General features: G+C 45.1%; 1 protein-coding gene across 2 annotated transcripts; it reads right to left on the bottom strand.

Moving 5' to 3' along the window:
- Nucleotides 1–11,226: 11,226 nt before the first annotated feature.
- LOC146170900 (uncharacterized) lies at nucleotides 11,227–74,544 on the bottom strand. 2 transcript variants are annotated; one of them, XM_084586717.1, is made up of 7 exons: nucleotides 74,415–74,544; nucleotides 69,299–69,450; nucleotides 67,872–67,895; nucleotides 45,259–45,338; nucleotides 34,365–34,460; nucleotides 31,808–31,894; nucleotides 11,227–11,816 (listed from the first exon to the last, which is right to left on the bottom strand). In XM_084586717.1, exons 1-7 carry the CDS (start codon nucleotides 74,535–74,537, stop codon nucleotides 11,656–11,658), a joined length of 723 nt encoding a protein of 240 aa, XP_084442843.1. In that variant the 5' UTR covers nucleotides 74,538–74,544; the 3' UTR covers nucleotides 11,227–11,655. The 2 variants fall into 2 exon arrangements, with proteins under 2 accessions (XP_084442843.1, XP_084442842.1); XM_084586716.1 differs by lacking the exon at nucleotides 11,227–11,816 and adding an exon at nucleotides 13,763–14,224.
- Between the last annotated feature and the right edge of the window lie 69,635 nt (nucleotides 74,545–144,179).

The raw sequence follows: 144,179 nt of genomic DNA on the forward strand, positions 1-144,179 counted from the left end.
CCTCTTTAGGACGCGTAATTGCATCATGGTAGTATTTTGGTGCAAGTGTGATTGCCTCACGTAACACACATAGACGAGGCAGTCAGTATATTGTAAAGCGTACGCCTGTTTTTTTGTCGGACCTTGCGTAAATGTGTTTCCTGTAAAAGAGACAATTCCCACGGGAACAGGCAGCAAGAAGAGGAAAACGGAGACGACGTTGAAGACGACGAAGTTCTGAAGACGATCAAGCGGACAAAGCTTAGCTCTGGCTTAAGGGTGCCCACACGTTCATCACATTTGCCTTGGCGGTCACTGCCTCCACTTGGCAGATATTTCGGAGGGAACGGCGAATTCGCGGCCTCGAGGCAAACCATCCGCGTGAGAGAACCCTCAATCCATGCCTCGACATTCTACTCCACAGGCATGAACGTCGTCTGTCGAGATGAGGCGAGGAAGTGTCGCCGTTGGCGCCGTCTCTGTTTTGGGTTTTGATGTGTGTTTTCGCGTGATTTTCGGTGCAATGAATACTCACAAAACATCCCGTGCTTCTCGCGGACCGATTAACTACAGCGAAGCCCAGCGTCCGTGAAGAGTGGCCAGCCTTCCTTCGGGTTCGCATAACGGCTGGCACCTGTGTACACGCATGATGCCATCGGATGTGCGAGCGAACTCTACGCAGCAGCTGAGATCTTTCTTTCCGGACAAACAAGCAAATAACTAACAGATAGGCAAAGCCCCAGCCGCTAGGTTTGCATCCCATCAGGTTCAGCGATGCTACCGCAAGACAGCTTCCAAGATAGAGCTGTTCTGATTGGAGAAAAAGGCGGGGCCCTTAGATGTAAACACTACTTAAGTGCGCAGGACTGCTTTGAGCTTGGCTTCGTACAAATCTTGCCGTCTTTCTGCCACTGCATTCTATTGCAGTGACATTGATATCTGTGATTTATCTCTATTTTCGTCCTCCGTCTTGCGAAGAAGCTACCGCTGGGCTTGGGTCGCAACACTACCAACAACGATAACAAAAATATATTGTGAGTGCTAACTATGTATTGTGATAAATATACTGTGAGTCAACAATTCAGACTTCACAACGGAGTGCTCTCCCGTTACATTTTATCGCGAAAGCAGTACTACTTAAGGTTTCGAGCCTTCAGCGTAGCGCGGCCGGTAGTCTCCTCTTACCCCCGTGATGCTGTGACGGTACACCCCACGTGGGCTGGCAGGAGCTGCCAACTTCGGTCTCCCATTTCACATCGGACGCTTATATCAGAATCAGCCTGCTGAGGCCCTGACATTTACGTTACCCGTATAAGCCACTAAGGCACGTTCATACGGTTTGGTTAAAGCGAGGCTTTAGATGCGCGACTGAGAAAAAAGAAAAAAGATAACAGGAACGCTCGATCACGCTCCGCTAATGCTTTCGCTCAATATTTGGCTCAGCAGCGTTGAAGCTTTGTAATTTTCATTGCTCAGAAGGCACCCACTGTGTTCCTGTGGTACCAAGAGCACTTCTCGCAAATATTTTGGCGGCCCTCCACGATGATGCTACATAGATAGATGGATTTATTGAAAGGAAAAGGCAGAGAGGTTGGCCCGAATAATTCAAATCTGGCGTGCTGCTCTGCAATGGGGAAGGGGAAGGAGAGAAGAAAGAAGGTCATGATGGGTGACGATGTGGGAGAAGGCATATGAAATATATATACAGACACAGCAGCTTGCTTTACAAACGTGAATCAAGTCCGCTGGCGCTCAAATAACGGCAAAGAGCGCGCACTGCCTGGACGCCCTTCCCCTTGTCCTGCCAAGCGCCCAGCAGCAGTTCCTCCGACAGAGACCTTTTGTCTAAACGCTTCAAGGAAGCAGCTAGCACATTTCTTTCGTTCGCATACTCTGGGCACACCAATAATACATGGTCCACAGTCTCTGGGATGCCACAAGTTGAACATTCCGGTGAGTCCATTTGTCCAATTAAATGTAAGTACTTGCGCGTGAAAGCCACGTTTAAACGAAGTCGATGAATCAAGCATGTCTGATGACGCGGAATATCACGCGGAACATTAAATTTAAACGTTCGATCGAGCCTTCTTAGACGAATGTGTCGGGCGTCTGGTTGAGCCCAGTAAGCTGCTGTAGCAATATTCATATAACTCATTAGAAGACACGTCGTATCCGCTCTTGAAAAAGGCACAGCTGTTAGGAAGCCATTGATGAGTGCACTTTTCGCTTCAACATCGGCCTGCTCATTCCCATGGAGACCGTAGTGGGCAGGAATCCATTGAAACATCATGTGGCCTTGCAGCTGCGCAGATGTGATGAGCTCCATAATGTTTAGTGCCAGGGACTGGTAGGCAGTGTGGCGTAAGAAGTTTTCCAAAATTTGTAATGCAGTCTTCGAGTCCGTGAATATACACCATTTTTGAGGTGGTTCCCCACATATGTAGCGAATAGATTCCCGAATGGCTACAAGTTCGGCAGCGGTTGATGTAGAGGTATGTCCCAAAAGGAAATGCAGAGTCGTTTTCTGAGCTGGTATGACCACAGCTGCAGCGGATGCCTGTGCTGACACAGATCCATCGGTGTATACGTGAATATAATTGGGATTTTCTGACCAGATGTGTGCCAGAGTAAGTTGTTTGAGTCCACTAATTGGTACCATTGATTTCTTTAGTATTCCGGGAACACGAAGGTGCACCAAAGGTTTATCCATAGTCCATGGTGGTTGGGTGGGACGATATGGGAGGGCATATCCTGTCGGTACTTGCGACTGATGGCAGCGGAGTGCACTTGTAAAACTGCAGTCCGGCCTCTCATCCAGAATCTTGCTGAGTGGGTGAAAACGGTGTCTTGTAAGTGCTCGTAAATATACACGAAGTGGTTCGTGTGACAAGTATATGGACATTGGGCGAGCATGGGCCTCTTCAATTGTGCCTTTGTTAGAGGTGCATCTGGGTAGTCCAAGGCATATTTTCAGTGCCTGCGCTTGCACGCTCTCTAAAGTCCGCAAGCAGGAAATGCTCATACTAGAGAGTACTGGGAGACTGTACTGGATGTAGCCAACAAACAGAGCCTTTTAAAGCCGTATTAAGGAGCGCTCAGTTGGACCCCATTTGATGCCAGCTATGTAACGAAGTACATGGCAAAAATTAATTAGCCTTTTCTTCACCATAGCAATATGTTTCGACCAAGATAGTCGGTGGTCAATAATTACTCCCAAGAATCTGTGCCTGGAGACGTATGGTATTACGACTCCATGAAGGGTAATCTGGTAGCGGCTGACACATTTCCCCGTAAACGCAATCACTGCACACTTTTCTGCCGCTAAGTATAAACCTTGACGCCGTAAGTGCATCGATGTCAATGACACAGCTCGTTGCAATCTCGCACGTAGTTGTGGGCGCGTCGAACTAGAGGCCCAGATGCAGATGTCGTCAGCATATGCACTTATGTGGATGTTAGTTCGCAGTTCACTCACCAGGCCAATTAGCGCAACGTTAAATAAAGTTGGGCTGAGAACTCCTCCCTGTGGAACTCCACGACCGACCTGAAAGTGGGTAGTATCTCCTTCAGGCGTAGTCATGTAAACAAAGTGGCCAATGAGATAGCTTACAATCCACAAGTACAGCCGGCCACCAACTCCCACGTCGTCAAGTCCGTCAAGAATAGCTTCATGGAGGACGTTGTCGTAAGCTCCCTTTATATCTAAAAATGCAGCAGCTACTAGTCGACGGTGACGCTTTTCGTGTTCTACTGTCGCCACAAGGTCGATGACGCTGTCAATGGAAGAGCGTCCGCGGCGAAATCCAGTCATCATATTCGGATAAAGATCATTACTCTCTAGATAACACTCAAGTCTTGCCAGCACCATGCGCTCCATAACTTTTCCAACACAGCTTGATACGGCAACTGGCCGGTATGAGGTAAGTTCGAGAGAAGGCTTTCCAGGCTTCAAAAGAGCAACCAGGCGGCTAATTTTGCAGTGTTCAGGAACAGTACTAGAAGCCCATATATCATTGAAATAATTAAGTAGTGCAGTTCTACTATCCTTGCCTAGGTTCGATAAGGTTGAATAAGTAATCCCGTCAGGACTAGGTGCAGATGAATGTCGACAAGAAGCAAGAGCGGCGTCTAATTCAGCTATTGTAAAGGGCACGTCGTATTGATCATTCTGCGAAGGTGGTGCAAAAACCTCTGAAATTGGTAACTGTGCCTGGTTTGTGCCCACAACCATTTTACAAAAAACTTCAGCTACGTCAACCTCATTGCGGCGTTGGTAAAGGGCCAGGGCACGAAAAGCGTGCCTTTCTCGCGAAGGTGTGCGCAAGCTTCTCGCAACATGCCAGATACGCGACAGGGGCTTACGGGGATCCAATGATGAGCAGAACTGTCTCCAACGTTGTCGTCCTAACCTCTCCAGGTGACGCAAAACTTGTCGTTTAGCTCGGCGATAAAGTGCGAGATCTTGCGCGGATTTCGTTCTTCTGTGCTTCCTTACAGCCCGCCGACGGATCGCGCGAAGCCACTCGAATTCCACGTCGATGCTGGACACTGACATCGGCACACTAACATAGCGAGTGTTCTCACTGAGAGAGGAAGTAATGAGTCCCTCTATTTGAGATGATGACTGGAGGTCCACGCTGGAAGTCTCCATCGCTGCCCTAAAGTGTATTGCACACGAGGTGAAGTGGCAGGTGCAAACCACTTGATGCATATGTACGTTGGTATGTGATCTTTCCGATGTGTTTCCACATCACTACACCAAGAAACGGAGGGATGGAGGCTTCTGGAAACAAACGCCACATCCAAGCAGCTGCTGTAGGTTGTTCCGCGTAGAAAAATCGGTGAGCCGTCGTTTATATTGACGAGATCTTGCGTATGCATAAAGTCTGCCAGGTCTCTTCCTCTATTGCTCATTATTGCACTACCCCACTGAGGGTGGTGAGCATTAAAGTCCCCCACAATAATACGAGGAGCTGCACAACACCGGATTGTTGAAAATAGATATGATTTGTCCAAGCCATCCCTCGGTGGAATATAAGCGCCAATTACAGAACATACTCGTCCTTTCAGGGTTAACGTCAAACAAATGTAGTGGTTCGTGTTGTGGGGCTGCAGAGCATGGCGGACGTACGCAATGTCTTGGTGTACACATACCAGCACTTTGCTTGTTTCGTTTGCTTCTCTAGACCATAGCAGAACATATCCAGAAAGGCGGAAAGTAGCCGGCATGTTGGGCTCACAGATCACAATCACAGGAAAGCGGTACTTCTGTACCCGCTGTCGGAAGTCACTCAGCCGACCACACAGGCCTCGGGCATTCCATTGCATCACTACACTGCGGCGCAAGTGCATCGTCACAGAGGTGGGGTTAGTTTGTTGCGCCATTGTGAATCATTGCAATGCCGCCAAGAGCGGCTCAAATACGTCCAAAAACTGAACAGCAAACTTTGCTGTTTGCGTGTTGATGCTGGAGAGCAGCACCCGCATTGAACGAACCAGCTGTTTCAACATTTCTTTTACCTGCTAGCTGTCGGGGTTGTCGGAATTTTCAGTACGTGCGGCAGCCAAACTGGGATTAGGACTGGCGTTGGCCTTTGATGGTAGAGCTGGCCACTCAGCATCAGAGGCGGTAGGTAATACAACAGCCTCTGTCTGATCCTTGGCCTGTGACACTGTCTGCGACATTACAGCAAGAGTACTCTTAACGGGATTGGACTCAATCTGTTGTGGCACCTGAGCTGACGTTAACTCTGAAGTTGACTTATCCAGGCTAGGCTTGCCTTCCGATTCCTTGTGTCGGCGTCGGGAACGGCGCTTGCGACGACGAATAGACGCGGCCGCTTCTTGATGAGTCGAGTTATCTCTCACCATCTGTTTAGTATACGTTTTTAATCCCGAATTTTAGGACAGTCCTTAGCCGTCGCTTCATGGGCACCCGAGCAGTTCGCACACTTGACAGTCTTCGTCTGGCATGCGTCATGAGGATGCGTACCGCCGCATCGACGGCAGGATACCTCGTTTCGACAAACGGCGCTCACGTGTCCGATCTTGTGGCATTTGTGGCACTGAACAGGTCTGTGAACATACATCCGAACTGGGTGTCTCACATAGCCCACTTTAACGTGGGATGGGAGGGATTCAGTTTCAAAGACTAATTTAACGCACTTTGAGCGGCCGAATCGATGAACATCCACAATGCGCGCCGTAGATTTGATCAGCGTGCAGAGATCGCTTTCACTTATCTCGGGGTCAACGTCGGTGATTACACCTGCAGTAGTCTTTTTCCCATGTGCAAGAAAGGAACGGACCGGCATGTTGCCTAGCGCACGAATTCCTTTCAGCTTGTCCACTGTAGCCTGGGATTTGACATCCACGGTCAGGACATTCTTCCAGGGATTAATTCTGACTTCGTCAACTTCACCGGGATCCAGCTGGTCGAAAAACTGCGTCAGGTGCTGTCTGTTTATCACATTCAGATTCGCCGTTGCCGTTGTTGGTACGAAGGCCCCGGAAAAGATCCCTTGCTTTTCAGCATTCTTCTTTGGTGTCTCACTCATTACTGATGTTCGGCGCAGCTTCCTTTTCAGGCAGCGCGACTGTACAGGCGTGTAGCTGTTGTCGGAATCCATCTCAGTTACTGTGGAGTCATCTGCCGAGTCTGGAAGCGCCACGTCCGCAACATCAAGGTGACCCGTCGAGTGCGCTGTAGCCTGTTCGATGGTGGCGGGTGGGCGCAGGGGTCGTGCGCCCGCCATCCCGAAGGATGTCGAGATCACAAATAGCTCACAGCGATATAAAATCTAGAAAAGTGGAAGAGCGCTAGCTTCAGACGTTCGGAAACCTCCACTTCTTCTTCTACGATGAGGCTACAGCCGTTCACTTAGGCTTTCACAAACCTTACCAACGCGTCAAGAGCCATTTCCTCTAGCTTGGCCTCTCCTCAAGCGAGGCAAAATACGTCGCTGCTTTTCTTTCTTTTCTTCCGTGCCAGCGCTGTAAATGGTCTACATCATTTCCCGCTGGCCTATTAAGGGTTTTACCTTGCCCTGTCACTTTTTCGCTGTTGTCGGCATCGACTCACACCGGCAGCTTCCATTGTCCACACGAGCCAATCGTTATATCGTCACCGCGGTCGACTACTAGCACGCTACACTGAGTTCGCTGCTATGCCTAATGGCACAGCGTCTGAGGTCGCGACCTCCTTTTTGCAAGCTCTCGTACTGCGCCATCTAGCCCCTCAAATCCTTCTCAGTGACCGGTGTTGGACGTTTCTGTCTGCGATTGTAGCTGACATACTTGAAGACTATACCACACTTCACAGCATGGCCTCCAGCTATCACCAGTAAACCAAAGGGTTGACTGAGCGATTCCACCGCATGTTTTCTGACATGCTGTCTATTACGTGGACCAGGACCACAAAAATCGGGACGTGATTTTTTCCTTTTGTTACGTTCACCTACAATACGGCTTTACAGCGGACCACTTGTTTCAACCTGTGTTTCCTCGTGTGTGGCCGTTCTCCCGCTACACGTCTTTATGCTTCTTTCCTTTCTACACTTGCAAGCTCCTCATCATATCTTTCTGACCAGGCCATCTCCCGAATGGCCAGATGTCGCCGGTTTGCTCGCCTCAACACTGAAATCAGTGAGAAAGACCGCATGTGCTGCCCCGATGCAACCAACCACCAAGTGTTGTTCTGTCCCGGCTACGAGTTATTATTTGGACACCATTATGCACTCCTGGACATTATGATAAGTTCCAGCGCGATTCCAACGGTCCGTACGCAGTTTTTGGACAAATCTCCCCTGTCAACTATCGCGTCTACCGTGTTTGTGACCCTCCGGACTGCCGTTACCGTGAAACTGAAGTTGTACATGTTTCACGCACGGAGCCGTTTATTTGGAGCAATACTGCGGTATAAATGCTGCCAGGCTGGAAGCTTAAACTACCGCAAGGGAAATAGTGTGAGCGCTGTATGGCGCTTCATCGCTCACATGGTTGCATATGGTGCCTCATCTTTATCCTTTTCTCCTGAGGAGAAACATCGTCATTGCGCAGTCTGATTCGCTTCGGTGTGCGACCCGGGCTTCAGGTCCAAACCTCGTCCACCCAGCCCGTCCTAACAATATTGTTGTCCAGACGACATACACTGGCTCATTACACTTTACGAAGTTTGACAGAGTCTGGCAGGACACCGTCTTTGAACACGACATGTCCAAATATGACCAGCTGTCGAGCACCAAACCGACAATACTTTCAATTTAGCTGCAAGGCTGCGCCGTTCAGATATCAAATGACACTCTCGAGGCGCAAAAGATGATATGGAAAGTTCTTAGAAAAGACGACAAGATAATCTCAGTTACAAAAACATATCTGCAATTTAACCCCGCCAATGATATTGTCCATTATGCGCTTAAATGTGGTTGGAGCATTGCGCAAACCGAAAGGCAATAATAATAAACTTATATAGGACGTCAGGCGTTATTAATGTGATTTTCTGGCGGTCAGCTTCAGCCGTTGGCACCTGCCAATAGCGAGAGCGTAGGTTAATGAACAAAAGTATTCAGCTCCCTGCAAGCAGTCAAGGGCGTCATCGATGCGAGGGAGAGGGTAAACGTCCTATTTAATTGTGTAAGCCAGCGGTAGCCTACCTTTTTCTTTACGGACACGACAGGAGAAACCCGGGCTGTGAGAGGGCTGGATCACTGAGCGATCGAGCACGTCACTTAATTGGTCCTAGATGAAGCAGATTTCAGGACCTGAGACTTGGTAGGGCCGCTGGAGCAGTTGTGCGTGGAGGCCGAGATCGATATGATGGTGAACAGGTGTTGTACGTTCGAGCGAAGTTAGATGAGAGCCGAAGGAGGCGCTGAATCGTTGCAGCAAGGCCATGAGCTGGGCGCTCTGGTTAGGAGGCCTTCTTTTTGATGTAAACTTGGAACAGTCAACGGGTTGGCGACGTAAAGAACGCTACGACCACCAGGGACAGTCAGCACGGCACACGGAAGCAGTATATATTTGCGATGAGCACATCTGACATATGGTATATACTTTACAGCAGCATCAGTGATGGTGTCACACGTAAAAACTTACTCCTAGTTCTCGCCTCTATGGTAAAGCTCTAGATTACAGTACATGTCCATCCTTGAGTACAGCATATGCCTCACTTGACCTTCTAACATTTCTGAGCTCTATGATATCCCATTTTGTGCCCTCTTGGTTGCTCTAACAGCACTCCTAAACTAGCCTTATTAGATAGGGTTCTAACATCAAGCTTTTCCGGGGTCAGTTTACAATGGTGTCCTGTCCAGCAGAGCAAGAAATTTTTAGCACCCCCGACAGCTTCAAAGGTCTAGCCGTCGCCGTTGTCACTTACTCTGCAGCTGCGGGTGACCGAGGGCCTGGATTTTGTAAGACTAATCATGGGAGGTTGTGGCCAATTGCTGCACCAAAGTGGCCCACTCCTGTTCTGGCGCGGGAGTGTGTTGCCGGAGGTGTTTAGCGGAATTATGTTGCACCCCAAGTCTGTTTATGCAATTCCATCGGCACGCACATTTTAACCAGGCATTCGAACCACGGTCCTCTTGCATCGAGGCGGATGTTCTACCTCTACGCCACCACTCCCAAACACCTGCTAGGTGGTGTGTGAAGCATATCAAAAACCAAGTATTATTGTAGCGAAGAAGATCGGCAGTGACGCGAGAGGAGCCTTCCCACTAGGCCAGCCATTAAATTGTCCCCCCCCCCCCTTATTGCCATGTTGTGCCGTTTTCTAGCTTGTCGCCATTTAACAATATGTTCATGTACAAGGCAAAGCACAGGCTCAAGGCGGCAAGTTCAAACAGACTGTAATGTTACACTGTATTTAAAAATCATAGTAATATTGAGCGGAAAGATGATGTTCCGTAAATGCCCACATCGTGACAGGTGAAGCCTTTCAATCCTTTATAGGCAAGACTAATGCGAAATTTTGATATTTGTTTGCGCAGGAAAATCCAGACTTTTATGCGCGTGGGCGGTACGAGATATGTGATGTGCTGCTCTGATGTACCTGCGCGCAAAGGATGAATTATTGCATTAGAGGGAGTGGAACAACGAAAGGCGAAATAATTTCTGTCATGAATCATGGTCCAGACGATTTAGATATTGCTTTATTCAAGAAGCTCTCTGGTATATTGAATACGACCGTCAAATAAAACTGGCTGCCTTATTTTGCACACATGCTTTAGAGCTGGATAATGTAAATTTGTCGGAGTGCCATGCTACCGAAAAATAATCTATTCATACCCGACTTAGAGGTGTGTAGGCGTACAGCTTGGCATTAGGGTTAGTTTAAGACAGACAATCAACGCTTGAGAAGGCATGATTTTTCATAGAGTTGAAAGTGATACATTTTATGTGGCTATTCCAATTGAGGTCTGGTGAAAGAACAACGATTAAATATTTGAAAGTTTATCTGCGCTCAATGACGCTGATTTTTTAATGTAATGGTTTACTTGAGTAATGCAAAGTGCAGAGAAAGTGATCTGTTTCTTTTCTCGGTGTTTTTTTTCCATCTGCCAAACACTATACAAGTACTTAAACTACCTAGATATGTTTTAAAAACAGCAGTGTCGTTAGAATTACAAATTGTTTTACAAATGACACAATCGTCGGCAAGAAGACGTATGGAGGAGGTAATTATGTTGCGATATCATTATTTAATTTTAGGACAGAAGTGAGCCCAAAACGAATCCTTGCTGTACACCTGATTTAACATGTTTAAAACCTGATATTATGCAATTCGAAGATACAGATTCTTGCCTGTGTGCTTAAAATTCTTCTCCTTAGTTTCTAGTACTATTCGTCAAGTTGCAAGTTATGCACCTTTGTGATGAGGCGCTTGTGGGCTACCTGGTCAATGCCCTTTGAAAAGCAAATAGAAAATTTTGTCAGTGAACAAGGTGCTGTGGATTGTAAGATGGAGATCTGTAACTAATTTAAATATTTAGGTTTGACAAGAATGCCGGTACCGAAACCCATGCTGATTTTCAAGTAACAGGTAGCTTATATATAGGCGTTAATTATGTTTGCAAATATATATATAAATACGTTTGCAGCACAATGATGTCAGAGAAATCAGTCAATAGGTGTTAGGAATACAAATATCCCCAGACTTAGCAGTGTAATGAGTGCTGTTCGCCAACTGCCTTGAATGCAGCTACTGTTCACAGACTGCTAGAATAAAAGTGGTAACAGTAACGCCAACATGTTAGAGGTTAGCTTTAGAAGTTTATTACTTATGCCATCCGGACCGGGACTACAGTTTAATGAAAGTCTATCAATCGCACGAAGAACCCCATTTGTTGTGATGGTGATAGGAATACAATAATAAGCAATAAATGGGTCAAGAACATGATTGTACCCGGGGATAGGAGACTCGTCTTTAAGTGCTTTGCTGAAATTATTACTTAATGTTCCGAGAAAGCTTCTACAGATGCTGAAATTCTGTTTATGTATTTAGCATTATCGACTCGCTTTTTTCTTTAGAACTAATGACACGCCAGAAGTTTCGGTGATTTGCTTTCAACAGGCGTGGAACTGCGTGACTGAAAAATTAATCCTCAGCTCCTTTTAAACTTTTCTATGCAACAGCTCACAGCTCCCTATACCTTTGACAATCGTGGGGTGTGTTAGTCAGAGTGTACTTTTTATATGCCCCTTTTTTCTGTTCAGATGTTTCTTGATTTCCTTCGTGAACCATGGAGCATACACAGTTGTCTCGATATGAAGTTTTGGTACGCAGGTGTCCACAAATTCATTAAGCTGGTCTTTCATTTTTGCTGCGTTCTTCAAAGCTGCGAAGAAATGCGATGAAGAATTACTATTGTAATTCAACTAAAAACCCAGTTTCCCAAAAAAACAAGGCATCAAGTTTGGCGCAGCATTAGTGATACTGAGATTGTGAGTGCACAATTAAGGGGATGCTTCTGCAAAACTATGCATCTGCAAACCATGTGCACCAGTCTGCCTCTCAGTGGTCAAAAGATAGTGCGATGTACGAGGCCACTGTACAAGGCTAAAATTGTGAGAGCTGCCAACACGTGATATGCTATTATATGAGAGGGATAAGTGGGTATCTAATATATACAGCACATTTGAATGATGTGTCAGGCACGATACTGCTATTCCATAAAGCCAATTCGCGCCGTCGAAATAAATCGGTGTCGATATGTTCTAAACCCGCTGTTTTAGGCGCCTGTTTCTGGCTCGAGTTGTGTTGGCGACGTAGTCGGCGTAATCAGTGGATAGGAAAAGGCAGTCCAAAGTGGCCACACTAAAACACTGGGCAGAGGGCAATCTAAGGCACACGATTTCTCTCCTATTCGCCCAAGCCAGCAAATTCATCTTGGTAGTCGTATGAATGCCTGCGTGAAGATGCTGAGCGACCTATCCGTGGGCGTTAACACCATCGCTCTACATTTACGGTTATGTGAAGCCGAGATCGGGTGCCAACCCAGGGCCCATTTCTGCTGGACGTAAGGAATATGCCTATGTTTGCTGGACTTTGAGTTCTGGTACAGTTCACTGAGCGGTAGTGCAGGGATTCTGAGAATGATTTTACGACTTGTTATGTTGCACTCACCATAACTTACTTCGGCGGTGAAATAAATATCCAGCCTAAGTAACGGAAGAAAAAATTGATTTTAACTCGTTACGCTATATCAATTTGATGAAAAGTAGTAGCATGACTATTTTTTTACGTAAAATTAAAATATTCAAACCGAAGTTGAATAAAGATAAACTGAAAGTTCCTGCTAAGCTGATATATCTGGTAAGAGTTATTTGTTGCTGAACAATGAGCTAACCTCTACCGTCCTTAGGCTCACTTGCAAGCGCGAGGTTATTTTTTCTATGTGACGATAAAACTTAGGAGCGGCGGGGCGCTATGTTCGAAATGTTCGATTTTCCTTGATCACATTATATGAAAGGAGGTAAAATAGCTGTAGCTATTCAAAACATACAAAATAACCCTCGAGTAAATAAGGGAGTGGGCGATACATGTATATGAGTCTTGAGTTGCTAATAACTATGATGAGCACACTAACAATAAAAAATTAAAAGTGCAAACGTTGTGTTCGTTATCTAATACTGGCTTAATTGAAATTTCTCCTGTGTTCTTGGAAAGTAATGATGCAAAATACGTTCCAGCTTCCCTCTCATTTTTTGTCTCAGCTGAGACAAACCTGGAAGAGCATTCTAAGATGTGATAGCGTCATGCATTATTTGAGAAAAAAGTTATAATTTAAAATGTTAAAATGTATCTGCTTAACGCCTCGCGTGGGTATATAGCAATATCGAAACATATTCCTGGTGATGAGTGAAGGTTGTTGGCAGTTTTAAGTAAAAAGCAGTACCTTTTGAGAAGAACTCAAAAGCCGGGTGGAGTATGGATCCTGCAGCACCCATGAATAGTAATTATAAATCGTGCGTCTGACCACCAACAACAATGTGTTTTAACGAGGCCAAAAAGGCCTCGCAAAAAGGCAAGGCAAAATTGCCTTCGCCATTAGGATGCTAGAGTAACGGCAGAATCCTGCCTTTCCTGATCATTGTACCCAGTTAAACACGATGCTCCAAGGCCGCGAAGGCCTCTGTCTCTCTCAGACTGGATGTCACGTATTGGTGGCGATGGTCAGAAGAGAAATGATCTGTGAAGAAAAATTGCACACCCCTGGGTTGTGCACGAAAAAAAAAATGGCTTCAGCTGCGAAAACAGCATATATTTTGCAGAAGATGAAGTCACATAACGGAATAGGTGTACAGCTTTTTATCATTATTTCAAAGCTAGCAACAAAGTTTCATGTGTGGAAAAATATGAAAGTGGCAACTACGGAACAAGAAAGTGTTAGCTGTCACGTTTTAGGATAATTTGTCAGGTATATTCAGGTGTATATCTTGTTATAAAATCGACAGGAAGGAGTCCCGCTAATATTAGGCGCCAGCAAATACAAAGAAGTGCAAAGAACGTTCGCACAGACTATTGTACTGATTTATCATGACCCATCTGAAAAATACTTTATTTTCTCGCGGAATTGTTGCCATTTGTGTTTAAACATAGCGTCATAATCTTTGCAAGCCATGTTCTCACTTTCATAAGCTTGGTACCCTTGGCGATAACATTGGGAAAGGAATGTGAACTTGCAGCATCTTGCTGGCAACCTGACTGACGACGCGGTTGTCCACAAAGTGCAGCCTTGATTTGCTGGAAGCAAGATAAACATTGCTCAATGAAATTGGAATAATAAAGTTCAGTCGAATACTTTTTATTACAGTGGTTTATATCTCTTGGCGTTTCACTGAATTTATGAATAACGATACCTCTGTATGCATATGCATTTCAGAAAGGCAAAACAAAAAAAAAACGAGGAATTAGTGTATGTTAATTTGGCGTTACAAGATTGAAGCACGGCTCCTGAGAATTTTTGCTTTTGCATTCAAATAGGGCAAACATTTATTGCAGAGACGTATATATCTATATTTTCAGAAAGACATCTTTTTTCGTGCCCCATACGTTATGATTGTCCAATTCACACTACTTTCCTAGTTCGTTGGTTTTTGTTATGAAATGAGGCTTGACGGATATGTTCTAATGCTGTTAAAAGGCCTGTTTCGGAAAGACAACAATTTTTCACGCCTTACCGCAAGATGGCTAGACAAGCTGACCTTAGAAAACGATGGTGTAGTTTTTTTTTATATGATATTTTGTCTTTGCAAATTACTCACCAAGCGAGAGAAACTAAGGCTGAGAGCTTTCCTGTTGCCCCACACCTCTCCCCTAATCAAGCGGGTGCACAGCTCTCCTAACTCTTTCTCTTCCATGATTTTTTTTTTGCGGAAGCAATACTACGTTATGCACTGAGCCACTTCGCGGACCCCCCGATGAGACAAGTTGCGCATGCGCGAGGAGAGAGTGACGTCACACGAAGCACAGCTGGCGAGCAGCGCACTGGAGCCGCCGTTATGGTCCCTGGAAAGACTTGCTGTCTTCCGTCTCGCGTCCGCGGAGCGGTCGCCTTCGTGATGCATGCAGCGTTGGCGATCTACGCAGTCTGAATGCAGTCGGCCTGCGGGTGCGCGTGCGGGTGAGTGCGGGCGCGGGCGAGCTGGGCGCTTTCGTAAGCATCTGTTTTTCTTAATTTTCGCACATGAATAGTGTTTTAGATTACCTGAATAGGTTGCACTTGGACATTGCTGTTAATTACGAATCTACAACCTAAACGTTCTAAATCTCACTGATGCCCTCAGGCAATAAATATTGTAACAAAAAAATTTTTTGAATGTGGATGCAGCAATTATTTCAGTTTTTTTTTTTTTGCTTTCGTACACTGCACGACACTCTGAAAGGCATGCGGAGGAGCAGTTTTACTTTTCACATTATCTTCGTTGTGAAGATGCAGTGTACGCGTGTATACAGCGTGTATTTGCGAACACATTTCTCCTCACTATTTTTTACTATGCCTCATTACGCGATGTTTGTGCATCTTGAATTCGAGTAGCGTAGCAGCGCTAAGGCATGCGACCACAAGACACAAAACACCACAAGGTGACACAAAGCTTTCGTCACGTTGGGTTCTTTTGTGCCCTCAGATGGCATGATTTTGCGCTGTCATGTTTTCTTAATTTAATATGCATCTTTCATGTTATGCTATCTACCCTATCGATTTTATCACCTAAGCAGAACATCAGATATTCAAAGAAACAGGGTTCAAAGTGCCTGTCGCAGACGGCGCTACCTGCATTGAGCTCTACGTGGCCGCGTTTTGTACTTCGCGCCCACTGATGTAGCCTTTCCTTGGCTTCAGGCGTATGGGAAAGAGAGTACTTCTTTTTACAAATCGCTCTCCGCTCCTGCATTCAGGTAGGAAACAGTACCGGTCACGCATAACTCGGCTTTGTGACATGATTTCATGAATCAGCGCATACCTGTATTACAAGAAAGCGCACGCATGGCGTTGCGTAGACGCTCAAATAACTTTAGATATGTCTCTCTACTTCACTCTCTACTTCACACATGCAGAATGCGTAGCTTTGTAGGCACTTGAGCACTTGACGTCGCCCTCACTGGAAACTTCTGAAGACGCTTCTCGAAGCTCCAAGGAAGTTCCTGCCAAGCACCATCAATCGTCACTGAAAACTGGTCATTGATCGGATGACATCAAGCGGACTCGACGGAGCAGGAAGAGAATAGCTTTTGGGGGAACGCGCGCAACTCAGATTATACTTCGTCTCACAAGATGTTTGCAGCACTCCGAAAGGCAGAGGCACTACATTCCAATCCGGACCACGCGCACTACAATAGGCGGCAGTTTTCTTCCCCACTTCCCTACATACCCGTGCGGACAGTTTTTTCCTTCTTTAAAGCGGACGTGCTCGCCATTCATATCGTCCGGTATGCTTTTAATTTTCCAAGGCATATGTGTACAGCAGACGACGCGCTGCAGTTGGTCGAACATGATTTTTTTATTCCGGGCTGGCTGCGGAAAGGACTATGCATTCAATGTTCTCCTTGTTTTCGACGGTAATAAGCTTGCGAAATATACGAACCGGAAGCATGTTTCAGGAACTCCTGTCCCGTCGAGCAAAATAAAACGCACGAAAGCGGCAACGACGTACGACCGCCCTCAGCATTGCCTGGAAGGAGCAAGGCCGGCGGCGGGGAAGCGACCGCATCCCGAGTGCGCGCAGCGCCACCGCCGCATGCATTACGTACGCAATGTGATCCTTTCTGTAACACTAATGGATCTACAAAACCCCTGTGACAGAATGCATGAGTAATGGAGAGCACCCTGCAAGATGTTGTTAAAGTTTATTTACAGAGCGCTACTAAACCTTATCCTGGTGCGCTAACCTACAGATGGGAACCGTTTTCCTCTGTTCACACTCTTCGTACTTCGCTCCTGAATGCGGCCTCATCTGTCCCCCATAACAATGACACCCCCCTGGGCTGTCTGCCATACTGAAGAGAGTGGCAGCTCTTCATTCTTGCGACATGCACAATTTGCGTTTTCCGAGAAGGGCGGCATTGGGTACAGTGACGAGACACCACGTACTTGAAATAATTGATTCGAGTGAGCACAATACGTGGACCTGTGTACTGCGACAGCAGATTGTGGGACCAACCGTGCTTGCGGACGGCCGTCCGGAGCCAAACTAAGTCTCCGGACAGGAAACAGACATCGTTGTGGGGATGATCGTAGCACTGCATAGAGCGGTTCTGCGCAACCAGGATGCATTAGCTGACGAGTTGACGAGCTTCTTCCGGAAGGCAAATGGTACTGGAAACAAAATGCTAGGTGTCGAGAGAGAAAGGTAAAATGGTGTCGAGAGAACGTCGAGGCGGACGGGAATATGGAAGAAAAAATGGACTATGAACAGTTGTTTCAAGTTTCGAGGTGTTATAGGCATATGAAATGAGAGGAAGTACGTCATCCAAGTCTATGCACCGACCACTGCTGCTGAAGAAGGTGACGTTGAGAGATTTTATGCGGACCTACAATGCCTTTTAGACCGCACCCCATCATCAGACGTCGTTTTTCTCATAGGAGACTGGAATGCTAAGGTCGGGAGTGAAGAAATATCCGGAATTACAGGCAAGTTCGGTCTTGGTGAGCCAAATGAAGCTGGGCAGAGGCTAGTAGAGTTCTGTCAAGAAAACAACCTGACCATAGCGAATACTCATTTTCAACAGCACAAGAGGCGCCTGTACACATGGATTTCACCGGACGGTCTGTACAGGAATCAGATCGATTATATTATTTGCTGGCAGAGATGGAGAAGCGCTATACAAGCAGTAAAAACAAGGCCTGGGGCCGATTGTGGCACCGATCATCAGCTTCTTGTTGCCAAAATTAAGCTTCGATTGAGGAAAACGCAGAAAACTAGAAGGCCTCTCAGGTATGATCTGGATCAGATTTCATTAGAATATGCTGTGGAAGTGAGGAATCGATTTCAAGAATTAGATCTAGAAGACAAAGAGCCCGAAGAGATGTGGACTGATGTTCGTGATATAATACAAGAAGTTGCTACTAAGGTAGTTCCAAAGCAAAAGAAATGCAAAAAAGCAAACTGGTTATCTGAAGAGGCTTTACAAATAGCTCAGGAAAGGAGGATGGCAAAAGGTATGGGGGAAAGAAAAAGATACAAGGTTCTCAATGCGGATTTTCAGAAAATAGCAAGGAGAGATAAGAATGCCTTCCTGAACATACAGTGTCAAGCAGTTGAGGACAACAGCCAATTAAGGAACACAAGAGCTCTGTATAAGACAATCAAAGATATCAAAGGAAGCTTCTGTGCTAAGCTGGGCGTGATAAAGGACAAACAAGGCAAGGACCTCACTGAAGCCTCAGAGATAAAGAAGAGGTGGCAGGAATACACAGAAGAACTGTACAAGAAGGACCCGGATGTGCAAACCCAACATAGGACGGTTGTGATTACTGATCTTGAGCCGGGCATCCTGAAGAGTGAAGTTGAATGGGCCTTAGCCAGCCTTGCTGAGAACAAAGCTAGCGGAATTGATGGTATTCCAGCTGAGTTGCTTCAAAACCTCAACCACGATGCTGTTAACACACTGCATACATTATGTCAAAAGATTTGGACAACCCTGCAGTGGCCACAGGATTGGAGGAGGTCAGTTTACATCCCCATTCCAAAGAAAGGCAGTGCCAAAGATTGTTCCAACTACCGCACGATCGCGCTTATTTCGCATGCTAGCAAGGTGATGTTAAAAAACCTGCAAGGTAGGCTGCAGCAGTATGTGGATCGGGAGCTTCCGGACGTGCAAGCTGGGTTTCGCAAGGGCAGAGGAACTAGAGACCAAATTGCCAACCTTCGCTGGATCATGGAAAAAGCAAGAGAGTTCCAGAAACCCATTTACTTCTGCTTTATTGATTATGCGAAAGCGTTTGACTGCGTAGATCACAGCAGATTGTGGCAAGCTCTCCAAGAGATGGGAGTTCCAATTCACCTCATCTGTCTCCTCAGGAACCTTTATGAAGGGCAAGAGGCCACAGTCAGAACTGGGCATGGTCTTACTGATTGGTTTCCGATTGAGAAAGGGGTGAGGCAAGGCTGCATACTGTCGCCCTGCCTATTTAACCTATATGCAGAGTGCATCATGAGAAAGGCCGGTCTGGACGAGCCTTCAGCTGGAGTGAAGATTGCTGGAAAACGTATCAACAGCCTTAGATATGCGGATGATACCACTCTAATGGCAGAAAGTGAAGTGGAACTCAAGAGACTTCTGATGCGCGTACATGAAGAGAGTGAGAAGTTTGGGCTTAAACTGAACATTAAAAAACGAAGATCATGGCGTCTTGCCCTATCAAGTCCTGGAGCATCAATGGACAAGAAGTGGAAGCTGTGACAGATTTTCTGTTCTTGGGCGCCAAGATTACCTCGGAAGGAGACTGCAGCCATGAAATTAGGAGACGCCTGCTTCTGGGAAAGAGAGCAATGGTTAGCCTTGACCGCCTAGTAAAGAGCAGAGACATTAGTCTGCCAACCAAGATCCGTATAACCCGTGCTATGGTCTTTCCAGTTGTGATGTATGGATGCGAGAGTTGGACTGTGAAAAAGGCTGACCGCCGAAGAATTGACGCGTTTGAATTGTGGTGCTGGCGAAGACTCTTAAGAGTTCCTTGGACTGCCAGAAGATCAAATCAGTCGATATTGTCGACCATAAACCCTGACTGCTCATTGGAGGGTCAAATTCTAAAGTTAAAGCTCAGCTACTTTGGTCATCTGATGAGAAGAGAGGAGTCGCTGGAGAAAGATTTGATGTTGGGAAAGGTTGAGGGTCGCCGGAGAAGGGGTAGGCAGCGAACGCGATGGTTAGATGGCATTTTCGAGGCATTGCAGATGAAGCTGTGTGATGTTAAGAAGATAGTGAGAGACCGGAAAGCGTGGCGTGACATGGTCCATAGGGTCACGAAGAGTCGGACACGACTGAACGCCTGAACTGAACTTAACTGACGTCATCCCAGTTCTTATGATGAGAGTAGGCATACACCGAAAGAATGTTCGCTCGTGTCCGGTTTGTACATTGAACGAGGCCATTTGTCTGGGGGAAGTACGGTGTAGATTGACGCAATTGGCAAGTAAAAAAGCGCAGAAGTTGTTCTACACCATCTGCCGTACGCTGAGGCCAGGGCCACTAAAGATGTCACGAAGAGGCCCATGACGGAGGACGAAAGCGTGAATCAGGAAGAGACCTCAGCGGCGATGGCGGAAGGGATGGCAGCAGTTTCACAGTAACGCGTGAGATGATCAACGCATACGATGACCCAGCGATTGCATTTGGACGAACTGGGAAACGGGCCCATGACGTCGATACCCATTTGCTCATATTATGTGGTCGGCTGCGTCACCGGATGTATGCGGCTAAGCGGAAAAGTTGTAGGAAGCTTGAACAGCTGGCAGTGCACACAGGACATTATATAATGCTGAGTCTTTCGATGCATAATTGGCCATGCAAATGGTCCCTAATGCGGGTAAGGGTCCCGGTAAACTCCAAGTGCCCAGTTTTAATGTCATTGTGCATTGCGAGTGGAACAAAGGAGTAGAGGCTAGCCGGAACGACGGCAGAAAGCGCACAACGACAGGCGAGTAATTTTTTCAATAGAGCAAACCATCGCAAATGCAAAAAGGGGTTTCAAATGCCGGGTGAAGAGCTTTTCCAAATAAGACTACCAAGTCTTGGTTTTTGCGTTGTTCTCGCTTGAAACTGGCAAGATCCTGAAATTGTACGGAAACGGCGGCAAGACAGTCGTCGATGTTGGCATCACAAAGAGTAATTTTCGAGAGGGACCACCGAGGGGCAGTCAGCCTCGGCGGGCTAGCGACCACTTCTGTATTAAGCTATGAAGTTGGATTCCTAAAGGTGTAATGCACAGCGGGCCAACTAACCGCAGGGATTGCACAAATTCACCAGCCAGCGAAGTGAATGATGCTTAGTGATGACCGTGAAGGCACATCCAAAGGTACGACTGAAACTGCTGTATGCCAAAGACGTCGGCCAGACACCCTTGTTCCGTCACGGTATAATTTCGTTCAGACGTTTTAAGAGTGCGACTTGCGTAAGCGTCAACTTGTTTAATCCCTCCATGCCGTTGTACCAGCACAGCACCTAACACGATGCCACTGGCGTCAGTGTGGAGTTCAGTGGGAGGTGTCGGGCTGAAATGACGGGGATGGGCCGCGTGGTAAGAAGAAACTTATACTGGCAAAACGCATAATCACAATCAGGAGGCCAGTTAAAAGGAATATCGTTCTGCAATAGGTATACGAGTGGGTAGGCTACGTCAGGAAATTTGTGGATGAAGCGCTGGTTGCACAAGTGAAGTCCCAAGAAGATCCTGAGTTCTTTCAAAGATTTGGACTCTTTGACGCAGGTGACAGTTTCAATCGTCTGTAGGTTGGGTCTAACGCCTTTATTGTGAATCATATGTCCAAGCACAACAATCTGGTGTCCACCGAAGAGGCACTTAGAACTCTGCACGAGACCGGCTTTCTCCATGCAGGTAAATTCAACAGCTAAACGGCTGTTAAGCTCGGCAAATGTCCTCCCGAAAATCACTATGTCATCCAGGCAACACATTCCAATTCGCCACTTCAGTCCATGCATAAGGGTCTCCATAAATTTTTTAAAGGTAGCTGGAGCGTTGAACAGCCCGAAATACATCACACTAAATTCGTAAAACCCATCTGGAGTCAGGAACACAGTCTTCTCTTTGTCTTTCGCCTGCATCGATTTCTGCCAGTATTCGGTTCATAACAAACAGAGGAAGGGTAGGAAGTTGAAAGGCGGCCGTCAAAGGCATCATTAACGTGCGGGAGCGGGGAAACGTTATTTGTGACAGAGTTGAAGCGGCGATAGAACACACAAAATCGCCATGTGTCATCTGGCTTTTCCACGAGAATCACAGGGGAGGCCCAAGGCCTCGAAGATTTCTTAATGACTCATTGTTGCATAATACCAGTTCGTGAATTATTGTACGTTCTATATGACAGTTCTATCTCGACAAACATAAATTTACGGCCCAGGCGATTCTTATAATCTAGTCATCACAGACTCTCTAGCAGCCCATAATACAAATACCGTCCACTAACGCTTCCAGGGTTTTTTTTTTAGCATAACGACCGGTAAAGGATATGACAACATCGATGACCTGGCGACCATGGCTCAATCGGTCACACACGCTAGTTTCGCGGTGGCGCCTAAGAACGGCGGGAAAAAGGCGAACGACGGGAGCAGCGAGCAGGGGAAGTCAGGCTCCAGTGAGAAGTTCGAGAGTCGTTCCGTGGTGGTGCCTACCGTTACAAGCTGGAAGGGAGTGGAAAGGTCGAGTCAGGAACTTCTGAACTCATATTAGATCAAGCATTCGACCTTTGGGACTGGTAGTGTGGAACCTAAATCCGGAGGCAGCCGATTTGGGGATATGTGGCCGAGCATACCACAGCGGTAACTTACCGGTGGTTCACGAGCACGGTCCGGGTAATAGCACTGGGAGACAAGATCGAAATGGCCAGCAAACTACAGCTGCTGATGTCGTTGGGGAGAGGTTGCGCGCTGTAGTAGGAACGAGTGAGCAGAACTGAGCTGTAGATGTTGTTGCGGCGTTCGCGGACAAGATGACTGTGAGCGGTAATAGCCCAAGAAGAAGAGCGCTAGGATGGAGCTACGTTCAGGGCGCAGTTGTTACAGCGGAGTGCACTGACGATCACAACATCTTTATGGCAAAGAGTTCATCATGGCAATCTGACGAATCATTTCAGGTAAATTCGGAGACTCATGAGAATGGTCATAAGTTTCTACGATTGCAACAGTGGTAACATTAGACAAACGGCCGAAGATCGGGCTTATGCGGCGCAGCTTTATAGGTTCCAACGTGCGACAGTGCTTGATGACGGCCGTGACAGAAGCCAATGTATTCGAGCGCTCAAAAAGTTTATAGGTCCTTCGCAATGCCCTTTAAGAGGTGGCCAACTCTGTCTTCCTCAGCCAAGCAGGCATTCACCGCTTTGCTGAGTTTCATAACCTCTTCAATGGATGTCGAGTACCGTTCCCCATGACTTGAGTAAAGTCTAATCAGCGCATTTTCGTTTTGCCTTGGTCTCCCCAAAATAATTACGAATATCCTCTTCAAAGCGGTCCCAGCTAGTTAAAGAGGCTTTATGGTTCTAAAACCATATCAGTGCTGTTAAATCCAAGAAATAAGGTTGGCCAGCTGAAGTGTGGAATCCCAGCGATTGTACTTAGTCACAAGCTGGTAATGTGTGAGCCACTTATCCATGTCTTCGCCAGCCTTGCCGGAAAAGGTCCGAGGCTAATAGTTGCGCTGCTAAACAGGTGCAGCTGCGCCTGACTACCGTGTGTCACCGTTTTGAATCACTCTCACGGTCAAAGTTGGGAGTAAGACAGTCGTCGGTCCCAACGAGGTAGATAAGGGTACATAGTGATCACTGAAGCACCTGCCACCACACTGTTAAGGTTTATTTACAGACCGCGACTCCCCATTAGCCTGGTGCGCTAACTTACAGATGGCGAGCTTCTTCCCCTTTTCCCACACTTTGTTCTTTGCTCCTCAGCTAAGCCTTACAGTATAATTGTTTATTTTGTTTCAATGCATTTAACCGTTTATTGTCCGCAACACTTACGTAGACCAGGCATAACATTGACACTCGGATAGTTATTCTAGTGCATCCACGCGAGTCCTAAGGATTGCTATAGCCCTATATTCAGTATTTCAAACACAATTGCGCTCGTAGTTCCAGATGCTGCCCCTTTTCCGCGATGTCGCCAACATATCATCGCTTGCATTGAGTGGGCGCCGGATGCTCACCATCTGCGGCGACTTTATTGTCGACGCAAGCAATCACTCTTTGCCAATTATCAAGCGTCAAATACGCGCGGTGACAATTGCCAACAGTCCATTTCAAGTCATCACCTGAAGTATATTTTGATATTGGCGACATCTTTGCACGACACGTCGACGTAAACAGCATAACCTACTTGTTTTTCTTCAGTTACATGCCATAAACCGCTTTCGTGGGAGACAGAATAGCCCACACACATCATGAAAAGTATATTTGCTTAGAAACACGACTGAACACGTGTCAGAACGCATGCGGTCTTGCAATGGAATATATTTTGGAGTTAGCAAGAACTAGATTGCTAAAATGTTTTTGTTTGACTAATTTATACGCTAAATAAGAAAACAACTCTCTTTGAAATATACTACATTGAAATATCACAGTTCCTCGTTAGCGTCAGTGTTGTGAATAAACAGTAACCATATTGTTCAGTTCTGATTTTACAAGTCGACCTTGTTGATATTAGGTAACGCCATTTCAATAAATTTAAAATTAATTTAGAGCAATAAGTTTTCACTGTGTGACTTCAGCCTTAGGATTAAAAATGAATAAGGCGAAAACGTGCCGTCAATTTACACATTTAGTTAATGGGGTGCAAGTTGGTCATGGCAGCCTTGCTAGGTACTTTGTTCCATATGCCGGCGCCTGCACTAACAGCCGCTGGACAACAATGATAGATTGACAATGGTGAATGGTCAGTAATCATGACCACCAGAAAAGGCTGACATCTTTGCTGGCCCTGTTTTAAAGCTTCCCTGCCCTTTATTTCTTGGTCTCCTCGACACACAATCGTAGCAGCGGCGGAGGATGAGCACGTTTTGATTGCCAGCCACATCACGAACATCCATCTCCACTTTACAGCCGGCGCGGTGCGCGCGGCGTCATTTGAAGATTTGAAGCAGATAATTGTGGAATGCGCCTAGAGTGGACTGTCGTATCGTGTCGACTGCGCTGCCCTCGAGCATTTTCTGCTCTCGAAGAGGAAAAGAACACTTATTGGGGTAGTCTAAATGACTTTTTAAAGTATAAGCATTTCACTAAACACATATGTGCATATTTCACTTGTGTGTTCTGGGACGAAATACAGATGACGTATCGAATAAAAGACACGATGTGGAAAGGGCAGCCATCGACGAAAGCAGATAATTGTAGATCGCACGAAAAATTCCCTAACCTCCTCCCTTAAAGAAATTGATGGTTTCCGCTTTCGTGAGAGCACGCATTGCTTTAACAACGGGGTTTTCGGCAAAGGTATGCTTAAGCCATTTAAGTAACCACATAGGTGAAAGCACTTGTTTTGATATGCAGTTCGGCTTGCTAAGATAAATCAAATGGCGCAACGCTGGAGGCGATATCATTAACATGTGGCGGTAGGCAGTGACCACTTCTCTGCATACACTTGAACAGCCTCGGAGATTTTCCACGTACGAGGCTCGTAAGGAAAACTTTGATAATTGAAAAAAGGATGGCAAGAACTTTGGGAATACCCCAACACGCCTTCAAGCTGCTCATTCATTTTATAGGAGGCCCGGTAGTCCCTTACTGTCGATTAAGAAGGTAAACGCGAACGTCTGCCTTACGCTGCACCACCAAGATCTAGGTGGCGCTTGCTCATGAAACACGTCCAAGAGACCTGCGAAACGACTGCTGGCTTAAACTCCAGACGCGCAAATCCTGCGCCGTGTGTTCACGGCGCTGTTGCCGCCAGTGTTCTCATTCTTCATAACTATGCGATACTGTGCCACTGGACAAAATAGTCATATGGAAAAAAATAACATTATGGTGAAATTTGTTTCCAAAATTCTCGAAAATGAATTTTTTTTCGCCTAGATATTAATTATGTCAACATAACGGGAACTCCTTTGCAACAGAGAAAGGAAATAAGTAAAACCTGTTCGTCGATTAAGTTAAGTAACCAGAGAGAAAATTGTATTCTGATTTTGTCCGTATTGTTGTACATTTGCTTTATATGGTTCAATATTTTTGTTTCAATGACCCTCCTTTTATAGAGAAAACATCGCGTTACACTTAGTGCAAATAAATAAATAAATGAAAGCCTGTCGATAAGTGCCAGTCAACATGTTCAGAAATAAGCCGTACCACTCAAGGGTAACTAACATTCATTCAAGTATACCAGCCTAGGAAATATGACAGCACAACTACGAGCCTGTCGTTACTCGCTATCAGCTTTATTGCACATTACAAAACGGCATAGACCTTTTCTATGTCAGCAATATCAAGAAATTTCGTACAAATTTGTTATTTCATTCTCGAATTTAAACTGCTACCCTATTTACACGCTGCGGCTTTGTCATTCAATTTGCTCCACTTAGCAGCATGAGGTATCTTGTCTTTATATTTCATTCCCTGCTAAAGTCAATCTGTTGCTTCCTATTTTAATATACTGTCAGAATTTCGCGTTTGTTCCCTGTTCTACTCCGCACTCATCATTCCAGTGCCTATTAGCATTTCTATGTTTCAATTGATGGTTTCCTATACTGTCTTCCTCCGGCACATTCTTCCAGAAGGGCTCTTTCTTGGGCTAGTTGCTGGAGTCAGGTCATGTTGGCGAAGCCCAAAGCGCAAACAGGGAGGTGCGCAGAGGGACACAGAACAAAGCGCTAGCTTGCAGCTGAATGGCAATTGGAGCACGGAAGCATATACAGGGAGAAAGAGCTCCAAAAAATAAAAAAATAAGACTCATCGCTTGCTCGTGCTATGATCATAAAGGAACGCGATTTCGTTCTCTGACAGACATATCGATTATGCGGTTATGTTCTGGTGCCTATAGCTGCATTCTTGAGAATTAAGCGTGCCTCGATTATTTCCCCTTTGCATTCATTTCTGGTCCTTGCTGAACAGTGCAATCATCAATCAGGGGTTTGCAGATTTTTCTAGGGCAGCCATAGAAGCGCTTAGGCAAGTTGTCCCTACTTGGTTATGCTACATTGCAGTACTGTTTTGTCAGTCTTTCATGTAAGCACCTGTCAGTTTGTTCAATATATATACTCAGCCTCAAGTCGAAGGAACATGGTATACCAGCCCTCGTGTGCACTCCACAAATTTACTGTCATGCTTCTTAATGAGTCCGTTTCGATAGCTTGTAACCGAGTTCGTTATTCTAAACGCTTTTAAATACTTGTGTGGAGGTGAGAAAACCAGACTCAAATTTGCCTTCTCGGCCACCCGTTTGCGCCAATGTAAAACTCCCTGAATGTAATAATTACTGCCGTATTTCTGACAAATGTGACCTGTTCTGAACGGATGCTTCAACAGGTCTTTACCAAGCCTTCTGCCATTGAAATAATAACATATTTGGGTAGCCTAGCTGCCTCACAAAAATGACGGTTGTTCTCGCTAAGGCTGGTCAATATCTTTTTCACACTAGTTAACAATGCATTGAATATTGCTGTGATGAAATTACACGCCCAGGATAGGTCTATTCGCGCTCGGAGGCAGGCGAGGGTTCCACTCGCCTGTCAGTCCACGGCAACGCCAGATCCGGTATTGTGGATTCTGCGAAGTGGCTGTGGATGTAATGTCGACAAATGGAGGTCCGTTCGAGACGCTTGCGTCACAGGGATTGCCCCAAAAACCCAAAACCCCGAGCCAGAACATTTAAGACCAGCGAACACGCTCTAACACTCTTTTTATTATTATTGTTATTATTGTTCTCCCTCCGCGCTTCTTTTTTCTTTTTTTTTTTTGTCTCGCACTACCACCATGCAATACTCTACTATTCACTTCATGACACTACTCCCATTTCAAGACGGTTACAACGGAACTGTTCTATTCTCTAGCAAAGGGAGGTGTGTCCTGTCCAGGCTGTCAGTTAACACGAGCCTCACACAGCCGTAATACATAACATAGACACAACACTAATACAAGAAATACAAAGGAAGAAGAATGCATGCCGTATATTCACACTTAACCCAAGTAGTCAGCACCCACATATGTCAGCTACTTGATATATTCTTGCGCACTTCTTATGGAAGGAAGTTCCAAAAGTTGGCAACACATTCGCTGGATACAGTAACTGTACCTGCTTTTCTGGAGACACGTAGGATGAGTGTTTGACATGTTTACTTCTACAGCGGTCATACACCCTGTGTGGAAACTGATATGCCCTTCCTAATATTTTTTCAGTCTATTGACTTGGAATATTTTCTTTGCACTTCCCAAGTCAATAAAGTATTCAACTTTGTACTTCACAACCCCAACTTCAAAGGGTCACCAATGCATGAAGGGTTTGTTTGAATCAGCAGGCATGAGAACGAAAAGTATGTCTCCAGTCTGTAGTTTTTGCCGTCGACTCTTGAGGTCGTATCAAGTCTTTTGTTTTGTGCGAGCCTTTTCTGGGTGGTGGTGGGCGAGGTTACATGTTTCCTCGAGCCTGATCTGATGATCGACAAGGTAGATGCACAATGTTTGAACCTCTCCATACAGATTTTTATTGGTCTACAATTCTTTCAGAACACAGAAAGGGCCACGCAAGTGATGACCGTAAATTAAATCGAAATGAGAAAACCCCCAAGATAGCTTGCGGTACCTCCCGATAAGCGAAAAGCAACGGCGTCAGACAGTGGTCCAATGATCGAAATGAATCTTGACCCGTCCGGTAAATCATCATATTTAAAGTTCCATTGATCGTTTCTACGAGGCCATTCTTCATATCATGGTAAGGTGTCATTCGCAAGAGCTTGACGGACAATAGGCCGCTCACCTCTCGCATCAGTTATGAAGTGAAACCCCGTCCGAGACCTTTGAACATCACTTGTAAAAGGCCTACTCGAGAAAACATTTCCAACAATGCGTTCGTGATGCTCGCAGCCTCAATAGCAGAAAGTGCCATGGCATCTGGGTAAAATCTAGCGAAGTCAACAAGAGTAAGGATGTAGCGGATTTCTTTCTCTGACTTAGGCGAAAGTTGACCTATAAAATTGACTGCTACCCATTGGAACGCAGTCGTAATCAGATTAATGTTGCTCAAAAAGGTTACGCCGACTTTGCCTTTAGGTGTCGCTCCTTTGCAATAAATCGCATGATTTAACGGAACGCGTGACGTCACCATGCACATTTGACCAGTAAACCTTTCCTATTATTAGGTTAGCGGTACTGCTAATCGCTAGTGTCCAGCCATGATACCCTCGCTACCGAAGTGGAGAATAATTAACAGAAGCTTGTTTGGCACCACCAGTTCCTCTGCCAAAGAAGAGTGTAAGATGACGGTATAACAGGTAACTCTCCAGAGAAACCTAATAGACCTTCCCTTTTCCGGAATTGAACTCTCGTCTCGGCCGACTTTCGAAAAGCAGGTTTTCAGGCCTCTGTCATTCTGCTATTCAGCAACGAGCTCGTTTTTTGCGAATTCATAAAATCCCAGTAAATGCCTCTTCGGTGGCACACCTGATTCCTTCTGTGTTTTGGCAACTGCAGAAGGTAGCGGCTTTCGTGCTTCCTGCTCGCTGAGTAGTAACTTCTGTAACCGCGGCAGTGTACTCCCACGCATGATCCGGATCACACGGCGCCCTTATGCTGGTATAGTACCAAGCATGAGGCCTTACAGATGTCCATTCATAGATAAGGCTGTCACTGTCTCTATGAAACAAATTATTTGGGGTTTAACTCTGTTTAATCCTAATCGAATTGCGATAGCAACGGCGGAAGCTTCTTTTGCCTGCTGCAATATTTCCCTATCACGTGGTATCATTGTAAGATGCTACATTATTGGGGATACTTAAGCTCATCTTCCTTCTTCTGCTCCTCCCCCTCCTCGGCTGTTCAAGTTCAAGCGTAGCGTCTGCCGGGGATACGCGACGGCTTGAAAACTCTGCAGTATTGCTATCGCAAATAAAATGCTGTATGCACCCGGATCGTAGCCTCGAGTAATACCTTGACTCGTTCATCCAAAAGCGAAATGCTACTGCTTCTCTCCGTGAAGGAGTCTAAAGACACTTATTTTTCATTCTCTTGCACTACCACAATGCAATTCTCTACTATTCACTTTATGACAATTGCCCTTCTCACAACCTTCGGGTGGAATAATGAATAAGACTGAAGTTGTTTTTAGTCCTAGCTTGGTAGTACCAGCCTACTTGGGCATCCGAGAGAATTGTCATTATAATCTTAAAACTGTAATTTGTTGCCCATCGGTACATCGTGGGTTATTTCAAGTGGATGAAAATACTTTTTCGGAAGGTTTAAAATGTCATGTGCAATGCTCATGGCACTTTTGTTAACACAATTAAAAAACTAAAAACCATCTCGCACGTCTGTTCCTGGGCTGCAGACTTCGCAGAATGAACATTTCTTTAGCCTGCTTATTTCGGTCAGTTAGACAAGTGAACGTAAGATACACCTTGTACGCATTTTTCTTTCCAGCAGTATTGTTGAGCGGTCGTTCGTGATCTGAAAGTTGTCGCCAAATACTTTCCAGCAACATGTTCTTCAATCTATTCTCTACAGGTGTCTGCCCAAGCGGATTACAGTGCTTCACATATTAAGAGGTCGGAGAAATCACGTTTTGCAACAGGTTCAATCTGCTGGGGCCTTGTATATGCCGACATGAATGTAGCATGTGAAATGTGCCTCTGTATGGAGAAGTTGTGAGTTTGGGAAGTTCGGTAACTGCGCAATCCGAACACAGTCAAGAACAGGGAGTGCGAATGGCACGGAGGCGAATACTTCTTGTTAACGAGATGCGATTTCCCATATTGCCAACTTCTCAACTTCCCAATAAAATATTTGTATATATTCCTGTAGCGGCTCTATCCAGTACATGGCTTTTACTTTGGTACTGAATACTGTGGAAGGGAATTATATTTTACTCAGGTGTGATTCCCTTTCTCCATGCACATACCTGCATATCTTTGAAATTTCAGGTCGGCTGATAGAAACGCGTGCCATCACGTTTTTACGGCTGTTCATGTGCTATGTCCACAGTTTTAGCTATTCGTGCATTTTTTCCCGAAGAAAGGTAGTGGTATATTGTAGGTTCCAATAAAAAGAAAATATATAAAACCGACGAAATGCGCCCTCTGGCTGAATGTTGAATACTATCTTAAATTTTTTAAGATTTGGCGTTTGCGGCAAATGAAACTTGAAAATATTTACTCTCGACGTTTAGAACGCGCGATGCAAATGTCAACGTAAGCCGTATTACTAGTAAAATGATGCTGCAAGTGTGGCCTAAACGAGCTGCAACTAGATGCTATTTCAATAGGCATTTTCTATTTTGGCGGGCTCCACTGGCAATAAAGAGACATCAGCAAGCTTTGATCACTGCATGGCGTACCCAAAAAGAGGTGTATGGCCGATTGCTGAAAACTAATCAGTCGATTGTTTGCTTTTGGTTCACGAGCATTGTAATCGTAACCAAAGCAATTCCACTAATACCAGGCATATCGCACTTTTTTAGGTGCTGATTGCGCACACTAGTAATAATGGCACTAAGAACCAACAATAGCCGGAAACGAAAAATAAATTAAACTAAGGATAATCTGCTAATGTATCCTGAGCGCGTATTCTAGCCGCTTGTATAACTTCAGTTCGTTTATCTTCATTTCTCAGGTAATAGAAAGATGCGCATTTCTTTTAAATGCAGATATTCTCGGTAGGCGTGATGTTTGTGAGGATTATGTGAGAGATATTGCCTTTATAGCATGATGCCATCACTTCCATTATGCTCCGTCTAATATAGAACTTTTTCTACAGTCCCAATTCAAATTTACTAAGTATAACTTAGTCTCCATTTTTTGTCACCTGTTACCCTTTGATTTATCTTTGATACTATTGCTTAGCATGTGAACGCGTTTAAATCATGAATATTTGCAGGAATGGAGCTCTGGTTTTGTTATGTAGTGAAGTTTACAGCGTAAGTATTTACTGAAAGGAAAGGCAATTTCTTTCTCCTTACCATTTTCTTCAGATCCGCCGATGACGACACATGAGTTACTCGCAAAAAGCACAGGTAGTTTGTTCACGCCAGGCAGATACAACTTGGCTACAATTGATATTTTAAATAGGGAAAAAAAAGGTTATTGTAGTCATTCTCCACAAGCAGAAATGCTCGTAGTGTATCGGTGACATTTATATCTCAGTTCGCCCATTGTAGTATAGATAAATCAAAAATTGAAACTTGCAACAAATCGAAGTTTGCAGAACATATTTAAACAATAATTCTTAACCATCCGAGATTTCACATGCAAGTATTTTGTACCAGATTATTGAATCCTTGCCAGAAGATACCAGTTATGTAAAGAAGACAAAGAACGGAAAATGCTGCGGCATTGCCATCACCATCGCTTGGCTCCGGCGCCCATCTCTCGTGCTGAAGCTGTACCCTGCGGCTGGCAATTCGACCCTGCTCTGCCCGAATTACGGGCAGCGCTAGACGTTCAAACGAACTATTAAATCCACATCTCAGTTATTTTATCTGTACGTAAAAGTGGGTACATCTAATGTCACATGTTTTTCTTGTGTGCGGAGGGGCAAGCGGAATACACTGAATAAGTTTACAAAATACAGAAAACACTTAACCTCATATCCTCTTTCTTAGAAAACCCATACACAACCGTGCATGGCTGCTTAGCAAATGGAAGAAACATAATGCAAAGTCTTCTAAATGTACATCATTTCAATTACATTACACTAAGCCACATGCGCTATATAATTTTTATACTGAATTGACACCTCAATACACATTATTGTGTTATTAAATTCCGTATCTTCGATTGCCTTTTCTCCTTGTCTGCACGCCAGCTCTTTGCTTGTACGAAAGAAGGTTCAGAAGTCGTTTGTAATATTGCAGAAAACATCATATCCTAATTTTTATATCTGAAGCTCTGTAGGGATGCTAAAGCTACTGATTATATGTTCGTGGTGAAGCCACGCTGTCCAGTAGACGGCCTTTCCTGTTGGCGTCCTGTGGCTGTAAAACGTGTTACGTCGATATATGTAAACAGAAAATAATATACTGGTTGTATTAGACAATGTTTTGCGAAAAGTGCGATATCAGCAACGGCAGCCGGATTATAATCACTATAGTGCAAGGCCTCTCCCATATCTTTTCAATTACCCCAACTTTTGTGCTAGCTGCATCCATTTGAATTGTCCGAATTTCTTGACGTCATCCACCCACGTACATTTCCTACCCCTGCTATGCTTTTCCCCTGTTGGAATCCAATTTGTTACCCTTAACAACCAATTTTACCCTCCCTTCTCACTACATGCGAGCCCATGTCCATTTCTTGTAGATTTTTATTAGAATGTCATTAACTGAAGTTATTTATTTGACGCACTCTGCATGCTTCCTATGTCCAATCGTCAAACCTACTATTTTCTGTTCCATAGCTGTCTGCATTGTTCTCGACTTAAGTAGAACCTTTTCCTTGGCCTCCACATTTCAGCCCTATCGATAGTACAGGCAAGATGCAACCGTTATATGCAATCCTCGTGAGCAATAATTTAAAGCTGCTAGTCCTATTTCGCGTGTACTAGAGAATTGAACTCCGTCGTAATCTTATGGTCACCATAAATACTCCAGTAAACTGTGCTATCGGTGCATGAAAAAAAAAACTCTACCAGAAGGAGATTTGAATGGTTTTCAGTAAGTTAATAAAATGTTCATGACTTGCTTTTCTTTTATAGTAATCAGAAAAGCTCGCACATACACTTTTATTCCTCATTGTGCGTCTTCTGTGCACTTGTACAGCTGCATTCGTCGTCCACACATACGTAAAATTTAGTTTATTTGCTCAGAAATACACACGGCGATCTCACACAAAGTGTGTACTACGCTATGTGATGCGTATATAAAGCTTGTTTCCTCTTTATTGTTGGCATGTCATAAAACCAAAGTTTTGAATAATGCTAACCGCAAATATGCTGTTCAAAATATCAGACATTCTATCGGTCCTAGCTAAATAATTACTGAGTCAATCTAGCCTAATTTGCTTCGGCTCAATAACTGCTTATTTATTTCCACATATTACTCTGCCTTATAATAATTTCATTTCTATTGTTGTACTCTCTGTTACATTTTGAAGTCCTTTCAAGATGCACGTTTAAATAGCCTTTCCGTCCTGCATTTTGCTCTTCTATACTCCCCAGCCCCCTCTTCCTCCTTATATGATACCTATCATTGCGTCCCCAGTAGAGGAGACGCGAGCCAGTATTTTTGTCGAGATGTGCCCTCAGAAGGTGGACAGAGGTTCACCAAAATGTTTTAATATTTTTTAAAAATAAATGTAACAAAATTCTTTGAACTGTCTTGATTACGTTACATGCGGAGTTTTCTCGAGAAAAATGTAATAGATAAGGAGTGGATTTATTGACGTTAAGGGAAGTTCAATAAATCTGTGGGGAATAAAGCAACAATGAACGCAACACTTGAGCAATAAATGTTTTAGTTGTCGCTAAAGTCGTGCGAAACGTTATTGTGAAAAAATGAAGAAAAAATTTATTGAGCTTACCAGTTTCACCGAGGATTCTAGGTTCACGACGTGGTACTTCATTATGCTTCTCGGTATTCTTATTTGGTTTGGTGTCTGACACTGGTGGAAACATTTCTGGCAGTACGAAAGAAAGATGTTGCAGTTTTCGTACCTCTCACAAGACGCAGTTTTAAAGATTCATTGCTGTAAGAGAAAACACTCAGCTTATGCTGCAAGATGCCCTGTTAAATGTGCCAAATCCGCTAAGACTGAAGATTCTGGCACGTTTCAGGTGCGCTGTTTAGAAGCAAGTAATGGAATTGCTGCTCTTAATCTGCATTTAATGATACAAATCCCTAAGAATGCTGCTGTATTTGCAACGACTTTCACAACCATGGCCAGGTTGTATATTTTACTTCAATTTCTTATACCTTCATTGGTGTATCTTTCTTTACAATCAAACTGCGTTAAAATATTAGAATTATTCTCTTTATGTTTGTATAAATTTAGTTTTACAGGATGGCATAAATATTCCTTCGTACAGGTCATAAATAAACCTAAAAAAGATTTGACCGCATTTCCATGTCCACCTTATGGCCAACAGAGTTTGAAGTCAATGGCAACAACAGCCACATGAACAAAGAAACAACACCGGAAAGAATTTTGTGCAATGTGGGCTAGTAATGGATGCGCCTAAAAGCCCTGTAACCATTCTAAAGGTAGCTGATCACATTTTCGTTATCTCAGGTTAAACAACGCGCTCTTTCGAAACGCCGCGCTAGTAGTAACGCCACCAATATCGTCCTGCCGGGGTGTGAGTGATATGTATCATTTTATTTCGCGTTGTCTGGCGCCACACTACGAGGATCACAGAGGATGTAGGAGGAAGAGCTGACGTCCTACTAAAGCGCTTGTGTATAGACGCTGCCAAGCTAAAATATTTGAGCTACGGCACTCCACGTAATAGCATTTTGTGTGCGACAACTGCTAACACCGATATCGCTGTTGTGTCAGGTCGACTTCAAACCTCAGATTAAAACCACTGACCTAAATGTGATAGGTAAGAACGATAGCTTTCCAAAAAAGTTTTTCTTCTAGAGTTACATTACTCAATTTTTACATCAAGATTAAAAACGCTAATGATTTCGCTTGCGGCATACAGGTAGCATTTGCGCCTCAAAGACCATTTATGTAAAACTTGTTGGAAACCTTCCTCTGGAGCATCTGGTATACGCTGCTTTTGAGGGAGAAACCGTCAGCTTGGGTCATCAGAGAGGTTGTCCAATTAAGGGATATTTAATTCTAGCCACTTAATTGATGCGTTTTGATAAGATGACTTTTTTGGAATATTTATTGGAAGGCGCCTGGTCGCAAAAATAACAAGGTGTACAGGAAATCCTCTTTTTTTCCCGTTAATTGAGTGATACGGGACTCGAACCATGCTTGCGAGACAATTTACCGTGGCTGCGGGTTTACTCCCACATTTTCTCAACACATTGTCACTCATCATATTCCTTCTTTTACTTCTAATGTTCCCCTCCTTCAAAGCAGGATAGCAAGCCAGATATTTATATTTCCTACCCATTGCCTCTTCCTTTCAAATCTATGAACATTTATGGTAACTGAATAGATTTATTAGAATGCGCCTCTAACACTGTTGAAAACTAGCAGCTTGATTTTCGGTTCTAAGCGAATATTCACTGCTACTTTTCAAACAGCAATGTTTTCAGTTATGCTTTGCGTATATTTATCCGCGTGCATTCATTCTGTGGAAAATACTATGGAAGGCATTTTCCAGCTGCACTGTTGTTTCTAAACACAAGGAATATTTTGTATTCTTACAGGTTATATTTTCGCGTCGAATACTCCTAATTTTTAAAGCTACTGTATATCAAAAAGAGATCTCGGTTTGACATAGCATCATCTGCTTTTCCTACCATCAATTTGAACCAGTCAGCAAATTGTAAAAAGCTGAAAAAAGGTCCTGATATTGCTACCTGAGTAAACTTCATAAAGGCATATATGAAGCACATGCCCTGAATAGTTATGCTGGCCTTTGCACTGGTAGGCTTCGGTTTTTCACTCCGCATTTTAACTGCAAAGTCGCAGGTTGTAAGAACAGACGGTTTTTCATTTTACCTCTGCGATCTGTTCTTCCCACAATTGCTGACTGGCGGAAAACGTGATTGCGTAAGCCATCACCGCACGCGCGTCGCAGCGCTCTTTTAAAAAATAATCTGAAGCCATTCGTACACTCACTTCGTGAGGTGTCCAGTGCGCGTAATCCTAATATTCGTATCAAAGACCAACTTGCTCCCTGCCATAATTCTGGCAGCACTACGTTGTGAAAACAGTGCAATAGAAATGCAAAAACATTGACAGCAGCCTTTTTTGCCACGGTTCCAGTTGGTCTGCTCCAGTACCGTCAATAGATTTGGCGGCGGCCATGGTGTTAGAATAGAAGAGGTGTGTGAACAGACCGCATGCGGACTGTTTCGCACCGAGGAGGAAGTTGTGACACCGTAATTGAATTTCTGCAGACTGCCACGAGATAGCGTTGATTGTTCTTTATGCGAGTTCGCTGATTGCAGAAAATAATGGCAGTCAGTTCTCGACTTGTATCAGCGCGCGTATTGTTTCCTCGCCTATTGCATGTGCTATTCGCTGACCCTCCCGGTCTATGTCTTTCTTTGATCATTTTATATTCTGCGTACATATCATGTTCAGAAAAGTGCTTTGTTTCTAGATGCAATACGGGCTAAAATTCCTGCAATAAAAAAATAGTCGCTTTTTCGGTGCCAAATACGACGAACCTATTTGGCTGTCGCGGCCGGCATACCATGTAATACCGAGCTGTACATGAACTGTTTGCGAGTAGAATTTGAAGACAAGGTTTGTGTCCAAAATATGGGCGGCAGAGTAAAATGGGCCTGTGCTGCAAAACGTTTCTCGTCGCGCGTTGCTGGCAAAGGGAGCGGTCTCCTCGATTTTCCCTGTTACAGTCAAAACAGGTCACAACAGAATGAGCGTTTGTTGAGCGAAGCTGTGCTCTTTTATATACAGGCACGTTTCGGCGTCTGCGGTAGAGTTCGGTGCAGAATATGGCTGGCACAAACTGACATGCGTGTCTTCTACATCTTCTCCAGTTCTTCAGCACTTTAAAACGCCAGCGATTTACTTGGTTGAAATTCCAATCACGGTGCCAAAGAGGTTGCAGAGGGCATCGTACACGCACAGGTAAGAACTACGGCCTGCTGGAAGATATCGACACCGATTCTGTGCCAAGGCCAATAGGATGTTTGCCGCATCACGAACGCCTCGCGTTGTTGTTGGTACGCGTATTTTTTTCATACAGCACAACTGTTTAAGATCTGTTCAAACTCAGAGCTCATCCCAGGCCAAAAACGAGCAGTCCAGTTCCTGCTTTACATTTATTCAATCCCCAATGACCCTCATGTATACGTTGACCCATTTCTTCCCTAATCGTATTTAGGACGACTACCTTGGCCCCCTTATCACAATTCCTTTAACGAGAGAAAACTTTGTGGCGCATGACTGCATGCTGCCAACCAGCTCACACCTATACTTTATGTACCTTATAACAGACTGCAGATAAGAATCCCTTGCAGTGGCCTCAACAAGTTGATTCATTGTTTTGCTGCTCACTTGATCCTTGGCCACTTCAACTGCATGCACTTCTATGTCATCTGGGAAATCAGCGATGTACGCTGATTCCTTTGGCGATGATGTTGATAGCTTGTCGGCGAACAGCCAATATTTTCCTTGTGCAAATTTGAAGGAATAACCGTACTTCAGCAAGCGTAAAAAGAAAAGAGACCTTAGCGGCATATCTCCGATTCTTTTCGCCGCAGTGGCTCGGAGTGGGCGGTGGTAAGTTTCAATAACTACGTTTCTTCCATTAACAATGTGGTGAAATTTTTCGAGCCCAAAAGTAATTGCCATGGCTTCTCTTTCTATACCTTTATTCAGATACATTCATGGCATGCGATGTGTAGGGTACCTGACGTCAGTTACCCCCGTGATGATGCAAAAATTCAGCTCCTAGACCACGTTTTGATGCGTCTGAGCTGATATTCGTTTATTCAGCAGCGTCAAAAATTGCAAGCACAGGTATGTTGCTAAAATACTACAAAGAATGGCCCACTCAGCGGCATGGTTCTCTGCCCACTGGAAGACTGCGTCATTTTTATAAGATCTTGTAACAACTTGGTCTTCTCAGCAAGATGCGGAATATATTTTCTCAAGTAATCAGTCACCCCAGCATTCCGTTAACCGCGGTTTTATCTGTTGCGTGCGTCATTACGGCAAATGATGCGCTGAACGTGGGATTGGGCTTTATCCCGTCTGGGCTGGTGATGTCACTCTAGAATTCAATCTCTGTACACGATAACGTGCATTTGTTTGAATTTAACGTAAGACTATCTTGCTTTGCTAGTTCGAGTGCTCCACTAAGGCGCTCATCGTCTGCCTTTCGTTTTGCAGCCCATACCAGAAATCATCGACATACAAACAAATGCCTGGAGGTCGGTCACAAATCTCTGTCAATGTTTTTTGGACCAACTCCGGTGCTGAAGCAATCTCAAACAGCAGTCTCAGGAAGTGAGACCACCCGAAAGGTGTAGCAAATATGCAAATTTTTCACGTAGCCTTGTCGAATAGAATTTGTTCAAATCGTGAATTTCAATCGAGGCGGGAGAAGTATATACCGCCAGCAAGCTCCTCCTCAATGTCAACGTGCTTCGGCATCTGATAGTGTTCACGCTTCAGGTACACTTTAATATTTCTAAGATCCATGCAGACCCTGACTTTGCCATCTTCCCGACAATGATCAGCGAACTCATTAGTCTGTTAACTCGCTGACTCTTTTAATGATATGCACCTTCTCCATGCGTTGCAGCTCCTTTCGAAGCAATTCTCGCAACTCCCAGAGAACGCGTCGCGCCGGCTGCATCACTGGAATTGCATCTTAGCGCAGGACCATCCTGTACGGACCTTCTAAACAGCCAGTACCTTGAAAAAGCTGCAGGAATTCTCGCAATAATTTGTCCCACCGCACGTCGTCCATAGCTTCGACTGAACGCACTACGAGTCCTAGCGTCTCAGTTGCCTGTAGTCCAAGTAGTGCGTGGTTGCTCTTCTTCACAATGAAGAAAGTGTATGTTTCGGACTTGTTAATCAATACCACTGGTAGGATGGCCACTCCAAAGCGTTTAATCAAGTCCCCACTGTATGGCAGAAGAATGGGTCTGGTTGTCTACAGAGACGTCCAAGCTGTGCATTTATCAAGGACCGAATAAGGCAGCAAGTTTTCTTGAGACCCAGTGTCCACTTTGAAAGCAATATTCTGGTTAGCCGCCATCCATTCAGCTGTCCTTTCGACAGTACAAACCCTGACATTGAGGATTTCGAAGATGTCTTCCTCAGCTACCGCACTGTCTACCGACTCTTTCTGGCAGCAGGTCGCCAAATTATTAGCCTCTGCACGCAAACCATGTCTTACCAAACGCTGGTCACTTGTTGCGCTCGTACTTCTAACTGCATCTGCTGCAACGGAATCGTGGATGCTGTTTCACTGAAGCCGCTTGCTTTTCTATTTGTCCGCAGCACCAAAACCAAGGTGCTGGCAGGCGCCAAAGACGGTTTAAAAAGACAGATTATCGAAGCATTCAAGATGATTTCGGGGGAAGAAGGAGAATGCGTGAGCGTTCCGTCGGTGGCACTCAACAGAAAGGAGGTAATACTTCTCCGTTCAGACATTGTGACAAGAAGTTAGACGCAATTTCTTATTATTTTCGTTTTATATTTCATTTATTTTTTCCTTCTGAATTTCTTCGCATTTTTTCTGAATCTTTTGTTCACTTCTTATTGTAACCCTAAGCTTTTTGTGATGCATTCTTCTTCTTTATACCACAAAAACAAGCTAGCGCATCATCTGTGTGAACTTCTTGATTTAATTCTCTTGTGTGTGTGTGTTGTGTTTGTGTATAACCATACAGCGCCAGAGGTCGTCGGAGTCGTACACCCAACTAGCCCGCTCGCAAGTATTCCTGATCATTTTGTTGGGCTGACATTAACAGGCTTTACAGATAGGTTCTTCCATAAGAAGCATAATGTCTTTCCCTTTGAGCACCTTCTGCCAGATCTTCGTGTTATTTGTACCGAACACAATTTCATCCCGGATCATCAAGTATTTCACCGGTCGTGCAAAAAATGTTTAAAGGGTTCGCCTTCTGACGGAAATTTTGTGCGAAACACATATCTCTCCTAAACTTCATTTTGCTGCTCTTGATAATAAAATTGGAACTTCTTTACTACTGCTGCGTAGTCATCTTTTGCTTTATTCCACCGAAATAGTGAAGTTAATAAATACTTCTAGAGTCTCGTAGCTGGCAGCATAGCAGTCTTAGCCGCTTCTGTTCTTGGTTCCTTGATCGACGCTGTAGGATTCAGGAAGAGCTCGAACGTATTTCTAAACAGTGTGAATTTTTTCTACGTTCCCAGACAAAATAAGTGGCGGCTTGAGTAGCTCTATCCTTCCTTAAGGTTAGCGGCGCCTTGTTTCTTCTTTAAGGAACTGCTTGAAACGCCAACAGCCGGTCCACTTGTGACACCATGTTACTGTCAAGACAAGTGAGACCATAATGAGCGTTTATTTAGGAAAACTGTGCGCTTTTAGAGTGGCTAATTGATACAGGCACGCGTCGGCGTCTGCATCAGCGTTCGATGAGGAATGTGGCTGGCAGGAACTGCACATGGGTATCTTCTACATTCCATTGCATACCTTTCGAAGCCTTCGAAACGTAGAAAGCAACCCATCTAAACGCACCATTCGGAATCAATAGAAACAAGGTCGTCAATAAATTATGTAGAAGCCTGAGGTGAAGATTACGGGCTTCACACTACGGCCCGGCCCAAAAGCACGGATACGGCCCAGCCCACGGGCGCGCCTCGGCCGGGTAATGAGCGAATTTGCTGGACTTGTGCAGGCTTTATTTCGCGGGTGTTCGCCGCGACTCGGGCTTGTACACAGAGGGCCGATATTTATATTCACTTTATATATATATATATATATATATATATATATATATATATATATATATATATATATATATATATATATATATATATATATATATATATATATATATATTTCACTCCAAATCCACCGTGAAATACACATCTGCGGATTCGCAGCAGCGCAGCGAATGAAATAACCCCGGTAAGCACTGAGGGAAAAAGCTAGGTCTTCTTTACCTACATATTTACTTATTACTGCTGTTCGGTGGCTTAGTCATTAAGGCTTTCGAGCACATACCTACATATTTACTTATTACTGTACTTAGGGGGCTTAGTCATTAGGGCTCTCAAGCACGCAACTGAAATACCCTATTTTGATAAGAGGCAGCATTTCAATCGAGGTGGACAGCATGGCAGGCATGTACTTAACGGTGTTGGTGGCCGAAGTGATCAGGCCTCTGCCACGATGTCCTCTCAGCTTGAGCCCATTTGCGACGCCGAGCCCCAGAAACATAGACCTTTGTTTGTTTGGTCTTGCCGTCTAGTAAAGCTGTATTTTCCCGACATGAAAGAATGCAAACGCAAAACTGGTTATGGGTTTCGGCTTGATCTGTTGGATGGAAGTCTCTTACCGAAATAGCCGCAAAAACTAGATAGAGTATAGAAATCTCCTTGAAGATGAAATGACATAAATCTTAAAGGACAAATTTTTATATGAAGTCGATGAGCGTCGTAAAGAATTCGGCGCGCGCTGGCCACGATACAAATAAACATGTTAAACTACTCCTCTCGGTGACTGAAGAGCAACAGTCAGACTGCAATTTCGCGTGTTTTAAAGCGTAATACGCGATATGCGGTCTATGCTAGTTTGGTACTGCGTGGAGTAATGCTCCACGCGCGGCCATTTTTCCACACGTGCCTTCTCCTATCAAATTACCAAGTGGCACCAGATAAAGCTATTTCACTATCAGCCAGCACAGACCGGCTGGTCCTAAATAAGGCGCTTCCGCAAAAGGTCAGTTTTGTATTACCGCTGGAGACTGGGAAGTGGAAACCTCATACAAACCACGGGGAAGGTAAACATTAGAACGACTGATGAGCCACCGGCTTTATCAAGGTCGATTTTCGACACTGACGTCTCAGCCAACAGACCTGTGCGACAAAACCAGGAATGTATTTCAAACTGGTGCTGGAGCCTTAGCGGCATCGATTTGCTCAGTGGGTGAAAGGGGAAGGGGGGTTGCCCTTCGAGATGCAGAATCAGCAGAAAGCATTGTGGCCAGACCACCTGCCGGCCATCGCGGCATTGCTCTTGTTAACTAAAATATAACGATGCCTCCCGCGCACCTCAGGGCGGGGAAGCCGTCTGCGCTTCTTGTTTTCTACCACCGTCGCCTGCAGTGCACAGAGACATTATTTAAAAAAAAAAGTATTGCGCCTAATTCCCCGGAAGTGATACCTTCGCTTGACGTACGGCAGTCTTCGCCTACCGTAACTTTAACCAGTTATATTTTACTTCCCGGGAAATTTAAGTATTAATGCATCATCGCAAGAAGTGGGATAACATTTTTATTTTCAGTGAATGCGATTTCACCGGTGTAAATCATGGCCCAGCTGTTCACCTGTGGTTAGGTTTGGTTTTGGGGTTAAACATCCGAAAGCCAGTCATGCTTTGAGAGACTTGGTAGTGGAGAGGTCCGGAAATTGCGGCTACCTGGGGTTCTTTAATGTGCATTGACGTCGCACAGCACACGGGTGTTTGGCTTTACGACTGCACCTAAAAGCGGCCGCCAAGGCCGGGAACCGATCCGCATCCTTGGGCACAGTAGCCCAGAGTCCTGGCCACTTCGGCACCATGGCGGGCGTTGGTCGCCTTAATTATGCACACGCGAAATCAATAGAGCTTGCGCACTTCGTGGTGCGTTTAAATACCGTAAGCGGCCTAAACTAGTATGGTCTTTTTCGGTCAATTTCTAACAGGGTAGAGGTATGATACGAATACGAAAGGTTCACACTGGCCGGAGTCTGCCCGAATCCGAGCGAGTCTACCCGCATGTTAAGCGTTGCTTAACCGGACCAGTATGTCGTAGAAGCGGGGGACGGGATAGGCACCTCTATTTTTATTTATGCTATTCAAGCGCCAGTGATCGAAGCAGAAGCGAATGGTGCCGTCTTTCTTGTTTAGCAAGGAGGAGGAGGAGGAAAAAAGAAGGGCGGAAGGCCGGGCGGTTAACTAGAGAGAATGAATTCCGCTTGGCTACTCTGCACTGGGGACGGGGAAGGGGGAATAAAGGGGGAAGGTAGAAGAGGGGAGGAGGTGAGAAAGTCAGAGTCTGTCAGTCAGGCTAGTCTCTTACAAAGCGAAGGAGTGCCTTGTAGCCTTTGAGCGCAGATTACTTTTGTGGCCGTGGTCCCAAGATCTTCCCTTCCGTTAAGAGTCGAGCATCCAGACGATCCAATGCAGTACGCAGCGTGACTTGTCCAATTGCAAAAACAGGGCAATCAGAAAGGAGGCGCTTAATCGTTTCATAAACGCAACATCGTTCACAAGCAGGGCTATCAGCTATCCCGATCCGGAAGGCGTATTTGTTTGCGAAAGCAAAGCCCAGCCATAGGCGGAACAGTAACGTTGTTTCACGATGTGTTGTGTGGTGGCGAATACGCAGGCGCAGTGCGGGGTCCAATGCCTTGAGGCGATGGTTGGAGAACTCTCCGGTGTTTCACGCTGAATGTGTCAGCTCCACAGTCAAACAGCGAAGCCCGGTCGCTGCGTCGGTTCTCGTTAACGGAATTTGGACTGGGAGTACGTCGTGGTGCGCACAACGGGCAGCATCGCCCGCCTGGTTATTTCCTGCAATGCCACAATGTCCTGGCAATCACTGGTAGATGATGTCGTGGCCTTTGGATATTGCGGCGTGGTGCAGCGTGCGGATCTCTGCAATTAGTTGTTCATGTGAGCCATGTCGTAGTGCCGCTTGTATGCCTTGAAGCGCTGCTTTGGAATCAGTGAAAACTGACCTATCTTGGGGGAGTTCCCGGCTGCTGTACTCGACTGCAGCCCGTAAGGCAGCTAGTTCCGCGCCCTAGTTCTTGTTTTAGTTCATTAGCAAAATGACTGGAGCTGCCCAGGAGGTTTTGATGGCCGGATAACTTCGTCCCAGAACATTTAGTCTATTTGATCGCGGACGGTATGGTGTACTGGCGAAGATACATGGTAGTGCTTTTGGTGCAAAGGGCTGACGTGTTAGTCATTGAAGATATGGTGCTTGGTCTTTCGAAGCTGTCAAAAGACATTCGGACTGATATTGAATAATGGCTCGTATGTGATGTTGATAACTGAATAGGTGAACACAAAATAACCGAACTCGGAGGTAGCGACAGCAGCACACGTGCTCGCTAGCCTTCGAATTAGTAACTCCGTCCCACCGACAACGCTCAATATATAGGCGTTGAGTAAACATCTAGATAAATCCGCCAATAGTGACTTGCGTGCCCTGGAACGTTGCAGAAGCACATGCGAGTGGCCGCAATCTTCAGGATATGTTTCGGTGCATTTTGCCAGCCAAAACATAATGAAGCAGCACCTCGCAACAACTTTCATGACCAAAGAAAGAAACTGAATCGCGCCGTGCGCTAGAATCGCTATTGTAAGGTCGCATGTCTTGTGGCGTCGAAAAAAAAAAGAATAGATTTGAATCATTCACGGCAATATTAGAACTAATCGTTTTTAACCTTATGTTGTGCCTTTTTTTAGCATACATACACTAACTGCACCTCATGCATTGTTTTATTATCTTTTTAGCTTAAAGTCTTCCTCTCAATTTCACGAGACATGTAGGCAGAAAGATTTTGAAATGATGTGCACTATATTACATGAAACAAGTTAAGGTCTTACCTCCATTACTCGTCTCCAGCGCTTCTATGATTACTGTGTCGCCAGGCCTTTTCACAACCCTCATGGTGACAAGCAACAAACTGTAAAATTCAAGAACACATTTATGCTATATTGGTTACTGATGTTGAGCAAGTATACACAAGAAAATATATTGAACGGTAATAAATACAATAATATAAAGTCTACCTTGTCTGTTTAGCACCGCACATTTCCAGCTTATGGTAAGAAATTTTCATCTAGCACGTTGGTTTGTAGCTGGGGGACAAACGTTCTTAACTGACACCATTATCATACTTCCTGGTTCTGGTTGCTTCTGCTATATTGCTTCTGTCGTGTACAGCTACCGTCCACATGCATTTATTCAACGTCTTCGCCAAAACTTCTTAGTATGTCTTCGCTCTTGCAGCGAAGGACAGAGCCCTTCGCAGAACAGCTCTGAATGTAATTTTCGTGCATACAACGTAAGTAATTTGTTGTCCAAACAATTGTCAAAAATAGCTGTTGAACATGGCAGTTTTCAATAGGCAGCGAAGGAATAGAAGTTGTAGGCATATGTATCTACTTAAGACAGGTAATGTAGGAAGATTCGCACCACGGAATATAAATAACAAAAAGAATAAGATTTGGATGGAGCATATTTTGCAAGTGCTCGCCAAATATAACAGCAGCTAACCAGTATCGCTCAATAGAAATATATATATATATATATATATATATATATATATATATATATATATATATATATATATATATATATATATATATATATAGATATATTGTGATGTACTCCGCCGAGGACGAAGAGTGCAGGAGCGAAGGAGAAGACGACGATGAAGGGAGAATAAAGCAAGGCATTCGAAAGAACGGCCGTGTCTCTGCTTGCTCGCCTTTACAATGGCGCAGTCGACGAACGTCGGGCCCGACCCGGACCTCCACGACCCGCCGCTCCTTCTTCGAAGCGGCCGGGCAGTCTCACGGCCGGCTCACTCGGCGCCTGGGACCCCTATTCCACCCGAGAACGGCGCCCACGCCTCCTCGGCGGATTCGGCCTTAGCCCTTATTCCCGAAGCCCTCTGCACCATCCGGGAGTTATCTGCTTCTTTTACTGCAGCGCTTGGTCGCGCTTCGCTGACCTCCGGATACCCAGTACCGCCGGTACAACTTCCGGAGTTCCGTGTATTTTCTGACGACGCCGAAACGTGGATTAAAGTGGTCGACGCTGCTGCCCGGCGTTCCGCCTGGTCTCCAGCCACCACGCTCGCCGTCGCGGAGGGCCATCTCCATGGTGCCGCCCGCGCCTGGCACCAGTACGAAGGCCGCCGCTACACCACTTGGACGGCCTGGACCTCCGCCCTTCTTGCCGCGTTTACACCCCTGGCCAATGCGCACGACGCCAAACTCACGAGGATGAGAGCGCGGCGCCAGGCTCCAGGTGAAGATGTCGCAATTTACATTTATGATAAGGTCCGCCTTCTTCAGGCCTGCAACATCGAGTGGCCCGCATCTGCAGCCAAACAGTACATCGTCGACGGGCTTCACGATGCCACCCACGCATCGATTATGTCCACACTGGACACTGACAGCCTTTCCATCTTTATCTACCGAGCGGCCTCCTTGCACGACACCGCCAGTCGTCGCGGGATCCTTGCTGCCGCCGCCGGGACATCTGCCGCAGTACCACAGCAACGCCGCGGTTGCTTTTCGTGCGGTCAACATGGCCACATGTATAAGGATTGTCCTCATGCTGCACGCCCACGCATACAATTCCAGAATCACCCTCTTCCCTTCCTGCCGGTTCATGTTGACGGCATTGGCGAGTTTACCGCACTGGTGGACACCGGTGCTCAGCGAACGGCATTGCATCAACGTTCTGCACCGGACCCGATGAGTCAACGGACCTCGCCTCCTCTGCAAGGCTTAGGGGTAGCGCTGTTCCCGTCGGTGCAGTCGATATCTGCATCCGGACTGAGGCTGGCAGCAAGGTCCTGGTGGGCGTCCCGGTGTTTGCGGACTTGCCTGCTGACCTCATCTTGGGCGCAGACTAGCTCATGTCCGGGGACGTGGCTCTGTCAATCGAAAACGGTAAAGTGAAGCTCCGCTTGTGCCGTACCGTCCCTAGCCCGCCCATGGACGAGCATGCTAAAGGTGAGCCTTCCGGTCCTCAAACCTTGAGTGCCCTGCTGCACCGGCACAGGGCCATTTTCGCGGAGACTGGTGCACAGCTTCCTGGCACTGACTTCATTGTCCACCGTATGCCAACCGACAATCACCCGCTCATAACCATTCCGCTGTGGCGCTACGCAGAGCGTGAGCGAACAGTCATCGCTGAGCAGGTACGCGACATGCCGGCTGCTGGCGTCGTAAGACCCTCCTCGAGTCCTTGGGTAGCCCGTGTTGTTCTCGCACGCAAGAAAAACGGCACTCTGAGGTTTTGCGTCGACTACAGAGAGCTCAATAAGCACACGATACCAGACTCTTATCCGCTTCCTCGTAGCGACGACACAATTGACGCCGTCCGACACGCGAAATACTTTTCATCTTTAGACCTGCGCTCCGGGTATTGACAGATCAACGTCGCAGAAGAGGATAAGCATAAAACTGCTTTTCGCACCCCTGCCGGCCTGTACGAGTTCAATCGCATGCCTTTCGGGCTACGTACAGCTCCAGGCAATTTTAAGCGCGCTATGAACATGGTGCTGGCTCTCTCAAAGGCCACGCCTGAGTGGTCTACCTCGATGACATTTTGGTCATCGGCGGCAGCGAAGATGAGTATCTCCGGAATCTGGATAATGTTCTTGTCTCGTTATACCAATCTGGCTTCCGGCTAAACCGGGAGAAATGTAAGTTCGGCCTGTCGGAGATCTCCTACCTCGGCTACAAAATTTCTGCGGAGGGCATTCACCCGCTCCCAGAGCCAATAGAGGCCGTCACAAATTACCCCACGCCTAACACTGTGAAGCAGCTGCAGACATTCCTTGGCATGGCTTCCTATTTACGGAAATTTGTAGCCAATTTTGCCACCACTGGAGCTCCCCTCACAAATTTGTTAAAGAAGGGCGAGAACTTTATATGGGGTGAACGGCAGCAACGAGCATTTCAAGCGCTCAAAGATCAACTGACTCACTGCCCAGTACTTAGCCACTTTCGCAAAGACTGGCACACGGAAGTGCACACTGACGCCAGCCAGGTCGGCCTCGGGGCAGTACTTCTCCAGCGCGACTAACAGGGTGCTCAGCACGTCGTTGCACACGCTAGTCGCAAACTGTCTGCTGCTGAAAGCCATTACTACTCCAACGAGTTGGAATGTTTGGCGGTGGTCTGGAGTGTCGATGATAAGTTTCGCCACTACCTTTTCGGACGGAAATTCACCATCGTAACTGATAATTCCGCGATCGCCTGGATGTTCACAAAGCAGCACCTCAAGCACAAGTTCGCTCGCTGGATAATCACGCTCCAAGAATACACATATGATGTGCGACATCGGGCTGGGGCTCTTAACTGTATTGCAGATGCCTTGTCGCGACACCCCAGTGGTGACGGCTACTCTCGGGCTCGGCACAGCGAAAGTTGGCTGTTATTTTGTCGGCAGGATATAAAGAAGGCCCAAAGCGAGGACAGAGATTTGGCGGCTATCATGGCTTCCCTTGGGGACACTGGCAGCAACTCCAAGTTTGTGCTGCGGGATGCTACGTTATACCGCCGACATTGGCTCAAAAACCGCAAGGAAGAACAGCATCTCCTCGTACTTCCTGCTGCTCTCCGCGGGCAGGTGCTCCACGCTATTCACGATTCCCCCACAGGAGGGCACATTGGTCAGCGAGCCACGTTGCGAAAGGCGCAGGTACGCTTCTGGTGGCCTAAGATGAGCAGCAACATCCGCACGTACGTTGCCAGCTGCGAGGTCTGCCAGCAGTACAAGCGTCTTCCAGGCTGTCAACCCGGGCTTCTAACGCCAATCCCTTTGCCTGAGACTGTATTTGACACCGTAGGGATCGACCACATTGGACCTCTGCCGACATCAGCAGTGGGCAACCGGTACATATTAGTGGCTGTAGATTATCTGTCAAAATTTGTAAAGGTTGCTGCTGTACCCTCCCTCGCTGCACACTACGTCGTTGAATTTTTACAAGACCGGTTCGAATGGCGGCACGGTCTTCCACGAAAACTAATATCGGACCGCTCTACCACCTTCCGGAGTCGCGAAATCCGTGCCTACCAGCGCCGGGCGGGAGTTGAACACCACTTCGCATCGGCGTACCACCCTCAAGCGAATGGTCTCACCGAGCGGACGAATCAGACCATACAATTGCGACTCGCTCCCTTCTGCATGAACAACAAAAAAGGCGAGGCCGACTGGGACCAGCACCTCCAAGCGGCGGCCTACGCTGTCAACACTTCTGTGCAAAGTTCTGCAGGAACAACGCCTTATAAGATTGTGTACGGACAACAGCCTCAACTTGCAGGAACGTGCAACTTAGAATCACCTATCAACATCGGGACTCCAGTACCGCGACAGGCAGCTTGTCAGCTCATCAGGTCAGAAGCACGGAAAAGAGCGTCTCGGGCGTAACAGGCGCAAAAACGCAACTATTCCCGCCGACATCGACCAGCTCCTCTGCTATAGAGTTGGAGATGAGGTCTGGGTGCGACGCGGACTACAATCAACAGGGCGTAAGCTGACCACGAAATATGATGGGCCCTACGTAATAACTGAGCGCTTAGGTGATAATACGTGGCGTGTGTGTGCAGCGGCGTTTCAAGCAGGCTCGGACGGGCGGAGGAGGAACAATTTCGCAGTACACGTGTCGCAGTTAAAGAAAAGAGTCGTTCGCCTGCAAGACTGATTAGGACTGTGCTGTCTCTCCTTTTCAGTTTCGAAGTGATGTGGGGTGAGGCATTTAAGGACCGCAGTCGTGGCTGAGTGTGATGTACTCCGCCGAAGACGAAGAGTGCAGGAGCGAAGGAGAAGACGACGATGAAGGGAGAATAAAGCAGGGCGTTCGAAAGAATGGCCGTATCTCTGCTTGCTCGCCTTTAATATATATATATATATATATATATATATATATATATATATATATATATATATATATATATATATATATATATATATATATATATATATATATATATATATATATATATATAGGTTTCATCTTGCCTGGCCTCAACTATGAGGCTGAAAGGTGGATGATAATAAAGAGGGTTCTATTAATTGAGGGCAGCGAAGACTGCTATGGAACGTAAATCGGTATGTTTATATTAAGAGACAAGAAGCGTGCAGAGTGGGAAAGAAAAATATGTCAAGTAAATCACATTCTATTCTAAATCAAGAACAAATGGCAATGGCCAGGAAAGGCACTGCTGAAGGCAGGAAAACCGATGGTCGCTAAGGGTTAGAAATTTGATTTTCACGAGAATTAAAGTGTAGCAGGGAGGGTGCTAGAAGAGGAGGGGGCGCCGGGGACGCACTATCTGTGGCCATTTCCGGTGGGACCGTCGGTCTAGGCTGCGTCGTCCTCGTCGGGGGGGTGAGAGGTCCGAATTCAGCTGACTGGCCGCGGAGACGGCGGCTAGGGTGCTGATGAACCGGTGTGAGCTCCGTGTTCTTATCTCGTAGTCGTACGCAGGTCGGGAAGCGTACGCCCAGCACTTCCACCAGATGTGTAAGGGTTGTTAAACTAAAGAATTGCTGTAACCGCTGAACGAGGGCACCGGGAGAGCTGAGTCAGGTACGCGGGCAACAGGAAAGGGCGGACTCTGCAACGTCTTCTACTTCGTCCCATTTCGCTCCGTCTTCTTCTAGCTCTAATGCAGGTGTCAATATGACGTTAGAAAATTTGCAGGGGTCAACGGGATGCAGCTGGCGCAGGAATTGGGCAATTTGGAGAAATTGCGGAGTATAGCTTAACCAGTATATAGTCCGCCATATTATAATGATGATGATCGTTTGTTTTCGTATAATGCATGAGCCTGCCAGAACTAAAATGTGTTTTGGAATGTAAGTTTGCTTTGCATATTTGCCAAAAAACAAAGTGCAGGTGTGAGTTCAGTATACAAATACACGCGCCACGGCAGAATTTCAATCCGTAGTTAGTGCAGTTGCATGTCATGCCACACGAACATTTTGCGTCTTTATAACTTGTATCTTACTGTGGCATTACACTCTGATCGCTATAGACTACTATGCACTCTGCTGTGACTCTATGGTCTTAGTGGTTGCTTATTGAAATTATTGAGATGCTGTAACATTTATTGGCCCTATGACAGGTTGAAAATATGTACTGTCGACATTTCAGCACGCTGTAGAGTTTGCTCTATTAAGGTGATATTCTTTCTAGGCCTCATGAAGCGAAATATCATATGCGAAAGTTGTGAGCGAGATCTGTCATATTCTGCGAGATTCCTCGGGATTAGTTCTTGTCCAGCGTTACTGCCATCTGCAATGCCACACGTGAACACACACTAAGGAACGCCACACGACAGTCGCGATGGTGTACCGTTCGAACGCACTTGACGGAAAAAGTGTGACCGGTACTGCGCCTTTTCTTCTAATTGTATTGTATTTTAATTCTAACTATATGTAGCACTGCAACCAACGTAGATAAGAGGGAAATGATAGGCGAAGAAGGGTAGGCTTTAGCTATTTTCCTCTTAACAGACATCTGAGAGACCTTCAAACTTTTATTGTGGTTTTATCAATTCTGCACACCTTCGACGACGATTATTGATGTGAAGCGCTCACAAAGTGCACAACGCATTCGAAATAACATTCCATGTGCATCGATATAGATGGTGGCGATAAAGATTTTGCTATTGTTACGGTAATAATTACCAAAACGTACTTTTGTATTCTCCATAGTGCTAACAAAGCGCCTTAGTTTTTTCCGGCATCCATTCTGTAGCAGGCAAAATTGCTTTAGTCTTTAACTTTGGCTCGAGACGTACAGATTCTGACATTGCATAAACAAAACAAGTGCGGAACGGAGGAGTATTTGTTTTAGTGTTCAGCCCAGCGCTCTGAGCGAAGTTAACTAAACGTCTAAAATGCACAGTGCTACTTGTCTTTTGTTTCTAATTACCACTATTACGTTAAACGATATACGTGCTAAAACGCTTTTAGAGATTACTACATTGACTGCGCTTGATGGAAGCAACGCTGAAAGTGCGCTTGGTTTGGCTATTGCGTTAAGTACTTCATTTCGAAGAGTGTACAAAAATGAGACACCACCGCAACAGATGACAATTTTCTGGCTAGGGTTACTGCACAGATTGCATGATAATTGGCGCTCAATACTGATATTCATTTCAATAAAATTTGTACTTGTTGGCTAGCGAAAATCAAGACACTAAGCCTTTCATTTGCTAAAATAATAATTTATTTTTGAGAAACTGCGGACATGTCGCATGTATAAGTAGGAGAGGTAGGATACATAAGTGACAGTATATCAGACATCAGCAAGCTTTAAAAAGCCAGCAAGAGGAACCAGTTATGCAATCTATGCAATATTGTCGAATAATACCGCAAATAAATGATGCATTGAGAAAAAATAATAAATGCACAGGTCTCAAGAGCTACAGTACATCAATCAAAGAGGGCGAAAGAATGGGGAATTGAGGAGTTGGGCATCCCATTCAGGAACTGTTCGTGGAAAAGAGTATTTTTATGCGTTGGTGGGATACAGAAGCCTTGTTTATGGAGTAAGGGTCGCGTGGGATTTTCGATAATATATTTTCCGGGTAGGATACCTAGTCGAGAGTAATACAGTGACTGCAAGAATCTCAGACGTGCTGTCTTTCTACAAGTAGTTCCAATTCTGCAAGCTGCAACATAGCGAACGGAGAGTCTAGGCACCTATTCCGATTGAAGATAAAGCGAACCTCAAGGCTTTGAATTTTATCGAGTGTTTGGACTTCACCTGTGGTGTCGGGATCCCATACGATGCAGACATATTCGAAGCTCGGTCTTACTATGGATTTATATGCTTTCAGCCTTAATGCACTAGTACAACTGGCCGTACGAGACTTGAGAAGCTTCCTACGGGCGGAAGAACATATATTTTCTATGTCATTTGTCCATTTAAGGCAGGAGGATATTGTGACACTTAGATACTTATACTCATTTACCTGTTATTTACTTTGTTATTTATGTGGTACACAATATTTAATTGCCAAAATGTTTACTGACATTTATCGCACCAATTTGCTAGCAGCTATACATTATCGTTCAAAACAAACTAATCATCAATTGTTTTGATTGATTTAATAAAGAATAAAATTATCAGCAAAAAACTCAACCCACACTACCGGTTATAGAGCTTTAAAGAGATCATTTATACAAATATTAGATAATACTGGACACAAAACGAATCCCTAAGCCACACCTGCGTAGACCTCTAAGAAGCGAGAATTGGCTCCATTGGTGCGACAAATTGTTTTGCGTTTGATAAGTATGATATAATCAAGGTACTTCTTTGGGGTGGGACACCCATCATTTTCATTTTAGTTATCAACATAATATGGGGAAATCTGTCAAATGCTTTAGAGTAGTGTATAGAAGTCATGTCTACCAGGCCACCACTATTAAGTACTGGTAGTAAACATGTGAGGTGAGCCATATATAAGTAGAACCACCGGATGCCTGGCGATGCACAAAACGCAGTACTCAGGCATTCAGTGCTGATGAATTTCAGGAATTTGAGGATTGCGTTGGCCTGCCAGCAGATGCAGTAGACATGAAAATCGCGATGCTTGATGCACAAATTGCACAGCTTTGACTAAAGAAAGCGCGTGTAGTCGTACGGAGAACGGAAAGTTTACAAAAACAGAACGAAGTGTCTCCGGCCAGAAGGGCAGCAAGGTGAGTGGATGTTTCGAAATGAAAACCTTTCACTAGCATAACAGTATGGGAAGTATAGAGACCATCTTACGCAACTGAAACAACTCATTCAGCGCAGTATATATCTTGGATAAAATTAGCCAAAACAATCGGTAAGAGATTGCACAATGGAATTGTAGAGGTCCCTTTATTAAGGTTGGTTACATTAAAGCAAAATATACTACACGACAAGCTACATTCGCGGGCGTTCTAGATAGAGAGATATAATCGGTTTTGTCCAATCCTAGATAAATACTGCACCAATGCCCTTCCATTCTCGATAAAAGAGGAAGAGCAGAGACGGAAATGACAGAAAAGCTGCTACATATATTGTAAAGGCGCACGCTGGGAAAGAGCGCTGAGCCCGAAGAAAAGGAAGCGCAGCGCGAGGTGCGAGCGCGTGCAAGAGAGCGTGCAGAAGAAGACGATGGAGTCTGAATTGTGTCACTGACTTTGTGTGCCGCCTGAGTGTGAGCCTACCATGTAAAATTTTGAAGGCAGTGGTGGGATAATGCCTCATACTTGCTCCCAGAGCCAATTGTTCCCGACGTGGAGGACAACCGGCGTTAACCATTCTTCGATGGTGCCGAAGACTCGGCGGCAGGTGCCACTAGGCTTAGGCACTCGAAAGCGCTGGGTCCATCCTAGCAGCTGCACACTTGAACCCAGCGCTTCCTGAAGCCATTCGCCCAGCGGTTCGACGCTTCAGAGGCCCGACTGACTGCCCACACTGTGGCGGTGGCAGATCTTTAGCGCCATGTTCTTTTCTTAGTGCCGGCCGCCCTGAAAAAATCAGGTTAGGTACCTTTTAGCATATGCTGCGCGGTCCCCGATCAAGAGGTACTCTTACGGAGGTAGCTTGCCGAGCCGGAGCGCAACCTGGAGGCTGAGCTCTAGCACACCCTCTTGCCCGCCGCCACGGTGAAGGAGTTGAGGCGGAAGCTAAATCAGAAGCTGAGCAAGATGTAGCAACGGATGAGCATCTTAAAGGCCCAGCAGAAGCTTGGTGAGGACCAGTCGGCACAGCTGCAGTGACGGGCGCACCAGCTGGAGGTGGAGCTGCAGCAAGCATGAAACTCGGTGTATGAACGGATGTGTTCTCGTGAGGAGCTGGAGCAATCCTACCGGGAGACCCTGGAGTGGTAGTGGCTAAAAGCGAAGGCTCGCACACTGAATGCAGTGTGAACGGAACTGTGGCAGCGGCTCGACCAGGAGGTCCAGCTAAACGCTATGCATTCCAGGAGAAAGTGTATAAACTGAGCAATTATCACAAGATGGAGGTGGATGCGGTGCGGGCGGAGCACTGGTGCCGTCTGGGCGCTTTGGAGCGGCGCTGCGATGAGAAGGCTTACCTGCCGGAGCAGTTACGTTCCACCCTGTCCGAGATCGTAGAGACCCAGTGCCATGAGGTGACCGAGCTTTCACGCAAGAATGCACTTGCTGAGGAGGTGACAAGCGGGTTACCCAGGCACACGAGGCTGCTGTCAAGCCACGGGTTGTACGATCACTGGGCCAAGAATCAAAAGCTGCAGACCACGAGCAGGAATGTGAAGATGCTATGTGGGCACACAAATAAATAGCCAAGAAGTTTGCGCGGAACTGGAGATGCTCAAGACGAGGTACCCGAGTGGAATGGGCGGAACGAGCTGCTGGAGCATTTGTTACCTACAGTCGGGGTGGGTGGTAGTCTAGACAATTTTGAGTGGCTGATGTGCTTTGAGTAAGAGCTGTGACAATGGCTCTAGAAGCAACAGCTGAGGAAGGGCATGGGGGAGCATCTGGCACAGGAGGACGGTTCCACCTCTGCGAATGCGAATCGCCTGCAGCAGCTCCCCAAGACAAACACCCGGTTGAACAAAGTGGCATCTACTGAGCGAAGCTTCGAACGAATCGAGGTGCTCGAGTTGAAAGGTGGGATTGTGGTTTTGGTTTTCACACTTTCGGTAAAAGGGGAACTCTCAGGCTGAGAAAGAAAAGGAGCTTGATGGAGGTGGCGGATAGAAAGATGGAGGTGACGGATATAAGCATCTCTGGACATACAGAAGTACAATCTTGCATCTGATAGAGGTGCCACGAAAACGAAAAGATTCGAAAGAGATACCAAGAACGAGCCCAAGGATCGGAATACAGCAGCGGAGAGTGTGATCAGGTAGATGATGGTTGGTTGGTTGGTTTGTGGGGTTTAACGTCCCAAAGCAACTCAGGCTATGAGAGACGCCGTAGTGGAGGACTCCGGAAATTTCGACCACCTGGGGTTTTTTAACGTGCACTGACATCGCACAGCACACGGACGCCTTGCTTTTCGCCTCCACCGAAAAGCTGCCGCCGAGACCGGCATTCGATCCCGCGTCCTTGGGAACAGTAGTCGAGCGTCGTAACCACTGCGCCACCCCGGCGGGTGATCAGTCCGTAAATGTAGAGGACAAGATGGAGGATTCCTCGTCAAGCAAGAAGTGTGAAATAAAGTTGTCTCTCTCTCATTACATTTGCAGGCAGATATAAATGTGTGGAGTAGTGACCATGCTTCATTTAGAATAGGTTTTATTTTGGTCAAATGAAAAAAAAAGGCGAAGGAAATTTCTGTAACACTTTGGGATGATTTACGGCAGATGGTGTGGTATTACAGCTCAACCAAAGGGAGTTTTAATATCAAGATGCACACATTTTCTTCCCGAATGATACTCGGTATGCCCCTCATCCACCGACTAACGATGCGGTTGATAAGATGCGGATAATATAACTATTTACCAAATTTTATTTCTTGGGTGCTATCGAAGAATCGAATGGGGAAATTGCGCATGACCGTGATGATCTTCCTGATCAGGTATTCAAGAATTTAGGAGGCGACTTGAACAGCATGCTGTATGTGATAAATGAGGTATGGCAAAAAGGTAAAATTCCAACCTGCTGAAAACACTAGGTGGTGGTGCCAATATGAAAGCCTGCAAACCTCCTACAAACCAACAATCTTTGCGGCCAATCTCGCTACGCCCACAATTTGCAGGAATTACGAACAAATGATAGCCACCCGTCTGTCATGATGGCTGGAAGGTCAAAAAAATTACCATGCAAATTTAATTCTGTAAAAGCCTCGCCTCAGAAACTGGCTTGGCTTTTCTAGCGGAAGAGTGCGTACATATGACACCATGTACGCAACGTGGTGGCTACCGATGTGAAAAAGGCATACAAAAACGTATTCAATGCCAATACAATTCACAACATTAAAAGTATGGGCATTCCCCCGCAAGTCATAAAAGCGGTGCATAACCTGATAAATGAACAACAAATCTGCAATTACACCTCAAATAGAGGAGTGCCGCAAGGGTCAGTTTTAGAAACTTTGCTTTTTAATATCGCACTTATACGATTGTCGTAAAAATCAGTCGAAATACTACATTTGCAATTCATTATTTACGCAGACGATGTCATAATATGTTTCAACTTGGAAGCACCTAGAGAAACAAAATTTTTTCAAGAGGCCCTAAATACGCTAGACGAGTACGTCCATGTACGTCCAGTACGTCCAGACGAGTACTCGAAAAGTCAAGCTACATTCATGTTGAAAACAAGAATGGAAATAAACAATTGGCGACGAAAAGCTTTACGCTAAATATCATATGGTTTGGTTTGGTTTGTGGGGTATAATGTCCAAAAGCAACTCAGGCTATGAGAGACGCCGTAGTGGAGGACTCCGGGAATTTCGACCAACTGGGGTTCTTTAATCTGCACTGACTTCGCGCACCACACGGGCTCCTTGCTTCTCGCTTCTCGCTTCTAGCAAGAAGCTGCCGCCAAGGCCGGGCATTCACCCCGCGTCCATGGAAAACGTAGTCGAACGCCGTAACTACAGCGCCACTCCGGCGGGACTAAGCATTGGAAATAAGATAGATAAAGGGATTTATTGAAAGGAAAGACAGATAAGATGGATTGATAGATTTATTCAAAGGAAAGGCAGAGAGGTTAGCCGCAATGAATAAAATCTAGCGTGCTACTCTGCATTGGGGATGGGGAAGGGGAGAAGAAAGAGGATCATGATGGATGACGATGAGGCAGCAAGCGTATGAAAATGTACACAGACACAGCAGCTTGCTTTACAAGCGCGAATTAAGTCCGGTAGCGCGAAAAGAAAGGCCGAGGGTCCGCGCTGCCTGCGCACCCTTCCCCTTGTCCTGTCAAGCGCCCAGCAGCAGCTCCTCCGATAGAGGCCTTTTGTCCAAATGCTTCAAAAACGGCTCGCACATTTATTTCACGCGCATACTCTGGGCACACAAATGTGTTCTCCAAAGTGTCGGTGATGCCACAAGTTGAACATGCCGGGGAGTCCACCTGTCCAATTAAATGCAAGTACCTGTGCATGAAAGCCACGTTTAAACGAAGTTTATGTTGCAAGCATGCATGATGGCGCGGAATCTCCCACGGAACATAAAATGTCAATTTTTTATTGAGCCTTATTAGACCAATATTTCGGGCGTCTGGGTGGGCCCAATAAGCTGCCGTATCATTCTTCGTACAGCTCGTAAGCAGACACGCCGTATCTGCTCCTAAAAATTACAGCTGTTTAGAAGCCATTGTTCAGGGCACGTTTTTCCATGTAGCCCGCATTTGGCAGGGATTCATAGAAATATTATCATGTGGCCTTGCAGTCGGGCAGACGCAAAGAGCTCCGTAATGTATAGTGCCAGAGACTGGTAGTTGTGGCGTCAGAAATGTTCCAAAATTTGCAACGCAATTATTCAGTCCATGAATATATACAATTTTTGAGGTGGTTCCCTGCATATGTAGCGAATAAAAACCTCAAGGGCTACACTTTCAACAGCGATTGATACATTAGTATGCCCCAAAAGGAACTGGGGGGTCATTTTCTGATCGGGTATGACCACAGCAGCAGCTAATGTCTGTGCAGACACAGATCCGTTAGTGTGTACGTAAATATAATTAAGACATTCTAACCAGATCTACGCCAGAGTAAGTCGCTTGAGACCACTAAGCGAGAGCATTGTTTTCTTGGGTATCGCATGAACACGTAGGTCGTAGGTGCGCCAGAAATTTTTCCATCACCCATGGTGGTTTGGCGGGGCAATATGACAGGGCATATCCTGTTGGCACTTGCGAGTGGTGGAAGCGGAGTGCACTTGTATTACTGCAGTCAGTTCCGCTCGCCCAGAATCTTCCTCAGTGGGTGAAAACGGTGTTGAGTACACGAAGTGGTTCGCGTGGCAAGTATATGGATATTGGGCGAGCATATGCCTCTTCTATTGAACCTTGGTTAGAGGTGCATCTGAGCAGACCAAGGTATATATTCAATGCCTGAAATTTCATGCTCTCTAAAGTACGCAAGCAGGAAATTCTCATATTAGGGATTACTGGCAGAGTGTACCGGATGTAGCCAATAGTTTCTTGTGAAGCCGTTGTTAGGAGCACTCAATCGGACTTCATTTGATAATAAGGCATCACAGAAGGTCAACGAGTTAACAATTTGAGAGTCCTTGGCCTATATATATTCATAGATCTGGCAAAAAAAGGATCAGGATGGCTCTTAGGATGAAAAATGCAGGCACGACTTCCTCATACTTGACAAAAAGTATTTCTTCTTGGGGAGGAGGAACCCCAATCGAGATGGCAAGGCGTCCTAAACAATTGGTGCTTCAGCACAGGGTCCCCTACAAGGCTAGATTCTAATAACTAAAGCGGTGACAGTGGACAGTGTCGGAAACAATAAGCAGGATTGCAATGCGCACAATCACGGCCTTACCAGCCCTTAACCCCCTTCATGAATTTGAACAGCACAAAACACTGACAGTACTCATTGAACAGCAAGAAACAACAAGAAATATGAAACGAAATTATGTTATACTCATGACATCCCATACATATGCGGTGACAATGCAAACATTCATAATGGCTAAGCCTACTCTATGGGTGCTCGTGACTATTACGACGAGTAGAACGACTGAGCTGCCTCGTAAAAATAAGCAGTCATCTCGCTCTCTTGGTGTACTTCAATGAGCCTGTATTGCTAATACAGATTCGTCGATTATAGAAAATGAAGGACGAACATTACCTAGCAGCCCGACACACAAAGAACTAAACGTACACAATGAATACGAAGCAGAGCAACCAGACCCGCTTGTCATAGACGTTTATGCAATCCGTGATGAAATTAACGCCAATAACGAAATAGACTCCATAACAGAAGCCGAAATCTACACAGTCTACTGAGTCAGTTAGTTATGTAAGGTTTTATAACCAAAAAGCACGTTTGGCTATGATGTGCCTGGCATAAGGTTAAATAAATTTGGTTTGTGAAGTACCCAGAGCTATGGTGCTCATATTTGAAGCCTTCTTGGCCGCCAAAAAAACTGAAAACATTAACAAATACACTGTATGTTATCTAGAAGACCAGTGCACTTTAACATATGCGCCTCCAGATATACTGCACTGAGGACAATGCTGAAAACGCTGAGCATTGAAAAGCTCGTAACTTCACGCACCGAAGTCCACACACTAATGTGCCCCCAAGCTAGCTTTTCACGTCCACTCCGTTGTACCCATCCTAGCATCCTCTCCGTGAAAACGTACATGAAGGCTTCATTGCGCCGTGCATTTACCCCCGCCCTCATGCATAACTAGACTGGAGAAAGCATTCCTTAGAAGGATAACGACTGGGGCCGATGGGGATCTCAAAACATAGGACCGCCCCCCTTGCACGAAGTGTTGGCAGAGGTGGATGTTGCCACCTGCTATGGTCTTGTGCAAAGACAAGGCCGTAAAAGACAAAGATTCTTCAATAATTAGAACTGTCAGCGACGAGTGAGGAGGATTTCTTCGAGTGCCACACGGAGCATGAGTATTGTCCGCTTTGTGGAAGAAACCGCATTTCATCATTTTTATAGTATGCCTAGCGCATGTTTTCGAAATAAAGCTTTATTGCACCATTCCCATTCCACATCGAGAAGGGCACTTTTTTCGTTTTTGAAAAAATTTTACTCGAAAATATTCCATTCGAAAAACAAAACACTTGATCTATCTCTGACAACGTATATGATTCGGAGTACGGCGGTCAGAACAGGCGCACGGGGCACAGAATAGGCACTAAGCCTTCGCCCTACAATCTTTACTGTTCCGCGCCCTCATCTCAGTCCAAACACGCCATCGTTCTAGCACACGTCAAACCGAGATAGAAGAGCAGACGTAGTGCAAACGTGGAACTCAAATATGGTTTTCAAAGTGCTTGAAATAGTACTTGCTTCTTAAGACACAAGGTACATTAGAAAGAACACATATGAACACGCCAGACGCTATTATTCAACGGTCGTTTATTAAAACATGCCGTATATGTATAAGTTTTCAAGTACTGGCCATCACACACGCGCAGTAGGACCCTACTGAAAAAATTGTATGAGGCGATAACCACACATTTTCTCACACATTCTCACTTAATTCACGTAAGAAATCACATACAAGTCGCATATAATTGCGTAAAATCTTATAGTTTCTTGCACAATAACATAATTTATAGAATGACATGCACCGTATGAGAGTCTATGTGATTTGATGAGATTGTGTGAAGTTGTTGCCCCGTAGAACTTTTCGTTTTTCAGTAGGGGAGAGCCACGATTTAGGCACGATAATATTTTTTCCGGTAGAAGCACAGATGGAGCGCTGACATAGCTTTGTCCTTCCTTGTTTATACACAGGGCTTCTTCACGTTCTGTGCGCGTTTTTTTTTTGGTTTCCAGTACCCGCGTGTTCTGGAGGATCGGTGTGCAGGGTCTAGGATGTGGGTCACCAGGGTATCTTGGTAAGGCAGCGCTTGCAGTGATAAGCGAAATTCCAGCAACTGATATGAAACCTGCTGTGAAGCGATGCTCTCTCAACATTTCGTTTAAGTATCGATCTGATTGTTCATTAAATACCTTGCCACAAGTGAGTGGGATTTCATATACGACACCGACGTTTTACGGAAAGATGCGTCTGGTGCTTTTAGCACAGATTGGCTGCCTTGGCGCACCATTCACAAGGCGGCACATACGTGTAATCTTCTTTGGGGCAGTCAATACAAGTTTGACGCCACACGTTCTCGCTAACGGTGCGACACGATTTGTACATACGGGATAGCCACAAGCCGAGTTCGCCGATGGGGATCTTCTCGAATTTGCTGTCGTGTAGGTCTCACATTTTCAGTAGCCTTTCAGGCAGAGGTATAGTGGTGTCTTCATGAAACCGAGGGTTATCTAGGTGAAGGATTTACAACGCCACCATTTCAGGTATGCAATATTGGGAAACTTATTGAGAGCAGCACGGATGACATTCATGGCGATACCTATGTTTACAAGCTCAAAATGCACCGATCGGTGATTGAGAGTTTCTGTTTTTGTACTCGGCTGATACAGCCAGCAAACACATGCTCTTTTATATTTTACGCATATATCAAGAACGTGCTACCTATCATCTATTGGCATTTTAATTGTGAAGGTTAAACCCTGGCTACTGGAGTCGAAACCCTCAAGCACATTTCCCACCATGTATTACCTAATGTCAGACTTTTCAAGACTGATTACCAAAAGGTAGTCGTCAATATCTTTAAAATGCGTTTACTTTGTTTACTGTGCATTTACGCAACAATACATTGTTCACAATAGGCTAAAGAGGTCACTAAGTGCTTGATCGATGCAGGAGCGAATGCATATGCCAACCTTCTGCCCATACTCTGCAACATCATGCTTTACAATAGTCGATGAAAGGTTAAAGGAAACCAGGTTTAAAAAGCTATCGATTGACATGCCAAAAGCACTCAAAAAAGCAATAAGGATATCGCTTTTAATGACGTCGCATAAAGCAATCTTGATTTCCTCATGTGGCACTGAATAAAAAGTAAAATTGAGCCGCAAAGAATTGTGATCCTTCAATAGTCACTAGCTGATTGAAAAGTCTGACCATCGGGAATATATTGTGGGAAATGAGCTTGTTTTGTTCGACTCCACTAACCAAGGTTTAACCTTCACAACTGAAATGCCAAGTGACAATACTTGGCAGTAAATTGATATATGCATACAATTTGTAAGGGCACGTGTTTGCTGGTTCTATCAGCCGAGGACAAAAAATAATTTCTCAGCTAATAATCGGCACAATCGAAGCTTATAAAAAGAGGTATTGTCATGAATTCCATCCACGCAGCTCTCAATAAGTCATGCCTGGATTGCATCCCTGAAAGTGTGGCGTTGCAAAACTGCGCCTAGGGAACGCTGGGTTTCCTGACGAAACCATTAAATCTGTGGCTGAAAAGCTACTGAAAGCAGTGAGCATTGGGCGACAACACAACCATGAAGATCCCTATCGGCAAACTCGACTTGTGGCTATGCCGTGTGCACGACTTGTCGCACCGTTTAAAAATGTTTGCATAAATTGTGGCGCCAAACGTTTAATGACTGCCCCAAAGAAGCTTGTGCCCTCCTTTCTGAACGGCGAAGCAAGGTAACCGATTTGTGCTAAAAAGCAACAAACGCTGTTCGTCCCGTGCAAAGTCAGCGTCGTTTACGAAATTCTGCTAACTTGTGGCTGAGAGAGCATCGTTTTACAGGGAATCCGTATGAGCTGGGGGAATCAAGCTGATGCCTGCAAGCGGAAACTTATCAAAAGATGCCATGTTTACCCAAACCTCATACCCTGAACACTGATCATTCAGAACAGGCGCTTACTGGAAACGATGAAAACGCGAACAGAATGAGAAATTTTGTAAGCCCTGTGTATGAAAAAATAAGGACCTAACTGTGCCAGCACTCCATTTGTATATCTGGAAAAACGTTATCATGCCTAAAGCGTGACACTGCCACTCCGCCTTTATGATGACCATTATTTTGAGAGCTCATACATAGGGACTCAATAAAGGACAGTTCAAGACAAGCATCTGTCTTGTTCACACGTGTTCTTTCTAGTGTATTATGTGTCTTAAGTCGTAGCAAATATGATATTAGATGCCTTCCAATTCGCCCAGATATCCGCCTTATTTCAAAACTACCACCTGCGGACTTAACAAAGCATTGCAGTAAAAAACAGTAAACACAAAAAACAACGTGGAAATCTTCACACATGTATTTTGAGAGGACATCTTTAGACCAAATATTAATTACCTGAAGAAAGGGGCTGAAACAAGACATATTTTTAACGTAATTGCTTAGAAATGTGAGTATGACAAAAAATATCGATGACCACATAAAATTCCTCATCATCGTATAAATCATTTTAATTATATTTTATGATTATTCAGTTTCCGTTACAGTAGCAGGTTGTTCGGATTCCCAAAAGTGTATTACATCCAATAATGCGCACAAAAAATAACATATTCGCTTCTTTGCAACTGTAATTTACTTTAGCACAGTTAACTTTTTTTGAAGGCACAATGGCAACAAGTGACGATCATCACGCGTTCACCATTATCATAACAGCTACGTCGACGTAGCTGTAATAATGCAGCTTTTCTGATTCAAACGCGCTCACGGGTGCACTGGTAACGTCGCTACAAGTGTTAAGCAAATTTGAATGGAAACTGCAGCTGCGTAGCAGAATATATACTGAACATAGCGAATTAGCACGCTGCAGTCCATGTTTACTAGTACATTACATAGCAGATATGTGCTAAGAAAGCTGTGATCCCTCTGCCCTTTCAAGAATTTGGTTGTGTGAAAGTGAGTAGGTTTACTCAGCTATGAAAAATGAGCAATCGATTTAGTTTACGATCCTTAGAGCTTTTTGAAAATTTGAATACTAATTGGTACCGTTAATATATTTCAACAACAAACATATGCGCACCACAGCGTCCTAGCTAACGTCTTCAACATAAGTCTGCTGCCTTGTTGTAAGCGCCCACTAAAAGCTGCTATCTGCGAGAAAGCAACGCCTATGGGAAAGTATTTCATTGTTTAGTTTATTTAGACGGCTTTCTTGGACAAAAAATACGTTACTAGGTTTAAAGACTATATTGCAAGCGATACCATTTTACTTCGCATCAACAACTAAAAAAAAGGCTTTGATGCGAGAACGGCCTACATCTTTATTGTTATGCTTTTGTCACAGCATCTACACACAAGCATATCACGCACAAAACATGTCAGCAATAGAATGCCATTACACCATTCATTGTGAACAATTCGCTCAGTTCAAAATATAAGCATGATTTCGGAATTCTGAACCATTTTGACATTTTTATGGGATTACCTCTCACTTTGGCGTCTTCATACAATGGTCTGGATGCATATGGGGGAAGTCACTTAGACAAATATTTTGGTGATTTGCTTTTGCGTGTGGTGTAAACGCGAAAGCAAAATCATTACAATGGTCGGCGCGAACCATTTCTCAGCTACCGCTGAACGTTTTTTCGCCCTTACTTGGTCATTAGAAGTAGCGCCAAGCAATACTGCATTTTTGAATCAATTTACTTAAGGGATTCGACAGTCGTCTCATCAGATACTTCATTTGATATCGTGGACCGCATGACATATTCAAAAGATACAAGGTAGGACAAATAGTCATGAAAGGTAAAGAATAGGCGTTCTTTTAAATATGATTGAGATTAGAAGAAAAGAGTGCTGAAAGCGCCAACACAAAGTGTCACTGTTTGTGTAAATTCTGCAACATGAAGCTCAGGCTGAGTTAACAGTTTGCTCATAGGTGCTTTAAACGGTTTAAAATTTCCAGACGTAATTGACTTGTTTGCCTGTATTTTCGCAGCGCATCGACCTATGGCCTGCCGTATCTGGGTTTTGTTCTACATTTGTGCGCACTCTCTATTTTGTTCTAATGATCTAGAATTGAATAACGTATACATGTTGGAAAGTAAAGTTTTGAAATTTAAAATAAGCTCGATAACTGAAAATGTTGGCTTTTAGTAACCGTACAGTTGGGAGATTTGACCATGCTTCTAGACACGTGTTCAGAATAGTTATTAAATAGGTGCTCTGTTTCAATTTGTCATATTACGTATTCTGCACGTAACACTCCGAAGCAGTACCTTGCTAATGGTTCCCCATTGTGCTTTGAGAATTTCTGCAATGCTACCTTTCTTTGTTTGGACGCACTGTGTTTACAGATATTGAAATTAAGTACATGTCTATATGCAGCGTTTATAATAATTTACTTCTTCAATAACATTACAGAATTTCAATTATGGGTATTTTTATGTACTATAGGTGTATGCGCTTGGAAGCGGCGCTGAAAACCGCACTGCTCTCCTTCGGCGACAAAGCCAGTTTTCCTCTCTTCAGCCTGCAAAACTGCTTCAAACTATCACTTCTCATTTCGTTCAAGGTAAAAAACAAGCACGTTCTGCACATGTGAAAACTCACAACACGCCTGAAGGTGAAGGGCGAAATGCTCTAACATCGTGTCTTTAAGACCGAAAGTTTCACCGTCGCTGATGAAGTTCACATTTAGAGAATAACTGCACCCCTGGGCAAGTCCGGATACTATGATTGCTCAAATTCGCTAACTCCGAGCATTATACTTTGCAACAATATTCCCGTTGCACAAAAGGGTACCAGTGAAGTTAAACGTTACTTAAACGTACCCTAGTAGCAAAGTTGACATAGTTCAAAGCAGGTTTTCCACGACAAACGCCAGCGGAGATGGGAGACACTGTGACCGAGCGCTCTAGCATGTTAGAAGCGCCACTCGACCACTGTCGGAAGAATATCCATGATGCGAGTTCTTATAACCTCTTAAGATGACGCGTATTTAAAATTTACTTATACGGAACGAGTCTGTGCACCGGGATGACACAAACGAATTCTTTTCTTCACGGTTGGTAAGGATTGTGACTGATTTTAGATTAAAATTAAACTATGCAACTATTTACTTGACAATAATCCGATTGTCAACGAGCCGTGGAAACTCCACTGACGTTAATATTGTCGATTCACCATTCAGTATAGCCGGCCACTTGATCCTCGCTTGACCAGATTTATTTGAAAGAGTCAAACACCTTTTGATGGCATTTCAAAACCTCTTTTGGTGTTTGAGTCTCATAATATACACGTTGTTGCGTGCTACAATACGGAATACAGTTTTATTTTTAGATAAAAGTAAAGAGGGGCATATTTCATTTCACAGGTGTCTCGTGTGCTTGATAGAATGGTTTGGTACTGACAATGCAATGTTTATTTACTCTCATTTATGAACCAGCCCGAGGAATCGAAGTTGTCAAGTTCAACTCCGCACATCAATCTTTGGGCCACAGCTAAAAGCGGCAGTGCAGCCTCTACAAAACACAAAAGGCATCACGAAAGATGGCCTCAAGAACCTCAGATAAAACGAACCTGAAAGTTGGAGTAGGACAACACCTTTGAACAGATTTGCCGAGTTAATTGACTTCATAGTTCCGCCACTTACTTTTAGTGCAATCAGTTGCGTCACACAAACTCTCATGGTTAATGTTAAAAAAAAAAGCAGATACGTATTTTTTTAGAAAGGAGGGCGTAGCGTATTTCGCTTATCTGCAGGCAATACGCATGATATAGAGAAGGTGCGTAGGACGAATCCATCCTAGATAAATTAGACGAAATTGTATATATCAGATATGTGCCATGGCACTTTGCTCATGCTTATCTATTTCATCAATTCTGTCGACATATAGTCAGCACAGTCAGTTTAAAATTATCGGCACCTTTTATTGAAGAGAATTACGAGGATACTCTATGGTTGGGCCGAATAAATTAGAATATGTAGCGCAGCAGTTACTTACACTGGACCAAATGAGCCTTGGTTCCTAAAACAGAAAGAATAAATTGTTTATGCAATACTTGTCCAATGCAGAGTCAAATAAACGTAGAATAGAACTGTAATAATTACTTTCACTTCATGGAGCTGCCTTGCATCACAATCATAAACATAATTTTGTAGGGTGATTTTTCACTCTTCATGCAGATTCAGCTATCCTTCAAGCAAAATCTTATGTTAGTATCTTCAAGGAATAGCAACATGAGAGCCAGTGATGAACAGAGTAATACCCATGTCCATTCTGAATTGTCGTAGCTTAAGTTTCTCGAGAAGGCAAGCGAATATTTCAGATTGCGCCTCTGTAGTCCAGATCCTGCTCCAACTTCAGTATTGAAAGCGCAAATTTCATAGTAGTGAAACAATGTTTAGCTGAGCAAAATCTACACAGAGGGTGAGAGCATTTGCTTTACTTGGCATTGTGGGCAATTTCGACGGACTGCCTGCATTTATCATGCGCTAAAATCAGCAATAAGTATCAAACAAAGAACAATGGGGGTTTAAATCATGGCTCGAACTTGATGTCAGCGTATTTAGCACGACTTTGCATGGTTTAGGAGAGCTGTACGTGCTTTGACCGAAATACGACAACGAATACAGTCATATAGTCCTATAAATATTGGACAATCCTTTGCGGTATCCTAACATAACCTCCCTGAAATATGGCTCAGGACCTCGACATAGGAGCATCCATAATTTTATCTCTGCTTGACCGTGGTATAAATGTGGCCTGCAGTAGACAAGAGACGCGCTTGACGTGACCATATTCGGCTATGAAACGGGTCGCCATGCAGGTATTAGCCAAGCGGTCGTTAGGGTTATCAACTGCTTGTAGCGCATTCGACCGTCACTTTTGCAGATCATGAGCACATATCTTGTGGTGCGCTCAGAGCCCATTTCCACAATTTCAATTCAAGTGAGCCGAAGTGGTTAAAATGTTCTGTGAAGAAGTGAAGTGCTATTTTGGGGTGAACGCGTCTCCAGCCGGCTTTTGAACCTCCCGTGGAACGAAAAGCAATGTTCTAATGCGAGGAAAGCTTGCAAAAAAGATCTGTGAGCTGATCAGGTCAGATTTCGTTTTTACGTTACAAGTGAAATTTAGCGTCACGTGGTTCACGTACTGCGCTAGAATGACGTGAGACGTTCATGGTGATAATGGTTGTGCATATTCTCTTCAATGCGTATTTTTCTGTCACGCAGAATGCAAGCTTCTACATATATAAAGTTATGACAGCCCCTAACCTTTGATCCATACATATTACATAAGCGAGTACGCCAAATGCTCGTTATTGAAATAGGTATTACTTATGAATAGTTAGTTATTCCGAAGAGATGTGTTTTTACAGAACGCTGAAGATACTATTCTGGTATTGTTCAGGTTGTTCTTCAACTTACAGTTCGGCCCGATAAAATTCAATGGTTCGCACAATTTCCTTTCCTCCTTCTTTAACAGCCACCAGTCTTGACTTTAAACATTTGCTGTTGCCCGAATACCAACCACGTGGCGGCGCTAAGTGAAGGAATAAATGTTCAGGGGATGACAGTACCTGCAAATATTCAAAGGAATTTTCCACGTTCACTGAAAAGTAAAAATCCGGATTTGTCTCAAGTGTGCTTCCGGGAGATTGCACTGTGTTCAAATAATTTAGCCCGTCATGTGCAGTCTTGATTCTATCTTCTTTTTATAATTAAGGATTACTTGCAATAAGCACGCAGTGTTAACTCCAAAAATTAACACAGATATTGTCTAACAATTACCTTAAATAGCCATTCAATGTTTTCTACTTATCTGACTTCAAACAAGAAAACTACCAGAAATAAAATAAGTGGGTCTAAGTTACAGAAACGGCCACAGCTGCCTCTGGGATTACTATCTCAGACGGCAGCTCCACGCCAAGCCGAATATCAGGCTCGGTTATGCTATATTGCTATGTAAATATTTATAAGTAGATCAAGTGATGTTTCTAGAAAGTCGCACTAAATAATTAAATAGAAAGCACTATGTTGCAAAAATTGTATACAAAAAATACCTTATTATATGATGTGATGGCATTCTCCACATTTTGCATATTTAAATTGAACGTATACCCAGTCCCAATACTTACCCAGACCCAATACTTATAACACATACAATATTGTCGTGTTCACCATGTAGACAGAATGGCGGGGTTTAAGTTTAAGTTTTGCGGCTAATGCCAGCGCGCAGTAATTCTGAGCCATCAGCCTTTTTTTTTTTTTTTTGGTGAAAACCAAGACAATATTATAGTTGTGTTTTCAGCTTGGAGAAACATTACCAATTGGTGGGATTATGGGACAAAATCTTGAGTGAATAGCGTAGTACTCTAAAACACAACACAAAAAGGCTCTCCGTGCTTTAGAGGGTCTCGACTCATAGAAAAGAAATGAAATACCCTGATTATTTGAGATCGCATAACTGGCTGTGTATTTTAGAATGTTTTTAGGACAGGGTTTACATTTTAAATCATTGCTAGAACTCAAATGCTTTCGCTTGCATGGTCTCGTTTATCATTTGCAATGTGTAGTAGCAGCATGCTATAAACACAGTGCTGCTCTATAGAGGGTGGGCGTCAGCATACTTTTACAATGCGATAGGCAGCTGCGAAATACCAACTTGCCTTCTGCTAGACGCTGCCAGATCACGTAACCAACTTACCACTAAACTGAAAGTAGATCTACAATCGGGCCATATCAGCGTTACCTCCCTCAAATAGTAAGTGACATTTATGACATACGATGCCGCTTAAAGCCAGACATCACAGAACGTAGTATTGATTACGCAAAAAAAAGAACTTCATAGTGGACTGAATCGATTGTAACAAAAAAATTGGGAGACCCTCAAGCAGAGCCGATGAGATGACCCGTTGGTTTTTGAAATGTGCTCACTCTAATGTGTAAAACGCGAGTAAATATAAGATTGAAATTGGCGCGTGAGTCCTAATTCTTCAAATTTTGTTCCGCTACCAAGAAGGCAGACTAGTATATATATTACATGTTTGTGTATATAGTCACATGAAACATTTATACCTCAATAGAGGGTACAATGTTACGATATGGCTTTCTTGAACTATATATTTATCTAGTTTGCACCTCTGCACAGCTACCGAACGAAAGAAAAAAAACAGAGAACAGAAAGAGAGAATAGTGAAAGACTAAAGAAATAGGACGAAGAATAGAGAAAGAAAGAATAAAAATACATGGACTGCTTGCACGATTTAGGTGACAGAGAGAAATCATGTCTGAACGCATTTCGCTCAAGAGAAAGAGTTTTGCATGCTTCAAAAAACTGATATGAGTTTGAATCTGAAATATATCTTTTTTTTTTTTTTGTGGAGCACGTGTAGGTGTGTTTTGCTCATTCCTACTGTGTAGAATATCTCTCTTTTTTGTAATAGCGCTATACAGCATAAAGTATGCATCAGATTTCAACGAATAACGTGTATCCGACTCATTGTGAAAAACAGCAGATTATTATTATGTCGCTAAGTAAATGCCAAGAATCACGGAATAGGCTAGAATTTCATACGCCACGGAAGCTCGCGTTATCCGACTGCACAGTGCAACATACAATGTGCTTATATTCGTACAAAGGATTTTAAAGCAACATTTCTACTGCAGGCGAAGCACGCCTCAGAAGTTGGAAGTGTCAACGGTCTTCTCGTAAATTCTACAGGCTTCAAATGACTGCTCAAGGAAGTCTGCTTCTATGTGCCGCATTTTATACTCCTCGTTTTCTTTAGATGTTTAAGCAAGATTTTCGTCACCATTAGGTGATTTGGAGCTTAAGCGTCTACACTTTACTAGTACATGAGTGCGGGATAGCACCATAGGTCTTGAGAGCCATCTACACTTACTAGGCCGCACATGGTTTCTGGCGCAAAAGGAAGCAGAGTGAGGGAATATTGACCTCGTTTGCATACCATAATGAAAAGCTAAATATTGTAAGCTTTAGAAATTCAAATCACATTTCATTACATACAAACAAAAATTGACATCAAATTTGTTCAGCTCAGAAACACGCTGCAGTGCAACTTTTGAAATGAGTTCGTTAACATATGTTCTTGAAATTTGTTATAAATAAACTTTACATCCTAACTCTGTACCCATTACACCTCATGAAGGTTGACGCCTACAGAAGGATCCAAGTTACCTTAACTATAAAAAACCAGCTGAATGATAGATGTCGCCCACAGAAGGATCCAAAGTTACCTCAACTATAAAAAACGAGCTGAATGATAGATGTAAACTTAAGTAGTTTCCTCCTGATTGAAAAACCTCGAAGTATCCTCCTGAGGTAATGAAGGTTTGTTGTCGCATTATTGGAGAGTTTGTTAATATGGCCGTCCAAGCGAGGGTCCTCAGATATATTAAGGTAAATATACGTATATATAGAAACATGGGGCAGTTAATTTCCTCTCGCAGTGTACCCGAATTGAGGCGTTGTTACTTCTCTGTCACATCATGCATTTCTTCTAATTAAAGTTGTCGGCCGCATGTTGCACAAATGCACCAAGATATCCAGCTCTGCATCGAGGTTTGTTGACCCAATAAGATATTACCTATGTAGTATAGAATGCAATCATCGGCTTAAAACCAAATTTTCTAGTTGTGCGCTTCTAAAATAGTATTTATAAAAATCACAAACAACAGGGGGTCAACCCCTGAGAACACAGCCGACAGTGGTTCACAATACAAAGTATTGCTGACGGGACGTGAGATATGATTCTAAACTTTTGCAGTTGGCCATCATTAAATGTTGAACTAAGATTCCTCATAAGATGAAAGTGAGAAATCTTATTCAAGACATTTGCGAACTCTAGAAATAGTAGGTCATTTTGGCTGTGCTCATTATTAGCTGATGTAGAATCATCCACTACTCCAATGATTTAGGGGATGGTCGAGAAACAGGTCGGAAGTCATGGTGCTCCAGATGAAGATATTTTTTGCATAAAAACGGGGCTACATTTTTGAATGTGAAAATAATTTTTTTTGTGTTGGCAATTTGGTTAGGAGTAAGTATATTTGCCTCATTTCTATTCTTTTAAACATCTCTCACGCTTATTTTAGTAGCAGGAAAATTAAAGCACAAAGTATGCATCAAATTTTCCACGACTAACGCGTATAATACTCATTCCAGAGAGTAAGTTATTATTACGTCGCGCAGGGGCATCATTCAATAGAAAAAAAATTTCATACTCCACGGCGGCTCGCATTATCCGCCGGAACAGTGCAACATACAGTGTCCGCATTTTTTATTACAAATTTTGAAGGAAAACGGATCACAGTCGAACACATCTGAGAGGTGGAAAGTGTCAGAAGCCTTCTCATTTCGCCCACAAGGTTTCAATGAGTGCTCAAGGAAGACTGCTTCTGTGTGGGCGTTTTATTATTCCAGGGTTTCATTACACGTTCCTATTTTGTAAAAGGAGATTTTCATGACCATTAGGTATTGTGGAGCTGGAGCTTTTCCTGCCGTATATATATATATATATATATATATATATATATATATATATATATATATATATATATACACATATGGTTGTACAGAGTCCACGTCCACAGAAGAGTTTATAAGAGCCTCAATAAAAGAATTCTACAACCTGCGATTGCTCTTTATTTGCTCCAATCTTCTATGTGCTATTATGCTCATTTTTATCCTTAACAGTTGAGGCGCTCTTACAGGGTTTGAGATTATGTGAAATAAAAAGGTGTCTGTAAACTGTATTCCAGTTCTGATCTGTGAATTGAATTTAATGGCAATACTTCTGAAACACCTGTTAAACTCAAATCACCCTTATGAATGCGTTTATGGCAATCTTTGTTGATATGTTTATGGGAATGTTCTAGCCGTTAAAGTCTTGCAAAAAGTGAGGTTAGAATTTTTACTGTCCCTAAAAACCGGAGCTAAAACTACATTAAATATGTCAAAGCTTTGTTAAAGAAGCCAAAGGCAAATGAGCCTTGGCTGCTGTAACTGAGATTAGGCCATTTCCTCACAGAAATTCTAAATACACTTTTAATATAAGACGAGTTGCAATCAATCACTAAACAACCAATTTTTGAAATAATTTCGAGATGCACGTTTATTATATTACAACATTTTATGAACACGTAGACACATATTGACAACAATTTTAATGTACAACAAATAATTACTTCGGAACTAATTCCTTAATGGCTAAGGAGTAAATAGGACTGCTGTAGGAAACTAAATATTTCACATTGCTGTGATTGGCAGCTATATTGAATGTTTTGGTGTAATGAAAGCATGAGAAAATAGAACTTATTTTATGCACCGGAATGTTTTAGTAGGATAATTATATAGCATGTTTTGCAGTGTATGGGATATTGTGACCCTTGCCAAATATATTTTTACCAGAATGAAATAATTGTTTAAAATTATTTTCCCGCTTATTCAATTCTGCACAGCAGTTTATCACTTTGCCCTTAATTATGCTTTCAAATATGTAAATACATTTTCTATGCTTACCACTGTTGGGTCTTGGTAGCTATGAATTGCATTCACAGGAGAAAGTTGTGACTCTGGCACTTGGGCATGAATGACTGCCCCCATGAGGGCAAGAATTGATGCATGAGAAACAGGGAACCACATGTTAGCATATGCTGTTGCTTCAGTGTTTTAAAGCTGTTTTTATAGAGGAAGTCTAGCCTTTCACTTTTTGAGATGTCAGGGCAAACTTACCATTCTTGCAAATGTCAAAATGAAAATGTATTGGTGGCCTGCGATCTTTATATGCAGCAATATAAACCATTTAGTAATAAAGAAACACAAAGAAGCTTGAAAGAGGAGAAGGTCGTAATGTTAGACAACTTTACGAACGAATTTGTGGAGGTGTCTAGTGTCAGGTGCTTCACATCGTTAAAATTATTGCCTTGCAAAGGTTTTTCATCGGATAAGTGCGGCACCTATTTGATATTCTGGAAAACGCACTGGGGGCTTTAACAGCATCTTGATTGGTATGAATAACTATGTGATTAGTATGAAACAGAACCGGAATGGTCAGGTACAATCTAGGAAGGGCTGCTGTTTAGACAGAGAGTAAAGACTGTCCGCTTCGGCAGGTAACGTGAATAGTTTCAAATCAAAATTACATGCTTGAAAGTAAAATTCAAGAATATCTTCAGTTCTACGCAAATAATTCATGTTGCCTATTTCTTCGATTTCAATTTACCTTGTATCCATAGGATATATTCGGTTGGAGATTGAATGCGAAGGATTATCTCAAACTTTATTATTCGATAGTAAACATCATTCGAACCCAGCAGTATTACGTTTATGGTTATTGTCTGAATAATAAAATTGGATCCTAGCATCATTTGATTAAAATCATACTACATTTGCTGGTGTCATAAAAGAGCTATCAGTTTTGCTCCATATGAAACGCTGTTCAAGCAAAAGTTGCAAAGTCAGAACCGTTACCCTCAATACATTAGTCATGGTGCAGCGTACAAAAAAGCCTGTTTGATGCAGAAGTCTAGCGTTTAGTGCTAATACACAGTGAACAATTTTGGTGTTCAGCGTCAGAGCCCGCTTGATAGGGCGAGGGTGCAGATTACAATAAATCAGGGATTTAAGTGAGGCTGTTGCAAGCGATGTAACAGTGCATGCCACATGATCGGCGGAGGCTCGCGGCGGATGGTAGCTGCTCTCTGTTGTCGAGAGATGAGCCAAGCTCTCAGTTCGTGTGGAATGAGAAGCATGGCTGTCACATGGTGTGCAAAACTTGCACGCATTGACAGTTGAATAAGGGTACTATAATATCAGATTGCTGAGCTTAATAATAACTAAGATTACTATTTATGAATCTAGTGTAATCTTTCCGTAATGGTAATCCCTGAAGAAATTTTCGGAGTGCATGAAAGCAACCCAAAGTAGAATAAAGCAGAGGGTGAGCGCCAGACCTAGTCTGGTTAGACTCAGTTTGGAAAGAATAAAAGCATGGAGGACAAAAGCGGCTCAAACCCGACTATAGTTTCTGAAAGCAAAGGAACAAATATACGTGCAAGGGAGGAGGGGGAAGAGAAAGAGCATCTACACTACATGCTGATGCCGACTTTTTTGAAACCCGGGCTTTGGCTGCACTGCTAGACGGGGCTTCAATGCAAACCATCTCAGGTGCCCTACGAGCGAGTGGCGCGGTAATGGTAGGACACGAATCTTTTCTAGCGACATTCATATCGGCCCCGATGAATCCCTTCTTTACTATGTCTTCTCCAGATACTACAGTTCTCTTGTCATGTGTTTGATTTATTGGCCAAATTAGCGTTTGCTCGGTGCGGAACAGTGGCAGCAGTTTCCAAATGCAAGCCCTGCCCGCGTTTCAAGGTGTCCCTAATGGGTCTTGACACATCGGCGGCTGAGCACCATTGATCCAGTATAGAGGCACTGGATTACTCGGAAGGCATTGAATTTATGTCCGTGCAAGAATTGAAACTTGCAGTTAAATTTTGGACTACAGCAAAAGGACACAAAAAGCTTTGCAGTAATAGAAATTGTAACAACAAATATTACGGTAAAAGGGCAGCACTTCCGCGAAAGTGCGCACTGATCGTTTTGTAATCGTGTTGCCAAGCAATTCTGATAGGATATTTGAACCATAAGAGCTAAAGATATGTTAACTTGAAATTCAACTCTCTGTGCACTTGTACTTTTAAGAAAACTTAAAGCAGTGAAAGCAATGAATCAATAACGTGTCCATTGTGAGCAGAATCTCTGCAGCAAAGTGCGATGCGCTTTTAAGGAAACCTAAAGCAGTGAAAGAAATGAATCAATAACGTGTCCATTGTCAGCAGAAACTCTGCAGCAAAGTGCGAGAACTAACGTATTCCTTTTGCGCTAAAAAAACTTATTATTAGTGTTTTACTCAGCTAACCATTACAGCCCAGTAACATCAAGACACAATTATATGTCATTATTTTCAACAACCAGTTTTTAACTGAATCTTGCAGAGGTAATGCAGTGTCTCGCTTGCACGTGTCTGAAAATTTTTATCTGGATGAAGCCTGTGGCGTGCGTCTTCTGAATAATAAGTGGCAGTAATTTCAAAAGCCGACTAAGCGTACCATTTTTTTAAGATAAATGGCGAACGCTTTTTAATGCGTGAGGGAAGTTTTCAACCAGGTAATTAAAGAGTCTCTGTGTCCAGATGATCTGACACCAGAAAGGCATAAAGTCCTTCTAAGTAATGTTCTTATATTTCTTCTGCATGCTGCTTACCTGTCTTCTGCTTGAAGGTCAATGTCTACAACATTAAACTAGGCTTTCAAACATGCTGCATATTAATTCAGAAGTAGCCGCTTGTGTGGTTTCACGTACTGGTGCAGGCAAAAGTAAATAGAGCATTTTGCTCGCACAGTGTTTATAACTTTCGGAAATTTTTCAACCACTGCCGAACTGGTACGTGAAGTGTCACAGTGGACGCCAGTGCGCTTATGAATGACAAATAATATTCATGTCCAAATAAGAAATGTCATTTTGCTGGTTCCACAATTCAAATAGCAAAGCTGCAACCACTTCAACAGATAACGACCGCAATCTGACACGAAGCTTGTCAAGGTCTTCAAAGATATGACACAATAGTTTAGAAAAAACTTATTTACTTTCAGTAGGGCAAAATATTAATGCACTAAAGAATTCATTTATTCATACTGGTATGCTTTTGAAACCTGTATGAAGTATGTGAGTAAAATATGTTTTAATACTTTCAGCTCCCTTCACGAAGCATATGGAGGCGCACCGCAGCAAGACACCCAGGGAAGCAAAAATATTGCCTTTGAACCGTACACTGGAAGGTATTCTCCAGGTTTTGATGTAAGGAATTCTGCAGTAAAGGTTTGCCAATCTCCCAAGATTATTTTGTAGTGACCGCTTTAGAGCATTTAAAGCAGAACCAGCAATATGCAAAAGCATATAACAAGACCAACGCATGCACTTCGCATTTGGTGGGCGCTTTAAATTATATCTGGGATGCGTGGCTGTCAAACACATATTAAGGTACCACTGTATGCATTATTGTTTTACTTCTCACGACATATGCTTATTGATGTTGCACCGAACTCTTTGGCCGTACAGTTGCGTATAGTTTACATGAAAACATATTTACCACGTGCAGCTGATACGGAGGTCATGCGCAATCCGATGCATACAGTTCAATTATATGAACTCCATATCTTGTTGGTGTGCATATAGAGGGACCTCTATAGATATCCAATCCTTGCGAATGTCCATATATATGTAGCTATATTGATATCTCTATCTTACGGAGTCTATATTCCTATAATGCTATCTATACAGATCCGTATCCCGAACTCTCACTGGGGTGATTTCGCGTGGTTTATGTACCTTAGAAATAAAATCACATATCGCCAGCTAAAAATCCTACATATTGCTTCTTATGTGAGTTCTATCATTTAATTCGCGTTAACATTTCCTTTGGTATTGAACACTTATATTGTTACCTCAATTTCATTCCGACAAACTCTAGGCAATATAAATTTTTATGACATTCCAGAAATAAACCACACATTCTAAATATAACGGGTTGCAATTCACGAAATCTCTATACCGCCCCCCCCCCCCCCCCGCCAGCTAGGGTTTCCAAAATATTACTACTTTCAAAGAAGTAAGGACTAGCATTTCCCTCAACAAGGCGATATTTTGGGAGCGGGGAGCAGAAGAAATGCTCTGCTGTATGCCTGAGAATCAATGCTGCAGCCTGATTATATCTGGTGAAAACTGCGCGTGGTCGCACCACCGCAACAACGTGCGGGATAGCGGGTGTGACTAAAGCGCCCGTTCTGAAAAACAATACCAACACAGCGTTCCAGGCGAGTGACAGAGGGCTCTTTCTGATCCTAAAATGATTCGTGTTACCGACCCTCCATCCGCATAACTTTCCTAAAAAGCGCTCTAGTGCAAAAGTTTGGTTTTGTGAACGAAATAAAAGGTTGGTCAAGGTGATTCCTGGAGAGGGTATCTAAGTGGTGTTATTTATAATTTTAGAGCTGCTCTTACTTTCCCCCCGCAGGGGCACCTTGTGTAATGAGGTGTTGATGATTGGCGCCACCGCGGACCCTGGGCCCCCATACCGAAGCTGTAATCCGTACCGTGGCGATAGGTTGAAAGGTTGAGGGAAGATACCGTGAATAGTGGCGGTCAAGGTCGTGGTAAAGCCTTGGCCAACGGGCTTCCCGGCTGTCTACCAGGTTAGGGGCTTCGGGACCTTCCTCTGCATATAAGGTTCAAACAGAGACGACAGAATATTAGGAACTCTTAGACCACCCTTAATGCATGGAAAAACAAGCATTAAAAAAGCTTCATCGACCTCCGAAAAGGAGTCGCCCCGAAGTCACACAAATCATGGCACCAACTAAGAACTTCCTAAAGTTTCTAGTTTTGCGCTCTATAACAGTCTAAACCTGCGAATGAACTATCAGTTTTTATGATTGCCAGCTCGCTGAAGACCATCATTGGGGCAAACTCTAAAGCCAAGAAACTAAGGTCTGGTTACCTACTAATAGAGGTATCAAACAAATTCCAGTCAGACAACCTCCTCACAACAAAGACATTTGCTCACCTTGACGTACAAGTATCGTCTCACCGCAGTCTTAACAGCTGCCAGGGAGAGATTGCTGAACGAGACCTCCTAAACAAAACAGAGTCGGATCTCCTTGAAGGCCTCCAGAACCAAGGTGTAACTGCGGCCCGAAGAATAACAATCAGGCGAAATAACGATGAAATAAGAACGAAACATATTGTTCTCACTTTCAACTGGAGCACCCTTCCTGAATTCATCAACGTGAAATTCATCCGCTGCAAAGTTAGCCCGTACATACCAAGCCCCCGCAGGTGTTTTAAGTGCCAGCGGTACGGGCATGACGGCCAGACATGCCGAGAATGCCTTACCTGTGCAAAGTGCAGCGCACACGACCACACAACAGATAACTGCAGTGCAACTCGCTACAAATGCGTGAACTGTGAGAGCACCTACCCTGCATACTCACGGTCCCGTGTGGCCGTTCAGGTCAAAAAGGAAGTGATCAATATAAAAGTAACTGACAAGATAACATACGGAGAGGCGCGAAAAAAACGCAGAATGCTTCCTCCGCTCCCTATGCTGACGCAGCCTGCAGAGGGGCCAGGCCGCGTTCAGTAACGGTGGTCACGCAGGGATATGCTGCTGACGAGCTCCCACCACGGCTCCTCACTAAGCAGCTCCAGTCATTGCGATCCCGGAGGTCACTTTCTCCAAGACATCCACGACACCAAAGATATCTGAGAGAGACTTGGTTCCTCTTGAAAAATCTCGTGCCTCCATGCCTTCACCAGAAGCGATGGAGGTGAGCGTGGACTCCGCAGCGTCAGTGGCGCCTAGGGAATCCGCCAATGAGAGGCGGGGCCTGCTATACCGCTTCAAATTAAAAAGGCATACACCAGTTAAGCCACCTGATAAGGGCGGCGATTCTTAATCCTACTTTATATTCTTTCCACACCTACCAAAACGGCTACCGAGAGCATCATTTATTGGAACTGTCGAGGACTCCTAAAAAAGTTCGATGACGTATACGAAATCCTCGCAGAACACCATCCAAACATAGCTTGTCTGCAAGAAATGCATTTAAAACCAACAGACACAGTTTTCTCAAGCAGTATCGTGTATTCAGGAAAAATAGGCAAGGCAGTACTCACCCCTCTGGTGGCGTTGCCATTATAACACAAAAGTCAATCGCTTCTCGAAACATCTCGCTTAACACAGACTCAGAGGCAGTGACAATACAAGCCCTAATATTCGGTAAAATAACAACAGTATGTTCTCTGTATATTCCGCCAGTATTATAGACTATGTAACAAAAATTTCGAAAAGCTGATTGACCAACTTCAACAACCATGGCTGATGGTCGGAGACTTCAATGCCTACCATCCATTATGGGGAAGTACAAGAACGGACTTACGAGGTGCATTAATTGAAAAGTGCTGGTTGTCCTCAGGATCATGTTTGCTCAACTCAAAGCAGCCAACATTCTACAGCTCAGCTCATATTAAGTACACACCCATTATTTCAGCCATTGGCTCTCCGATGCCCTTGGCAGCTACAGAGTGGGTTGTTATTGACAATCGATATGGAAGTGACCATTTTCACATCTGTGAAGCACACAGGCAATATAAATGTAAATGTGTCTAGTCCCAGGAAATTTAAAGAATATGCGGCCAACTGGAAGGCGTTCAGGGAACACTCAGCTCTGCCCTGTTCATCAGTTACTGCCTTAGGCGTTGATGACTCTCAGCTCTTGATCCCTTATAGATACTGCAGAAAAATATTTCCACAAGCATAAATTAAGCCACGAAACAAACGAAGACTGCCCGTGAAACACAAAATAGGGCTTGGTCAAAGTTACGCCTATACTTCACGGCTGAGAACCTAATGGGATTTAAGCGCGGAAAGGCAAATGACAGGCGTGTTCGACGCAATTCCAAGCGAGAAAGCTGGTCATAATTTCTGTCTTTTGTGAACTCTTATTCTGATACACACAAAGTTAATAACAGGATAAGAGCACTCAAAGGATATAGCACAATCCCAACACCCCTTGTCAGCACCAGTGCTGACTCTGTTGAGCATCAAGCAGACACACTAGGGCAACACTTTGAATACATACTCAGCTCAGCACACTATATAGATTCCTTTTTGTGGCACAAGGCAACTGAGGAGAGGACGCACATACATGATAAAAGACCATCCACAGGAGGATACAATAGCCCATTGACCATGCAGGAGCTGAAAATTGCACTAGACACATGTAGTAACACAGCATCAGGTCCTAACAGGATCACATATGGAATGCTCAGGCACATGCATGTGGACACGCTTGAAACCCTACTTTGGCTGTATAATAAAATATTATACAGCCGATACCGAGTGGCGAGGTCGAGGATAACCGTAGTCGGCGAGGATGCGCGTTCACATCAAGTAGTTAAATGAAGCAAAGAAAAAAAACACATGTAGCTTGACCTAGCTGGGGTAGAAGGGCTTCAACCTGGCGACATGTACGACTTCCGATTGTGCTTGCCGTCGGGATGAGCGAACAGTTCCTTGCGGGGTCACTTCGTAGGTGACGTCGCTGAGTTTGCGTTGTACTTCGTACGGGCCGAAGTTGAGGCGCAGAAGCTTCTCGGAGCGACCCCGCTGGCGAACAGGTGCCCACACCCAAACCTGATCGCCAGGATTGTAAATTACCTCCTTGTGACGAAGGTTATAACCTCGAGCATCTTTAACTTGCTGTGTACGGACTCTCAGTCTAGCCAGCTGGCGAGCGGCCTCGGCATGCTGGACGAATTGGTGGGCACCGGAAATCGATGGGTGGGCAACATCTGGCAGTAGCATTGCATCCAGCATGGTGACAGCTTCGCGACCGTACACCAAACGAAACGGTGTAAAGCGGGTCGTTTCCTGGACTGCGGTGTTATAAGCAAATGTTGCATACGGTAGTATATGGTCCCAGTTCTTATGATCTTCGTTGACGTACATAGAAAGCATATCGGCGATAGTTTTATTGAGTCGCTCAGTAAGGCCATTCGTCTGAGGGTGGTAAGCTGTTGTTCTGCGATGACAAGTGCCACTGAGCCGCATCACTTCCTGGGTTAGAGCTGTAAATGCCATGCCTCTGTCAGTTAAAACAATCGCAGGGGCACCGTGACGAAGGACTAGATTAAAGATGAAAAAGTTCGCAATATCAGTAGACGTGCCGCTGGGAAGAGCTTTCGTCTCACAATAGCGGGTTAGATAGACTGTGGCGACTATAATGTACCTGTTGCCCAATGATGACGTAGGAAATGGCCCGAGCAAGTCCATACCAACTTGGTGAAAATGTACTCGCGGAGGAACAACAGGGTGCAGCAAGCCGGCCGGCTTGACAGGTGGTATCTTCCGACGTTGGCAATCACTGCACGTCCTAACATAGCGCTGAACCATACGGCAAGCTTGGGCCAGTAGTACTTTTGTCGTACTCGTGCCAAGGTGCGCGAAAAACCGAGATGTCCGGCAAAAAGCTCGTCGTGACATGCCTGCAAAACGTCGGTACGGAGCGGCGTTGGGACAACCAGCAGATATTGAATGTCTGTGGAAGCGTAGTTTTTCTTGTAGAGGACGCCGTCACGTAAGCAGAACGAACGCGTGAAAAGGCGAGGCGGCGATGAGGCGGTTCCTTCGAGGTAATCGATGAGGGGCCGCAGTTCGGTGTCGTCTCGCTGCTGTTGAGCGAGAAGTGGCGTCGAGAGAGCGCCGAGAAAGACGGAGTAATCTGTTTCACTTGAAAAATACGGGATAGGGTCTGGGGATAGGCAGTCAGCGTCACTGTGTTTCTCGCCAGACTTGTACACAATAGTGACGTCGAACTCTTGTAAGCGGAGACTCCAGCAGGTAAACCTGCCTGAAGGATCTGTAAGGTTCGCTAACCAACAGAGTGAGTGGTGGTCGCTGACCACTCTAAATGGCCGACCATACAAATACGGCTGAAATTTTGTTACTGCCTACACAACTGCAAGGTGCTCCTTTTCGGTAGTAGAATAATTCGGTTCGGAACGAGACAGGGTGCGGCTGGCGTAAGCAATCAGGCGTTCAACGTCTTCTTGCCACTGAACGAGAACTGCACCGAGGCCAACATTACTGGCGTTGGTATGCAATTCTGTGTCGGCCTCCTCGTCGAAGTGGCTAAGTACGGGCGTTGTTTGAAGGCGCTTGCCAAGCTCCTCGAAGGCCCTTTGCTGCTCGTCGGCCCAGATGAAAGGCTGGTCGTCCTTTGTTAGACGAGTCAATGGTTCCGCTATTCGGAAAAGTCGTGCACAAATCTCTTGTAACATGCACAGAGGCCCAAAAACCGACGCACGGAACTTTTATCTGTGGGGGTCGGGAAAGCAACTACGGCAGCCGTATTCTCTGGATCAGGGCTAATTCCCTCAGCACTCACGACGTGACCCAGGCACTTGAGCTGTTGGAATGCAAGGTGGCATTTTTCTGGTTTTAGTGAGAGTCCGGCCCCGCGGATGGCATTTAGCACGGCCGTCAATCGTTTGAGGTACTCTTCGTAGGTAGCAGAGAAAATGACAACGTCGTCAAGTTGACGAGGCACGTCTGCCATTTCAGGTCGGCTAGGACAGTGTCCATCATTCTTTGAAAGGTTGCGGGAGCGGAACACAAACCGAAGGGAAGCACCTTAAATTCGTACAGTCCGTCAGGAGTAAGGAATGCGGTTTTCTCTCGATCACGTTCATCGACTTCGATCTGCCAGCCCCCACTGCGTAGATCGAGCGATTAAAAGTATTGGGCTTGGCGAAGTCGGTCGTGCGAGTCATCGATTCGAGGCAATGGGTAGACGTCCTTTTTCGTAAAGTTATTAAGCCTCCTATAGTCGACGCAGAATCTGAGTGCTCCGTCCTTTATAGCGACCAGCACAACTGATGAGGCCCATGGACTTGTGGACGGCTGGATCACATCATCGCGGAGCATTTCATCAACTTGCGCCCGAATAGCCTCTCGTTCTTTCGGCGATACTCGGTAGGGGTGTTGGCGGATAGGGCGCTCGGTGGGATCAACTATAATTCGATGTTTGGTTAGTGACGTCTGTTTCACTTTGGAAGTGACGGCAAAGCAGTCACGGTAAGTGTCCAGAATAGCTTGAAGGCGGCGTTTCTGGGTAAGAGACAAAGCTGGATTCACGTCAGTTTGAATAGTATGTCCAGTGTTCTCAGGAGGGTTCTCGTTGGCCAGCGAAAGGGCGCAATGGGCGGATGGCGCACTGACTTTGTCAAAAATAAGCGATAGCTGTGCCTTGCGGTAAATGGCGGTATTCGGAACTAAAGTTCGTTAAAAGTAGTTCAGTTCGCTTATTTCTCAAGGCAAAGATCCCCCGAGTGACACAGACTTGTAGGCTCAACAATAAATTCACGTTCGTCTCCGCGAGGCCTTGCAAGGCGGGGGGGTTGTCGCACTGCACTGTAACAAACAAGCTGGTGCGCGGAGGTAGAGTGACATGGTCGTCGCTCACTCGGAAAACTGGCCTGTCTGTGTAGTCGTCGCTGTACTCGTCGGAAATTGCGCGGTGAGTGGAAAACGTCACCATGAAGTCACGGAGGTCGATGATTGCGTCGTTTTCTTTAAGAAAATCAAGGCCGAGAATCAGGTCCTCGGAGCACTCTGCTAGCCCAACAAAGCAACACGAGAAAGTTACGTGGTGAATCTCGACGCGAGCGTTGCACACTGCGAGCGGCGTTATCACATGCCCTCCGTCTGTCCTTATCGGGGCTCAGTGCCAAGGAGTCAGGACTTTTCGCAGAATGGTAGCAAGGCCATGACTCATAACGCAAAAATCAGCGCCGGTATCTACAAGGGCAGTCGTGTTGTGGTTATCGACAACGATCGGTATCTCGGCGGAATGTAGCTCACCGTCGACAAAGTGCGGCGTGTCAGGGATCGTCGGGCTGACGGGTCGTTCGGTGCGTCGAATTACGGCGTCGAAGGTAAGCTTCAGTGGTCGTCGGACTCGTTGGTCGTGCGGTGCGTCGATAGGGGGCGTCGGAGGAAAGCTTCGGCCATCGTCGAAAAGTGGTCGAACAGTTGGTCGGAGCGAAGGGTCGGAGGTAGGTCTGTGTGATCGAATCGGTGAGCGGAGGATGTTGTTCGTAGTGTCCATCGATGGCGGCCCTACCCCCGAGGGTCGCAGTCTTCAGTTTTTCTCGGTGCGGAGTTGGCGACTGCCTGAGGGAAGAACGGCGGCTGGTTGAAAACTGTCTCGGTGGTGGTGACCTGGACTGGCGTCGCTGGAGGGACGCAGGTGGGACGTGGTCGTGAGGTGTGGTCGATGTCCCGAGGTCGTTCGCCACAGCGCGGCCGAGGGGCATCCGGGGAAAATCCGCGCAAGCCTATCCGACGGTACGGGCAGTGGCGCAGAACGTGGCCGGCTTCGCCGCAGTGAAAGCACAAAGGCAGATTGTTCGGCGTGCGCCACGCGTGTGCTTTGCGAACGGGTGGTCGAGCTTCAGGCACACCAGTCGAAACTGGATATTGGGGTGGAGGACGAGCGGGAGGAGCAGGGTTGCAGGTTGCCAATGGTTCAGGCGCAGGGGTACGTAACACGTCGCTGTACGTCATGATCTGTGGAGCAGGCGGCTGGGGTGACGGTATTGATGACACTGCTTGGCGGAGCTCTTCGCGCACAATATCCGAGATGCCCCCAACACGCGGATGTTGTTCGAGAGAGGGCAGCTTTTGCAGCTCTTCACGCACGATGCTTCGTATAAGTTCGCGAAGGGCTTCCCTGTCGTTTCTTGCCATTGGCAAGCGGAAGTCTACGGCAGCGATGTTCGCAGAGCGATCAAAATGTACAAATCGCTAATTCAAGGCACGCTCGACGCTTGTTGCTTCTTTCGTAAAATCAGCAACAGTACGTGGAGGGTCACGTACAAGGCCAACGAACAGCTGCTCCTTGACGCCTTGCAAAAGGTAGCGCACCTTCTTTACCTCCGACATAGACGGATCCCCCCGGTTGAAAAGGCGAGTCATTTCTTCCACAAACATGGTGACGCTTTCATTAGGCCGCTGTGCTCGGTACTGTAGAGCGAGTTTGGCCATCTCTTTTCTTGCATCGTTGCCGAATGTTGCAAGCAGCTGCCGCCGGAAATTCTGCCAGGTGGAAATGGCAGCCTCATGGTTTTCGAACCACATCTTGGCGGCCTCTTCTAGTGCGAAATAAACATTCTGCAATTTTCGCTCCTCGTCCCACGCATTAAACACAATGACCCGGTCGTAGCTGGTCAGCCAGTCCTCAACGTCTTCAAACTTGTCGCCATGAAACGGCGTGGGCATACGTGGAGTATGGCAGATCAGCTGCTGGGCACTCACGGGAAGCTGAGTGGTCTGAATTGCCGCTGTAGTCATCGTGGTTCACGGTGGGGAAACAAGAGGACCACACTCGGGTGCTAAGCCTCTCAAGCGACGGCTCGCCTTGTGCACAGGTGTCGTGTCCCCGGTGTGTAGATGGGCGTAGGGGGCAGCCAGAGGCTCTTCGTACATGTGATTTACCCAGCACCTCCACCAAAAATGTCACAGAAGCCAGTGAAACTGGTTCAGCAGGTTTACTTAGAACTAAGTAAAAGCTCCGGTAAGATCAGGCATGGAACCGACCGGCGGGCGAGCACAGAGAGCGAAGAAGACGAGCGCGTGCCAATCTCCAGAGCTCGCCACATGGCGGCGCCAGTTAGATAACATTGCAGCAATATCTTGCAACTTCGCCATCTGTGAAAGACAGATTCAGCTAGGTGTTAACAAATTGTCCAGGTGGGCTGACGACAATGGATTTAAATTTAATTCTGAAAAAAGTGTTTGTGTACTTTTCACTAAGCAGCGTGGCATCAGACCTGACCCCAACATTACACTGAGTGGTCAGAGCCTTGCCTTTAAAAAGGAACATAAATTTATTGGCACATTTATTGACGAAAAACTTTCCTTCATTGTCCACATAAAACAGTAGCGACTAAAGTGTCTGAAAGCAATAAATCTGCTAAAAATTCTCTCACCTTTCATGGGGCACAGACCGCGACGGCCTTCTGGGCCTTCTAAATAGTGTAGTTCTATCACGCATTGACTATGGCTCGATGGTCTATGGGTCCGCGTTATCCTCTGCTCTAAAATTGCTTGACCCCGTGCACCACCCCGGCCTTCGCCTCGCCACGGGCACCTTTCGAACTAGCCCAATTGTTAGTCTTTATGTCGAGTCGAACCTATGGTCACTGCAACGAAGAGAATTTACTTGTGTTACTTGTGCTATGAAGGTACTATGCCAACTGGATCATCCATGTCGCCAGCTCCTGCTTGTCAAACCTAGCACAGCACTTTTCTCAAGAAAACCATCTCTGACGCCATCATATCCACTCAGAGTTGCCACGCATATTAAACATTTGGACGTTCCGGTTACAAGTCTTCATACAACTTCTATAAAAAACTTAATTGCGCCTTGGGAAATGCACGCTGTTACTTGTGACCTGTCGTTGTATATCAGGCAACAATGTTGCTGGTAGGATTGCTGCTTCAGCTGCCCTTCGAAATACCACAGGCATTGACAAGATAACTTATCTTGACCTCAAGCCACATATAAAAACCATGATTCATAAACAATGGCAAGAGGAATGGGACGCAGCAACAGAGAATAAACTATACACAATAAAGCCCAGGATAGGCAGGTACATCACAGAAAAACGAGATAGATTTAAAAACGTAGCTCTGAGCAGGCTGAGAATTGGTCACACATACATACACATACATATCTTTTAACAAAGTCTTCTGCACCACACTCTTAGAGATGTGGTGATCGGCTTACTGTAATAGATGTTTTAATTATATGTGCACCCCTAGCGAAAAAACCTTATGAGTCACAATAACCTCATACAAATTTCTCATACTAAACTCATACTAAACTCGTATAAATCTCATATAATCTCATACAAATGTCATTCAACGTATGAGATTGTATGAGATTTGTATACGTTTAGTACGAGTTTAGTATGAGAAATGTGTATGAGGTTATTATGACTCATACGGTTTTTTGCTAGGGACAACTCGAACCAGAAAGAAAACGTCATTTTCCCTCCTTGTACACTTATTAAATACCTGCACACTCATTCATTTTTATCGGTGACAACCCGAAGTTTCCTTTAAAACATGTGCTTAAATTCTTATCACAAGTAAACTTTTTACATGGAATTTCTTATCGACGTGGGTCTCAGCCCGTTCCTCCTTGAGAGGACGGATGGGATCATTTAAAGCACCTACATATACTTTTTAGTTTTTTTCCCAGCTGAGTATACATCACAAATGAATTTTAGGCCCTATACAGCACTGTTTTTAGTGATGTCACAGAGCGAATGCATATTAGGTCCTATACACCACTGTTTTTTATCCCTTCATGAAACATCACAACTAGCACATTACATCAACTTGAGTACACCGTTAACCTTGTGCTTGGCGCTCTTTGGATTGAGACGCCCTTGCGCCATTAAAATCTATCATCATCATCATCATGTTCTTACTCCCCGTGAATGCGTGCTGAGGAAAAATGTTAGACATGCGTTTTCCGCATAATTTTGTATGTTTTGACTGGAAACTTGTAACAAATAAGCATGTACTTATTTGACAATGCCTACAAGAATGAAGATAGTCACAATGAAAACTTTTCCCACAGTGCAGAGGCCTTATTCGCCTTATATATCTGATATGTGGTTTATATTGTGCTGAGAAATAATTCGACTCTGCAGCTACACCATTGTGCAGCTACTCTTTCTTCTGAGTGCTAAAAATGGTGGACATGAATACGGGCGAAATCTAAAAACATATTTGTTAATCAAAATTTAAACTGTGGGCGTCGCTTCCATGTATATGTTGGGGAACCCTTCAGCGCGCATTAAAAAGATATGAAAGGGACTGGCAATATGGTGTCTTTTTTTTCTCTACTATCCTATTTGGGATCGCAGCTTTTACTTCTGGCACTGCAATGCCCTTTGCACTGTACTTGCTTGTTAGAGCTCGAGCAGCCGAAGCAGGCCTAGCACGATACCTACTTCTCAGTACACTGCCTGCATCTCCGTGTTCCTCGTTCGTAGCACTACCGGCGACCACCCACTTATAATCCCTGATGTGGACACGGATGATCTCCGCTGCGATATTGGGTGACCAGACACAGAGTTTAACATGTGCTACATAGGAGCTGGTTGCTCAGTCTCGCTAGTAATGGGATGTCTGCCGGTGCAAGTCCGTTAATTCTCTACCACAGGCATGAGAATAAATATTGAAGCGGAAGCTTCGCTACCCTCTTCCGACCCTGGTCAACGACGACTGACGCATGACTTTCGAAGAACCAGAGGAAACAGTGCGGCCTTAAGGAAAGACCATGCAAATCATATAAAGTGTCGCACCACTTTTGATATTACGTCGAAGTGCGGCTATAAGCAACGAGCTTAGTGATCGCAAAAAAATACTCTACCGAGAATGAAACCGCTATTACTATATCTCCAATCGAGAGCACTAACCTCTACATCACGCCAGGCTTGTGAGTAATATCGTAATTCAGAGGTTTGGAAGGCATTTATATAATTGTAAAATGGCGCCCTAGTAGGAAGACATCAGATTAAGGCTAGGCTACAAGCTGTAGCAGTCATGGGACAGTGCTTAAAAGCAATAACAGCGCACCACATATATCTGGAACCACATCTGAGTATCACCCTCTAAACGTTAGCCCACTTACGGCAGTATCTAAGCATAGGGGATAAAATAGGTAGCCCATATGGAAGCGGCCATTTGTATATACTAATCAACTTACACCTGCACCGAACATCACCAATTTGCATACAGTTAGCAAATTGGGCAGTTCCAAGTAAACGCGAATCTTGAGTATAAAGCCTTACACAACCTGAGTGTAGGCTGCCTAAATAAAACATTTATAAACTGCACTATTACCGCAGACCTCCTAACCATTACACAGGGCTCGGAAATACTAAAGATAACCGACCATGTGCTATAAAAAATAATACATAATAAGCAAAAAAAGTCCAGGGAATTGTTCATTTGATGCCAGAAGAGAATTTATTATATCTTGAAAAGGTGAGAAGACGCATTAAACGACCGTCGAAGTGCAGGAAAAACTAGGTATATTTCATAAGACGATCCAAGAAGTCAAGCTAAAGGTGAGAAAATGTCCGAAGCTAAATGGTACTTGTTCATCTCTCACAGCTTTCCTTCTGACAGCCCCTCGTGCAGCGACAAATACAGACTTGGTAGACGTTTTCGCAAAACATTTTTTGCATTTTCCTCTTTGTTACATTATAGCAATCATGTCCAAAATACAAAATGACATTTAAAACGACATCTGACACGTAGTAATCGAACGGAGCCTTTCCTAAAATCTACATACCCCTAAAGAACTCCATAGATGACTCCATGATTCATTTCGAAATATCGGAAAATCTCTGCACCTGCAGCAGAGGCAATGTTGTCGTTTAAACAACGTTAGAATATCGGGACAAATGCGAGGTCTGGAAGGAAATGATCATTAATTCATGTTTAAATCAAGCAAACCGTCAGCATTCTCCAATATCTACAGACCCGTAGCTCTGACCAGCTGTTTTGCGAAACCATTTGAGAATGTCAGGACCTCTATGTTAATCTTTGTGCTAGGAGACCAAATTTGCCTTGATACTATAAAGTGTGGTTTCAAAAGGACACCCTCTAAAAGGGACCACCTAGTTCCTCTTCAAACCACGTTTAGGTTTTACACGGAAACAACACTGCCTTGCTGTGATTTTTATTTGGAAAAAACATATTGCAAATTGGATAAAACAAAGCTGATCTTTGCATTCGGCACAATTTTAAACTGTGTAAAAGACTTCGTGGGACTAATGAACACTTGCATTAAGGATAATTGTGTACATCAAGATTGTATGTCAAGGATAATGGTCTTCATCACAAAATTATTGTTATTAGTAGAGTTAGCCCACGGTCCATTATGTATTCTGTATGTTTTGATGGTCTTCAGATAGCTTGTTCTCCCCAAAAATAACCAACTACAGTTTACATTTAACAGACTAAGAACATGTGCAGATAAAGTTGATTTGCTATTATTTCCGTAAAAACGTTGGTCCTTGTTTTTTTTTTCATCAAAAGGGGCTCACTAAAATAGCGCAGGTAATTCGATCTACTTCATATGTAGAAGCTGCCCTAGATGGAGCTACCTGTAAAATAACACATTTTTCTTCTCTTAGTATATCAGAAATCGCACATTGCTGCATCGCAGGTATGTGCTGATAAAGAAAGATTGCGAATCACCTAATGCATGCAAACTCATTTCAAGTGCGCACTTGCTCCAATAGGACAGTCCGTCTAGAAATATACCACAATTCGTGCCCTCATCCTTCAATAATGGTTGCACTGCACAAGGATCTGTTAAGCCGTCATACTTCAAACGACTGGATTCAGTATACTGCGCGTCTTTCAGCAGGTGCATGTAGAGCATCACCGATAACATTTTATATCTAAAAGGCCATTATTAATTGCTTAAAGAACGAAAGATTAGGCTCCCACGATCGTGTGCCCTAACAATTTGTTCAGTTCTGGATTATATCTGCTACACAACAGTGAACAAATTGCAATCGTGAGAACTGTACACCAACGACACTCCAGAAATAGGACATTTCTACTTACAAAGAAAATACCAAGAATTATAAATACGCATCTCCTTTCTGAGCAGAGCCTGAGAATTGAGCCTAATCTCACGTTTATACTCTCGGCCCTCAGTATGCTAGTTAAATATAGTGCAATTTCAGAAACAACAAACACAGCGTGAGCATATGCGAAATGAATACTTATCCCTAAGCATAAACTTCAGGGAATATAATGCGTTTAATAATTTTACCTAAATGCAAACATGCAGTGCTGCGGCACAGAGTTTATTACAAAAAGTACAACCACCTCAGTCGCTCCCCATTTTCATTGCTCTGAGTACACTCACCTAATTTCATCGCATAAATGCCGCAAAACCGCTAATTGGTGACATTATACACAGCATAAGAAGAGCTAAAGTACCCGGACACAACGTAATATTTGACTTTGATTTCGGCATGCGCATTGCATCTGTTTTATCTGTTTTTCTGTCGCGCTTCAAGCCATGTATATATGCTTGCCAACTTCTGGGAATAAAATCAGTTGTCAGTTAGCGCTGTGTTTGTGTCCTTCTGATCTTCGTCCTCGTCCTTCGCGCTGTTATTCCAAAATGTATTACCAACTAGCCGGCACCTCAACGCTTGTTAACTTCATTTTTCGATCCGCGGGCTCTTTTCAATGTGTTCCCACTGATCCTCACACCATCGTTGCGCTTATTGCCATCGCCATTTGCCGATCACGCTCGCTGTCATTCTGCATCAGAACCAAGACGCTCCCAGAATACGTCATAGCCTTGTTCGGCGGTTTCCAACCTTCTTGTGGGTCATGGTGCTCGGATCTGCAGAATCTTGAGATCAGAATGGCACAGAACGTCGCTCTCTGTCCAGTTATACAGTTACCTGGAACTAGCTACAGCAAAGAGTCGACTACGAGAGTTCATGCTCACTGCGGACCGCACAGCAGAATTCTTGTGGCAACAGACCTTGACGTACCTGAGGACACGCCAACCCCAAAAGACTCGTACTGCAAGTGGGCAGGTCCACAACCCTGAAAACCTGCCGCTTCCTAAGGACGTCGCCAAAGTTTCTGGCCCTTGGTCCGAAATTTGCTGTTCAGCCTAAGAAAACAGCGCCTGAGCTCCTGTCACTTGTTAGACAGGTTTCAAGTAAAGTTCCGGACGAAGAAAAGGAGCGGTGCATATCTCAAGGCGTCGACGTTGTGGCCAAGTGCTAGCCTGGTATGTCTCGACCCCCTGTTCGACGTGTCGTGGACTTTCTCAAGGAACATTCCTTATGTGTTATGCGCGCTGACAAAGAGGGTGGGTTCAGTGTTTTATTTTTTGGTTTGTTCAACTCCAAAGCGGATGACGCCATTTGGAAAGTTTTTCAACTCCATGATAATATTAACTTGTCCAAGCTTAAAGCTAGAGCAAAGAAACTATGTGACAGATTGAACCTGCAACACCTGGTAAAGTGTATTGACAATAGCAGCAAAAGCTATTTAGATTTGTTCTTCTCCGCAAAAACTCACAAGCCTGAATGCCCTTTGCGTGTTATCATCTCAGAAAATGGATCCTAGCAGAAATCAGTAGCCCATGTTTTCAAGCTAAACTGGCTTTTTTGCGGGTAAATAACCCTTTCCTGGCGAAGAAGTCCTAAGATGTTAACTTTCTGAACGCCTGTCGTAAAAACCGTCTCAGTGCAATTTCAATTGACATCAAAGATTTGTTCTACTCTCTGCCTCAAGACAAGCGGTTACAATGTGTGGAGGATTGTATCGATGAACTTGGAGTGGTGGCCTTTCAAAATTCCGCAGGAATAAATGCCAGTGGATGTTTAGAACGTTTAACATTTTATCTTATTTCAACTTTTGCTAAATGGAAAGACAGTTTCTATCTTCAAAAAGACGGCATATGTATTGGCTCATTCATAGCTCCAATGCTTAGCGACTTACTATTAGCTAAACACGACCGGCTTCTGCAAGACAGTCTAGAGGAATCAAGCGTTTTTAAAGTTTTTAGATTCGTGGACGACTTTTTACTGGTTTTAGATATCAGCTCTGGATTTTACGAGTATGATGTTTTTAATACGCTCACCATGTTTCGTGTCTTAATCCATTGACTTTGACTCACAAACTTCCAGAAAGGTGGGGCAATTCGGTTTTTAGACTTAAAAAGTATATTTTCTGATAATCATGTGTGTTGGGTGTATGAACCCCGTTCTAAGAAGCCACTACTGCAGGTTCATTCTGCTCATTCTAAGCTCGTAAAAAGAGCCGTAGTTACCTCTTGTTTCAAGAATGCCCTAAAAAAATCCTGTGAGCACCTAACTGACTTAAGTTTCGCCCAGCAATCACCTAGATTAGCGGCCGTTCGCTACCCGATCCATATGCTGGTTTCCGTTGCTGAAGGCTTGCTAAGCCAGGAACAGAAAAAACAAAAACCAACAACCTCATGATTTGAACAAGCAGAAAAAAAATAGTTGTAATCCCGTACATTAATACCCTGTCGCATAATATAAAAAAGATCGCACAAAGTTATCATGTACGAGTAGCCTTCTCAGCTTCGTGTAAGCTGTCAATGCTTAGTCGCGTCAGTCATCCCGTGACCGAGCCAACTGGTGCTTGCAAAACTATACATAAGAACAGATTTGTTGACTGTACTGAGGAACTAGTTTACGAGATTCCTCTGTCATGTGGGAAAGTTTATGTAGGGCAAACGGGGCGATGCCTTAATGAAATTTAAGAGAACACAAAAAGAATGTGGAAAATTCCAAGGACCTTAACCTGCCTCTTCACTGCCTCACATGCACTAAGCAACGTAAAACAGAATGCAAACCCCTTTTCGATAAATGCAAATATTACCAGAAAGATAAAGACCGCCCCACAAGAGAAATTATTGAAGCCGAAAGAATTTTGGAGCTTGGGGATCGATGCATTAGCACTCCTTCCCTTGCGTTATCGGACAAAGAGCTTGCGTTCTTGGCAATGCGTAAAAAGAGATAATTGGCTTTGGTTTCGGCATGCGCATTGCATGTGTTTTATCAGTTTTTCTGGCGCGCTTCAAGTCATGTATATATGCTTGCCAACTTCTGGGAATAAAATCAGTTGTCAGTCAGCGCTGTGTTTGTGTCCTTCTGATCTTCGTCCTCGTCCTTCGCGCTGTTATTCCAAAATGTATTACCAATTAGCCGGCACCTCAACGCTTGTTAAGGATATTCATACCACAGACATGATCAGGCAAAGCCGAATATTCTAAACCTTTCATTCAGGTGCTGTGAAACAGACGGAGTGATTCCAAGCTCTGCGAAAGTAATCAAAGAAGGCTGTAGAACCGGCTCACTTTCATTTACAATTATCACTAACATGGTACAGTCTGGGCGCTAATTAACAGCGGCTTGAACTGGAAAACCTTTTACTTTTAGTCCATCTGTCATTTCATGAAGTTTATTGAACTCATTGCATCTGTTCCTCTTGATAGCTATAACCGCTTCATAGCACGAGCAAGACATGCCTCCCGGCGCATTTTTAATGCGAAAGTAATACTATGCCAGTTTTAACCGCTCGTCGCTGCGGGTGGCGTTCTTGAATATTCGTGTCCAAAGAGGAAGAAGAAGGAGATTCCTTGGTACCCACAGCTAAAGCTCTCGCTCCATATTTGGTTCAGCACCGTTGAACTCTTCTCAAATTTTTTCTCATCTCGCAAATCCATCGCTGGCAGGGTATCTAGTTTTGAGAGACCCTATGCGCAACCAGATAAGAGTGATGGCACTGATTTGCGACGTGGACTCGGTATGTTTAATGTGACTTCGGGCACCTTCACCTTTCCGGGGTTCTGTGGACAATGAAGTATGCTCAAGAAAGGATGCATGAAGTGTAAGGCGCATACTTGCATTAAAATAGCAATAGTGCCACGCACAGCATTAACAATGCGATATTGGTATTATAGAAAGAGAGATTATTTTTTATGGCGGCTACCTTACACACCGTGCAGTTATGGCAACAAGAAGGAAAATTGATTCGTACCTTGCTTTTGGCAGTAGGCACAAATTCATTTCGGGGAACCGCACAAAGCCATATTGTCGAGAGCTCCACATGCTCTGGGAACGAAAGTATTTTGATCTTGCTTTCGGTTCCCAAGATCCCAGGACATAGAGGCGCACCACACTTGTTTCACATGCCGAAGCCAGCATGCTGTGGCACAGCACGTGCAGAAGCAACTGGCTCGATACACTAGAAGAGTGAAGCAAGAAGGAAAAGATTAGGACGCTCTAGCTGCGCCATCTGGAAGCTGCTTCTTAAATTGTGATGCGTCTCATTGCGCGTTCGGCGGTACGTGTCCGGTAGGCCTCCAGATGGGGACGCCACCAGACTGGGCGCAGGCCTTGTAGTTTAGGATGCGCTGCTTCAGGCCGCATTCGTCGCATACAGCTCGCCTCCCTCGCTCGTTACTCAACGTCTTGAAAACTCTTTTGACTCATGACATCCGCATTCCTCGCTTGGTAATCAGCCTCTTCAGCCCGATTTTCAGCTCACCATCCGCCTTCTTTACTTGGTACTGATCGTGTTAAGTGCGCTTCTGGCGCATGACATGCACTCTTCAACCTCGGTAGTCAATGTTTTGGGCCCACTTGCACCGCTTTGCCTCCGCCTTTGTTGGAAAATAAACCGCGTCTTGGGCACGCTTCTATCGCATTGTCTACGACTTTCGTGCCCTCATCGCGGCGTTTTCACTCCCATTATCACTCATCGCCTGAACTCGCTTAACTTTCGTCTCCTAATGGTTACAGCAACCTCTATATAAAAAAGATCGATAGAGACAGCGGAAGAGGCTGCAATAGCACTAGCTCGTGCTCAGACCGAGGCAAAATACATAGTCAGTGACAGCAAAAGCGCTATCAGGAGCTACACCGCTAGAGTCATAGCGACTATCGTGGGTAGAATCCTCGATCAAAAGCAAATGAAAAGAGTCGTCACCCTTGTTTGGATGCCAGCCTACGCAAGCGTGCCCGGAAACGAGGTGGTACACAAATTAGCCCGAGATCTCACACACCTGGCTGGAGGAGTGCCACCGGAGCAATACAAACAAGAGCACCTGATTACCTATAGCGAAATAAAACGCACTACAGACTGAGCAGGAAGGTTCTACCGCTACCCCACCCCACGTTAGGCAAAAAGGAAGCACTAGCATGGGGAAAGCTACAGATAAGTACATACCCGAACACAGTTCCAGTTAACCATATATGGCCGGAAATACGATCAGACCAATGTTCATTATGTAAGGAAAACGGATCACTAGATTACATAATATGGGAATGTTTGAAGGCAACCGGCCAGGCTAAAATATGACTAAAGGCTCCTGGGAGACCCTCTTGCGAAGCTCAAACTCAATAGCCTGAGGAGAAATTGTTCGACTGGCTGAAGATGCCGCCGGAGTCAAAGAACTACCGACCTGCATCTAAGGCGATTGTCCCACCTTCCGCGTCTAATCCCCGAAAAGCGGTATAGTCCCTCTGTTGGACAAATAAAAGCTCTCTCTCTCCACCTTCTCGGCTTCAGATTTACTTCGCCGACCCAGCCGCCGAGGACCAGACGAACATGCACCGTCCGCACTCGCAGAACGCTCCCGAGCAGGAACCGGCATAAACACGTCATCAACAGTTGTGGAAGACGAAGACGACTCGGACACTCCGCACTTTTAATCAGTATCATATTCATTACACATGTAGGTAAAAAAAAACACAGGCGCTCCGTCTAAATTTGAACAGAAAAAAAGCATACAGGGCGGGTGCTTGGCCGACCGGCGTGCCTCCGGTTTCCCCCGCTACTCCACATATCGAGCACGGATATCAATTATTCACGTACAACGAGCACACTGAGCATTTTTGTCTAGGCAGATGAGCGTTTCCATTCCTGGATAAGAAATTAACCCCCATCAAGCCAGTCCCGCTACGCTTGCTCCAAAAGAATTCATAACACAAGTGGGGCATGAAACACATCGACCGAGACTACGATAGACAGCAGTGTGTTAACAGTGCAGTGACCGCGTAGACGTGAACCACATGCTGTGTGGTTGTACATCGAGCGACGCCTACACCAAGAACAAGGAACATTGCGACAAAGTGCTAAAAAGTGCTTCACTACACGATCAGCTTCGGGCTGTCCAGGAGGCCAGCATGGCGGCGGATGGCTTCGGGCTCTCTGTGCCGACGTGGGAGCTGCCCTCTACACCTGGCGTATAGCCGAGTGTCCTTCAGGACTCTTACTTTGGGAAATAGTTTTACCAAACCAACCGGTTTGTGATGATGTGAGTTGGTGGCTCTACAGTGCAGGAATAGAGCGAAGCGCGGCCCGCGCGTAACGTGGTGGCGCTATCTACCCTCTGTGGCTATATTCTATCTGCGATATCACGCAGTTCTTCATGCTTAGTAGAAGATAATATCGAGAACCGCATAAGGATAGCATTCGGGTACTTGGCAGCAGCAGTAGCGAACGGCTTTGCTCTTCATTCACTCGGCTGACCATGTCATTGCTCCCCGATACGCAGATACGAATACGCAACTTACGCAGATACGAATACGCAACTTTCAATGGAGAATCTCAGTGCTGCTGTAGGTGGGGAAAATATAGCATCTCCACCGTAGCGACAGCCAATTGCACACTTACCGACACGGGCCCACGCTTTGCAGCAGCCTCAACGACCACGAAAGTGCGTCCGTTAACACTGCTTTCAGGCACTTGGCAGCAGCGTGTAGCGAACAGGTTTGCTATTAATCGAATCGGCTGACCATCGATTTGCTTCCCTATACGCAGGTAGGCCTGTATTAGGCAGCAGATCATGGTTTTTAAGCTGTAAGAATGGGGTATTTATTCATCAGATCAACAGGACTTGATCAGCAGGACTGGGCAGATCAGCGGAGAACACAGCGGCAGCGAACACAGTCAGGTCCAGCACGCGCAGCGATCACGATGCCACTGACTGGCATGTTCCTCGTGCACTTCTTCCTCTTCACAATTACCCGCGGGACGGAGAGGAGGCATCCTGGCCACTTACGGCGTGATCAAGATGGGAGGGTCGTAATAGGGTTTGAGGCGCTGGACGTGAACAATCTCGCGTCCGCGCCGGCGTAGATCATGGGACGGCGCAACAGGTTCCACGACATAGTTAACCGGAGAGGTGTTCTCCAGAACTCCATATGCGCCATGGTATTTAGCAAGAAATTTTGAAGACAGTCCAGGGGCATTGGAAGGTATCCATAGCCACACAAGAGCGCCAGACGAGAAGTGCAGTGTCGAGTGTTGGTTGTCATGGTTGCATTTATGGCGGTACTGGGTGTTAGCCGTGAATGCGCGGGCGATTTGTCGACAGTCTTCCGCATGCTGGGCTCCTTGAGACGCAGGTGTATACTCTGATATGTCTGGCTGATACGGGAGTATGGTGTCGATTGTAGCAGAGGGGTGACGGCCGTAAAGGAGAAAAAAAGGAGAGAAGGCAGTAGTAGACTGCGTTGCGGTATTGTATGCGTACGTGACATACGGAAGGACGAGGTCCCAGTTTGAGTGGTTGGAGGAGCCGTACATAGAGAGCATGTCGCCAAGGGTACGATTGAAACGCTCAGTGAGGCCATTAGTCTGGGGATGATAGGCGGAGGTGGTTCTATGAATTATGTTGCACTTGGTGAGCAAGGCTTTCACAACGTGAAGAGAACGGTGTCATCGCTAATAGAGGCACAATCGACACGAACAAGCACTGAAGAGCAGGGAGGAAGGTGAATATCTTCAGCGACGAGGGCTTTAGCACAAAAATTTGATTGATCACTGTCGGGTAAGGTATTGGGCACAGTCGAGAACCCCACTTCAGCTCGAGCACAATCGATAATAGCAGCATGACGCGACAGGAAATCCCAGCCTAAAATTACAGCGTGCGAGCAACTTGGCAGCACGACGAACGCAATCGTATAGAGAGAATTCTGGATAACTACTCGAGCGGTGCACGCTGATAAAGGCTTGATATGTTGAGCGCTGGCCGTTGGCAATGAAAGTCCCGCAATTAGCGTCTTCACTTTCTATAAAGTGTCACACAGTTTTGCGTCCATTACCGAAATCGCGGCACCACCCTACTGAAAAAACTGTATGTGAGCTGTACAAGAAAGTGTGAGAGTGAATGAGAATGTATAAGAATATGTGAGTTCTTGGAAGATTAAACGTGGATTTATGAGAGCACGTAGAGCCACTGTGCAGGAACGCATGAGATTGTACAAGTTCTTGTGAGTTTGAATGAGCCCATGAGCGAGCTCACAGAAGCACGCACAGCCACTGTGCAAGATTGAATGAGAATTAGCTGGTCACGTATTTGTGCGAGCTTGTAGAAGCACATGGAGCCAGTGCGTGAACAGATGCTCTAAGAAAGCATGCAAACTATGTGGCCATGTACATGCTTGCATGCTAAAAATTTAGTCGTTGAGACTGTGTAGATCCTTCCAATATGAAAAAGGTCAAAGTTAGAGCTTTCATCTAATGATTACTTCATGATAATTTGCGACAGGTACACTTTTTCATATTTCACAATTTTGGTCTTGGCTTACAGCACATTTTCAACATTAGTAGAAAAGTGCTTGCTTCCTTTCATTATGCAGAAATCTTTATATGACAACATGCATGCTGAGCAACAGCTCGACATATCGAGCTCACTGTAAAACAATGTCAAAAGCGAGATACTTCAACTAGATCTAATAGCATCATTTGCTTCTCTTTCAACCATTCGTTTCTGAAAGTTGGACGCAGCCATAGATGCACGACAAAGGCTGTGTGCACAACATTGATGTGTTGCCTGCCAAGTGCATGACGGTCAAACTGGCGATCAAAATCTCCCTTACATTGTGTTTTGCATATGAATGGAGGCAACGCACTATAACTGCACACTTTTACCACCATCAGGCATCACAAGTTTGTATGAAGAACTGGCTTGGGGTTTCATCTGTAGAAGGAAAAGTAAATGTAATAGCAGAAATGTGAAAGTTAACTCCAGTACTGAACTTCACGAGCTCATATTCACTTGTAATGACCACAGAAATACCATTCTCAAATGACTGAACAGCACTAACAGATGGGATGGGAGAGAAGATGACAATTCTGCTTCTTTATCTCCCTTACTGTCTTAGAGCACTGTTCACTCAATCGACTCATTATAACCAACCAGCCTGACTCTCTTTTTCAGCACAAGGATAGGCTGAGCAAAACAGCTCCTACAGCCTTTTGAGTTTTGACCTGCATATCTACACCTATATACGCCATTTTTAAGTTTCCTGAGACTATATCAAACATTTGCTGAACTGCACTACTTTGAATTGAAGCTTTCTGCTGCGTAATGACACTTGCAAATGCTGTCCGTCTCATTGTCAAATAAAAAGAAAAAAAAAGAAAGGATTGAATCGGTGATCTTAGACTAATGAAGAGATACACAAATTCTAGTACTTTATGAGAGGTGATACCAACAGTATGTATTGCATCTTGAAGCTATGCACACTATGCACATATATGCTGAATCATCATATTGCAAGGAAATGTCTTTTAGATGGCATATTTTTCAGTGTTGCAGGCTGCGTCACGCGACATGCATTGAGGAAAGCTGCACGTGTAACTCCACGAATATATGTTGTGCAGTTTCCACCAGCAGTGCATAATCATTATGCTGCGTGGAAAGAGCAGCTTGGTTGCTTTAGCTTCTTTACTGTATGCTGTAGGCCACAGAGATAAGTTGAAATATTTGTATGGTCAGTTTCTTAATTGAAGTAAAGAGCATGCAAACACCCCACACTGCCTTCACTTGAAGCTTGACCGGTAAGCTATTTCTGCATATCGCATATCTTTCCTGACTGAGAATTCAGGCTTTCATCCAACTGTCCTTGCTTTTGCTATAAGCTACAGGCATTAAAAAATTTCGTCACCATTTCAGAGTTAGACACTGAAGTAGTGAGGCACATATCACACAAGAAATGATCGCTCTCAGGTGACCAGTTTGAAGTGACAGCCATAGATGTGGCGCCCATAAAGGAACAGCGGGCGAGCCGAATTGGGCTCGCCCACTGTTCTTTATGAGCGAGCACAATTCAGCATCTTCTGTTTCCAAACAAATCCCTTGATCTGTAAAACGCCGTATAGTCTTCCAATATTAACAAACAAACAATTGCCACTGTAACTGTTTATGAACAGGAGTTTTCGCAAGGAACTTGGCAATGAATTTGGGCCAAAGCAACGATTCGCCGAACCACAGACCGCGCTCAACCTAACGTCCATGACAAGCAAAGCACGCAGTTAGTTTGTCCAGCATCGAGAGAAAAGCGAAACTCACGGTGGTCTTTCGCTAGCACTGCTACATTTCTGAATGTACAAACTACAGGCGCGCATACACGACAAACATGCAGCGTTAGCGCGTAGACGCCCGACATCATGCTTGCTACTATTCGGCGAGCAGCAAAGTTAAAGCGACTTCCGAAACCGAAACAAGTCGAAACCAGACGAGGCAGCCGAAGCGGATCGAAGTGCTAGCCGTAGCCATTATGAGTTGGTGGCGTCGCGCCTTTTTCTCTTGTGTGCTGCTGGGGGCCTTGCGGCTTCATTCTTTCGAGATATACGAGGCACAGAGCGCAACAAAATAGCTCGTGCGATGTGCAGAAGCGTGGTAAGGTTGTGTGCATACCTGTGCAAAAAGTGTGCTCGCGTGCCCGACAGGTAGTGCGTTTCTTTTGTGCGCTCTCACTGCAAACACTACGCTGACGACGGGACTATTGGAGGGCGGCCACCACCCGGCATACACTTGAAATTTCGGAGGTAAGTTAATTTCCATCTTCCCTGTACATTCTCCTAAAAACTTTGCGCAGAACTGATGATCCATGCCAACACAGCGCTAGTTCGTAAACATCAAGACGAGCATGTCATTATAACATACGGTAGTTTGCTTTTGATGACGGAAGGGTGAATGCGTTTGCAGTACCTTGGAAAAGAGGCAGTTAGTTCCAGGGGCTGCACGCTCAGAGTAGAATATGCCGTACAAATCATCACTCGTAATACCATTGCGGGGTGCACGATGCTGGCGCCTACTGCAATTCAGCCTTCTGCAAGAATTTAGAATGGGCCAGTTCCAAGTGCCTCGACCCCAGCCTTATGTTGCGCAGCAATTGAAGATCCGGCGCTTGTGCAGTTGCAACTGCACGGATTGAATAAACGGTAAAACCTACTTGCGTTACAACAGGGCCAGATCATTATTATATGTTCCATAAATATTGCGGATTATGAGATATGGAACCGGCGAACATGCGACGGCAGTATGATTCAGCAGCAACCGTACTTAAACTCCATTGTCGAGCCTTGGGCAGTAGAAGGGGAAAAAAAAAACTTTGAGCTATTTTGAATTTTTTCACCTGTATTGGGCTTGACATTTTCTTTTTCATACTTTGGTCGTGACTGAAGTAATCCCCAAAAACTACTAAGCGCATATTAATGACAGACACCAAACTCAGACCTTCAGTCCAGAAATGTCAGTAAGGTGTAGAGGTAATTATGCATTCAACAGTACCAATAGTATTGATTTTCTTGTTTAATTATTTACAAATGAAGCGAAAAAATTCTGACTTAGGGCTGAGGTGCCCCATTGGAATCTTCTCTAATATGAAATGTGAATCAAAATGTGTGCAGTTTTTCCGTACTCAGTATACCGCTGATTCATCACAGATGTGGGAATATGAAATTCAGGCAGGTTTCAAAATGAGTGTATGCAGAATTCCAAGCAAAACAAGCCTTTGCTTCTTAAAGTATCATTCAGTTGTGGTGTTTTTGTTTAAATTTATGCATGTTTTGTAGAAGCAACGGTAGATGTTGATATGGAATTAGTGTTGTGTCTGAATCTAGATTATGAATGGCTACCACATTTATGAATTTCTTGGTTGCCACATGCACTTCCAGACATTGTTTGAACAGTCACATCACATTCTGCATTTGGCTTCTTTTTATTTTTTTGCATGGAAGTGTTTCCACTTTAGAGTGTGTAGCCTTTCACAATTCATAATTGATCGAGTGAGCATGTTTTGGCATGATAAAAGGTTTGGAAGTTCGAGAGCATTGGCCCTTCATGATGCACAAGGGGCAGACTGCTTACTGCACTGGTACCACTATCTTCCTAGATTCCTAGATATCACTCATATTTCTATACAGAATACATGTTTTCAGAAATCCATATTTCTGGTCCGACTCTGCACATTCTTCAGTTGACATAATGGGAGCTAGGGACGAACTTTTGCATTTCTTGGTGCACTGCTCCTCTTTCGTTTAAAGAGCCGTCACATTTTGTGTAACCTGAGTTGGGGTGCAAACACTGCATGTTTATAGGGTGGTGAGGGAGCAAATTTGGTGTCACTGTGAAGGCCATGAACAATATGCTGATGATAGGCTGTCTTTAGACTGACTGGCTTGCATTTCTCGGTGTGTTTTGTATGTGCGAAGGTTCCCATAAGCTGCCACATATATTGCTTTGATTTGATGTTGAGGTGACTGGCATGATTAAAAAGTCAGTGTGATGATCGAAGTCTTAGAACATTCAGAACATGCTAGAATTGTACTCCTGGCTTAAGTTGCAGACATTGCTGGTTATACCTTTGAGAGGAAATCTAGTAGATGAAGCTATGGGCAGAGTGCTTGCTTGGTATTCCAAACTAACCACCCAAACGTGACTGTTTACTGGAAACAGATTGTTCAAGCTTCCAGCCTTCCACTTGTTTACTCGTACATTGCAGTAAAGCGCATTTACGCCTTGGCATATGGCAGGCTCAGGGGCTCGTTCATCGCCACTGTACTAGGTTAGACTGGAAATGTCTTTTGCCATTGCCGTGAAATAGTGTTTAAAAGAAGGTTCGGCGACAGAAATACTGTTTGCTCTCTTAGTAGGTAAAGAAGAGTTAGCATAACATTTCTTACGAGTTACATTACCTGGCATCTCTAGATGGGCTTTGTGCCTGCTATGGGCACTGAATTCTTGGTGTGAGATCAGAGGTTCCTGCAGAATCGCAGACTTTTATAATGCTACTTAAATTATGAGCAGATAGAGGTGATAGATGACAAGACTTTACTAATGGTCAATTTCAATCACAGGGTTTAGTGACTTACAGAACATTATTTTCTGCTCTTTTTGGAGTAACTGTATTCCAAATGCAGATCCAGAACGCAGGTCCCATCTTCCCAATGCAGATGGGGAGCGATTGCTGAGCCAAGATCAATCCCTGGAGCAGTGGATTGCTCTGCCGAAATCAACAGAACCAGCCAGAAGTTTGCTTGAGTATTTGTTCAGCTGCACCTTCCATTTCCAGTAGCATGCTCTGCTGTGCTGACTGTGCCCTCTGTGCTCCATAATAGATGATCATTACTTGCCGCTTCTATGAATGCAAATTGCTGTCATGAACTAGTGCTTACTCTTGAGGACAGCAAGTCTAAGAGGAGTAGTATTATGCAATAATCTTTTTTAAAGACCTCAGCTCGGAGTGTGACTAGAAGACTTTGTGCAGAAACTATCATTATGTGCTATTCATGATCTTAAAGCCATTCTTTAACTCTGAAACAGTTAAAATTGTGAACTGTGACTTCCTTTTATTTGAGAATAGTGCCAAAGAAATTTTACCCTGTTTGCCCGCACTCTGCTATACGAAAGAATGGCATAAACTGTTGATGTCAATGCCATCCCAAGAAGCAGCAGGAGAAATGCAGACCTATTACAGTTTAAAAGCAGCTGGCACGTGTAGACGAAGCACGGGCTAGTACACAGAATAACGGGCAATTCTTCTGTCAGTTCATGGGCACCACCTACTTGCGCTGGCATGAGTTCCAAACGCAATCGGGACACAATCTGTACTGGATGCAGGTGCTCTTTTGCGGAGCAAGCAGACCACTTCACTTTTGGGATTGTAATTCACTGTATGTGCAGAGAAAAAGCAGGTGAACGTGTCTTTGCTGGCATATGTCGCATTGCCTGCTGTCATCCCTTTTACTTTCAATATGTGCTATTGACAGGAATGCTCATAGCACAAGTAGAGTGAAGACACTGATCTGCGCCATTATGGAAATGCCGAGATGTTAGCATGGGCAAACATCTCTTTGCATCACCGCGAAGGTTGCTAAGGCTCAGTTCCATGTACGAGCAAGCTAGTACAATGCGGGCATATGTCAGACAGCTCTTTAGCTATGGCCTACAGCAACTGCTGCCATACCTTTAATGAGAACTCTTGACTAAAAAGGCAACATTTTACAAAAAGCAAAGTAAATGATAAGAATGACTTTTTTTTCATTTAACAAAGCTGGTGGTCACAGTTAAGAACTCATGCCACGACTGTTAATATGCCTCAATTGCCCCATTTGTAAAGCAAGCATATTGAAATTCCCGAATGAGCATGGTTGCAGTTGTGAGCAGCTCTGTTAGATGTGTGTCCATAAGGGTGGCTTATTGTTTCATTGTTCAAAAGAATTCTAAACAATAGGTGGTTTGGAACTTAAAGGAGAAAGTACAGAGAAGCTGGCTGTAGAGGCAGAAATACTGCAAATGGTGGGTGGTGGACAGGTGCCAAGCTGTCGTGATCTGCACTTTGCAAGGAGCCTCGTGTTACTCATTAGCCGCAGATTGGCCATACCCAGCTTATATAAGCTTGGCTTGTACAAAACATGCCTGCAAATGTAACCCTCTTCAAGGCTGCCTGCACCCTACTGTGGTGGCTTCAGTGTTTAGGGCATTTGACTAGTGAGCTGGGTGACGCGGGCTCGGTCCGAGCTGGGGTGGTTACATTTTGGTTTTAGCAAAAACCCTAAGTCCCCATGTGCTGTACAGTGTCAGTGCACATTGAAGAAGTGTAGATAGTCAAAATTATCCAGAGCTACCTACTATTGCTGACCCTCATTGTCTAAGTTTCTTTGGCATGTTGAACCCTATCATCAAATCAAGGCTGCCTACTGTTAGCGTTAGTCGAGACTTTCGTAATGCCACAAAGTCTGCCCCTCACCACTCTCCGAAATTTCGTTGTTTGCAACTCAACGCAGGTTACTTACAGTTTGATGACCCCTTTTTCTTAAACACTAGCAGTTGACGAACTCACTCCCATGCAGTGAACTCTGAGAAAAGTGCTGATTTGGTCATAAACATTTTTTTTTTCATGAGAATTGGTTCAGTCATATGACCATTGAAAAGTCATCTGCTGAAATGTTCATGTGACAAGCTAGGTAGCTTTATAGATGGCTTGGATATGATATCAGAAGTGCTATGATGGTGAACTATGCTTAGTGTCTGCAATACCTTAATGATGAATGTGGTGAATGCAGATGACATTTTGCTCCACTTATTTCACCAGTGGGTGCCTGGTGAGTTGTCAGTGCAAGCTATTGATAGTTTCACTTTCTTCATTCAGTTTACATAGATGTGGAATCCTCACAATAGCAGAAGTATTATGTTTATGGTTCACTAACTACTGTTGTTTTTAATATAAAATAAGTAAATACGCCGTCAGCAACACTGGAGTGCAGCGTGCTATTCACCTGGACACCATAGATATTTTAATCATGCCATACTCCTTTGTTACTTTCAGTTTTCAGTTCTACAAGTCTTGATCACGGTAGCACATCAATATACTATGGGATAACTGTGGCTATGCAGCTGAAGTTAGGCAGAAAGGAGGAGGCAACATACCTCTTTCGCCTTGCAATGTAGAGTGGGTTACTTCAGCCCTAGTGACCTTGCATTAACTCTCCAACTTCCTCCCTTCACTTCAGCTCCGTTCACTCCTAGCCCAAATAGTGAGCAAACCACTCTTCATGGCAAGGAGACAGAAACTTTTCTCCTTTTCTTTCGTACCTAGACTCGGCTGCATAGCCCCAAAACATTGCCCCATGTACAGCAAGATTCAATGCCACATTTCTTCTCAGTGTCAGAGCACCCTCTGCTTGCTCTGTACCACCCTTGCAGCAGCCCAGTGTTTTGTTTACCACAGAAAATTATGTCTGTGCAAGCTGTGTTGGCATGGAGAGCTGCATATCTGAGCCAACTTTCATGCTTTATGATGAGGCTCTCATTGATTGGCTTTAAGTTCCATGAAATGTGGTCATGTGTGTTGATTAGTGTCACATGAAGTAAAATTTCACTGACTAAAATGCTATCATAAGGATGGCAATTTGGGTGAGTTGGTAAGGTGTCATCTTGAAAGTAGCAGCACGAAAAAACAAGGACGGGAAAAGAAGCAAGCAGATGCTAACTCGCAACTAAAGTTTATTGATGCAAATTGCAAATATATAATGCCAAGCAGCACCGCAAACCGCTCAATCACCAATACGTAGACAGCAAAACATGAATCACTAAAACTTCTGAACGGTTCCATTTGAGTAGATATAGGTAGAGGTCAACTTGGCTGTGCATTGTAAAGAATGCACTGGTTGCTTTCAGTTTCTTTCTGCTGTGCACATTCTGGCTGTCATCCATTGCAAATCAGCTGGGAAATCATTGAAGCTACACACACTTTACAACTAGGTAATGAATGTGTTAGTGAGCCATCCATCGTGTTACCATGCAGTGAGTTGGGTTATCTAGATAGGGAACTGTTCTTAAATTTTAGTGATTCATGTCTTTCTTTTTGCTTATCAGTGAGTGAGTGGTTTGCGTTGTTGCTCGACTTCTTTATATATTTCATGTGTGCTTCAATAAACATTAGTTGTAAGCTAGTGCCCGTATTGTCTCCTTTCATACCCTTGTTTTTTCTTGCTGCTTCTTTCAAGATAAAATACAATCTTTGCTACTTCGGTCATAAAATGAATTTTAATGACGTTCCACACCTCTTAGAAAAGTAATATTGTAGTTGCAGGCATGCATTAGGCCCTGCAGTACGAATTTAGGTGCTCGCTCGATGTAAAGCATAAAAAAGGGAGGGCTTGTCTGATCTCGAACCTAGTGGGAACTGGTGGATTATGGATAGGCTGTTAAAATGCACTTGCAGTTAAAGTCAAGTAAATGCTTTTTATTTGCAACTAGGGGCACTGTGATGCCTGACTTGCTCTTTTGCCAGGCTGGCGACGAGATGGAGTGAAAGGAGCTATTTTATTTCACTGTTGGTATGTCTCAGGTGATGTCAACATTGTTTCTTCTCTGGCATTGTAGGCAATCGCCCTTCAACTAATTGAATCCCAAAGTGAAATTTTAAATTAAAAAATAATAATTTAAGATTATTTAGCAGGCAGAGGCAAATTTCATGCAGTGACCTGCACCAGCATGTCGTGCATCATTTCTAGAAAAAAAACAGCATTGTGGTGTTCCTACTCTGTGCCTTTATTTCTTGCCCACAAAGCCTCTGCATGTATGTGTTGCACCATAATACGCTTTACTAAATTGTTGGGTCATGGTACTTTTTACCTTGCAGCAAGTTCCATGTGGCTTCGTAAGCAATGGCTCCTTCAAGCTCTATACCCTTTGCCGGAATTGTGCTGTGCTGTGGTGGGCAAGAAGCAGGACATTGATGTAAGTACTGAAGACATCTTTCAGCATGTGTAGTTTTTATTTACCTAACCCACTACTGCATTTGTGACCCCTCATGTTTATTTTGACATTTAGGTTTCTTCAGCGTTTTCTTTGCTTGCTGCCGTTGCTTATTGGCTATGGCATTTGGCTGTTGAGTTTGAGAATGCGGAGTGGAATGGTGCCTGTGGCCTGTTGATATAGGCAAAATGCAAATTTGCCCATATTTGGTGCCACTGCATAGCTTGAAAAACTTTTGTGGAAGAGGGCTCTGCATCATGATGTCTATCATAGCTCATGTTCAGCTTTAGGGTAATAAAAGGACATTGAGGACAAGCTGAAGCTGTCTTTTATTATAAATTACTACATTCTATCCACTAAAGTGCTACTTACTGAAAATGCGAGCTTACATTAAAGGGACACTAAAGAGAGAAAGGAAGTGGGTTTGCATCGATAGAATGCCAGTTCCTGATTACAAAAAGACCACTCTTACTGAAAACAGCTGTTATAAGGTAGTAAAAAAGAATAACAGAAATACAGGTATCGCCACCACAGCCAAACGGCCGAGGCTCACAACTACAAATCACGTGACGCGCTAGGGATCCCCGAGGCTGACAAATGCGAATTACGTTGCATGTTTGAATGCGGTAGTACGTTTTTTCTCAAACATGATAACACGCTTTTATCATACGTAAACGACGGCGAAAAGACAACGCAAACGTTGCAAGGCAAATACAAAAATATACTTGGAGGCGCCACAGGCGCCCACTTCAGTTTTGGTTATGTTTCGGCTCAGGCATTTCGTGTGCACTCGGATAGTTTGTTTGAACCTGCAGCGCCTGAATTACGAGCTTGGAGCAGAAGATGCGCCTTGATGGTTCCCATTTGAGCATTCGGAGGCACGGGCGAGCAAAATCCGCTACCGCAGACACACTCCTTCGTTCACACTTCTGCGCCAACATATCGCCGCCGTTGCCGCTTCGACTGCGACCTGACCGCTTGACTGCAGCTACGTACGCCACGAAAATCATAAATATGCTAAGTACCGAAGGAAAAACGCATTATCATTCAATTGTTCACTAAATCATGGCACATCTGACCAACATATACTGCGTCAAGAAGACCTTCAACATACTATTTGCAGGCGTCGTAAACAAAAGGGGCATACTTGCCGCTCATACCAAGGAGAGCGTCGATATATTGCGCTCGGCGCCCGGCGAAAAAAAGGGCCTTGGGTAAAAAGTAAAAACTAAAAACTAAAAATAACGAAGCACCAGAAATACACTACAAAAGGATAAAAAATTTCGATTCGTAAAAAAAAAAAAAATAACGCCAGAAGCGGTAAGACTCGAACTCGCTACTGCTTGCTCCGTAACGTTCGGCGCTAACCGCTCGGCTGCGCCGCGCCACAAGAAACTCGGAAATATTTCCAGTCTTTATGTCATGGCCCCATTTACAATAAACGTTTCTACTGCCGGTCTAAAAATTATAACTTCTTGATCATCGGCGCATGCTGCCTGCTCTCACGTCTTGCAACTAATGTTCTGGATGCCTATGCGTACTATATTGTGCACTGGATCCATTTTAACATGTGGAATTTCACAGCGCTGGCAAATGTAGTGGCGCCGGCACTTCGGTCATGTTCTGCTACCGTGGACGTAATTTTTGCTGAACACGGAGCTGTAGCACAAACCTTGAAGGAAAAAAGTGCGACGAAGCTTCAAAACTGACAAGCGCAGCAGCGAGGACACTATTTTGCTGGTAACTAATACTTATTTGTATGTAAACATTTCGGGAAGCGTTGCGATGACCGAAGGCTCGGTTTGTTTATACAGAGTGCAAGAATTAGCGCAAAAGCTTGAGAAACATGTAAAGTATTGTGCATTACAAGCGTTCTATGTTTTTTTTTCTTCCTTTATGGGCCCATCGCTCGGTAAATTACTCTCTTCATCGTTTTATTTATTTCGGCTGAGGCCGTCATTGCGAGTATGCTGTTGCCAAGTTGGCCCTTGAAGGATGCGACGCCGCGGGCCGCGCCGGCTCGCTAGCTATCACGGAGTCTCCGTTTACGTCATAGTGTGCGTCACTCAACTCCAACTACGTAGTTGGAGGCCACAGTTTGAATTCGACCGGCGGGAACAAGAAAAAACCTCAACTTCTTATCACAATATCTCAGCAATTATTCGATTTTTTGCTGCCGGATATGCGGCGACAGTGTCACCAAATGTAGTTTATTAGATTTTCATACCATCTTTGGCTGTCTTTAGTGTCCCTTTAAGATAGGAAAAGCCAGAAGCTTTGAAACAGATGTCATTACTAGCTGATTTCATAAGTTCTACATGATGCATCCATACTTTATTGGGCACAATCCCCAGAGGCTGGGCTGGTAAGCCGTTCCCTTCAATATGATGATCATGGAGTGTGGTTTACACAGGCCTTTGATGTCATTGAGTACCCTTAGTTTTTAGGAACTATTTCAAGGAGCTTTGAACTCCTGAAATTATTTGCTTCTTAAAATTAAAAAAAATTGCATGGTTTTTCTCTAAAAGCGAGCCTACATGAAAACTAAAAGTGCACTTCAGAGGAAACAATCGAAGAGAGCATGAGCCTATATAATATAAACCCAAAGTGACAGCCTGGCATGCGTCTAGACCATGGTTACAGGTGGCTCTCTTTTTCGCAGTTGCCACCTCTCTTGTCCAGCATGTCTGTCCTTGTTTTCCTAAATTTCACACAACATTTATGCAAAATTGCTGTGAATAAATGTTTCTCAAATTGGAACTCCATGAAGACCTCTCCGGAGGGTTATTTTTCTGGTCTTCCTGTCTTCAACTAGACCTGTTGATGGCTGCTTTCTTATAAATCAGCTCCGACAAATTTCCTCTCTAAAAGGCCCCCCTGCACTTTTTAGGTAGCTAAACTGAGTGCGAATATAATTTGTATGTAAAGTGAAAAGAGAAAAGAGGGCAGTGTTATTGATAATACTATGCCATATGTAATCATTGACCATGAATGAAGTATGGGGTTTTTCTGACAGAATATTTCTGCAATGCTTCTCTGCTCAGCGCAAACCGCTTCACTGTGGCGGCCAAACCTGTTTTGGGGGCAGGAATAGGTGGCTGCCAGGAGACATTTCTTGTGACAATGGCCACATCCATTACCTGCTACACTCAGTAACAAAATTCATACCCCCCCCCCCCAACTTCCACCCCTTCTGGTTTTCAATAGTGAAGGCATGCTCCTCGTCGGATTCGTGCATAACATAAGGTTTGATACAGAAATATTCAGCATTGCACCCAACTTCTGCCCCAAAGGGAATTGGGAGGATATTTTTGCCTGTCTTCAGTGCACAATCACGTGATACATCAGTGACATAGCCTATGTGTTACGTACACATATCTTGTGGAGTTTGTATTCTTTTTTTTCCTTGAGAGAGAAGCGCTGCTCAGTCAAAAAGCATGATACAAGGGAATTTAGAGCGAGCGCCGATTCTGTGCGTTTGCAATCTTTTGCTTAGCTTTCATTCTTTTTCTTCCGGTGGTTTAGCGGCGTTGGTGGTATTCGAGCAATGCAAGGACACGGAGTCAAGAGTCTGCTTCTTCACAGTGCGCTGCAGGGATTGTGCATTTGTTTTCCTCGTTGTAATGAAAACATGCAAGGCTAGTGCATGAGTTACTTGCACACACGCACGCCACACACATGCTGTTTTGCAGGGGCAGAAAAGAAATAACTGTCAAGACTGAGAGCATCTTCTAAGGGCACATAAACGTTGGTGTTTGAACTTAAGCTGTAAATTCATAAAAGATGTGGCTTAGAACTAACAATTTTCCGGCACTATCCTTTCACACAAGGGGTTTAACATAAGGTACAAAGGTGGCCGATCGAGCCCTGTGCTCTAACGCGCTGCGCGCAGTAGCAATAAAATCTTGAGCGCTCCCTATACTGCTGCTCAGGCCAAAGCGTTGGCCGTCCTTTAAAATGAGTGGCGGGTGGGAAGGGGGAGTGGAGGTAATGGGAGGGGAGTCTAGCTGTCCTGCGAGCTAAACGCACAGCAGTATGTATGCTTTCTTTTTTTTAATTTAACAGTGCGGAAAAAATGAATGAATCGGAGGGGGGGGGGGGGGGGGGCAGGCTGGCCAACACAGGCAGCACGGTTTCAAGTGAGTGATGGCTTGGAGCTGACTCGGCAAAGCACAGAGCAGTGTGCATGCTTGCTCTTTTTTGTAGCACCGAAGGTTTGACTGCTTCTGTGTCCGCACATGGGCCGGTTTTGTACCTTGAGTTAAGCCCCCCATGTGATACAAGCCTGAGTCGCTTTGGGGCGTTAAACCCCATAAAGCAAACTTAAGTGGAACATCTTGTATAATTCCATTGCTTAATCCAAACGTGAAAGTTTACGGGCCCTTTAGAAGATGCTCTGTCTTGACAGAATTACTTTTTTTTGCGCCACTACAAAACTGCATGTGTATGGGCACGTATGGGTGTGCGTGTGTGCAAATAACTCTCACTGTGGTACTCAATATATATGCAGCCCCGCACACGGCAAGTACTCTTGCACATTTTTTTTAGACTGCAGAAAGCATACGCACCGTCCCGGCGGCATGCTGCGAAAAAGCACTCACGACTCTAGAATCTCGCATCGCATTGCATACCAGCCGTTCCACCCAACTATCGGAAGAAACAGAACGAAAACAAAAAATTGCAAATGCACAGAATTGGTGCGCACTACACTCCCGCGCATCTCTCTTTTGACTGAGCAGCTTGCCTCTGTAAAAAAAAAAATCTAGGAGATATGTGTATGTGACATATAGGCTACATCACCCATGTGTCACGTGACTGTGCACCCAGGATGTGCAAAAACATTCTCCCACAAGGATTTTGCTATATAAGATAGGTGACGCATTGTGTTTTGCAAAGGGTTTAAGTAGGTCATTGTGCTCCTACTTTCACCCTGGCCAATTCAAGGGGTGAGAGGCACTTAAGAGCACAATTACCTACTATAATCTATATGATCTCGAATGGGCCAGGTGCAGCAGACAGCTTGTGAGATTGAGTATAGTGACAGGAAATCTTCACTTCATAAGAATACATTGACTTCAACTCCACGTAGCCCTGAATGCCTGCTGCTTTTCATTTATTGGCAGTTATGTGACCTTGAGGGCTCATAGACTGGCACTCAACTTGTAAGCACTTGACATCTTATCATTTGCTCTCTCTGTGGGCTTTGTTCTGCGGGTTTACAAGCTTTTTACTAAAGTGGATACAGTGAGTATGCACAGATCTGTTCTCTTAAGCATTGGCTGAGTGACAGCCCAGGTCAACCCTGGTTAACTTAGAACTTCTAGCACATTATTTTTTCTGGGTATGGCTTTGGCATCCCTCCTGACATACCAGCTTTTGACACCAAGTATGCATAATCATGGTCTATCACTAACGTCAGTGCTGTAATTGATCATCACATACTTCTGTGGTGCTGCACATTTTAAGTTGTCGCTGTATATGAGCAGTGTTTCAGAACCTACTTAGTGCTGAGCTACGGTACAAATTTCAGGACTAATAGCAAGTTTGCTCTGCTTGGTGGCTTCTACAGACAAGGACACACTTGTGAGGAAGGCATGTTGCGTGCATACCTGCAACCAACCCTACCGATTTTCTAGAAGACTTCATATTTTTGACCAAACTTTTTGATTGCACGATCACTGCCCTAAATCTTCTGTTAAGGGGCTTCTGCCTGCAAAGAATGGCTTTTGCAGAACCGGCACCGAGGAATCAGCAGCCGCATTATAATTTCGAGCATCTCCATCAGAGGCCACACTAGCACCATTGGCATCATTGGCTAAGCAGGAAATCAATCAAAGCAGACTTTAGCCGAGCAAGAGTAGGTGTCGCTGGCTGCGAAAACAGTTGGTGTACTGCGTTTCTTGTAGGCAGCGATGCACAGCTAATGCAGCCACAGTAGATATAGATGCTCTGCTGGCTTCGCTTTAGATCTCAGCTAAGGGCAGCCACTCAGTGTACTTGAGGTTAAAGGCTTTGCCCAAATGTAATGTTATCTGATCCTTCTTATTGAGCTCAGCCGCATGCCTTATGTTACCAAGCTGCTCTATGCTCAACAATGGCGTGATTGCTCTTCTTTCGAAACCAACGCAGCCAACAACGGTCACGGACGAAATTACGTGTAAAAGGGCTAGTTATGGTTTTGCATTAAAAAATTGAAACAGCCCTCCGATGGTACTGAGAGAAAACTGGTGGTGGGCATGCAGATCAGTTTTGCGTTGGATATAGAGACGTAGTGAGAACGCTCGGTGGCGGCCTGCAGATATCTTAACGGACGCACACCTTTAGACATGCATTGCATGCTTGCTGCTGCATGTGTTTATGCTTAGGATGTTTAGATTAGGACGCATCAGATACTGCCTGAAAGCAGCAGCCGCCTCCCCCTTTTGTACACAAATGCTGCTCCCCCCCCCACCATTTTTGCAGTCTTCCCATTTTTGGTCTTTGCAAGTGCGTATAAAGGAAGCTGGGGCCACTAGTAGCGCGATTGAGCCTTGTAAACAATATCAACATCTGTGCTACAGCATCAATGGCTTGCTTGTCACATCAGGGTACTATGTACGTCTTCGGACACACTGTGCTGTCAAAGCGGTTGGTTCACTTGTTCTGTGGAGAGATATTCACGGTAGGCAGAAGGCATGGCTTTTCAAGTGCAGTGGCCATTGTGGCTCCCAGCTTTGTTTGGAAACTGAAATCAGCGAGTTGAATTTGTTGGTTTGGGTGTATATGTAGCGAAGAAGCACTCATATTTTCTTCCCTCTCCCCTGAGCCCTGCAAGCTCAAAGATCAAGTGTAGCAGCAACTTCAAATCAAACCTTAATAAACAAATTTCGTCACTAAATTTCACAGCATTCTCAATGCATATGTCATGTTCTACATGAACAATATCACAGCAGCAGCGACATTTTGGCTAACATTAAGCGTTTTCAGCTGTTTTTCACAGCTGCCTTTTCATGCAGCCTGGGAAACATGTTCTGTTAGCCTGTGAATATCAAGTTTGCTTCTGAATGTTCAGAGGACTTGACATTAGGACATGAGTGTTTTGCGTGTGGAATAGTTAATTAAAATTTTACCCTTGTGGCCGAATTCAAAAACATGTCTCCACTCGACGCTACCTCAGCTTCATAAAGTGCAGAAAACAGTCTTTTCTCTACTTAAGGTTCAGTTCAGATTCTTGAATGCTTTTCAGCATTTCCTCCGACTTACCCTTCAGAAATATTTCTCCACTCCAGACAGCACAAGTGGCATACGGGGACAAGACTAATGGTGAATTCGAGTGGGAGAGCAGGCGCCCTCGAGAGCACTTCGAAAGTGCTCTCAGACAAGCGGGTGCCCTCCAGTGGTAGAGCAGGAGTAGAATCACTGGCTTCCAATGGTAGAGGAGGAGGTATTTTTTTTTTGCTGAGAGCACCTGAATGCACTCCCGGCTGCTCCCTCATCTAAAGCGTGTAGAGGAAGTCACATGACATAAAGCGGTGTATCCACGCCACTTTTTTTCTTTTCTTGAGTCGGTGATGCTCTAAATGGCGGCTGTAAAGCATTGCTCAGGTTTGAGAGTCACTGCCTGCATCGAAAGGGCCAAAGGAGGCAGATCGCCGCGTTGTGAGAACAAAGGCATGCAACGCAAGCAGTTCTACACGGAGTGTTTGCTTCTCCTCAGGTTGCAACTGCTGCTACTGCAGGTAGGCAGAGAATGCTGGGGAGGGAAGTGCGGCACAATGGTCGTGGCGTGCTGCTCTCGACACGCAGAGAATGTTCCCGTGGGAGGAAAATTACACCCTCGCTCGGTGTGCTCCTGTACTTCTCTGTACTGCTCGGCACCTCTGCTCTCGTCCCCCCAACCGAGTGAGCCATAAGGCCAAAATTTGGCCCGGAAAGTGCATGCCACTGCGTGTAACATGCTCATTTTCTAATGTCAAGTCCGTTTGAACAGCATCCACAAGCTGCCTCAAGAGTCACAGGCTAGTAGGCTGTGGTGGCTGCTTTTCGATGGAGACTAAAAGCAAGGCGCCCATGTGCGGTTTGACATCAGTGCACGTTAAAGAACTCCAAGTGGTTGAAATTTCTGAAGTCCTCCACTACAGCATTTCTCATAGCCTGAGTCGCTTTTGGACGTTAAAAAAAAGTCGCAGCCTAGTAAAATATGTTTTGCAGACTGCATGAACAAGGCAGCTGTGAAAAATGGCTCAAAACAATTCACATCTACCAACATTCACTGCCAGTGACATATGGCTCATGTAGAACAGGATTTAGGCATTGAGAACTGCTCGAACTGCTGTGAACTCTAGTAACCTAGTTGCATATTTGCCCTCTGAGTGCTCAGCGGCGAGCGTTGAGCACACGCGAGGTTCAAAGAAGCATGTTATAGCGCATGCACCCAAGCCAACAAATTTGTCTTTCCAGAAGCAAATGCCGCTTCTGTTTCTAAGCAAGTCAGGAGCTATAATTTTAAGCGCTCTTGAAAAGCTATGCCTTCCACCAACTGCAAATATCTCGTCTCCACAGCCAAAAAGACAGAATTGACCCCCCCCCCCCCTTCAGCACTGCATCTAGACATACAGGTATATTTGAGGCAATCTGAAAGCCATTGATCTGTGCAGCACAGGTGTTCAATGGCACAACTGCACCTCCGGTGCCTCGCTGTCTTCCTATTTACAATATCACATTCCCCACGATTGCACCACTGTCCATAGTGGTTCACAGAAACCACTGCACATGTTTCATTTGCTGTTAGCCATCAAATGCTTTCTGCAACTTGGCACTCGGCGTGCTCTGAAATGCTGCTAAGGTATCTGGTGATGACTTGAAATGTGCCTACACCACAGTAGCGTAATGCGATGATCAACTACAGCATTGAAATCTGCAACTGACGATAGTTATCCATGCTCAACGTCAGCCGCAAAAACTTGGGAGGCTTTTCTTGGTCGTACTTGAAACGATGTTTCAGTATTTTCGAGTCAGATTGAGGTTCTCGGAGCCAATGCTTCAGAGACTGGGTCTGTGAATCCTTATTGTATCCGCTTTCATGAAAGGCTTGGTATGCAGTAGAACGAAGTCTGCACAGTGTGTGAAAGCTGCGATGCCCCATGTTTGCAATTGGAAGTCTAGGTGTCCCCGTAGTAGTGTCATTGCCACTTATAGATGCTCTGTTTTCTCATGAACTTGAGGAGCAATTCAAGTGGAGCTTCATTTAAAAAAAAAGGGCCTCGAGGACCGCTTGGAGTAAAGGTGTTAGTCAAGGCATGTTTGGGAATATCAGTTAACCTGATCCCTATGCACTGTTTCCACTGCCTCGGGTGGTTAGGGTATTTTTCAAGACCTTATTGGAAGGAAGGCTGAGGGGCCGTCATGAATCCTAACCAAGCTTTTAGTAAACTTGGGGAGAGTTGTGCCACTTCTACATGGCATTCTCGATCACCATTGAAAGATTCCATCATCTCACTGTAAGCTCTTGTACCCCGCTATTGCCATCGATAATTCGCTGCTGGGCTCAAGTAATACTCGTGCACTTTTGGAGATGTGTTATCAACTGTTTTTGTACAAGTTGCAATGATGATATACTTTCCGCACTGTTCTGTGTGCAATTTTGTTTTTCTTCTATGAATATATATGTCGGATTGCATAATCTTTCATTTCAGGTTTGGTTTTATTCCTTAGCCCTGTGTGCTAAGCCATATCCTAGAATGCACACTTCTATTTCTCAAAGGCCATTTAAATCTCCAGTTTTGCACTGCTCTGTTCACTCTAGTTATTGTAGCTTTCCATGAAGCATTGCTCAAAATCTTTGATTAATAGGATATGGTTCAAAGACCCTTGAAATATCTGTTCGACTAAGGTATTAGATTTTGTGATGGACTAATGCTGAACAGCTTGTATTCTTGTGTCAGTTCCTCATATTTCTGTAGTTCAGAATCGAAACTTTTTGAATTGTTATCAATTTATAATAGAGCACCTACTTACCCCTTTCTCAGAATGTTTTGTAAAGACATGAGCTGAATTTTCGGATTTTGGAACATAGTCCTGCCTTTTTTTTGCATATTGCAGACGTCGCACAGTAAAAACCTGTATCCAAGCTCGAATCCAACAGGCCAACGGCAGCTGAAGAAGGAAACCAGCATCCAAGCTCGAACCTGGTGGACCGAAAGCAGATGTTTTGTGACCACGGTGTATCAGCCAATAAAGCCAATCCAGGTGACCACATGTATCTTTTGGAAGCTTGCATTCTTTGCACTTGAGACTCATCTCATGGAAAGCATCATTTCTGCAAAACATTTTGTCATAACTGTAGCAGACACTAATTGAGGCCTTGCACAAGACCTAAAGCTGGCATATTAGTATTATACACAACACAAACATGAGGTGTGATGTAGGAGCCTTGCAACCATGCAGAGTATCACCATAGCATGGTAGCATTCCCATGCCGAATGTCTCATCGTTTGAGATCAGACTAATGTCTTGCACCTTCAGAGTGCACTCATTCCTTGCACTAAAGGCCCTAATATAGTCCGACGTTTTCGACGCAACTGGCTAAGTCTGCGACGTCAGCCACGGCACGTCGGCCATGACGGGCGCGTCAAAAAACTGCCGCTTCTACAGGATGGCGCGGCTGGCGTGCCCGATGCCGCGGCGCGCATGCGCACAAGACGCCCTCGAGGGCTGGTATATTTTTGGGGTGCATTTTCGAGCAGACGATAGGGCACCTACAGGGACCTGGCTGCAGCCTATCAAGGCACTAATTACTATTGTGATCAAGGCAATGACGCGATGTGTTTACTGTGAATGTTCAAATGGCACAAAGCATTTACAGGCAGCCGTGGAGACGTCCAGCCCAGCAACGGCCTGAGCCCGCGTCGACGACGGCTACAGACGGAACGATGATTGTGTACGTGCGTGTTTTACTGAAAACTAATCAAAATTTAAGTGTATGTACGATTCCAGAGGAGTTAGAGATTACACAGTAATGAGGATCACATTCTCGGCTGGCTGCAGCTCCTGTAGACATCCATAAATTTCGCGAATTCCCTGGTTGTTGAGCCGCTGACGTTCCGTGAGGCCAAATCGGGTACGGCCTTCGATTCCGGCGTGTACCGGTCACAACTCTATGCGAAGCCGCTTCCACAGTTTTTGGTATTCTTCCAATGAATGTACTGCAGATAAGTGAAACAACATCATTGTTACACCTTCTAGAGCAATGCATTAAAACGAGCATGGTACACACACCGCAGCGAAGAACTCACAGCTGTGCCCAGCCGCACTACTGACAGTTTGCATCCCAGGCATTTTTCTTTCCTTTGAACGTCTGTGTATAGTCAATCCGCTTGGTATCATTAACGCAGGGCTGCCCTCGAATTCAGTCTAGCAGCTTTTCCGCAACAGTGTCTGAAATGCGCGTGTGGCTATAGCGCAGTCTCTGTCTACATGCAAGCCGCCATCTTCACTGCGCGTGAGGAATGCTGGGATGGATGGCCGACGCGGCTGAGACGGTCGGCGAGAAATAGGCGAGATTCTATTTGCGCGAGCGACGCTGGGCCGCGTCGGCTCGCGCTCGCTACGTCCATCACGCCGTGACGTTGGACTATAAACCTCGGTTTTTCGCCGACGTAACGTCGCGGAGGGCGACGTGCGCGCGCGTTATGTCGGACTATATTGGGGCCTTAAGTGAGTGCCCTCATCCATGCACTCTGAATGTTGATAGCTATGCACAAATTTTGCCACACACACACGGGTACAAAAATCTTCACAGTGTGCACGCCTTCGCGCCGTGAACACGTTGCACGTTCTCCCACTGTGCACACGTCGCACATCCTCGCTCGCACATCCTCGCTCGCACATTCTCGCTCGCACTTTCTCGCTCGCACATTCTCGCTCGCACATTCTCGCTCGCACATTCTCGCTCGCACATTCTCGAATCGCACAATCTCGCACGCACAAACTCGCGCTGTGCGGGTTGATAACCACGCACAGATAATCACGCAGAGCCTCGCACAATATTTTCAGTAGGGAGCTCGAGCACAATCGATAATAGCAGCATGACGCGACAGGAAATCCCAGCCTAAAATTACAGCGTGCGAGCAACTTGGCAGCACGACGAACGCAATCGTATAGAGAGAATTCTGGATACCTACTCGAGCGGTGCACGCTGATAAAGGCTTGATATGTTGAGCGCTGGCCGTTGGCAATGAAAGTCCCGCAATTAGCGTCTTCACTTTCTATAAAGTGTCACACAGTTTTGCGTCCATTACCGAAATCGCGGCACCAGTGTCAATTAGAGCCATGACAGCAACACCCTCGACGAAAACTTCAATTAGGTTTGTCGGCGACAGATGAGGACTTGGGAAGTTCGACGGGGTGCAGTTATCGCCTCAGGAATTGCGGCTTCTAGTTTTCCTCATGTGAAGCGTTCTGTCGACGTCGCATCGGAGAGATAGACCGGTGTCGCGGCGACAGTGAACGGCGGTCGGAGATGGCTGAGAGGTCTGGGGAGAAATGAGATCGGGCTGGAGGCTCAGTAGGCGCGGAATACTGAGGCGTCGGAGACCAGTATGCAGAACCATGAGTAGGTGGTGCCGACACCGGGAGACGGTTGCGGCAATAGCGAGAAACGTGTCCAGCAAGCCTGCAAGTGTAACAAATTGGCCGGTTATCCGTCGTGCGCCAGGGATTACGTGGCCTTGGAGCCGGTCGCATAAACTGCGCAGGTTCTCGCGCAGTCGCAGGAGGCGGCAGCTGAACGTTAGCAGGTGGCGGTGGACCATATGTAGGTGGCAATCGGGCCGCAACAGCCGCATATGTTACCGGCGCTGCAACAGGCATGGATTGAGGGGCTGGAGGAAGATATTCAGCTACCTGTTCTTGAATAATGTGGCGCAAACTGGGAGCTAGGTGTGAGGAAGGTTCTTGATGGCAGGGCATAAAGGGGAGCTATCGAGCAACTTCTTCCCGAATGAAGCTCTTAATTTGTGGCAGGAGCGCAGAATGTTCGCCTCCATCTGTCTGGCCAGCAAGGGACTCAGAGTGCATGGCGTTCGCGCGAGTTATGGCCCTTTGTTTCCGCAGTTCATCATAACTTTGACACAGTGTGACCACTTCCTGCGACGGTGCGGATATCTCGAGCCGACAGCATCTGAAAGGCATCGTCATCGATGCCTTGCATAATGTACGTGATCTCGGCCTCTGAAATCTGTGCGTTAACGCGCTTGCACAAGTCGACGACGCCCTCGATATAACTCGTGAAATTTTCGCCAACCTGCTGAGACCGTGCACGCAAGCGCTGTTCAGCGCGGAGTTTCCTCGCAGCTGGTCCGCCGAAAACTTCAGAGAAGCCGGCTTTAAACGCGGACCATGATGGAATGTCCGCTTCATGGTTTCGAAACCGTAGGTTTGCTACGCCGGTGAGATAGAAAATGACGTTGCTTAACTTCGTTTCCGCGTCCCATTTGTTGTAAACGCTCACTCATTCATAGGATGTGAGCCAGTCCTCGACGTCGTGGTCGTCAGTGCCGCTGAAGATGGCGGGGTCTCGCTGGCGAAGGGAGCCGGGACAGATGATGGCCGAGCCAACTTATACGGCTTGGTGGTTAACGTCCTCAGGCATCGCAGGAGGTGGTAATGTACGGCTGCGGAGTTCCAGGGCGAGAGGATAGATCTTGACCGGCAGCTCCGCCAAATGTAAGAATGGGGTGTTTATTCAGCAGATCAGCAGGACTAGATCAATAGGATTGGGCAGATCAGCGGCGAACACAGCGGCAGCGAACACAGTCAAGTCCAGCACGCGCAGCGATCACGATGCCACTGACTGGCATGTTCCTCGTGCACTTCTTCCTCTTCACAAAGCACATTTCATCTTTGCTGTCATTGCTGCAGCTGCTGCTGCTCGACTGTGTGCTGTCATTGTTTTCTACCATGACTGCGGATGACATTGGCATCTCGTGCAAAGAGACAGTTGGTGATGATGGTAAGATTGCTAGCTGCGCGGAATGTCCTTTGGCTCTCATTTCGGAAACTGCTCAGGAGGCGTGAAAAATTCAAAGTGAAAAGCTAAAAATGTATGAAAATGCCACACGTGTGCGTGGAACTTAATCCAGCGACAAACCTGCGATTGCACACATGTGACCACAACAGCCAATTGAGTGTTTTCAACGCCAAGTATCTGTTCGGCTTCAAAGTAAATTGCTAGTGGACGGCTCGAGCGCAGGGAACGAGACCATTCCAGCACTTCATGCGTCCGTGCCAGGTGGTGTCTGCTAAATATGACTCAATTCTTGGAGATCAAAACCCCCAGGATACACACAATAAACACATACAAAAGCTTGTACACAAGCGACTCGGAATGTGAGCTTGCCAGCTTGTAGTTGCAAATAAACAACCTAGAGCACAATAGCAGGCGCAAACCTTAAAAATCCATAGGCTGGAGAACTCAAACCTTGATCTCACTCAGTTATTCACAAGCTTCCTGCGAAAAAAGACAAGCCTTTTTCGATTGTTATTCACTTTTTGAACCGAAGCACAAGATATCAATGGCTCTATAAAGAGAAATGCCTAGAAGTAGAAAGCTACCCAGACCTTTGCTTCTATGAAAACTTGACGCCTTACAACAGCCGTCTGCTCTGGCTTACAACCGACAAAGTGGAGCAGATGCGGTACAAATTTACGTGGAAATACGGGACAAAATCTTTTTTCGCAAGGGGCTATGAAGGTGTAATACACACTGAGACACAAAGTGATCTAGAAGAGATTGTGTACCAGTGTTTCGAAGGTTCTAGGAGGGTGCCTGTTGTACGATTAGACAATACAATATGATTTATACTGATTTCTATCAATTAATGAACACACAAATTGTTTTTAAAATGCCTGAATATGCATTTTTCTTTTTGCACCTAAATACATGCAGCCCACGTCCAAGTAGTGGAGAAGTCTGTGAGCTTCTTGAGCAGTTAAATTTCACATTTGGCTCCTTGGTGTTTTCAGAACCTTTGTTTTCAGAACCTTGCAGTGTGGACGAAGTGACTACTCTAGCATAGCTAACTCACGTTTATAGCGCGGAGAACTGTGTTTATATAAAACGACAGAATAATTATTATAAGATGTCAGAAATTAGTGTAATGAATAGCGATGCAGAAATCTTAACAGTACGCATAAGTAAAATGCTAGTAATCACGGTGTATCGGCCCCCGGCAGGTTCTAGTCTTGATTTTTGTAGTTATCTTGAACAAACACTAGTTTTCTTCTAACCTCGCTTCGGTAATTGGTATTCTGCATAGAAAGAAGTTTTTATTACATAAGAATGCTATGATGCTTTCATATAAGTTTCTCTTTTTGTCTTATATGAATTATTGTAATCCCGTGTGGAGTACTACCACAATGAATAATACACAGAGACTTAGTAGGCTTCAGAAAAAGGTAATCCGAATCATATTGCACACTCTAGTTACGACACTAATGTGCAACCAATGTTTCAAAAGCTGGGTCTTTTGCATTTCAATGACATGAACAACTGCAATCTATGTCTCGCAATAATTAAAGAAAGAAGCAGAATAGTAATGTTTTAAAAAACGTACGAACTTTAAATCCTAAAGTTTCGTTAGGACGTTTAACGCGGAAACACGAAATCTGGAAAGTTTATTTCATCAGAGCAAATGAAGGGGCGCAAACACTAAAATGCTCTTTTCCTTCGCTTTTAAATTCCTATTTGTCTATAATACCGAAATTTTAAAGCTGAATGTTAAGCAGCTTAGGAATATTTTCTTTCGGTATTAGCATTGTAAAACTTCTTGAAATGACAAGATTTTCTTCTGGCGTTCCCTTTGTTTCCTTTTTGGTCATATCATTTCAGATGCATTAGTAAACTCCTCTTTCGGATGCCATGTGTACATATTACCTTCAAGTACATATGACCTTCAAGAATATTCAACATATGACTGAACAGATTTCAAGTGTAAGAGACTTGCACAGATCGACTTTTTCATGGTTACCAAATTTTTCGGTCTCTTAGACTCGACTACAGGCCTAGAATGTTTGTTTGCCACGGCACAATGCTGTCGGCCTTGCGCACTGTCCACGCCAGCATCGTTTGTGTAACCAGTATTTTTCTTTGGTATTGTATGCTTGGCTCTCAAGTGCAACCTGTCGCTCTCGTGTAGAGCACGGGGGGGGGGGGGGGGGGTCGAGGACCAGTCAAGCTGCGGCTGCAGATTTTAGCCTCGTCTCTCGCCATTGTTGATGCAAAATAAAGCTTACGTATACATCTATATTCACCAAGTAGCAATGTACAATCTTTTGTCATTCTTGTCATTCATGAAGTCAACATAGATGTTTTAAGTTGGCTGACTCAACTAAATACGTGTTAAATAGGTTTCATGGTTATAGTATTGTGAACATGGTTTAATCACCTACCGGGGTGACTGATTGTACAGAAAGTCTTATTAATATATGGTTTATTAACTTACTTCGCACAGTACGATAACAGGTATTTTACGATGGGCATTACAAACCATATGCCAATCTTTAATATGAACCAACATTCTTCAAACATGGGAAAGGTTGGAAACCACCAAACGCCATTCAGGATCATTATTAAAACTATTTACTCACGTTTCGCAATTTTTCAGTCAGCACAGACTTTAGAGCTGTCTTGAACGAGACGTACCCATGCAAATCTTAGTTTATTCGTAGCAATCTTTCAAAATTATATTGTGAAGCATTTCTTTTGTGCTAAAGAAAGAAATACAAAGAAGTTAAAAAGCCATGGACTTCCTTGGCCCTGTATGATCTGATAAAAGAAAAAATCGCCGTTTCTCAAAATTCATCAAGACTGAATAGGTAGAATTATCCGTACGTAAAAAGATATTTAGTATGCAGATGGGCACTTTTCCGAACTCACACACGCTGAGTGGGTTCCTTCCTGCCTTCAATGGCTGCCAATATGGGACCTGCGGGTAACGGGCCACCCTAGCCCATATGATGTGGACATGCGCCGAATCCACAACATTAGTGAATAACAAGGAGTCATCCGAGGTTTCACTATGCAGCTAGGAATTCGAAGAGCAAAGCACAATCACACAAGTCTTCGAAGCCGCTATGTACAAAGGAATCTCGGCTGTCTGATAAGGAAGGGAAGGCGAGGTCGCAATCCAGATGATCTGATATAATTAGGCTTTTTATGCTATGGAGGGCTAAGAAGTATTACAAAGTCGAAGTCTAGTTGAAGCCAGCATGATATCGCCAGCAAAATGCTTTAGCAAAGCGTTAACTTACATAAATGCGTTGTGCTTCGCGCCTAATTCGATTTAGTTCAGTAATAGTTACGTTTTATTGCCTTGTAAGACTCATACATCAATACACAGCACAAGAAAATCGACACTGGGGAATCATGCACATAGAGTTGACATCGGTTAAAACTATCAGCCAAAGCTTGTCTTGTGTAAAGGGGATAAAATCACTCCATGTGCACAAGTGCAGGGTACACATTCTTGTGGGTTTCCACGAACCTAGCAATAGACTTGAGGAAGCAGTGGTGTGCCGCCGTGCAGCCATGAAGGTTTTCCATAGGCAGTACAATCTCATAAACATCACAATGTTCAAATGAAAGCCTTCATCATTTTCTGCAAGTAGGGAACGACTACCTCTAGAATCTAGTGGCAGTTCTTTCCGTGTTCTTTGAAGTATGTTCAATAAGAAAAACGAATCCGCTCAAACACTCTAATAAGACCTGCTTACTGGTTTCGGGCTCCCTTCATAAAAATTATTGGCCGCCCCAAGGGACGCACAGTCCCTTTTCCTCCATCCAAGGTTTAACCTTTAGGTTTCCTGACTGCAGCTTATTGAATGAAAGGCAAGGTTCCAGTTTGCAGTCTATTGAATGAAAGAAATAAAATTAAAGAACTAAGAACATACCGAAATTCGATCTCCTGGCCATCTGATTGCGAGGCGAGCACGCTACCTATATAATTACGTTTTCTGCGTTCTCATAAAACAATTCAAACAATATAGAAACTGCTAAAGCACGGCAGTACAGCAGGTCTAGCGCGGTTAAATTTTGTTCAATCTGACCAAATCTTCAAGAACAGCCATCCATTGCGTCTGCTCCATTTGTGCGCCGTACACCACTACAACGTATTGTTACAGGGAAACTCGGGGCCAAAGGGATGTGCTCACTGACAAAGACGAAGACCGAGGAACGCGAGCACGACGAAGCGTTGAGAAAGAGAACGACGCTGACAGAGTGGATACTGCAAGGATATAGTCTTAGCGTCGATTTCAACTCATCGTATTGCCGTTACACAAAGTACAACCCCGTAACATCTTGGTGGAGGTCGCGGGTTCGACACAATCTGACGCTGAATATTCGCAGTGGCCGTCAGCTCGGTACCGTCACGATGACAACCGACGCGGCTCCATCTACCTCCTCAACTCCAACTGTCGTCGTAGCCCACCCCCGTGACCCTGGCCCATTCTGCGGTACAGATGAGGTCGATGTCGAGGACTGGCTTTCGCTTTATGAGCGTGTTAGCCAGCACAATAGATGGGACGCCACGCTAATGCTGGCCAATGTCATGTTCTACATTACTGACACGGCACGCGTGTGGTTCAGATATACCCTCCTGGTATGTTTGCAAACAAAAACTCCGTGACCTGTTCGGAAAACCGGTTGGCCGTCAACTCGCCGCCAAGAGGAACCTCGCCACACGTGTCCAGACATCTACCGAATCATATATTGCGTATATACAAGACGTTCTGGCCCTCTGCCGAAAAGTTGATAAAGACATGGCAGAACATGATAAGGTGGGGCACATCCTCAAAGGCCTTCAATTTTCTACTCTGTCGTGACTGTTCTACGGTTGACTCCGTTCTGCAAGTTTGTCGACATTTCGAGCCGGCCAAACACAGACGCATTGCACATCGCTTCGATCGGCTCCCCAACACTGCCCCTAGCTCCACGTGCGAGGATCTGACGACCCTAGGCAACCTTCCAACACTGAAAATGTGACCCGCATCGTGCGTCGTGAACTGGAAGCGCTCGCTCCTGCTGCATCCAACCCGCCCTCCTCGGACAGCAACCTAGCGACGATATCCCTTATTCAAGCCGTCGTTCGTCAAGAGGTTGCCAACTTGGGCGTCCCCTATAGCCACACCGTGGAACACCACAGTTCGAGCCCCGTCCCTCCCATGGTCGCCACCGCTAAGCCCCGCAACACCTACACACCACGCTACCGATGCCGCAATGCTGATGAGTGGCGCACCCCTGACGACAGCCGATCTGTTTCACATGCTCGCGTATTGGCCACATCTCTCGCCACTGCCACAGCCGCTGGATATCACCACCTCTACGTTTTCCTTACGTTGACCGCTACTCCGACTACGGTCACCGCCGTTTCACGCCTCGCTATGAGCCGCCCCGCACCGATACCACTCCGCCTCCTCTTGTGTCCAGTCACTCTCCTTCCCCGCCAGCCCCTCTGCTCCCGTTCACCTCTTCCTGCAGTTCCTCGCCGTCCTCTACCGGCCGCTTCACGGGAAACTAGCCAATGCCCTCCCGGAGGTGATGCTGCCTTGGTACCCCGACCTGGAAATCCTCTACTGACCATTTCTTCGCCCTGTAACCTCCTCTCCCTGTTCGTGGATGGCGTTCCCGTCTCTTCCCTTATTGACACTGGTGCCCAAGTCTCGATCATGAGTTCATCGTTATGCCGCCACCTCAAGAAAGTACAGACCCCCGCCGCTCGCCCACCGTTCGTGTAGCCGATAGCAGTACTGCTGCCGTCACTGTGCTATGCAGTGCCCGAGTCACCCTTGCCGGTTATCACATCCCTGTTTGGTTCACCGTCCTCAACCAGTGCCCTCACAATATGATCCTCGGCCTTGAATTTTTAACGGCCCACTCTGCCCTTATACACTGCTCCAGCGGCCTTCTTCGTTTGGACCTACCTGTCTGCTCAGAACATCCTCCATCTACGCCTAGCCTTCGCTCCACCGAGTTCGCTCGCCTGCCCCCTGACTCTGCTGTTTACCTACCTCTGTCACCTTTCCCGCCTGTGCCTGACGGTGAATATGTTGCTTGCCCTATCACCGAGGTCTTTCTTGACCGCAACGTCGTTCTTTCTCATCTCACCGTACGCGTTACACAGAACAGCACCTAACTTCCGATCCTGAACTTCAGTCTGTCACCCCAAGCTCTCCACGAAGAAATAGTCCTTGCTACCTTGTCCCCTCTCACAGACTGCACCATTTTTGCACTCACTCCTAGCCCCCATTCAAGCGTCCTTCCAACACCTGTACTCCCCACCACAATTGCCGACCCTATTTCAGCAATGATTGCCTCTGACCTCAGCTCCGAACATGCTCAGGACCTGCACAACATTCTGTTATCCTTCTGCGATATTTTTTACTTTGCTGCCGGTTCTCTGGGCCAAACATCAGTTGTGACTCGCCGCATTGTCCCCGGCGATGCAAAACCTGTACATCGGAGGCCTTATCGCATGCTCCTTTCTGTGCGCCAAGTCATCCAGCAGGAAGTCGACAAGAAGTTGGACAACGATATCATCGAACCTTCGAACAGCCCCTGGGCATCTCCTGTCGTGCTGGTTAGAAAGAAAGACAACAATTGGCGCTTTTGCGTCGACTATCGACATTTTAACAAGATTACAAGGAAAGATGTTTACCTGCTGCCACGAATAGACGATGCCTTGGACTGTTTACATGGAGCCCGCTAGTTTTCCTCCATCGACCTTCGTAGCAGCTACTGGCAGATCTCTTTTCACGAACAAGACCGCGAGAAGACACCTTTTGTCACACCTGATAGACTTTGCCAATTTAAGGTAATGCCTTTTGGACTTTCCAACGCCCCTGCTACGTCTCAACGAATGATGGACTCCTTACTCCGCGGCTTCAAATGGACGACTTGTCTTGTTACTTGAAAGACGTGATTGTCTTCTCACCCTCGTTCGAAAGCCATCTTCGTTGCTTTTCTTCCATCTTGGCACTTTTCCGCCGTGCCGGACTTCAACTGAACGCAAAGAAGTGCGGTTTTGGTCGCCGCGAACTTAAAGTGCTTGGCTATTTGGTGAATGCCACCGGCGTGCAACCCGATCCCGACAAAGTTCACGCTGTCAGTGCTTTTCCATCTCCCCACTCACCCCGTGATGTCCGCAGCTTTATAGGACTGTGCTCTTATTTTCGCTGGTTCATCCGAAACTTTGCCGCTCTTGCTCGTCCTCTCACCAATCTGCTGAAGAAAGGCTTTCCTTTCTCATGGGGACCAGAGCAGGCTAACGCATTTTCCACCCTCATCGCTGTTCTTACCAATCCTCCTGTGTTGACCCATTTCAACCCGTCTGCCCCGACGGAACTTCGCACCGACGCCTGTGGCCACGGGATAGATGCCATTCTTGCACAGCGACAACGCGGCCAACACTGCGTGATTGCCTAAGCCAGTCGTGTCCTGTCATCAGCGGAACAGAACTATTCTATTACGGAGAAGGAGTGCCTGGCTCTCGTTTGGGCCGTTGGAAAATTCAGACCCTACTTGTTTGGCCCACCCTTCGCTGTATTTACCGATCACCACGCCTTATGTTGGCTCTCTTCCCTCAAGGATCCTGCTGGCCGGCTCGGCCGCTAGGCACTGCGCTGGCTCGAGTATACCTTTTCCGTTGTATACAAATCCGGTCGGCTCCACCAGGATGCAAACTGTCTGTCCCGTTATCCCATTCATCCCCATTCCTCTACTGACCCTGAGTCGGACCCCTGTGTCTTCTCTATATCGGACGTTTCCCACATAGCTGACGAACAGCGCTTGCACCCAACCCTTCGTTCTCTTATCGACCGCCTGCGCACACACAGCCGTGAGTCTCCCCTCGCCCTGTTCTTACTTCATAGGAATATGCTATACCGCCGCAATATGCGAGCTGATGGCGCTGAGCACTTGCTGGTCGTTCCCCAACACTTACGCTCTGCCGTTCTCGAACAAATGCACGATGCCCCTACAGCTGGTCATCTTGGCATCTCCCGCACATACGACCGCGTGCGCCGGCGTTTCTTCTGGCCTGGACTCTACCGCTCTGTCCGATGTTATTTGCCGCTTGCGACCTCTGTGAACACCGGAAGAAACCTCCCGTGCTGCCACCTGAGCACCTGCAGCCGATTGCTATCCCGACTGAGCCATTTTCTCGTGTTGGCCTTGATCTCCTAGGGCGCTTTCCCGAGTCCTTGTCAGGAAATAAATGTATCACTGTGGTCGCCAATTAAGCCACGCGGTACGTGATCACTCGCGCCATTCCAACCAGCTGCGCAACAGACGTTGCTGACTTTCTTTTGTACGACGTCATACTTCACCATGGTGCTCCCCGTCAACTACTTACCGACCGTGGCCGCTGTTTCCTTTCCCGAGTTGTTGAGGAAATACTTCGTTCTTGCTCCGTTCGGCATAAGTTCACCACTGCGTATCACCCTGAGACAAACGGCCTTACGGAGCGTACTAACCGCACACTCACCGACATGCTCGCAATGTACGTATTCGACAGTCATCGCGACTGGGATATTAGTCTGCCATTTGTCACATTTGCATATAACTGTTCGCGTCATGACACTGCTGGGTACTCTCCATTCTATCTTCTCTTTGAAAGAGACCCCTTACTGCCCTTCGACACTTTGCTTCCCGCCGCTGGTACCCGTCACAACCTATGCCCGCTATACCACCGCCCGAGCCTACGCTGCTTGCCAGATTGCTCGCCACAATCTCACCATCTCTCAAGAAGCTCAAAAACGCAGCTACGACGCTCACCCCCGCGATGTGCACTATTCTCTCGGATCTGTGGTGTTGTTCTGGCTTCCGTGCCGTCGTGTAGGGTTGTGTCAAAAACTTCAGCCCCACTACACAGGTCCTCACCGTGTACTACGCACAGTGACCGACGTGACCTATGAGATTTCACCGCTCCACCCAAAGTCACCGACTGCTACACCCACTTCCGAAATCGTACATGTCGCCCGCCTCATGCCATATTACTCCCCCTCCACATCGCACGTCTAGTACGCACCGGGACGTTGCCTTTTGCCGAGGGGGTAGTGTTACCGGGAAACGCGAGACCAAAGTAATGTGCTCACTGACAAAGACGAAGACCGAGGAACGCTGGCACGGCGAAGCGTTTAGAAAGAGAACGACGCTGACAGAGTGGCTACTGCACGGCTACTACTGAAGCATTAGCGTCGAGTTCAGCCAAACGCAGTGTAGTTACATTAAGTACATCCCCGTAACAATATGTTACACTCTCTATAAAACTTTAACGGGCAGAACGAACAGCAATGTCAGCCAACCGCCATATGCCTGGTCAGCAGGATCGACTAGGTCCTTCTGCTTTCTCTCGACAACGCGGCCGTCAATACGCTCTGGGCAAAGCTTGGAGAGTTTGTTGCCTTAAGTCCCAGAGCCAAACTTTACGGCAAATGTCACAAACAAACAAACCAGCATCGTCTTTGGCCGCCGTGATTGTGGTGGGGCCAGATGCCCGCACAGATGACCACAACAAAATTCCATAACAGCGCTGTCAATAAACCTGTTTCAATCAATCAATATCACTGCCATCCTTATCTTTCACAAATTGTGAAGCCCAGGACTGTATTGGCCGTATTACCAATACACTACAGTTGTATAGTGTTTCTTTCAATAAAGGTTTATTTCATGTTAACTTTGCTGCACGCTATGCCGCTAGGAACTATTACGGAAATTTTGCTTAATAGTACCTTTGTAATGACAGCGTGCGGCAAAGCTTATACAAGATACCTCTTTACACGAAAGAAGCCAGGTGCATTCTGCTTTAAAGAAAAAAAAAACTATGTATTGGTAGCTTATTTGTCTCATAATCAGAAGTCCAGGATATTGAATTCCGGTATGTTCTGGGTGCTTCAACTTTATTTATTTAATTCAATGTGGAATTTCGCGTAAAACGGTCCCTGACAACAACAAAGCCGACCGTGGAAATTCCGCGACACGAGATCATTACACTATCGCGTAAAATGTTGGCACACATTCGTCGTGATAAGAAACTCCACCTCTAGTCTCTGTCGCGAAATTTGTATGTGATACAAAGGTGTTTCCTAACGGTCAGCACAGCATGAATGCATTTTTTTGCAATTTACGTAGGGCAGACTATCAGCTTTATGTCGCGAAGGAATCAAAGTGCGGCTAACTTATTATTAGCGCGTGCTAAGGCGGCCTCTAATCTATAAAGATAATATGGGCGCATCTCACGTCTACCTTCGTGTTTTGGGGTGATATCGCGAACTATCAATGTAGAACCTGTATAGTATGCAATGTTTCGGCTTTATTATAGGAAAGTGAATGGACCGAAAAGAGTGAACATGCAATAGGATGCAAATGAAGTGAACATTTACGAGCTAGGTTTCATGTTTCGACTCACAAAGAGTACTCATAAAACAGTCTTCAGCTTGGAATAGCTCGATCGGCCGATTGCACTGGATAGGAAAACATTTATTTCCTCGCTTAGAGTAGGCTGATTTGGAGGAGTTTAATAGATAGCCGCCAGCAATCATCTCATTAACCCATAATTGAATCTTCGAGTCCGATCTCACCTCATTCACTCCCACTGCTTCAGAGAAGGGAGATGCAATAATTTTGTAAGATTGAATAATTTGCGCAGTTACAGAGAATGTGGTTGTACGTATCTCAAAAAGAGCATTTATGAGTTTTGAGTGTACTGGCTGGTGTACATAGGCAAGCGCCACCGAAACGTGAAAGGGGACGTGTCTGCAGGGCTAGCCCGGTAAGAAAGACAGTTTTTTATTGAAAAACAGAGAATTTAGCCGCCATTTAGGATTCGGTGACATGCTACTCTGTGTATGAAAAGATGTGCGGAACGAAAACCAGAATAAAAAAAGCGCTGAGCATAAAACTAATAAACGTAGAGGAAAATAGGATGCTGTCATATATGCATACTAAAATGAATCATCTAGTAATGTTAAACAATAAAGTGATTTGATGCACAGTCCTGCAAATAGACTACAAAGTTCACCGTGTGAAAATGTACTAATGACCAGCATGTGCACAAAGAATTGCTAGCATAAAAACTGCATCACGGTGACATGCAACATGAAACAATAGCTTATCAAAAAGTCCAATGTATTTGCTACATGTGAATGGAAAGTTAATGGCTTTTCTATTCTGCCTAGAGCTGGCTCAGCGACATAAACTCCCATCCAATATTAGGTGGCCTGATGAGAGCATCCTCGTACAATTATCATAGTAAGCGCGCTCCGCAGTATGATCAGTGAAAAAGTGAGATATTCTTCTGCAGGTTTGATCGCGAGCAGTTGCCCCAATCCGATTATCGGCAGACTAAAACGGTACTGCAAGCCGCTTGCAAACGCACAGGCCAAGCGAAGTAGGTGAAGTCAAATTTATAAATAGCGAGAAGCCTGGCAGGGAGTCTTGATCTCATGTAGGGTTTATTGAGTGAAGAACTTGATTGTGATGTATAGGCAAGCTCCAGAGCCGACACTTTTCTCCAGAATGTGCTTGTAGCCAATAAAATGTTCAGCAGTGGCATTAAGCAATAGTCAAATGAGATGTATATTATATGTAGAGGCAAGTGGGTTTATTTAGTTTTCTTGAACAAGTTCCAGAGGATATCCAAACATAATTTATAGTACCCGTCGTCAAGGGGTTTGGCGCACCCTACAGGACAACCTTAGACTACAATCAAGCAAAGGGTCAAGAAGGTTCTCGGAAACGGTACTCTACTACCGATTATATTCATACCATCAACCAGATGATAGAAACATGATCGAACATAACCAGCCCTTATACATAGCATTGATTGATTACGAAAAAGTATTTAATCAGTAGAAACCTTGGCGGTGATGCAGGCATTGTGACATCAGGTGGTAGACGAGCCGTACGGAAAAGAGCTGGAAGATATATATAATGACTGCACAGCAACCAGCAACAGAAGATTAACGTAATGTTCAACAGCCTTGGGAGGGAACAGTAGCTTACGTTAGGTAGCGAAGTACTGGAAGTAGTAGGCGAATATGTCAACTTAGGAGAGGTAGTAACTGCAGATCCGGACCTTGAAAATCAAATAACAAGAAGAATAAGATTGTGATGGAGCGCATTTGGCAAGCACTCGCTGAATATGACAAGCAGCTTACCGGTATCGCTCAAGAGAAAGGTATACAAAAGTTGCCTCTTACCTGCACTCACCTATGGGGCTGAAACATGGAGGGTTCCAATTAAGTTGAGGACAACGCAGAGGGCTATGGAACGAAAAATGGCAGGGGTAACATTAAGAGACAGGAAGAGCGTGCATAGTGGGTCATATGAATAACTCAAGTTACTGACATTCTACTGGAAAGAAGAAATGGGCATGGGCAGGTCATGTAGGGCGAAGAGAGGATAACCGATAGTTAATTAGGGTAGCCAACTGAATTCCAAGGGAAGGAAAGCGTAGCAGGGGGCGGCGGAAAATTAGGTGGGCGGATGAGGTTAAGAAGGTCGGAGGGGTCGAGTGGATGCAGCTAGCACAGAACCGGGTTAATTGAAGAAATACGGGAGAGGCCTTCGCCCTGCAGTGGGTATAGTCAGACTGATAATGATGATGATGATGATGATGATGATGATGATGATGATGATGATAGAAATTAGTTTCTTCAAAGGCGGGAAGTTCAGCTGTTGCAGACGATATTTTCCGCTGCAAAAGGTAACGAATGACAGCGTTTGTTGATCACACAGGAAGACTGAGGGAAGACGTTTCGTAAGTGGTTGAACTGCCGGTTAGTATACAGGCGTGCTGCACATTCCTGCTCTCCCTTTCTCTGCTTATAAGCTAATTGTGCTTATATAGGTTAGTGTAGCTTAGCAAACTGATGTCTGTGGTATGCGGTGCTTTGTATCTGCAACTGCACTATACGTCTTTAACTTTAGAGGCGAGTGCCCATAGGAGAAATGTCATAGAAGGTAGTTTCTGTAGTTGAATACTTTTAGGGAAGGTAGAAGCTGCACATAATTTGAAAAATCAGAGTCGCGATGAGGTAGGTGGGCGCGCTATAAACTCCTTCCCTTCCAGGACATGTCGGAATTGTGACCGTGTAGTTTGTTGCGCGCAAATCTAATCTAGATGGAGATGTGTTGCTTCTATTAGTATCCTTAATGCACAGGAGCCCTTTGGAAGTCCACGGCATTTCCGCGAGGAGTTGTTCCCGGCGACCTTGCTGCTTAGAGGTAGTCTTTGAAGCTCGGTTAGCTACGCTGTAACCAAACGGGCGAGTTGATGGAACATACTGAATAGAAAACAGAGCAAGAGACAAACACCAATGCAGAGAACCATACGACGAGTGCTCCTCCAGTGATTCTCTGCTTTGGTGTTTGTTTCTTCTGCTCTTTTCTATTCAATCGGTTGGCTAGTATATAGCACAAGGAACCTTAAACATATGCTTTTAAAAGGTTGTGAAAATTCAACTTTCTCGTCCCGCACGACGCGGCGAACACCCTCACTCTCTGTCCCGGGAAGCCCTGATATTTCCCCTCTCGGCCTTCTTCCCGCAGAGGTGTGGTGGAAAGGGCGGTGGTGACCGAACTTGCGTATTGCGCCAAGTTCCCTCTCCTCTTTCCCTCTCAACTTGGCGGACGGCATCTGCATCCCAGACGACGCCGCGAAGCTGGAGCGTGCGGAGGCTGCAAAGACACCGAGGAAGCAAACTGGGACCTCCCAATAAACAGCTATCCCGCTGGCTTTGACTCGGTGTGTCGTTGTTCACGGATGTGGCCCGAGCTAGCGGTGAGGCGTTTGGCTTCGAGATCGGATCCGCCTCCCGTAGAGAACCTCCACAAAATGGCGCACTAACATGAGGCCCCACTGGCTGTCCAGTTGAGGAGGCTATCTCACAAATATTGATTGATGTGCTATGCAGTTTAGCACTGTTTTGATAAGTTGTTTTTCATGCTTCATGTTTATTATGCTTCATGTTTGATATTATTCACGCTTCAGTGCTTATCAATATGGCTTTAGATTTCTTCTGTGGCCTTCTGTTTTTGGCTACGCTGGGAAATGACCAGTGTACAAGGGGGCGTGCGACCCCGTCAAAGTGTCGTTGACAGCTTTTTCTGCATGGCTCCTGCATCTTGTGTATTCTACTTGATGCAAATAAACAATATTATTATTAGCAGTAGTATTATAAGAATGGTGAAATTCCACGCAGTAAGTCGTCTGAAGAAGGTTAGGTGATCGTGGATGGTATGGGAAGCCTAGCCCAATGGCAGAGGCTTCCAACCAACATAACGGTACGCCTCGAGTGAAATTTTAATTCACTCGTCGAACGAGTCATTCGTACGGAGATCCTGAGCTTTTCGTCATGCTACTCCCTGTTACCGACGCTACCCTTTACACCCGCTCGGGAAAGCCGACGTGTTGGTCCCACTCATTTTAAAGTGCCCATTTGTCCACCTCCGCCCAGAACTTCAGATAAGGTAAGTCCCTTTTTGCCCATTGGCTCAAACTCCTGCAGCCTGTATAGCGGAGAATGCGGGTGAAAGCGCTGCCGAAGTGCAGCGTGTACAGGTTGAAAGTTCAGTCACTGAGGGGAGTCAAAAGCCAAGTTGACAGCAGCGGCGTCGCATGGATATGCTATGACATCTCTCGCATTCGGCAGGTCAGCCCACAAGCAGCTAGATGTTCGGAAAGGGAGTGTGAATTATGGTCGCAGGTGCTATATCACTAGGTGCGGTGGTACACCAAGTTGGTGGAGGAGGTGTCATCGGCAGCTCCTTGTTGCTGTAGCTTCCTGAGCACGCGCATCTCATAAGAGGGGGGATGCCCACTCGAGCTTGCGTTCAGCTGTTAAGACTACCAGGGGTAGTACGAAGGCTCATTATTTCCTGTAAGAGGGGCACAAGTCTTACTGAAGAGACGTACCTACGCCACAGTTCAGGCTAAATTGCGTTATGAAGCCACTTGTAGCATGGTTGGCGTTAATTAACTCTCGTGTGGCTGCTATTGCTACGAAGAGGTTGGAGGCTTCCTGGTGGTCTCTGATGAAGCTTTGCTACAATACGTTCTAGGAAATCACGCCTCAGATGAGGGCTGTAAATTCGTTAATCCATAAAGGGGCGAGCCCCCAGATCAGAATATAAAACTGCTCTAATGGGAATATGATCATCATCACCATCATCAGCCTTACTATACCCACTGCAGGACGAAGGCCTCTCCCATATTTCTCCAATTAACGAGGTTCTGTGCTAGCGGCATCCACCTAACCCCTGCGAACTCCTTAACCTCATCCGACCGCGATAACTTTCTGCCGCCCCCTGCTACGCTTTCCTTCCACTTGAATCCAGTTTGTTACCCTAAGCGACCATCGGTTATCCTCTCTTCGCACTACATGTCGTGCCCATGTCCTTTTTCTCCTAATTTCCGCTAGAATGTCGGTAACTTCAGTTATTTCTCTGACCCACTCTGCACGCTTCCTATCTCTTAATGTTACCCCTACCTAGTTTCGTTCCATAACCCTCTGGGTTGTCCTCAACTTAAGTAGAACCCTCTTGGTTAGCCTCCACGTTTCAGCCCCATAGGTGAATACAGGTAAGATGCAACTGTTGTATACTTTTCTCTTGAGCGATACCGGTAAGCTGCTAGTCAAAATCTACGAGTGCTTGCAAAACGCCATCCATTCCAATCTTATTCTTCTTGTTATTTCCTTTTCATGGTCGGGATCTGCGGTTACTACCTGACCTAAGTAGACATAATCGCCTACTACTTCCAGTACTTCGCTACCTAACGTAAACTGCTGTTCCTTCCCGAGGCTGTTGAAGATTACCTTAGTCTTCTGCATATTGATTTTCACGCTTACCTTTATACATTTCCTGTCTAGGCCATCAATCATTACTTGCAGTTCATCCCTCGAGTTGCTTAGCAAGGCAATGTCATCAGCAAATTGCAGATTACTGAGGTATTCTCCATCTACTCTAATCCCTAGCTGCTCCCATTCCAAGTCTCTGAAGTCTTCCTCTAAGCAAGCTGTACTGGGGAGACTGCGTCTCCTTGCCTAACTCCTTTCTTTCTATATATATCTTCCAGCACTTTCACGTACGGCTCGTCTACCCCCTGATTTCGCAATGCCTGCATCACCGCCGAGGTTTCAACTGAGTCAAATGCTTTTTCGTAATCAATGAATGCTATGTACAAGGGCTGGTTATATTCCGTAGGGTTTCTATCATCTTGTTGATGGTAAGGATATGATAGATAGTAGAGTACCGTTTCCGAAACTTGCTTTGTCATAATGGAAAATAGCGCGAAAAAGTACACGAAGGACTTGCCCAACTTTCGGCATTACTTAACTTGCTCGATCGTTTGCTTGATTGCAGGCTAAGGTTGTCCTGATTATCGTAGCGATTACGTTAGTAAATACTTTATACGTAACAGACAGTTGGCTGATGGTCTGTAATTTTAAGGTCCTTAGAGTCCCCTTTCTTACGAAGGAGGATAATGTTTGCATTCTTCCGTTGTTCCGGTATCGTCGATGACAACAGACACTGCGTAAACAGGGTGGCCAGTTTTTCTAGCACAATATCCCCCCCTCCTTCAACGAATCTGTAGTTATCTGATCCTCTCCAGCTGATTTCTCCCTTTTCATGGTTTTTAATGCTTCTTGACTTCGTTCTTCGTCACTTGTAGAACGTCTGACTGTTTTTCCCTACCGCCAAATTCATTACGGTCCTGACTACTTTGGCTACTGTAGAGATCTGTATAGAACTCTTCGACTGCTTTGGCTATCTTGTCCATATTCGTGATGACGTTGTCCGCCTTGTCCCTTATTGCATACATCTGGTTTTTGCCTATGCTCAATTTTTTTTTTTACCGCATTAAGGCTTCCCCCATGCTTTACAGCATCCTTAATTTTCTGCCCGTTATACTTCCTTATATCGGCCACCTTGCGCTAATTGATGAGCTTTGATATCTCCGCCAATTCTGTCTGGTGTGTTGGATTGGAAGCTCTCATACTCTGTCGTTTCTTAATCAATTTTTTTGTTTCTTTAGACAGCTTACCGGTATCCTCTATAACTATCCTACTGCCTACTTCTACACACACTCAGTAATGATATCTCTGAAATTATTGTTCGATGCTTCTAGGGTAATGTCGCGATCCTCGGTTAGAGCTGAATATCTATTCTGTATCGAGATCCTGAACTCCTCTGCCCTTCTTCTCACCGCTAATTCGTTGATGGGTTTCCTTCTTACTAATCTGTAGCGTTCCTTCTTCAGATTTAGGCTAATTCTGGACCTCACCGTCCTGAGGTCACTGCATCGCACTTTCCCGATTACCTCAACATCTTGCAGAATGGCAGGTGTTGAACACAGTATGAAGTCAATTTCATATGCAGTCTCCCCGTTAGGACTTCTCCATGTCCATTTCCGGTTCTTCCATTTGCTGAAGAAGGTATTCATGATTCATAAGTTACTGCGCTCTGCAAACTCAAGTAGTAGCTACCCCTGCTATTCCTAGAGCCAATACCATAGTCACCTACTGCCTGGTCTCCTGCCTGCTTTTTCCCTACCTTGGCATTGAAGTCGCCCATTAGTACAGTATACTGCTTCTTTACTTTTAGCATTGTCGATTCTACATCTTCGTAGAAGCTTTCAACTGCCTGGTCATCTAACTACATGTCGGTGCATAGGCCTGTACAATCTTCAGTTTATACCGCTTAATAAGCCTAAATATGATGTCTGCCACCCTCTCATTAATAATATAGAATTCCTCTATATTACCCGCTATGCACTTACTGACAAGGAAACCTACTTCTAGTTTTCGCCTCTCCGGTAAAACTCGATAACACAGTACATGCCCATCCGTCAGTACAGTATATGCCTCCTTCGGCCTCCTAACCTCACTAAGCCCTGTGACATCCCATTTCATACCCTCTAGTTCCTCTAACAGCACTGCTAAACTAGCTTCACTAGCTAGGGTTGTAGCGGTAAACATTGCCAGGGCCAGTTTCCAATGGCAGCCTGTCCAGCGGAATATGAGAGATCACACAACTACCGGAACGTGGACTGGTATGCCATTTCCTTTGCTCTATGCATGAACACAAAGATCCCGGCAGATGTCGATGACCAGACAAAGCGATTGCGGGAGATTGTGGCAAATGTCAATGGGAAGGCAGACTGCAGCGACTGTAAGAAAACGGCATGTTGGTGGCTAGCTAGGACGAAGAACCCAGCGGCATGACCCTGAAGTCGCGACCAGTCACGCGCTCAGATGGATGAGGCCGTTAGATTGTTTAGCAGCTGCAAGCTGAAAGCCCGATTTCGGGCGTTGTCAGCGGACCCACGCCAACAGTATTGTCAAGTGAAATCGACTATAGAAGTGAAAACTGCACACGCTTAATGGCCCGTAGGGTAACAATCCCCACAGCGGTCTCTACTGTCATTGCTGCAACACCTGAAGCCAGCGCACTCGCTGCGACAACGGAAAATTGCTGCGCACGTGCAATCACACAAACCGCAGTTCTGTGATGCCCACAGCCAGCGAAACCGCTGAACAATCGTCAAATGCTGCGCATGTGAAACCACGCGCACAGCTGCCCCGTAAGCATGGCTACGACACCCAAGTCAACGCGATCGTTGAGACAAGGGAGAATGCTTCAAGCGTAAGATCACGCACAGGCAGCTCCGGTGGCGTCGGCTGCCTGTGCAGCTTGACTTGACAAGCGGATATAAGCGAATGCCTTTCCACGATGCTACAGTGCGGACGTTTGGCGATGTCGCCGAATGCCAACCGCACTGGAACGAGAGGTGTCGTGTGAAGTTATCCTGCCCGTGTCGATACACAAGCCTGTTCTTGAGGCACGCAACGTTATTTTGAATTCCTAGTCTTTCTGACAAGCCCATCAATGAAAAGGCTACCTGCAGTTCTCACAATGTGCCTATAAACACAGAGTACAACACATTTGTTTAGTAAGTAACATGTGTTACGGCGACCAACGCAATTTTCAGAATTCCACTCCGGTAGGCTTTCCGCAGGAGCATCGAAAGTCACTGAAGTACCTTAGGGTTTTTGAGTTTGACAACTATCTCGGGTTACTTCCCAAACTTAGTTGCGTGCATGGGAAAGAAGGCAGCGGCGACATAGGAGGTTGCCTTACAGATACTGCGCGCAACACTTCCTAGTTTTTTTCCCTCAATGCCGGTTGGCTAGAAAAAGCAGGAAAGGACTCCATGTCGGGGCCTGGCGCGAACCAGGTGCCCCGTGCATCCTCCGATAGATTGTTCTTTCAGGCGCTGCCGAGTTCTAATGGATTAATTTAGCGATTGCAAAATCTGTTCTATTCACTCGGCGATGACATCAAGGTGACGACTACGTGAACGTAATTCTGACGTCTTGCGATGTCCTGCAATGCAACCTTATTTCCGGCCGATGGTAGAGAAGGCGAAGGATGGAATAGAATCATTATAGAATTCTACCCCTGGTCCGCTAAAAATGTCTCATTGCAGCGAGACATTCCTGAGAGGACGGCTGTTGCTTTCTTGCACTTCCCCCAAAAGCAACAATATGCCGCGCTCTGAGAACAGCTGATTTAGTTACGAAGATTTTTCCAGAAACTCTCCTTGCAATTTCGTTCAGAACTTAGTGTAATCGACGGAACAATTGTCCGATATTGACTTGAAGTAACAGGCTACGTGCGCTCATGCTATTGCTGCTGCATTACTTTCCACGGTGAACTTCCCTTACTAAAACTACAACGTCGTACATGCCTTCAAAAGTAAGCGTTGAGACACAAGTGTGAAATTAGAAAAATGAGTAAAGCATAATATACCTATAGCTCATTTGTGCTGTCGTTAAAAGTGCACCAATAGTCAGGCGCTCCCGCTGAGTTTAAAAATCTGAAGCAACACAATGGCTCTCTTAAAGAATGCAAACTACCGACATTTTGAAGCGCACAAATCGTCACGTGGTTTAGAGACTGTCGGAAGATTTATTTTCTGTCGGCCGTAATTGTAACTCGCCGAAAGAAAACCCTCTGCGGTGTTCTTGCCAACAATCTGGTTGTGACAGAGTTTGCATTTGTAAAAAACATCTGCTCGAACTTCACTCGCCATTTGATGGATTAGAATGTTTTACTTCTTCTAAATCAGAGAATGTGGAAACAAGTGTAAATGGTTAGAACTAACCTATCGCTTCCCTTTAGAGTGCAAAACACACACGTGCAAACTTTCGGCAAAGAAAAGGACTTATAAATGCCTATAGGACACATACATAAAAACCTTTCCTCATTTCGTGTAAAGCATAACTTGAGCCCAGAATACCGTTCTTCAGGAAGCGCTCGCGTACGCCTAACGGCCAATCAACTGTTACTACTGGATGCTTTATAAGTTCAATTTCTCCGATTTTTAAACCTTGCGAATGTTGCGCTTGGTGCCACTCCTCCAACCTGAGAAGAGAACGGCGATGCGAAAAGCTG

Source organism: Amblyomma maculatum, unplaced genomic scaffold, assembly GCF_055883805.1.
Source record: "Amblyomma maculatum isolate TAMU_Amacu unplaced genomic scaffold, ASM5588380v1 scaffold_28, whole genome shotgun sequence".
In the NCBI taxonomy this organism is placed as follows: Eukaryota; Metazoa; Arthropoda; class Arachnida; order Ixodida; family Ixodidae; genus Amblyomma; species Amblyomma maculatum.

What these genes read in the sequence shown, in the direction of transcription:
- LOC146170900 (XM_084586716.1), bottom strand. Translation starts at nt 74,537, where the DNA reads ATGTGGTTCCCTGTTTCTCATGCATCAATTCTTGCCCTCATGGGGGCA. An exon ending in GAATTTTATCGGGCCGAACT is followed by an intron (nt 67,896 to 69,298) that starts GTAAGTTGAAGA and finishes TTTCTGTTTTAG; the next exon opens with GAACCAAGGCTCATTTGGTC. An exon ending in GCTGGAGACGAGTAATGGAG is followed by an intron (nt 34,461 to 45,258) that starts GTAAGACCTTAA and finishes TCGTACTGCCAG; the next exon opens with AAATGTTTCCACCAGTGTCA.